At 42.1% G+C, this 144,179-nt stretch overlaps 1 protein-coding gene and 1 long non-coding RNA gene across 4 annotated transcripts; one reads left to right on the top strand and one right to left on the bottom strand.

Moving 5' to 3' along the window:
• The first annotated feature begins 27,817 nt into the window (after positions 1–27,817).
• On the top strand, positions 27,818–85,969 carry EVA1A (eva-1 homolog A, regulator of programmed cell death). 3 transcript variants are annotated; one of them, XM_077134691.1, is made up of 3 exons: positions 27,818–27,894; positions 66,498–66,661; positions 84,608–85,969. In XM_077134691.1, exons 2-3 carry the CDS (start codon positions 66,616–66,618, stop codon positions 84,982–84,984), a joined length of 423 nt encoding a protein of 140 aa, XP_076990806.1. In that variant the 5' UTR covers positions 27,818–27,894; positions 66,498–66,615; the 3' UTR covers positions 84,985–85,969. The 3 variants fall into 3 exon arrangements, with proteins under 3 accessions (XP_076990806.1, XP_076990803.1, XP_076990805.1); XM_077134688.1 differs by lacking the exon at positions 27,818–27,894 and adding an exon at positions 28,177–28,481; XM_077134690.1 differs by lacking the exon at positions 27,818–27,894 and adding an exon at positions 65,944–66,183.
• A 28,558-nt stretch (positions 85,970–114,527) lies between these two features.
• Positions 114,528–116,529, bottom strand: LOC143661611 (uncharacterized). The gene is made up of 3 exons (XR_013164726.1): positions 116,123–116,529; positions 115,589–115,688; positions 114,528–115,163 (listed from the first exon to the last, which is right to left on the bottom strand). It is a non-coding gene; the product is annotated as an uncharacterized LOC143661611 (long non-coding RNA).
• Between the last annotated feature and the right edge of the window lie 27,650 nt (positions 116,530–144,179).

The following is a 144,179-nucleotide window of genomic DNA, read 5'->3' as shown; positions in this document are numbered from 1 at the left end:
CCAAAGAGTCTCCTTGTACATCTGTCCAGCCAGCCAGCCAGCCAGCCATGCATCCAATTATCCATCCAACCGTCCACCCAATAAACAAGCATTGAGAATTTACTTTGAGACTGATGCTGGGCTGGGCAGTGCAGGAGGGATGACTGGGCCAATTCCTGATGACTGCCCACAGGCCATCTATGCATATTTCAGAACAGTGAGGACTCCCAGGCCATTGGGAGGAGACAGACTTGGGGGCAGGTAACAGAAGATGCCATGGAAGCCTCAGCTGTGCCATGCTTGGATAGTGTGCAGAGTGGCTCTTGACCACTTGTCGCCTGCTGAACCCCTGAAGCTTGGCCACAGCACCCCACTTCATGAACCCCTTTACTTCCCACTCTGGAGGTAGCCTGAGGTGCTTTGCTGAACCTCCCCTCCCAGGTGGGAGTCAAGGCTCTTGAGCCCAGTGTCATTTGACTCAAGAGCAAACAACCAAAAATGCATTTTGTAGCTGGTTGTGATTTGACTGCCACAGTACACACACACACACACACACACACCAGGGGAACAGAGCAAAGGGGTCTGGTGGGGAAAGGCAGCCTGCTCTCCTCTGAGTTGAGCAGCCATCTTTCTGACATTCTCCTTCTCCTGCCATCAGCTGTGCCAATGGGGAAGAGGCCAGGGCTGATCCCGTCTCAAGGAGGGTCAGAAGTAGTGACCCAGGGAGAAAGCAAAGTGAATGGTGGTGTAGGAGCAGGGATACAGGTACCGGAAGAAATAGTCTGGGCTGGAGAGTGGCCTGGCACGTGGGAGTCTCATAAGCAGCTGCAGAAATGCAGAGGAGCAGATATACGGTGCCGAGATGTGGTCCTCTACCACTGTGCACACAGCCTGCAGGGGACAGAAGCCCCAGGCTCACAGCCACTGGCTTGGGATAGAGTTGCCAGGGGAAAGCAAGGACACAAGGTCCCAGGATCTGACCGACAGGAGAGAATGGCCCGGCATTCCAGGGGACTTCTGGGTAGGAATCAGAATGCATGTAGAAGGTCCCCAAGGGTGAACGTGGCTGCTGGAATGACGGAGCCCTCATTCATGTCACTGTATAGAATTTGCTAGGCTCCTTCTGTGAGCTCCTTGGGGCCCCCTGTCCATCAGTGTCTAAACCCCTCTCTCCCATCTCAAGCCTCCCTTGCCTATCGAGTCATCTTTCTCCTCTCTCTTTAGGAACCAGTTTTCTTGCAAGTGGTGTCTACACTAGTTTTGTCTACTTCCTTACCACCCACGGGCTTCTCAGCAAGGAGGCATCTGGACCTTGCTCCTCCATCCCCAGTTAAATTAAGCTGCTCTTACTAAAGTTACCTTCTTGATGCTTTTTAGTCCTAATCTGAACTTTCAGCAACATTAGACTCTTAACCATCACCTCTTTGAATTGCAAGATTTGCAAGGTTAATTTAATTAAAGTGTATAGTTATCATGGGTTTATTTTTTTACATATAGTACTTGTAAATTTTGATAATTTTGTAAAAAAAAAATAGGGGATGTTTGCCTTACCAAATATTAAAATTTAAGATAAAGTGGTTATCATCAAAAGAATGTGTTTTGGGCACATAATAAATAGTTTGCTGGAAAAGGCTAGAGTGCAGGAATGGAGGTGGGTATATTCCATGCTTAATATTTAATAAAGGCATATTTCACTTGAGTGGAAAATTTACAATTTAAGAAATGATTTTGATCTATTTGGTTCTTCATCTGAGAAGAAAGAAAGGTAGACCCCCATCTCCTACATATACAAAAGTAAATTCCAGGTGAGTTTGTGTTAAAGATGTAAATGTAAATAAACACGCTTATAATAAGGTATTTGAAGACAACAGTATGGGAAATTTTGTATAACTTCATATAAATTTTGGAATCCCCAAAATTATAAGGGAGAAAAATCCCACGTCTTTCTACATGTATTTTTCAAATTATAAGAAAAAACATCCTAGACAAAGTCAAAAGGCAAATTATGGACTCAAATAAAAGACTTTGCAGCGCATATGAAAAGATATCCTCCTTAATTAACCCAAAGCTTACGTAAAATGGTAATGAAATGGCAAAAGGTAATAGTAATATAAGAAAAAATATGAACAGGCAATTCACAAAGGGGAATTGCAGGCTTAATGATAAATAGTACTGCAATGATTAGTCAAAGAAATGCAAATTAAAATGACTTATCAGATTGACAAAATTAAAAAGAGTGGCAATATCCTAAGCTAGCTAGGGTGCAGGGAATGGGTACTTTTATTCCTTATTGGTGGAAGTATGATTTGCTAAAATAATCTGGCTATTCCCATAAAAGTTCAAAATACACAACCATTGGCAAGCATTCCAATAGTGCCAGTACCTAAGAATATATGGACAAGGGTGTTTACAGAAATGCCATTTGCTATGGCAAAATATCAGAAAATGCATCTTTATCCATCAGTAATATAATGGCCAAAAAAACATGGCACCTCCATATTATGGGCTGTTTCATAGCTATTACAAAGAAAATGAACAAGCTAGATCCAATTATCAATATGTTCACATGAAGAGAAGGCAATCTATTAAGTGCAAAGAGCACATTGTGGAAAACTGGGTATACTGTGATTCCACTTTTGTAAAAAGGCGAACTAGGCCAAATAAAACCCATCAACTGTTCCTGCTGTGTGTTTGGTGTGCTGGCACCAGTTGGGAGAAGTGTGGCTGTTAGCACAGGTTGTATCAGGGCGGGACGGATAAGGAGGGAATGGCTCCTAGCTTCTTGTTTCTATATCTTTGACTGCTTTACTTATCGCTTAAATTATGGTTTTGCTTTTTTGTATTTTGTTATTTTAATATATGCATCTATTTTATTAGAGATGTTGAGGGTAAGTCTATAGAAATATTATACAGAGCTCCCCCATATCCACCCCACCCCCATATTAACACCTTGCATTGGTGTAGTGACTTTGTTACAAGTGATGAAAGAATATTATAATAATGGCACTATTAACTATAGGTAATAGTAATTCTAGGTAAGGTAACTACATTACCTTAGGGTTCACTGTGTTGTACAGCCCCATGGTTTTAAAAAAAGATTTTATTCTTGTAATATATATATATATACAACCAAAAACTTCCCTTTTTTAAAAAAAAAGCAATTGATAAGGGCAATGTTTATGGGGAAAACAAGACAAAGTGCTTAAAACACGTCCATGACTCACTGGGCCCTCAGGGTAAAGCCCGTTCTCTTTAACGTGATTTACAAGGCCCCTGGGATCTGGTCTGCGCAAACAGATCTAGCCTGATTCCCCTTCCTTCCACGCCTTCCCCTCTGTCCTCATTCTCAGAACCGGTTGCCCTCCCACCCGCGCCTTGTCTTCCCTCCCGTGGGAATCTCCGAGGCTGGGCAAGCAGCCACTTGTGCCGATCGCGCGCATGGCAAGGCTGCCTCCACTGGAATTGTCTGTTCACTCAGCCTTCTCCCTCCCCAGATATTAAGCTCCAGTGGGCAGAAGTAGTCCATGTCCCCAGCACCTTCCCTGGCTCATTGTAGACGCTAAATGCAATCTACGATTGTTGAGTGAATAAATGAAAGAAGAAAGAAATGAATAGATGAATGGAAGCATTAGAGATACAAAAAAAGAAGATACGCTCTGTGTCCTCAGAATTATGCAGTGGAGAGAGACATGTAAACAGCCCAGTTAGAAGACAAAAGATAATGATCATCATGGGCCAAGACCGGAAGTTTTCACAAGTGAGGAAGCATTTAATCAGAGATTTGCAGGATGAATAGACCTTCACCAGGAAAATAAGAGTGACATTTTTGACCTAAGGGTCAGCCCAGATATGGACACAGAGGCATGAAAAGGCAGGATATATTCTGGAAAGCTCAAGAGCTCTAGCACTGCTTAAGCATAAAGTTCAAGGTTGGGAAAGGAAGGGCATACAGGAAAGAAAATAAAGAGGCAGTTACCCTGAAGCCATTCATGAAGGGCTCTGTGGGTCTTGTCCGTGAGTTGAGAGTTTATATACAACGGTGTACATGGGGGATGATTGGGGAAGGCTTAAATAAAACAGGAGGTGTGACAGGAGGGGCTTTTGACCAAACTGGTAGAATGTGAAGGATGGGTCAGGGTAGAGCTGGAGATGCTATCAGGTAAGGGGAGATTGGCAAGGAGGCAACTAAAAGGGGCCATGCTGGAGAAGTGGTCAGGACTGAACCCAGGCAGACAGTGGGCTCAGGAGTGGAGGGTCCGTGGAGTACAAAGGAGGTAATGTCAATGGGACTTGGAACTGGACGGGCTGTGGTGGGGATGGCAAAGGGGAAGGTTGGCAGTAAGGACCCTCAAGTTTCTGATTGGGAACTTGCTTCCTTTATTACAATGAGAACTACTAGGAGATAAGCAGGGCAGAGGTAGGTTGAATACTTTGAGTACCACTTGGGTCTTTCGGGCCATGGAACCTTGGGTGGAGATGTTCAGAAGGCTGCAGGATAGATGGAGTGGAGGCTCGTGGGAGCTGTCTGGGCTGGATCTCTCGAATTAGAACCTACCAGCAGAGAGTCACCGGAGGGGGAGAAGACAGCATGTGGCAGGGTGGCTTGAGAAGAGAAGCTGTGGGGAAGTTTCTGGTTAAGGGGCTGGCAGGGGCAGAGGATTCCATGTAGGAGGCAACGAGAAGGGGGACCCCGAGGGTGTGAGTGAATGAGGGGCTGTGCCTGGGGCTGTGAGCAGAGCCGGCTGCCTGGGTCCTTTCCTGACTGCCGATCGCTGCTCCGACTGGCCCAAGACGGTACCAGAGGCTGTGCTTCCTGTGGCCTGGTTCTCTCACCCCTGAATCTCTCCCCCAGATTCCACACTGCTCTTCTGCCTGACTCAGGTAGTGTTGCAGCCCTACAGCTGTCTCCTGAAGGAGTCCACAGGGATCTGACGAGGTGCTGGGGTAGCTACCTCCCTAAACTCAGCACTACAGTGGGGCATTGATAAAGCAAACAGAGCCAGTCTGTTTATATTTTGTATCTCTTCACAAATGAGCTGGCAAGTTTTATAATAACACGGAGGAATTATGCTTTGGGGCATCACTGAAATATTTCCTGGTGGCCATAAACGTGTTGCCTGCCTTTGCCCTCTAAGTGCACAGTCAGGGGCCCAAGAGCGACTACAAAGCCAGTTTCTAGGAATCAAAGAAGGCAGCAGATTCTAGAATGTGAGACTGAAGTTCAGGGCAGACCAGAATGAGTCAACCAAGGGCCTCTAAACCTGAGCCTCTCAAAAATATGCCTTTCGAATAAGGGAGAAGGGTGTCCTTGGCTGGTTGTTTCTGGCTGTTGCACTGGCACCCAGGCGGCTCAGAGTAGACTCTCAAGAAATATCTCCAGGCTCTGGGGTATTTCCAGGATGAGGGGCCCATCCTGACACTGGGTGAGCAGGGAAGAGGTACTTGCAGTGTCATCTTTTCTCTTCCTTGTGGAGAGGCCCATGGACAGCGTCCATGACAGTCTCCAGGCCTATTGCAATGCGTCGGCCCTGGGGTGCCCACCGCTTGCTCTAGCAAGGTCTGTGCTCCTAGCTCTGGGAAATGCAGGGCAAACAAAGGCCAGAGTGATGACTCCATTATGACTTCATAAAAACACTGGCTAGTATTTATCAGATGCCTGCTATAGATAGGGCCTTGTGCTAAATGCATACGTGCATTATCTCATGTAATCCTTGCAGCTGCTCTGGGAAGTAGGTGCTATCTATATTGCCATTTCAAAAATGGAAAAATTAAATTTTAAAAGATGAAGTTGCTTTACTCAAGGTCCCACAGCTAGCAGGTGGTGTCAGTGTTTAAACTCAGACTGTGCGAGTCTAGAACCCATGCATTGAACCCATTTGCTGTACTCCTGAGTTTTGCTGATCTCTTGTTGAAATTTCTTACCCACAAGGTTGTTTTTAGCTTATGAAATATTGTCCAAGAGACAAGGCAAAAATGATGTGGATGGTTCCAGCTGCTGTCAGGCTCCAGACACTTGGCTACAACCTCAGCTTGGGAAGAAAACTAGTAGGGAGTGGAAAGGGAAATGCAGAGGGGCCCAGGCGGCCAGGTCCAGGGACATTTTTGGCCCCAGGAGCTCTGAGTACTTGTCCAGCTGACATGCACAGGTCTGTGGACTCACAGAATGGGCTTCTTTGTCAGCCAGTAAATTATAAATCACAACCACTGATTCATAGCTTTTGGGGCTTAGCAGGGCCCTCGAAGACAATCCCATTTAACTTCTTGCTTTCACAGGTGAGAAGTTTTAGGTCCAAAGTTCACGGGGCAGAATAGAGGCTGTGACAGATTAAAGATCGCTTCAAATTCCCTGACCTTGTCCCATTGAGACATGGGCAGGCTCAGAGACTGCTTAGCCAATGGGAAACGGCCCAAGTGACACTGTACCAGTTTAAGGCTCCAGCCTTAAAGAACTGGCAACTTCTACTTCCTGCAGTGGACACATGGCCTCTCAGGAGTGAGCTGCCTTGCTGCAAGGAAGACTAAGTAGCCTCACGGAGAGGCCTACATGAAGAGAAGCTGATGGTCCTCCTAGCCAACAGGCCCCCCGACAGCAGTTTGGCACCATCTTGAACGTGGGTTGTCCAACCCCAGTCAGGCCTCCCTGCTGACAATGCCTGGAGCAAGAACAGCCGTTTCCAAAGAGCCTGCCCGAACAGCAGAGCTATGAGCAAATTAAGTGACTTCTTATATTTTAAACCACCAAGTTTTGGGGTGGTTTGCTACATAATCATAGGTAACCAGAACCAGGACCAAAATGTAGGGGTCATGCCCCTTAACCAGTATTTCTTTCTCTCCATTGAGTCAGTGCTCGGCAGCTGTCTTTGGGTCACTGAAGTCACGTGCAGCTCTCCGTGGTCTAGGAAATTGGAAAGGCTGCCGTGTTACCCTGCTTGAGATCTTCTGGATGATGGAATGTCTTTGGCAAAAGCCATAAAACCTAAAGGATTCTGAGAATCCCTGGGGGAGGGGGAGTTAAGTGTATAGATCCATGAGGCTCATCCCAGTTCTATATTGAATTAGAATTCTTGAGAGGGGGGACCCAAGCCATTTGCATTTTGCAAACCTTCCCAGGTGATTCTGATGATCAGCCAGCTATGGGAACCACTGATTATGAATCATTTGTGAGCAATTGAGAGAAATGTCCTGGGATCCCCCACATCAACAGATCATCCTAAGCTGGACTCTACTGGGGTGTTTGCATTTATGTTTAGATTACTGGGCCTACGCTGTCTGCTGCCCAAGTAAGCCAACCTGGGGTCTCCACGTTTTCACCAAACTTGCCCTTCAATTAATCTGGAGCTGGTCCTGGGATCTTAAGTGTAGAGGTCTCCAGATCTTTGAATTAGGCTAATGTAATAGTCATTAGTGCTCTTTGTCAAATATTTATGATTCCCCTCTTCTAGACACAAGGGAATGCATTTCCTGGGCCCCTGGGATTGAGCGGGACTGCTGGCCTACAGTAGACATGTGATTTAGTAAGACATGTGATTCAGCTATTCTCTGAAACTACTGAGGATTTGGGGATGTTTGTCACCATAGTATATTCCAGCCTGGTCTGACTGATACAGGCATATATTGCAGACCTTCCCTGATCCTAATTTTCGCCACTCTCTTGGCTCATCGCTCTGAAGCCTCCTCCTTCCTCAGTGTCTTCTGTGTAGGGAAAATGGCAGGGCCATGCCCATAACAAATGTAGATATCTTTTGTTTTTACTTAACAGGTTTATTAGTCACAAAGTTCTATCCCTATTCTTGCATGAATGAACACCTTCTCCCACAATAAACCTGTCAGGGGCCTGTCAGTATTCTCAGAACTGCCAGCAAGTGCTGCGAACATGGTATTATCAGTTGAAAGGCTTTTGTTTGCCTATCACATGGGACGCTGATAATTATGAATGTTGAGGCATAAACTAGTTTAAAGGAAATTGTACTTAATGTTCAAAATGCTCTGTGGAACCTTGTCTTTTTTAAGAGCAGTGTTGCAAGGCATGTTTCCCGATTTTTCTGAAAAGTCAGTGATGTGAGATAATCTCTCTTGTCAGTGAAATGAGGATGGGATTCGTAAACTCAGCCAAGGTTTAATCTATATTAAAACTTTATTTCCAGAGCTCATTTTTCCTCTCCTATTTTCATAGAGTAGTTGAGCTCTGGTATTCAAAAAGAGGAAGCACTACATTATCTCCTGAGCAGAGAGCCAGCATGGGTTGCTGCAGCTGCGTAGTTGCAGCTTGCTACTGATTATTATTCTTTTCCTTAGGGAGAGAACATAAACCGGGTGACTGATTTCTATTATCTTTTGTGTGGGGGGGTGTGAAAATAGTCACCCGTCCTTCTTGTACTTGTATCTTAGGAGGTGGGTTTTCTTTATTCATTAAACAGGTAACTATCTCCTTACTAGATCTATATTTTAATTTGGCTTCTGAGTTTTAAAAATTGTACTTTTTATACAAACAATGTGTATATATGTTCTCATGCAAAACCATTCAAATACTGCACATAATGCTGAAATTCTTCCTGACCACCTCTCCATTACCATTTTCCTCCCCTGTGTGAATTACCGTTACCAGTTATGTACGTGTCCCTCCTGATCCTTGTCTCTGTATTTACATATGCATATGTATCAGTAAACCTATATATTTTTGTGTGTTTTCCTTTTTTTTTTTTTTAAATACACGGTATTGATTGCATGTACTGGTCTGAAAATTGCCTTGTTTATTTAATAATGAAGATATTTTCCATATCAGTATAAACATAGAAAACACATTGTTTTTTATTTCATCATATTCTGTAGTATGACTGTGCCATAGCATATTTATACTATAGTATATAGTATATTTATAATTTCCCTATTTATGAACATTAAGGTTATTTCCAAGCTTTTGCTATTACACTGTGGTCATAAACATTTTTCTACATGCGACTCTGTGCTCATTGGTGAAGGTGTCTGAAGGTTGAGACAGAAAAATGGAATGTCTAAATCAAATGATCCATAACTTTAATTTTAACAAATACCCCCCAGTCCCTCTCCAAAGTGGCTAGATCATTGAATAAAAGGAGCCATTTCCTCTTATTTTGCCATCATTTCATTTTAAGAAGTATTTATTTACAGGTAAAAATATCTCATTTCAATTTCATTTTCCCAATTAGTAGTGAGGTTAAACAATTTTATATTTTTATTTATGTAAATTATCTCTTTACTGGATTGTTTGTCATTTTCCAATTTATTTATAGGAGTTCTTTATATATTCTTCATACTATTCCTCTGTCTATTAATTGCAAATATTTTTTCTCTAAGTGTGTCTCTTTAAGCTTCTCTGAGTGTGTCTCTTTAAGTTGTTTTTTCTCCTTGCCTCATTATCTCTGCCATCTGTAATCAAATTTTTCCATTCCTTGAGTTTGGTGCTTCTTTTTAAAGCAGCTAGTGTCCTTCAAGTGTTCAGTGATTCACGATTGTGAGCTATTCTTTGGATTTGATTGTCCCTGTGAACTGTTATGAGTGCATTATTTGCAAGCCTGTCTAACACAGGGTGAGAGATGGGAGAGAGTCATTCCTTGGTACTGTGCTTGTACTCCTATGTATATGCAATAAGTATAGGAAGGGACAAATTGCTGCTGGGTGTGCTGCTTTGGTAGTTAGGCCTGAAAGCTCCTCAGACTTGCAACGGGTTACCCAAGGCAATGGGTGCTGCTCTGTCTGGCTAAACACACTTACTATTTGTGCTCTGTGGCTTGCTGTCTGATCCAAGTGGTGAGTGTAAGAGGATGGGTGGGAAGGTGGGAAGAGGGAAGGAGAGGAAGGATTCCACACATCTTATGGGTCTTACTGCAGAACCCTAAAAAATGACCCTGTCAGTGATGTTGGGGCCCCTTCCTCATTTACCTGTTACCTCCTGTTAGCGGGGAACCCATCATCGCTCTTTAACTTTTATAGCTGCCCTTTCCTGCGAACATTTTGGTTGTGGTTTTTTCCTTCAATTCAAGACTATTTGAAATCTTTTTTTTTTTTTTTTTTTGTAGTTCTTCTTGATGTTTGGTCCACCGAGATCACATCTTCTTGTTTCCCAGAGTTAAGTTATATTTTCTAAGATTTCGGGGCAGAAGGGAAGGCTACCATGTTTGGTCCGTCAGTCATCTTGAATCTGATCCATGTAATTTATAGTGCACTATTTGGTCTGATGCTTCTGAAATATTAAAAGACTCTCTCGAACAAGAGATAACAGAAGATGATAGGAGGGTTTGCCATATTAAGTAAATATTCTCACATAAGGACAGTTGTTCTTCACTGATTATTTATGTAAGCTAAAGAGAGAAAATAAAAGGAAGGAACCCAGACGAAGTCCAAGATCTATCTCCTGATCTACCTTTCAAATCTATCTTCAAATCTATTCTCTGCTGGAATTTCCCCCAAGGGCCTCATCCTGATTTGTGAGCTGCATGTGCCAATTATGTTTCCTCTGAGAACAAAGCTGTCCTCCAACAAGCCTGGCCCAGTTGAGTGGAAACAAGCAGCCATAAATCATACAGACAGCTTTGGCTCCTGGTCTCTGGCTCAGAAGGGATCGTTTTTTAAGTTGCTCATGCCCATGGCAAATATGCGTCCTTGCAACTTCTCCTTGACCAGGCCTTGCTGCAGGCCCTTGAACCATGGGCCTTGGCAAGCAGAACCTCATTTCTCCTTCCTCTTTTTCCTCACTTTAAGGGGTTCAGGCTCTATCACCTGTCAGATGGGGAAAGGATCAAAAGGATCAACTCTGTATCTCATTGAGTGAGTGTTGGTCAATGTGTTATTTGATTCTGGATTTTTCCCATCCTTGTCAACATACACCAGTCCTTGGGAAAACTTACTTCATATGCCACAGATGAGGCACTACAATTAGAAGTAGAACTGGTTTCTACTTTAACATTAACAAAAAGGATGGGCCACCCCAGCTTCCATTAATCTTCTATCAGGAAATTTTCTCTTGTGAATGTTTCAACAGTTTCTTTACATGATGAGGCAAAGAAAATGAGCAAGGCCAAAATTTCTCCAGGCCTCTACCTTAATTATCTCCAATTTAAAGGCTACTTGAATAAGCTGAAGCAAGGAATGGAAGTTTATTTAATGTAGTCAGAGGAAGTTTACTGAACTATGTCCTCAGATCAAGGATTTGGGAAATAAATATACCCTGAGAGCCTACATTTATCAAGCTCCCAATAGCTCAGAAAATTTTACATCCTTAGTGATGTGACAAAGCAATTTGAATGCATTGATCTTGAAACTGCAGGAGGAAAAAGTCAAGAGTACCTCCAATTTATTGAAGGAAGAGAAAATATTCACACTTGGGCATATTTTCCCTTTTCAAATTGCCCTGAGTTCAATGGGAGTAAATAGATTTGTGTAAATTATAGATATATATCAGAAATGAAGACACAGTATTCGAAGAGTCTCAGATTTTTTAATGTATATGAATCATTTTTTTGAGTTTCTGGTTTCTGTGTTTCTGAGTTTCCTTGGAACGGAAACCTCAGGATATGCAGAACTGACAGACATTCGCTGTAACAGTGAGGGTTTTTCAGGAGGAACTGTTTGGGTTAAAAGTGTCTTCTATTCAAAATGTCAGCTGTGATCCTGACATTTTGCAGACAAAGATATGTATACTAGACTAAACTCTGGATATATTCCACAGTTTTGATAGCAAGTAAGCCTGCTGATGCTAGTTCTATAAAAGTGGAACCGAGATTAGTACCAGCCCTATAAATGTTTGTAGAAGCAATATTTATTAAAATGTGTTTTTGTCAGTGTGCTGGTTTGAAGCTACTATGTACTCGAGAAAAGCCATGTCCTTTAATCCTCATTCAGTATTGCTGGATGGGACCTTTCTGATTGTTTCCATGGAGATGTGACCCACCCAACTGTGGGTGGTAACTTTCTGATTGTTTCCATGGAGATGGGTCTCCACCCACTCTAGGTGGGGTTGCTTACTGAAGCCCTTTAAGAGGGAACCATTTTGGTAAAAGCTTTAGAGTGACCAGAACCAACTAAGCCAATAGAACAGACAGAGCCCCCAGGAAGCCATTGAAGATTTCTGGAGAGAAAGCTAGCAGATGTCACCATGTGCCTTTCTAGCTGAGAGAGAAATTCTGAACATCATAGGCCTTCTTGAACCAAGTTATCTTTTCCTGGATGCCTTAGATTGGACATTTCATCACCTTGCCTTGATTTGGACATTTTTCACAGCCTTAGAACTCTGAACTTGCAGCTTAATAAATTCCCCTTTTTAAAAGCCATTCTGTTTCTGGTGTATCACATTCCAGCAGCTTTCAAACTAGAACAGTCAGTTTTGGTCTTGGTGCTAAAAGATTACTTAGTTTTGAGTGTCAAACAGACTATCCATAAAAAACAAATATTGTCCACACACATACCTGTCCCATCACTGGAAAATGGACTGTCCATCTGCATAGGCTTCCAGTGAAGGGGATCTGACTCATGGCTGAACTCTCAACAGAGACAGAATTCCTAAGTATCCAAGAACTTTTGGGAAAGTTTGCCCCAGCTGCTGGCACTCTTTGGCTAGACCACGTTTCCCCTGTCCAAATGGGATGATGTTCTCTTTCATCTCTGAGTGTAGGGTTCTGTTTTCATTGGCATCTGTGGTAGAGTCAGTTGTCAACTTGGCCAGGTGAAGGTGCCTAGATTTATTGGTGTGGACATAAGCCAATGGTGTGTGAACCTCATCTGTTGCTGATTACATCTGCAGTCGGCTAGGAGGCATGCCTGCTGCAAGGAATGATGTTGATTTAATTGGCTGGTGCTTAAATGAGAGAGCTCAACGTAGCACAGCCCAAGTAGCTCAGCATACCTCATCTTAGCACTCTCAGCTCAGCCCAGGCCTTTGGTGATGCAGAAAGAAATCACCCCAGGGAAAGTTGTTGGAACCCAGAGGCCTGGAGAGAAAGCCAGCAGAGATCACCCTGTGCCTTCCCATGTAAGAAAGAACCTCAGTTGAAAGTTAGCTGCCTTTCCTCTGAAGAACTAACAAAATAAATTCCCTTTTATTAAAAGCCAATCCATCTCTGGTGTGTTGCATTCCGGTAGCTAGCAAACTAGAACAGCATCCTATAAGGAACTGTCAGAAGGAGGCAATGACTGGTTTCTCTGGGCAAAGTGTCTCTGTGATTGTCTCTGTGATACACTGTGATCCCGCAGGCATTGTGTTCTGTGTTTTGCTTGTAGCATCTCCACTCCCTGAGTTGGATTTTTCTGCTCTGCATTTGATTGTTGCCCAAAAGGGTTTTGGTAATGAGACTTAAATCTTTGCTCTGGGTGAATGCCATCCTTAAATATATGCTTTTAAGCTTGGATTATTGCCACATTTATTTTATGAACATTTGTCTGCACTGAACTGTAATTTTAGTTTATTGTCCAGGGTCTGTAACAGATTTTAATCCCTCTCCCTCTGGCTTTGTTTTCAGACTTTATGTACAGTACACACATCTCTAGTTGAGATATCTTTGGCACACTCCACTGTCTTGCTGGCCCTTTTGCCTCTAAGCCATTTGTGATTGCTTAGAAGCACACAGACATTTTCTTTTTAGTGCTAAAGGATTCAGCCATAGTGCACATATTTTTAAAAAGTCCTCATGAGTTATTTCATGCTGTCCAATCTTAGACTTTCATCCTCAGTCTTTTAACATCCTATAATCATTATGTAAACATTTTTTTTTTCAAAATGAAACTAGCTTGAATCCTTTTATGGATTTTTTTTCTGGTTATAAAGTATTATATACTTATTACAGAACACTAGGAAATAAGGGACAATAAAAGGAAGGAAAAATCCACCAATATTCACAGAAAATATATTTTCATTTTTGAGTGTCTTTTCTCCTAATCTTCTTTTCCTATTCATTTAAGGACTAAAACTCAGGATTAAATCCAGCTTTTAACTTTCATATAACATCATAAGCATTTTCTCATGTTATTACAAACCTCACAAACATTTTTAATGGTTTCAAGATATTTAATCACAGAAATGTGCCATAATTTAACAACTTCAATATTGTTGAATATTTTAATTTGTTTCCACATTTTACAATTGTACGTAATACCATGGTACATTTATCAAAACTAAGAAACCACAACCAGTACCATATATTGACTAAAGTATATATATTTTTTGGATTTCCCTAGTTTTTCACTAATATCCTTTTTCCATTCCAGAATGCAAACCAGGATACCACATTGAATTTAGGATTCAATTGTTTGAATATGCTGACAAGCAGTTTATTCTGGAAAACTGGTTTGCATGTTTTCTGGGTCCTAATAATATCTTCCTCTTACTGACTTAGCCTTGTTTGGGTAAGATTCTTGAATCACATTTCCCCTCTGTTTTCCTCCTTTAAAAATTTGAATATAATTATCAGTTCATTGTATATATATATATTTCAAACTAATCATCTGAATCCCTTGAGTTTCTCCTCCACGATTTGGCTTCTCATGTGATTTCACTTGGCCAGCCTTCACAACTCTGATTGCTTGCAGCTTGTCGGAGCCTCACTGGTGGTCTGCTGCCGAGAATTGGACTCAAAACTCCAGAAATCTCACCAACACAAAGTACATTACAGTCCCCACTACTTCCATTTTCATCACTGTGGCTGATGGGCCCATGACTGTGGCACCTCTGTTAGCATCTGCATCTCTCTGCTGACTCACACTGAATGTCTATTCAAATAAAATTCTCAGATTTTTATTACCCTAACCCAGCCTATTTTATCCTAGCACGTGCGTTCTCAATGGGATGACCTCACTCCAAGGGGGAGAAAAGCCAAGAAAATAAAAATCAAAAAACTTTACAATAGTTTGGAATTCTCAAAGCTCAACCCGACTTGACAAAATCGTATTCCTTGAATTTAATTTCTCTCTTTACGGAGAAATGAAGTTTTTCTCCTTGTGTGTGTGTGGGGTGATACTGAAAATTATGTGGTTATCATCTTCAGCAATCTGACAAGATGATTTCTATTTTGTGGAGGCCTAATGTATAAGTTCATTTCCTATGAGTTAATCCAAACCATCCACATATTAATCAAGGCAGCGCCTTGACCATAAACGCACCGGCCATCCTCAAGATTGACACAGAGTTAGTGGCTTACTGCAATTATTTAAAGACCTAAAGATTCCCCCTCACAGACAGCATGATGATATTTTGTGTACCAAAACACGATACAATGAAAAACTCTGTGAAATGGTTTAATAAAATGAAGACAGATTAGGGCTAATGAGATTCCCTTCATTTAGCAATTTAATACCCAAATGAAACTAGTTTAGAAGAACTATTAATAAACCTTTGCCAGTCCCTAACAATCACCGCACTCTCCTTCAATGCTTATAATTCACCACCACCATCCTCATTGCTGTCATCATCATAATCATCACCACTTTTTATTGAGTAACTGGGATGTGCAGGCTCAACGCTCAATGCTTTACCTTTATTACCACTTTTAACCTTCACAAAAAAATCCTGTGAAGTAGATATTAAAATCCTCATTTTAGAGAAAAGGAAACTGCAGAGAGTAGACATCAAGATACCCAAGGAATGTCAACATTTTATTACATTTGGCTTTTGTTTATTTTTAAAGTTGAATTTTCCTGTGCTCATCTCCCCAATTCTATTCACCACCAACCCCCCCGCCCCCCGCAACCAGCAAGGACTACATGAATCTGGTGATGCCTATGGTAAACACATATACATCCATAAACAATAAATAATTCATTTGCTTATAAAAATGAGCACTCAACATTTTGCTGTTGAAATTAATTTTTGTTGATATATTAAACAGGGTCTGGCTCATCCCTGGGAGTCACATCCCACGTTTTCAGGGCCACTTTTACACCTGGATTATACTCACCTTTTACCAATTAAATATGTTTAAAAATGTTTCACCCCATTTTAAAAATCAACCTTTATTTTTATAGTGGCCTTTATTGTCAGGCCACTGACACTGAAGTGTCAGATTTAATATAGTCTAATTAATTAAGACTTTATGATGTCTGCTTTGTGTGTCTTGTTTAGGAATTCCTTCCCTCTCCAAGGTAACATAGAAATCATTATTTTTCTTCCAGTGATTTTAATTCTTTGTAGTTTACATTTACGTCTTTAATCAATTTAGAATTTGTTTTTTGAAAGTATAAGGTGGAGATTCAGTGATATTTTTCAGATATGGATATTTCCATGGGGAAATCATGTTGTTCCAGGTCTATATATTAAATATTCTGTTTTTTTTCCCCAATGATTTATGATGCTTCAGCTATTTTATACCAAGAATTCATTGAACTTGGGTCAACTTCTGGGCTCTTTATTCTAGCCTTTTGAACTAATATACCTGGCAAAGAGTAAACCCTATATAACAGGCTGTTAAATCAATAAAATAACCAAAGAGTTAAAGGACAGGATGATACCCATAAAAAGAGCATGGAATTGTGAAACAAAAACAACAATATGAGTCCTGAACATGGCAAAATCCTGACATAGGAAAAAAGTAGAATCTGAACTCCTGGAAATGTCAATATAGCCTCTGAAATTTAAGATAAAAGTAAAAACATACTATAAACTTTAGTGAACTCTCTAGAGATCATTAGTGCATTGGTATTTAGTATGGTAGAAATTATCCAGAAATCTATAAAGAGATAAAAAGTATGAATGAAATGACAGGGGCAGAGGACAGAAAGGTTCCAAAATAAATTAAATAGGAAATAAAGAAGCAGGAAATAAAAGAATAGCATTATCACAGATAATCAATATTAGAAGCAATATTAACAGAATTTTTAGAACTGAAGAAAAGCATGAGTTTTAGATTTTAAGAACAAACAGGGTGTTGAGCAGGATGAAAAACAAATTCCAACTACACATAGTACTGGGAGCTGTAGAGCATCAAAGATAAAGAGATATTCTTAATAGTTAATAGAGAGAAAAGAAAGAACAATTAGAATGACAAAAGAAATTTCGTTAGTAAGAATAGATACCAGAAGACATATGATAATATCTTCAAAGTTATGAAGGAATATAACCATCAACCCAGAATTCTATATTACACTAAACAATTATAAAAGATGGGGGGAAATGAAGAGGACACTCCCCATGGAGAAACCCACCTGGTGAGAAACTGAAGTCTCCCATCAATATCCAGCCTCAACCAACTGGCCAGCCATGTGAGTGAGCTGCATTGGAATGGGTCTTCCAGTTCCATGGAAATCTCCAGATGACTTAAACCAACAGCTGACCATAATTTCCTGGGACACTCCAAGCTACAACTTCCCAATCAAGCAACTCCTAAATTTCTGACCCATAGGAACAATGACAAATGACACATGATTATCATTGTTATAAGCCACTAAGTTTTGGGGTGATTGCATAGAAATAGATAAATAATACAAGTGACTTCTGTTTTCCAAACCAAATCTATTAAAAAACATCATTCTTTTCTCCCAACTTGCCTTATGCACCTATACAGTCACTAAACAATGGGAGTTAGACCTATTGCCACTCTCTTGTCTGAAATTGTTTGACAAGGTCAGGCAGCATATGCTTTTCAAGCTGCTTGCCAATTTCTAGCTGGAGGAGTCGTTTGTATCTCCCAATATTATCATCCTGCCCATTGCTTATTCTTTTTGCAGAAAGATGATGACAGGTTTGAGAGCAGTCACGATGTAACTGGTTCGCAGCTCATCTCTACTATTTTCTGGTTGTATAATCTTGAGCAAATTTAAACTTCTAAACCTTTTTAAATGTTAGTTCTCTTGACTTAACTATGAGTAATAGTCATATTTAATAGTTAAATCTACCCCACAGGGTTGTAAGCAGATTAAGCTTTAAAAAATAAGACAGTGTCTGACAAATACTGCTAATTTATTAATGATTTTGATGATGATGATGATGATGGTGATGACAGTGGGGATGATAAAGTGTATATTTTTGGTGTTTGGTATTCAAGGTCTCCCATAATTGCTTCCTGCTTCAGTTATCTATTGTTGCCTAACATGCCATCCCCGCATTTGTAGCTTAAGGTAAGACCCGTTTTATTATCTCTTGCAATTCTATGAGTTGACTGGGACCAGTGGAGTGGTTCTTCTGCTCCATGTGGTACTGGCCGGTGCTGCAGTCACCTGGGGGCTTGATCTCGTTGGAATATGAAAAGTGGCTACTCACCTGGCTGCTTGTAATACCCTCTACTGGCCGGGAGCTCAACTGGGGCTTCTGACTGAATAGCCTATACAAAGGGCTTCTCTGTGTGATTCAGCCTCTTCACACCACATGGTGGCTGGGTTCCAAGAGGTGACGCTTCAAGAGCAAAAGTTACAAGAAGAAGGAAGTGAAAGCTGCTCGTTTCCTTTAGGGCAAGACACTAAACTGGCATCATTTCTGCTCCATTCTATTTGTTAAGCAGTCACTGAACCAACCCAGAATCAAGGAGAAGAGAAACAAATTCTATCTCTCAATGGGGAGAGTGACCAAGGATTTGCCCTCATCTTTAATCCACTACATTTCCAAAGGTCCTTTCCAGATATTGCCAACAATTTCCCTCACTGGATACCAGTTAAGTCGGGTAAATACGGACTTTTCCAAATTTTCCTAGTTGCTCCTTGCCTCCCTGTCCAGAGCAAGCCCACCTCTTCCATACAGCTTTCTCTCAGTTACCTCCTCCTCCTGGGACCTCCAGGGAATGACCGGCAGGACTGGCCATTTATTAAGTGCTTCATGTGCAGTTTTAGAACTGCCACCTGTTCCTGTTTTTGGACATTTTCCAGGTTCAAATACTCATTTTTTTCTGGGGGAGAGGGGAATGCATGAGCCAGGAATCGAACCCAGGTCTCCCGCATGGCAGGTGAGCATTCTACCACTGAACCACCTCGAATATTCATTTTGAATGTAGTTTCCCTCTCAATAGGTATTGTATCTCTGGAGTTCCTGGATACAGCCTGGTACAGGTCTTTCCATTTATTGGTGCTTAGTAAGTATTTTCTGATTTGATGATATGCTGTGGGGGAGGCAGTGGTATGACAGTGATATGCTGTTGCGGGGGGAGACTGATATTTATTGAACACAGAGTCAAACATGATGCTAAGTCTTTACATGTATCACCTTATTTATCCTTCATGACTATCTTATAATTATTATTATTCCCAATTGACAGATGAGGGAACTGAGTCCTTAACTTGCCTTCCTTAGCACAATGACTAAATGGGAGACTCAGAACTGAATGTAGGTCTGCTTGATGCCACAGAAATTATTTTCATTCCATTGCTCTGTCTAAAACTCCCTTGGAATGAAGATATCTAGGAAAAGAAGGGAAAGTTATGCAAGTAACTAAGGACGGTGCTTTCTAGAGCATCTGAACCATAAAGTCCCCACAGTGAGAGCATGCTCCAGTCAGCCTCGCTCTGCCCAGCAGTTGCTGTCGCCTGGGACCAAAGCTAATCATTAACCCACTTAAGCTTCCCTTTTCTTTCCCATTTTTGAACTCTCAAGGCTCCAAGCGACTTTGGTCAAATAGACGCCATCCATTGTTACTCTCTTTTATACAACTCCTAGGCATCACGGCAGCACATTTGGAAGCACATGGCATATGTGCGGTGAATAAATGTCACTGAGATGTCTGGAACCTCGGCTTCCACAGGCCTCATGGCTCCAGCACCTCCTGGGATCCCCGGCTTGTGCCTTCATTTGAGGACTCTCAAGCGAATGCTTGTGGCTCCTTCTCCCCAGCCTCAGAGGGCAGAAGAATTGCTGGTCAGGCATTTTCAGAGTGTTTCAAGGGGATCAAAGAGAGAAAAGCAAACACAGAGGGAAAATGTGCTATTTATTCTTGGAACAAAGTTACATTGGCAGCTTTCTCCTCTCCAGTAATACTTGTTTTCCTGAAAGGATTACACACGCGTTTGCTTCCTCTCACAGGATTTAGCCACCACTCAGCTCATGACCTGCAACTTCTGTCCCCCACCCCCACCCCCACCTCCAGCCCACCATCCTGTCATTTTTCTCACAGGCTGGACAAAAATTAAAGAGATTAAAACCATCCATGAGAGAAAGTGGGTTAGTGCAGCTGCTGCAAATCCCCCACATCAGCAACCCAGGTCAGCAGCTCAAATAAACCCGGCCATGTGAGCGGCGTGCCTGGGGCCCAGATGGGAGACTCCCAGACGTTTCAGACCTCCCTCCTTGGAGAAGGAATGAGAAAGTCCAGCAGGCTGAGTGAGAGGGCTGCCAGTGTGTGTGTGTGGGGGGGTGTTTTTCCTGGGGAAAGTAATTGCACTCATGTTTTTTCTGGGACATTGCAGCTTTTCATTAAGTAATGAAACAAATTCCTTGATAGACATGTGGCAGAATAATTTATTGAGCTCTTCTTTCATGTCTTGTTCTCTTGACTGTAGGTACTTTTCTGTGTTCCAAGATGGCATCAAGACTCTTGGGTGCTTTAGTCTTTGGGGGGGGAGGGGCTTTTTTTGTTGCAGGGTTGAAAGCAGACTTTCTAGCAGGGCGAAGACATGCTTACTCCTGGCTTTGTGCTCGCTGCCTGTGCCCGTGAGCAGGTTTGTGCTGCTCAGCACTGGGACAGAGAGTGGGCTGTGCATTTCAGAGGGTGCAGAGTTCAGCTAGAGAAGCCCCTGAAAGGAAAGAAAGACCAGGATAGTTAGGGTGTCCATGAAATGTGAACGCCTGGACTCTGCTTTCCCACAGCACCCATGACAGGGGCTGCTGAGGGGCAGGAAGGGTGGAGCAGGCTGGAAATGATTGGTCCCTGTTAAAAAAAAATCCCCAGGCTCAACCTCAGAAAAAACTGCCACCCTCCTGGTTCTGTGCAGGACTGGACATTCAGCATGGCTCTGCAACCAGTGTAGATGAACCCAGGGGGTCCTCTTTGCATGTTCTGTTATTGTTTAAGTCACCAGGGACTTACACCTGACCTTGAAGCAGGAGCATGCCCTGATGACAGCTGAAATTCTCATTTCCCTATAGAGTGAGTAGACAACTCTGGGCCAATTATACTCAATTTAGAGAAACAAAAGAAGTGTGATGTTTCTTGCACCTTAATCATGTAGTATCACCTGCTAGCTGCCAGGCACTGTGCCAAACCCTGGAGACAGAAAGATGAGCCAGCATCTTATGGCCCTCACAGGACTCAGAATCCAGGTAGAGAGATGAGACAACAAGGTACAGTGATCCACAATGAAGACAGGCCACAGAGGCTGGGGACCAGGGTGAGAGAGCTGCTGCTATTTGGGGTCTGGGAGCCTTCCTAGATTTGCTTACCTTTGTTCTGAATCTTAAAAGATGAGCCAGAATTCCTCAGGGAAGGATGGGGTGGAATCAAGAAGATTCTGCACAAAGGTACAGAAAAGCAAAAATGCATGATGTTTGGGAAACTGAAAAGAGGTGGATGTGGCTGAAGAGTAAGACTTGCTACTGGGTGGGTGGGAGGCATAGGCAAGGTCCACCCTCAAGGGCTTGGGTCCCATGCTAAGGCATCTGGACTCATCCTCCAAGAGGTAGGGGACCTCTGAAGGGTTTTAAGCAAGGCGGTGCCATGAACAGAAGCAAAGCCAGTTAAGGAAGTTCACAAAGAAAGCATGATCATGAAGCTGGGAGGGGAACCAGAGAAATGCAGAAGTGTAGACGGGAAGAGAGGAGAGCACGTGAAGACAGAAGTGGCCAAAGGGATCATCCACGCAGAGAGGCCATGGACACTAACTGAACACTGCAATAGGGTTCAGTGTTCAAATTATGTTGTTAGATCTGAGCTACCCTCACTCAAATTTTATGCCTTATTTTGAACACAGAGTTTTGAAATTTGGAGGCTCTTGGTGACTTTCAGTGGGATGTTGGGGACAGACTACAGGTAGCGAAGATGGAATGGGGTCAAAAAAGTGAAAGTAGAGAATACACCCACTCGTTTGAGAAATTTGGTCAGGAAAAGCAACAAAGACGTAGTAAGATATCTAGAAAGGGGTTCGAAAGTGTGGAAGGTGTTTCATAATAATTATAACATTTTTAAATGATGGGGAGGTCTGGGCAGTTTCAAGACAGAGAGGACGGAGGCAGTGAAAGATTAAAGATAAGGAAAGAGGCTTCAGAGCCAAGGAAGAAAATCCGGCAAGGGGTTTTGCCAGAGAAACCCCCCTGCGCAAACTTCTCATGTGCCCAGGGGCTTTGAAGTCACACATCTGCATGGAAACTTTGTTGCCCTGCATTCCGTGTAAATCTTATGTGTCTGAGAAGGAAAGCAAACCATTAAAAATAAATCAGATGGGTTGTATTACAAACATATTAATCAAACTCCTAGTGTGGAGTCTTTGGTGAATCAAATGAATCACCCTCCTCTCATTTATCATCTACTCTTCTGTGAGGGCCATGATCTTAGACTCCATCTTTACATGCCAAGTGGGTACCAAATTCCATCAGACGTGTCCAGACACAGGAGACTGGCTGGTTGCTGGTTGTAGATGCCAGTTGCTGTGATTTGGGGACTCGGGAAAGGAACAGATGGCCATCTGTTTGCTTTGATTAGATTTAGTTCACCTGTGCACAAGGACTGCCTGTTCCACAACTTGCTACCTTGAATTTTATGAATCAGAGAACCGATTAAATACAGGCACTCTGGGGTTTTCAGAAGTTCAGGGTCTCCTCAATCATATGTTCAGGTTAGCATATCCTCTGCCTGGGAATTATAGTTTGGTATGATTTGCTGTCTATGCTGTGTTTGTTTCCATCTATCTTCCAGACCAAATCATCCTATTAGTTTATGAAAACTCACAGCTTTCAAAGTTACAGGAACAAGTCTGAGGAATTTGGGAGAGTTGCAGGCAGACTCTTAACAGAATACTGAAGTAGGGTTCAGTGTTCAGTTCAGTTACGCTTTTAGATCTGAGCTACTTTAATTCAAATTTTGCATTTTATTTTGAACCCTGTTCATAATATGGTGGGGTGGCTTAAACATTAGGAATTTATTGGCTCATGGTATTGAGGCTAGGAGAGATCCAAAGTGAAGGAATCAACAAGGTGATGCTTTCTCCCAGAACACTTGTGAAATTCTGGACTTGGCTGCAGGGCAACCTTGGTCCTTGGTTTTTCTGCATTGCACAGGGTGGAACTTTCCTTCTCTTTTGGGTTCCCTGGACTTCTGTCACCTGGCTGCTCCCTGTGGCTTCTCGCCGTCTGACTTTCATTCTGCTTATGAAGGACTCTAGGAACCTGGATGAAAGCCCAACCTGGGTGAGTTGGGCCACACCTTAACTGATGTAACATCTTGAAGAGATCTTATTTGCAATGGTCCACACCCACCAGAATGCGGACTGGGACCGAGCACGTGTCCAAACTGGGGTACCCTATACAACCCACAATAGGTCACGGGACTAAATTTACTCCTAAAGGGGTATCTCAATTTTATAATGACAATCAAGGGTATTTTCATTATAAAAATACACAAAGATATATTTATCTTGTGACAACTTTTGGGGACCGTATATATGATGGCAAGGCATCTAATTCACATTTTCATGAAGAACAACTATCAGCAATTTCACTAGACATTTCATAGTTCCATTGTCTTGCTTTATACAGTTGGAACCTCCCATTTTTACAATGGCTTTCTGTTAATTAGAAAGTGTTTGCATGGAAGATTCATTGAAGTTCTGTTGGTGCTTATCTAACCTTGAGGGCCAATATGAAAAAGTAAAGGGGGTCTCAGCCTAGTATGAGAATTTCCCTACAGAAACAGTGCTGGGGGAGGGGGAATTTATACTAAATTCTGTTTGTGATTTACCTGGTGAATATGTTTTGATTTACAACCTATCACTAATTAGAGGTACTGTGTATTGGGAAGCAGCAACAGGGTAGAGAAATATTCTGTTTTTTGTTCTATCACCGCCAAGAAGATAAAGTGGTTGAGTCAAATATTTAGACCTCTACTCTTCTGACTGCGGCCTGAGAGGAAATAATTTAATGAGAGATTAAGTCTCCCCTTTACGATAGAACAGGCAGAGATGATAACTAATTGATGGTTTTTCCTCATAATTGCATCCTTTTAGGGTGCATTAAATTTTAAGAAAGGTGGTGGAAGTGATTGGAACACTGGGTGGCTCTGTGGTGACTTACATTCCCTGGGACTTTTAGTTCTAATAAAGTGTCTTTTAAATAACCAAATGGTGTCCCCCAAGCATCCCCTGTTATTCCCCTGTACAGGTAAGACATCTCCTTCTGAAAAGGAAGAGAAGGCCTGGAGAACATGGATTTTGTAATTTGGTTGTCTACATCTGAAAACTAGAATCAGAGGGGACATAGCTGTCAACGGTGCTTTACTTGTAGATTAAAAGCATCTATTATACCTTGTAAAAATTGGTAAAAGGTTGGTCTGTAAACACATGGTTCTCAATTCTTAGCCCTTTGGTGTCTAGGAGGTAGGAGTAGCTTATACCATCAAATAAATAATTTTATTTCAGCAGTTCTCATGGAATGAATGAATTTAACTGCTATCTGGTTAATGGCTATGCTTGGGCCTTAACAAAAGTCCCTTATGTTGCTAAAGAACATGCAAAAGTGAGTCAGTGGCTTAAAAAAAACAAAAACCAAAAATGGTCTTGCTTTCCCCAAAGCTAACGTTTTAAACAAGTACACATTTTCTTTTCAAGTTCATTTTTGCTAAGATGAGCAGATATGAAATGACCATAGGGCAAAGCACTAAAAAAAAATAATTCTTAGCTTCCTGATTTTCCTACAGTGACATCAGGAATGGTGACACATTGGTGTCTCTGCCTGCACATCCATTAGCCTCTCAGCTAGCCATGAGGCAATTCCTTTGTCTTTCATTATTCACTTTGCTTGACTGTCTTGCTCCAACTCTCCTGGAGATCATTTATTACTTCTGGAATGAATAACAGCTGGATGTTTGGAGGCTTCTTGTAAATAGCAGTGCCATAGTAGAAGGGGGTAAGGATTCTGGTTCCAATCATTTGTACTCTCTTGGGTTGGAACCAGATTTTCAACCCCTTGACCACGTGGGGTTGATTTCACTTGCTCAAGTCAGTGGGAAAAAGGGATTGTTGTCGGTTTGGGGTTGCCTTACCATGCATCATCTGCTCCTTATTGTTTTGTAAACTCCTTATCAATGAAGACCAAGGTTTGTATCCGCCTCTCCTACTAAAGTGGCTCTCAATCCTGGCTGCACATTTTAACTATTTGTGGAGACTAAAATAAATGAAGCCCATCCCCATCCCCAAAGATTCCGATGCAAATGGTTGGGTTGGAGCCCAGCTTGTTATTTCAAAAACCTCCCCAGTGAGTGTGGTCTGCAGCATGACTGCCTATGGTGTCCAGGGCCATTTCCTGTGAAGTGCAGCCTCCAGAAAGTGACGGTTCAATTGAGCAGTACTGATAGGTCAACAGGCTGCACGGTGCCAGACAGTTTTGGCTGAGAGCACATCTGGACCTATCTCATTGGAGACATCGTGTGGTGCTCTCAGCAGCTCATCATTTAAGCATAAAACTTTTGCAGCTCAAAGTTCTCATTTTAGTTCAGCTTGCAACTCAGCTTAGTTTTGTTTTCTGCCTTTGGATGTTGTGCCTCAGTTTTCTGACTGAAAAATCTTTCCATGCCATAAACTATTGTTCCTGCAGTATAGATGGGGTGGGGACAGAAAGCTGGAGCCCAGTCTTTCCATCTGGCATTTCCTGCTGCTCCTTGGAAGTTTTATATAGGAATCTAAATGTGTTATTAATCTAATTGGTTTGGGATAATCATATGGATAGTTTCCTTTTCTGATGGCCAAATGGAGAACTGCTGTCATTCTGAGACTTCAGACCAAATGTTTGCTCAACATCAAACACTGCACATCTAAAACTTAACGTGACCTTTACTTAATGTTGCCAACTTTATTTTGTGCATTTGTGTCAGAATGCTTAGTTTACAAGTTTGGGGGATCCCTCTAGCTGTGTAATTTGCTTTGAGAAATAAACTTATAAATTTTTGTTCAAAACTGCATGCAACATTAAAATTACCTTGAGTGATCTTTGATAACTAACATCTACGGACAAGGCCAACAGTGATTTTTTAAAGAGCACCTTGCCTGAATGTGACTTTGAAGGAATTAATATCTCAAGAAAAATATATTTGAACCTTTAGTGAATTATTTCATTTGTACCATGAAAACATTTGACTTAAATTATTTGACCATTCCAGTCTGGGTACTGTTCTGATTTCTTAATTGTGTAGACTGATTTGCTTGTCAAGAGTCCATACATCTTGTTCACTAATGGTTGTGCAATAACTAAAAGCAAAGGACTAGATGCACTACTGTGTACATTACACATGATTGTACTCTGTTGCACTTACTCAAATACTATGTGGGAATTTACAATCACGCGTACTGTTTCACAAAACAAACATCTCGTGTCAAATACCAGGTTAAAAAAAAAAAAAAAAAGGGAGGGGGCTAACCAAAGTTCGAAGTCGTATTTTTTGTTTGAAGCAAAAGCCAGGGAAAAAATTGCCACAATAAACTTGGTGTAAAATCATCAAATCCAATTTTACCAAGTTTAGATGGCAATTCAGTGTTTCTTTGAGACTAAACCTGCTTCCTTGATTAGTTTAGGAAACAAAGGTACTTTCCACAAGGTCAACTGCCTCTGTATCAGGATGGGATAACTTGTCTATGCTTTCACCTTTCACCCCTCCCCACTCCCACACCCACCCCTACTCTCCACACTGGTCTTTGGTTCCTTTCTGAACAGCTGCATGTTTAGGTTAAGGGAAGTAGCTCTTGGATAAGTCTAGAACACTGGTATTCAACCGTGGCTGTATTAGATCATCTGGAAAGCATTTCAAAAATACCGATGCCAGAGCCGCACCCCAAACCAACAAAATAAGTATTTGTGGGGGTGAAGCTGTAGCCTCCTTGGGTTGCCAAAGCTCCCCAGGTGTTTCTAATATAGCCTCAGATAGTGAACCAGGGGTCTAAAGAGCAGCGCTTTTGAATCTCTAATGTACATTTGAATGACCTGCGAATCTTGTTAAAATGCAGATTCTGATTCAGTAGGTCAGTGGGTCCCTAGCTTCTGCATTTCTAACGAGCTCCCCAATGATGCCTCCAGTCGTTGGATCACACTTGGAATAGCAGTTGTAGAGGGTGCTATGGGATTCTGGTCACCAAATTGGTCACTGGTTCCTCCAGCTGGAGGCCTGGGAGTTCTCTTTCCACTTCCTCCTCTCCACCCCATCCTCCAGGGGTCACGGGGTCTTGTGACTCCTTCCTCACGGGCATCGGTCAGTTGCATCCCACTGCTTCCCGCTGCTCCTAGCACCCATTGACTGGCCAGGCGCAACCTTCTCTTCTCTGTTTCCCCCGCCATCACTCACCACCCTCCAGCCCTCCTCTTCCTCTTTGCCAGACTACCTCCTGATGGAGCTTTCTCATTTCCTCGCCTCGGCCCATGCTATTTTTACTATACAGCTCTCCCACTCCTGACCCACTTCTCACTACTCGAGCCGCTGCCTCTCTGAGCCTCCTCATTCTGAAGTCATCACCTCAAGACGATGGTTCTTTTCTCCATCCCCAGCGCCCAGTCCTGTGCCTATCAGGCCTCTGGTGACACTTGTTGAATTTAAAGTGAACGTGCAAGACCGAAAAAGAGTCCTCAGCTGCTCTGCATCCGAGCAAAATGACCTTCCCTCCAAGATTATGCATGGGGCTACTGACTCCCCACGCAAAAAAAAAAAAAAAAAAAAAAAAAAAAAAAAAAGAAGTTCATCCGATTTAACAAAGTGCTTACTTCCTGTCTGGGGAGGATGGTTTAATTTGGGCTCAAAGCAGGCGACCCGGCAGGAATGAGAGGATGGGTGCGGGCAGGGGTTGGAGGTCTGCTTTCAAATCTGGATTCTTCCCAGCAACGGGGAAAGACTGGGGCTCCGAAGCAGGGTGGGGACCGCGGGTGGGGAACCTCCCCCGGCCCTGGGGACGTTCGGAAGCTCTGGGAGGCCGGCAGGAGTTCGGGAGCGTGAACTAACTTGGCGCGGAGGGAGGCGCCGCGCGCCGCAGCCGTTCAGGTTTCCAGCCATCAGAGCGCCCACAGGGGCCGCTGGCTAGGGGAAGGGGGCGGGGGGAGAGGGAGGGCAGGTCCAGAGCGGGGGGGGGGGGGGGGGGAGGAGGGGGAGACCGAAGGAAATGAGACAACCTTTTCCTCCCACTGAGTCGGGTTCCTCCAGCGACTGTGCGGCTCGGCGCGGCCGCCGGTCAGCACCGAGGCCGGGACCCCGTGCCCCCAGCCCAGCCCCAGCCCCCGCGGCCACTTCACTGAGATTTTTCTGCGAAGCGCGGGCCCCGGCCCCAGCCGCGAGCAGAGATTTGTCGCGTCTTGCCCCCGCCTTCGGCTCCGGGTCCCCCGGCTCGGCCCCGCGCGCCCAGAGCGCAGCCCCCGGAAGTGCGCGCAGGCGGCCCCGGCGAAGGTAAGCGGCGCCCAAAAGCGCGCCCAGGGCGCAGAGGCGCCCTGTATCCCTGGAGGGTCCCGGCCTCCTCATAGCGCCCCGTTTTCGGACACACGCCGAGCACTTCTGAAGCTGCTGCTTGGTACTTGACTTCCCTGCCCAGGTGTGGGAGGCTGCGTTGCACAGGGAGCTCTGCTTCCTAGTGCTTTCTTTTTTTGCCTCCTCTTCTTCCTACTTTCCTAATGCTTACCCCCGTCCCGCGTCCCCTCGCTCCTTTTTCTGAATCAAACAAGCCCTCAGCTCCATCCATGCGTCTGTAGTCTGGCTTCGGGGAGCGGGTCCTTTCCAAATCTCGGCGCCTCTCTCCTCCTCTGCCTCCGGGAGCAGGGGCTGCGCGGGGCTCACCCGCGACCCCGTGCCTGCCCGGTGCCGACCTGCCCCAAATAATGTCGATGCACTCTAGATTCATTTACCTGGCTCGTTTCGGAGACAGTCAGCTCGCCGCGCGTATTTGGCAACCCCAGAGTGGATTGGGAATGAAGTGTAAAGGTTGTGTCAGACGCCCCCTAAATCTCAGTGGGACCTCTGCTGGTAGAGGGGTGGGGTGGGGGTGGGGCAGTTCGGGTCTCGCGGCTCTGTCTGCGGTTCCTACCAGGTTGGTAGGGGGCGGGGGAGGTGGGGTGAGGGAGGAAGGGGCAGGAAAAAGAAGAAGTACTAGGTAATGAGCAAAGCCCTGGAGAAGAGGGCAAACCACTCCTCGCCACTTGGCATTTTGCCTTTATTGAGTGCTTGAGTTCTCACTTCCAGCCTAGAAGCCTATTTTACAAATGCGCGAAATGAAGTGCAGAGAGGTTAACTGCGGTGCCAGAGTCCACACAGCTGGGAAGAGGCCCAGCAGGATTTGGGTTCCAGCTAGTTTGCCCCACACATCCTACTCCAGCTCTACAGAGGGTTCCTTGAGCAGGAACCCACTACCTCCTGCTTGCACATATTAAGGTGGGACCAGCATTTTTCCTTTTTGAACAACTACATCTTGATTCTTTAAATTCGAACTATTTAACACCTACTCAGCTTCCAGGTCAGTGCTAAGTGCTGGGGTTTCACCATTGAACCTCACTCTTTCAGCCACAGTCAAATCAGTAATTCCACCTCAGAATGCTGTCTTGGGTTTCTCTCTTCCCTGAGAGGCAGATGAGCTCAGCTGCAGGTGAAATCTTTCTGTGGCCGAATATACTCATCTGTAAATAGGGATGTTTAATGTGAGGGTTTAACTCTGATTCTTCATGAGAGGGTAGAGTGTGATAGAGTGGTTTTGACCCCCAGGGGACATTTAGTAGTGTCTGAAGACGTTTTTGGATGTCACCAAGGAAAGGGGTGGAGGGGTGGGAAGAGGGCTATTGTAGATGGTCGGTAGAGGCCAGGATGGTGTTAAACACCCTCTGATGCACAGAATAGACCCCACAACAAAATATTATCTAGCCCAAAATGTTAACAATGTCAAGACTGAGAAACCTGGTTTCTCAGTATCAGTTATATCAGTTTGTAAAGGGTTGCCATTATTTCCTCTTCTCATCACCTCCAGTTTGGCTGATGAGACCAGCCTCTGTCCCCATCTCTGCCCTCATCTTTCCCAGTGCCAGCATCTGCTGCCCAGAGCACAGCAGGGCATTTTACCTTACTGCCTTCTCAACCTCATGGCCTGCCCCCACCAACCCCCATTGCTAACAGCAGGATGGTACCCTGTGCATGTTTTACAAGCACCAGGGGTAATTCCTCTGCATACTCAAGTTTTGGAATCATCATCTTACAGAATACAATCAAACCTCTGACCTTGGCACACAAGACTCTTCACGACTGGTCTCAGTTTACCTTCCTAGCCTCACCTTAGGCCACCCCCCTGTGTTCTTCCAGTAACTCATAATTTACTATTATTTTGGCATTCAGGCCCTGTGCTTTGGAAATGCCCTTCCTCTGCCTTGGCTGACAAATTCCTCATCATTCGTTGAGACTAGAGCTCAAGTCCCCTTCTGGGTGAAGCATTCTTCAATTCCTGCAGACAGCACCCTGCTACCTGAACAGCTTTCTTTTTAAAAAAAATGTCTTTTGTAGTATTTTCTGCACTGACTAGGGATCCCACATTGTCTCTCCACGGGCCTCTGTGTCCCTAGAACCTAAGTGCAGTGTTGTGCTAATAGTGGTGGTTAAGCTTAAGGGCTTTAGAATCAGGCTGCCTACAGTTAAATCCCAGCTCTGCCACTTATTAACTCTGTGACCTTGAGTAAGTTGACTCAGTCTCTCAAAGCTTTATTGGTAAAGTGGGAAGAACAGGGCACCTTCCCTGCAGACTCACATGGCTAATTAATGGGATAAGTGTTCATTGTAACAATGAATGCCTACTCTATGCCAGGTCATGGTTCAGATTCATCGCTTTGTGTTTTTACTCATTTAATCCTCATAACCATCCTTTAAAATTGGTGCTGCTATTGCCTTGTTTTCCAGACAAAGAAAAAGAGGCACAGAAAGGCTAAGCAATTTGCCCAAAGTCACACAACTAGTGAGTGGTGGGGCTGGGGTTCATGGAGACAGACTGCAGAGCTCACATTCTTCAGCCCTCGCAGGTAAAGGGCTCATTCCCAAGCTGACCAGGTAGTAGGCACTCAGGAAACGGGAGCTCAGGTTTGTCGAGTGCATTAATGAGAGCTGAAGCCTGTTGGGTTTTCCGTCTGTAAACTTATGTCATTTTATAGCTTCTCTTCCTCTCCTTGCCTCCTTGCCCTGTCCCCAGAAACAGGGGCAGAACGTTGGGGTCAGTCCCCAGCCACAGTGCTGGCTCAGCACCACTTGCCTTATGCTAAATGAGCATTTTTGACATAGGCCCTAAATGTGCCTGGCCAGTGACAGATCAGTGCTAACTTATTTGGGAAAGTGGCATGCTGAGGATGGAGTCACCACACCTGCCCTAAGGATAGACATGCAGACTTGGGTTCAGGAGCTGCCTGACTCCAACTTGGCCCTTACCAAGTGTGGATTCTTTGTGATGTGCACCCAGAAAATAAATATTGGTGAAATTCCTCAATGAAGGGTAGATGGATGAATACATGTGTCACCACTGGCTTTCTACATTATGCTTGATCGGATGTAGGGTACTCCTTCTCCCTGAGTGTTACAAGGAAGATTTAGCTATTAGAGGTAAAACTTGTTAAGGAAATTTAATGGCCTGTATGAGGTGTTGCGGAACCAGGTTTGGAACTGGCTGCTGATGTCCAGTGTGAATTGTGTGTGACTGCTGATCACTTCACCAACCTGGAATTTTTTATTTCCTCACATGCAATCCTGGCTTTGAAAGCTGAGCCCCACTCCTTGCTGGTCCCTTGGCCACTTGCTTTGTAGGCCAGACTGCCTTGCACAAATACCTGCATATTGTGTACTCTGGCTTCCTCTCCAGCTTCTCTGCACAGCTGGAATCCCCCTGAGCCTGCTTGTTTTGGCAGGTTGTCCCGCAAACTTTGGTAGAATGAGGTCACCTGGTGTGTACAAGGCTCTCCAGTTTTGTTAGGGGCTGTGGAGTATTCTAGAAAGGGCTTTTTCAAGGAAGGAGCAGGGCGAGAACTTTCCAGCCCATGGACACGTAGGAGACTTTTCACATTAGCTGTAGAACTCTCTCCCCATTCAGGCACCAGGTTCTTTCTGCCTTCTGTCATCATTCCATCTCTTGGGTCCCCAACTGGCTGATCTGAGAAACAGATTCCCCCAGGGTGCTGGTGGCTAGAGTAACAGTTGGATCCCAGATCTTTGGGCACCACTTGCATTTTCACCAATGCTTTTGAAGCTGACCCCAGAAAATGAATTAGCCAAGGGGGAAAATGTCAGGCTTGGTATCAGGTCATCAGGCCTCTGATGTCACATTTTGTTGGCTGCAACTTGGGTGGCACCTCTTAACAGAGCAGCAGACAGTTTCCTAAGGAGGCTGCTTTCTACTTTGTGTGTCTGGTTCTGGGGAGAAGTACCTCACTCTGTAGAGGTATTGGCCTGTGTTCGCCATGAAATGTACCTCTGCTGTTTGACTACACAAAGTCTTGTTAGGGGCTCTAAGGGTTATTTTGGTCTCAGACTAAAGTGATACGGGATCTTGAGGTATTAGGGCGGGCTTAAGATTCAGGTTTAATGAGAAGCTTTGTGCTGGGTGCTAGAGACACAAAGATGTGTCATCAAAGAGGACACAGTCCATTTGTTGTCATTCACAGTGGAATAAGAGAGATCTGAGCAGACAGCTAGTCACTATCTCTGCTTAGGAGAGTCTGGGAAGCTTCAGAGAGAAGGGTGTATTTGTTTTAGGTCTGAACAAATAAGTAGGAGCTTGCAAGATTTGGGGGAACTGGTGATCAAAGAGCATTATAGATAGGAAACAGCATATGCGTGGTGTACATAGTCAGAAAAGGGTTTGCTAGTTGTGAATATGTATGCATGGGGGATCGGAGGGCTGGAGATAGGTCTGGGAGGGTAACTTTGACTTTCCAACAGTCCAGGAGTCTGTCCCTTTACTGTTAGGAGACAATGGAGTGGGGATTTAAAGCTCAGCTATGCTGAGCTCTTTGAATGGTGCCTCTGCCTGCTGACCCTGCTGGCCTTGTTTCCTCCTGGGGCGATGGGACCAGACCTTGGGGACAGGGGAGGGGGAACACTGTCTCCAGTAAGCAAAGAAACCACAGATACAAACAAAGCTGAGCTCGGTGTTTGTGGGTGGTAGTTTTGTTTTCTTTTCAAAGCCCTGGCTGACAAACTATGCAGATGGTCCCTCCTGAGTCTGGGCTTTTGAACAAGTCTCTTCTTTTTTCTGGCACCTTACTTTTAGAGCCTCCAAAAGTCTTTAGGAATTGCTAAGTTTCCCACGATTTAGAAAGAGAGGGAGAGGGAGGGGCAGGGGAGATGTAGAGATGGATATGCTCGGTTTGTTTTATGTACAACCCAACATGTGACCCACCAGATCAAACTGTTGGAACTGACCCATTTCTTGGGAATCGTGTCCACAATTGGGGTCCTTTTCTTCAAGCCCAAAGCCTTTCAAGCGTACTGATTGCTTAGGGCCCCTTACAGGTGATGGCTACATATACTTGTTGATTAGATGATCGATATGACCCAAACTTCAGTCATTCATCCCCCAGTTATTGACTCCTTGGCACACAGGAGATAATAAGTGACAAATGAGTGAATGAGTGTCCTCCCATCAGAGTCCCATTCCCAGTCCTCAAGGATGTTCATGGCCTGACTGGGGAGATGGACAAGAAAACTGACAAGCTGAGCACAGAGGGCTGGTGCCCTGGCAGAGGAGATGGGGAGCATGGAGAACCCAGCCAGGGCTCAAGGTGTGGACGAGGAGAGGTGGGTGCTCTCTTCCAATGGCCGTCCTCCCCCTGGGCAAAGTGTTCCCATGATGGCTCCTAGAAGTCCATAATGAGAGTAGGTAGCCCCAAGCACCCGGGGTGTGTGCCAGGCCCTGGGTGAAGGGTTTTACCTCTGTTTATCACCTGGGTCATCACAACCACCCTGTGTGGTCAGTGTTAGAGGAGGACATGATGTCCCATCTCCTTGAAGGATCAGCTCCAGGACACCAGATTCCAAGCCCTTACCCATACCCCACTGCCCTCCAGAGCTGCATTTAGAAAATCGTATTTTTGGAAGAAGAAAGTACATGGCTATGGGCTGTTCCATTTTCTCCCCATTTTGCCCCTTTCCTTCTCTCCTGCCTGTTCCCTGAGATAGTGCTTCCAGGTTTCAGAGCTTGTCTTCCTCTCATCCCCTCTGATCACTGAGGCAGCTTGCACTTTGCCCTCCTCAGTGAGAGGAGGTGGAAATGCTTAGCAGAAAAGTCACCATAAACTTGAGAGGAAAAGAAGGCTTTTCACAAGACACCTGCTGTCATTTGTGCCTCTCCTCTTTTGTCCTGAGCTCTCCTGCCCAAGGCACTCAGATGGGCAGTAGTTACAGGGAACAGACTTCAGGGGTCCTTGTTTCTAGATGAGGACATGGAGCCACAGGACTACCTAAAGCTGTCTTCTGGGCATCTACACAGACACAACTGTCTTGTCTTTTTACTCACTCATCTTTTCAGGACAAGAGGCCACAGCAACACATGGGAACGGGCCAGGTGGGGCTTGTCCTAGAAGACATGTGCATTCCTCTCCTGAAGAGTCCTATCCCAGGCACCACTCAGCTGAGCAACCTCTCAGAGCCACTCCCATATTTGCTGCAGTGAAAGGTGGCAGTGAGTCCTCAGGTGGGCTGAACGAGCACTGGAAATGGAGTCAGCACCGCCACCCACCTGCAGTGAGGACTTCATCCTTTAATCTCTTAGCTGATCAGTTCGCTGGGGTGGGATTGGTTGGCCTAGAACTTTTCCAGCCTTAGACCCCACAGGGTGTGCTGTGGGCACTGTCATGAAAAGATAGAAAACAATGACATGGATATGCAGCACCTGGAAAAGATGCATATGGAGGTAAACAGTGTTTCTGCGAGGTGAGTGTGTGTCGAAGGCGGGGGCTTGGTGGTTTGGTGTCTGCTCAGCTCCACATACCCCCATGTACAGGGAGCAGTTCTGGGCTCTGGGGGACACAGATGAATGAGATACTCTTCTCCCCCAATCCAGTGTGGAGACAGACGAGGGAAGCAGAGGTAGTAGTACAGCCTTTAGCTGTCCCTCTCTCTCATTAAAGTAAGTTCTCTGAAAGCAGGAACTAGGCCTTGTTAGCTCCCAAATCACCAGAGCTTGACACAGACCCTGGTATATAGTAGGAGCTCAGTCAATGTGTGTCCCATCACCCTAAAGTGCTGGTGTAGAGACAATCAGAGTGCATTGGGCATCCAGGGGAGGGACATGCCTATGCTCAGCATGGTGGGACATAGATGGGTTCAAGTGGGGGCTGAGCCAGGGCAGGAAGTAGAACTTGGCCGGGAGAACGGGCATGGTGCGTTCCCAGAAAGCAAGGTAGTTGGTGTGGTTAGAGAGAAAGAAGGCAAGTCTGCACAAGGGTGAAGAAACCATATCAGGGAGGGTTTTGCTGGAGAATTTGGATTTTATTTGCAAGGCACTGGGGAGCTACTGAAGGATTTCACACAAAAGAGAGACCAGGTCAGAGTTTCATTGTAAAAACTGACTTCTCTGGCAATAGAGAGGAATAAAACCAGCGGTGGGGATACCAGTTAAGAAACTGTTGCATTTTGGTAGATAACAAAAGCCTGGACTTTGGAGTCAGATAGACCTTAGTTTACACCCCAGCCCCACTCCATCACCTTGTAACCTGGCTATTTTTAGGAAATGTTTTTGAACCTCTGTCTTCTAAATATAGTAACTGTAACTCCTTCATAGGATAGTGGTAAGGATCGGTTATGATAAAGTGCAGCTGACCCATAATTGACATTTGATAAGAGTGGCCAATATTGTTGTTACAATAATGTTGTTATTATTGTTGTTACTTATTATCAACCAGGTGAGAGATAAAGAGGTTCTAATTTCAACACTGGTAATAGGGATGGAGAAATTGTGCACAGACTCAAGAAGTACTTTGGCAATAAAGTTAACAATATTTGGTGACTGATTGGATGGGGGAGGAAGAGAGGGGCTAGAGTGTAGAAAAACTCTGAAATTTGGGCCTGGCAACCACAGGGAGGATAGTTGGGCTACTCAACAGGAGACGAAAAGAAGAGTAGCTTGCAGGAAAGGATGGTGTTTTAGTTTGTTAAAGCTGCTAGAATGCAATATACCAGAAACAGAATGCCTTTTAAAAAGGGGAATTTATTCAGTTGCAGGTATACAGTTCTAAGGCCATAGGAATGTCCGAACTAAAGCATCCAGAGAAAGATAGCTTTAAATGTCCACGGAAAGAAACAATGACATTAAGGGTTTCCCTCTCAGCTGTGTAGGCACGTGGCGATGTCTTCTAGCTTCCTCTACTGGCTTCATCAAATGGCTTTACTGGGGGCATTTTTTTTCTGCATCTCTGAAGGTCTCTGAATGTGTAGGCTCTGTCGGCACTGAAGCTTTTTCCAAAACGGTTCCTTTTTAAAGGGCTCCAGTAAGCTACCCTGCCTTGAGTGGGTAGAGACACGTCTCCATGGAAACAACCTAAGCAAAAGTTACCATCCACAGTTGGGTGGGTCACATCTTCATGGAAACAATAAAAAAGATCCCACCCAGCAATACTGAATTTGGCTGAAGAACATGGCTTTTCTGGGTTACACAACAGTTTCAAGCCAGCACAGATGGTGAGCTCAGTTCCAGATATGCTGAGTTTGAAGCATCTCATAGATGGTCAGGAAGAAATGTCCAGTGGGCAGATGATTTGACATTCAGGAGAGAGGTCTGAATGAAGAGTCAAGAGCAAACTTGTAGCAAGGGTCATGACGTTCATGGTGTGGGTTGGTTGCTCAAGGGAATGTGGAGTGTGGGAAAAGTAACTACAATGACTAGTGCTTACTGAATGTGTTATTATGTGTTCTCAGAATTTTGTGTATATTAGTCCTCTCAACCACCACTGCCAGAGAGGACTATTATACCTGTTTTAAGATAAGTAGACTCAGGCACAGAGATGGTAAGTAACCTTCCCAAGGTCACATAGCTGTAACGGATGGACCTAGGATTTTAGTCCAGGTAGTCAGGATCCAGAGCCTGAGCTGAAAAGGTCTGGACCAGACCTGCCTCTGAGAATAGAGTGCCTGGGGTGCCACACTGACTTCTAGGTAGGGAAAGGAGGTCAAAGGAAGGCATCAGGATGTGCAGAGAGGCAGAAGGAAAGGGAGACTGGGGTGTAATGAAAACAAGTTTCCAGGAGGGAGAGATCAACAGCATCAGAAGGTGTAGAAAGTCAGTAAGGGAAGAACTGGCCATCCATAGATTTGGAAATTAGGCAGCTACCGGTGACTTGGAGAGGGGAGTTTGAGAGATGAGGACAGTTGTGAAACAAAGAGGTAAACAGAGAGGGTAAGTGAAGGCAACTCATGGAGGAAGCTTGACTGTAGAAAGTAACGAGAGAGAGAATAGTACTTAGAGGTCTTGAATAGAGGGGATGTGGAGAGATGGAAAAGGCCTCCATGTATCTCTAGGAACCAGAGGAGGGACCAGGGAGTGGCCACAAATGCACTATGCATCTGGCAGAAGGAGCTCCAGGGTCACTTTCCTTTTCCATAGAGATGTTTAATATGTCTGCCCATGTTCTAGACATCTTCCATGTCAATAGTGGAAAATCATTTAATGATGTCCCTTATAGGTGTTTCAGATTTTCAGCTTTTATTAGGTGGAGTAGAGAAATTTTCTTCCACACTGCTTGACAAGGACTCGTCACATGTTGAATCCAGAAATACCAGATTCATGTGCAATACATCATCCACTGGATTTGTCTTTGAAATATTCTCTAAGAGCTGGGGCTCCCTGTCATGCACAGTGAACTGCTGTCTCCTCTATAGACATCAGGGAGGTTAGAATTATGGATGGACGAAAGCCTTGTAGGGGAAGGAGTGGGACCCAGGACCCAGTGAGAGTAGGGGTCAGGCAGGGCTCTGACTTTGGATTGGAAACAGATCACCTGTTCCTCTGAGCAGAAGCCAAGATGGTTGAGGATGAGGACACATCCCCTCTCTGTCTCTTCTCACAAATGGTTGTGGGAAGAGACAGAGTTGTTTGGATCTTGTCAGAAGTGGTGGGCTTGTTATAAGGAGGTTTACCAAGGCAACAGACAGCACTCTGCTTGGAAGGAACTGGATGGTTTAGCTACTGCTGTCTAAAGTTCTTAATAATGGAAAGGATTGGCATTTTCCTGTGAGTGCTTTGTGACCAGGCTCAGAGGACACAGGTCCAACAGGCTCTGAGAGAATGTATTTATCTAGGGCCAAAGACAATCTGTGTATTAATACGTAGTGTTCTTTTGTTGTGCACACTAGAGGCAGATACCTGAGAGGGTTGAAAGCTTGACTTAACAAGAAATTCAGCTTTGCCTTGGTTCTTGGCGCTGACATCCTGAGGCTCAGGGCTAGAATTAGGGTTTAGCTGCCAACTTCATGAGCTTGCTTTGGTTGAAATGGCATCTGTCTCTTCTTGGAAACGTCTCAGTGAGATGCATGCACCTTCACAGAGAGCCTTTATGGGTGAGCCTGTATCCTAAGTCCTCCCAAGGACACACTCCGGAATCAGAAAGGTCATGCAGGAAACGGCCTCAGGATATCCACCTCCCCCACCCTACCCTGCCCAAACAACAACTCAGTTGAGTTATTTGCTTGCTTATGGGTCTTCAGGTAGCAGGAAGAGTGAACAGTGCATTTTCCAAGAGTCACATTTCAGGTTCACATTTCAAACAGAAGTTGTCTTTGGTGCTGAAGGACACGGTGCAAGAGAAGGGAGGGGCATCCCTGTCCACGCCTTCCCACCTCTGTCCATCCCAGGGCTGTCACCTGGATGTGGGTGTGGGTGTGACGGACAGACAGAACCCCCCTTGGCAGCTAGGGAAGATGTTTCAGGAGTGGGGTTCCACCTTTCTTCCATAGACAAAGAGTGGAGGGCGTGGCCGGGATGCTGTGCAGCTCAGTGCAGGCAAAGACTCCGTGAAGATAAGCAGTCCTGCTCGGGCTTTATTGTGATTTGGAGGTCTGAAATTGCTCTCGTGGAAAAGGCCTATGCATATGTCCTACATGGATTCCAGGAGTGACTACATAGGGCCTTGCATGTGTCCCCCAGAATCTCTAAGTCAGACCTATCAATGGAGCTTATACTGCCCCAGTTTTGGACCACGAGGGTGCCAGAAGGGGCTGGGCAGGAATATCCTGAACCTGGGTGCTTAGAAAGTTACAGCTTTGACATCTTAACTGGTTTTCTTTGTTTTAACTTTTACTTTAGTAATTAGTAAAATATATATATATTTCTCCATGTATTTGTTCATTCAACAAGTTGAATGATTACTGGGAGGCCAACTCCAGGCTGAGTGAATCAAAGAGCATTGGTTCCTGCTTTCCTGGAGCTTACAGTCTTTAGGGAAGAGGCATTAAAGAAATAAATACACAAATAAATGCATGCTTACAAACTGTGGCAGGTGCTCTGCTAACAAAGAGCAGGTGCCATTGGAAAGAGAGAGCGGACAGTTTAGGTTGGGGGTGTCTAGACACGTAGACTAGAACCCATAGGCTGGTTACTGGGGGACATTATATGGCACAAAGGCAGCTCCAAGGAAGAGGGCCCGAACCTTGGCTGTATAGGACCAAGCAGGCAGTTGTGGAAGGCTTTATGAAGGCAGGAACATTTAAGAAGAATCTTAAAGAATGGGCAGAAATTTTCTACTGGGAAGGAAAGAATGGTATGTAGGCAGAGAGAACGTTGTGTGTTTCGGGGACTGTCACTCAGCAAGGGTGGCGTTTAAGCTACATATAGGGCAGTAGAGAGAGATGAAGCAGGAAAATGGGCAAGGCCAACTAGCACAGTTTAGTCTTTCTATGGGAAGCAAGTCGCTGGAGGGAGAGACAAGCTGCCGAGGGGAGTGTTCTAAAACAAGAATTGGCGAGCTTTTCCTGTAAAGAGCCAGATAATAAATATTTTAGGGTTTGAGGGCCATATGGTGTTTGCCACGACTTCTCAACTCTGCCACTAAAGTGTGACAGCAGCTGTAGACAGTATGTGAATGAATGAGTGTGGCCCTGTTCCAGTAAAACTTTATATACAAAAACGGGCAGTGGGCCCACTTCACCTGTGAGCTGTAGTTTGTCAGGTCCTGCTGCGGTGTGGCTCTGTGCAGATTGGATTGGAGGTGGGGAGAGAATAGGGGTAGAGAGGCTGGTTAGGGACCGTTGCTTTAATTCAGGGGAATAAAGTGAGGGGCAAAGGGGATGGAGAGGAGAGGATGTTTTTTGACATGCTGGAAGGTAAAGACCACAGGACTCTGACCCATTTGATGAGAGCGTGTCTAGTTACTTCTTTAATCCTTAGGGGGCTGATTCTTCCAGTAAGGAAGAAAAAGGAAGTCACAGATCTCCTGGATGGATGACTCAGACCTCATGCTTATCCTGGGAGGTCATCAGCTGGTCACCAGACTTTGTGCTTGGTGCACTACATAGAACAACTCATTCTTAAGAATTATCGAGAATTCTTTGGCTTATGAAGTTGCATTTCCCATTTTACAGACTGAAGATTAGAAATGGTAAAGAGTTTGCCCAAAGTCACACTTCTGGTAAATGGTGGAGCCGACTTTGAATCTGGGCCTGGTGTCAAAGTCTGTGGCATTCTTGGAATGCAGAGGCTCCACTCCATCAGCCTGGGCAAGCTGTTCCCTCTCCCTTTTCTTGGGCTCTTATGACCCATCCAGTTCTTTAGGGTTCTCAAATAGCCTCTGGTATGGCAAGAACACGGTCTGTATCTTATCTGCAAAAGTTGTTGAACCTGGGCTTTTAAGTCAATTGAGGCATGAGGTTATTCTTCTGTGTTTGACAAAGAACCTGCAGCAAAACTCGGACCCAGATCTAGATTTCCAGTCTGATGATTTGTGCATGTTACAATATGGAGAAGACAGCGTGGTGTTAGGTTATGAACTAGGGAAACCTGAAGTTAGGTGCTTCGATTACAACACTGACCTAGATAGATGCCCAGGAGATGTTTGTCAAATTGAGGTAATAGGATCAGATAAGGAAAACTTGTACGTTTAAACCCTGGAAGTCAAGGTTAGGGACTGAAAGGACAAATCTAACAAGTGTGGTCAAGGAAATCAGTTCAGCTACCATTCTCCAGTAATTAGTCTAGTAGCCCCACTAACCACTAATTTAGTAAATCTCCGAGTAGAATAGTCTCTGTACTGAATATTTTAGTTCTAGTTTGCAAGCTGCCATAATGTGATATACCAGAAACAGAACGGCTTTTAAAAAGGGGAATTTATTAAGTTGGAAGTTTACAGTCCTAAGGCTGTGAAAAAATCCTCATTAAGGCAAGGCTGTGAAAATGTCCAAATTAAGGCACGAACAAGAGGTTGCCTTCATTCAAGAAAGGCTGATGAAGTTCAGGGTTTCTCTCTCAGCTGGAAGGGCCATGGCAAAGTTTCTCCTGGCTCCTTGTTTCATGACACTCCCCCAGGGTGTTTTCTTTCTTCATCACCAAAGGTCTCTAAAGCTTTTTCTAAAATGATTCCCTCTTAGAGGGCTCCAGTAAGCTACCCCACCTCGAGTAGGTGGAGATACATCTCCATGGAAACCATCTAATCAAAAGTTACCACCCACACTTATATGGGTCACATTTCCATGCACACAACCAAAAAGCTCCCTCCGCCCCAATAATATTGAATGAGGATTAAAGAATTTGGCTTTTCTGGGGTACACAACAGATTCAAACAAGCACAATTTTTTTTTTCAATCTACTCAATTTGTTTTAACCTTTGTACCCCGTATTATTTGTTTATTTTTCACCCATATTTTTTACTCATCTGTCCATACCCTAGACAGAAGGAGCATCAGACACAAGGTTTTCACAATTACACAATCACACTGTAAAAGCTAGATCATTATACAATCACCTTCAGGAAACATGGCTACTGGAACACAGCTCTACAGTTTCAGGTACTTCTCTCTAGCCACTTCAAAACAGTATAAACTAAAAAGGGGATATCCATCTAATGCACAAGGATAACCTCCAGGACAACCTCTTGGCTCTGTTTGAAATCTCTCAGCCACTAACATTTTATTTTGTGTCATTTCTCTCTTCCCTGTCTTGGTTGAGGAAAACAGGACAATTTTAAACAGGACTTTAGAGACAATGGAAATATTCATGAACAACTGAGTTATATCACGAACAAAGAGGTCCTATTAGTGGGTCCTGTTGTCCAGGATTGGGGCATGTGGTGAATAGAATGGCCGAGAGGCCTCCAGGATTGACTTGAACCTCTGATGTGCCCCCCATCTTGGGCAGGGGAGGATGCCGGATGGGGAGATAAACACCAAAGTCTTTCGCAAGGGTTGATCTGGTTTAACTACCAGCTCTGCCCCAAGTAGGATTCAGGGTGGTGTCCACAGACCTGTGTCTGTGTGGGTCTCACAGTTCAGCTCCTGCCCCAAGGTATCTTCATCTGTGGTCATTTTTCTGTCCACTTTCTCGATATGCTTTTGGGAACATCGAGATTCTATCCCTGTATCCTCTCAGTTCGATGGTTCTCTTCCCGATGGTTTCCTGTCCTAACTTCCCAGCGTTTGTGCTCATTGGTGCTGTTTGGACCTCATTCCCTGCATTCATCGTCCCAGCCCTCCTCTCCCTCCTTTCCACTTTGCTCATTCATTTATTAGTTCAAATAACAATAAGTGTTGAGTTCCCATCCCATCCCAGTCCAGGCACTGCACTGGGCTCCGAAGTTATAAGGATGAAAAAAGGTGAAAAAGTTCCTGCTGTCAGTGAGGTCTCGTGGGAGGACACCCAGGCACACAGCATGAAGTGACTGGGGAGAGAAAGGGGCATGCACTATCTTCCTCTGGCTTCACACCCTCCCGGGCTCCCTGGGATGACAGGAGAAAGGCCAAGCTCCTTGGCACGAGCTCCTCACCCCCCCCCCCCACCACCACCATGGCCTAACCCCAGCTCTCAACAGCTTTCTCCCGTTGAGCTCCTTTCCTTCTCAGATCTTCACTTTCTGCATGATTGCTGCCTCTCTGTTGGAGTGGAGCCCCTCCCCCATGCTTGGCTGTTACCTACTTGATTGACTCCAGTTTCTTATTTGAGCCTCACTTTGGGGCCTACGGACTGGGACCCCGTGTTCCCTGCTGCCTCCTTTTGGCTCCTGGTACACCTCCCTCTTTGGTGACAGTTCTGTCTTTGTGGTAACACTGCTTACTTGTTCACCTACCCCAAAGAGATGCTGGCTGAGGCTTATTTGTCTCTGTCATTCCAGTATCTAGTATACTGCCTGTTGTTAATAAATGCCTAATCATTACATGAGTGAGTGCCCTGTCTGGGCTTTGCTTCTGCTCTCCAGGCTGGCCCTTTCCTTGGACCTCCCTCTCCCCTAAATCACTTGTCTGGTCACTAGGTTTTCTTTACCAGGAGTCCAGACACCTCACTGCCCACAGCATTCTTTCCCTGCATGCCAGTGCCCTGAGCTGTCCCAACCCTAGTAGTCTGTGGCCACATCTGGCTCCCCAGTGACCACCATTTCTTCATCCTTCACACAAGTTCTGCTTGCATGCCCACGGGAAGATGACTCTCACTGGAAAAGCAAAACCCCCTCCATGGTCTTCTCTGCTTCCCCATTTATAAAGTTTCCCCCTCTCCCCAATCCAAGAGCAAATGGTACACTATTGCTGTTTCACTGAGTAATTTAAATAGCATTTTTTTGAGTACCAAATTTATATCTGTGATTATGCCTGAGACATGCTAACTCTTAGTTTGTTTCTTCCTTTCCAACAAAAATTCTACTTAATATATTGTTTTTTCTCCCAGGTTTTACATACTGATGATTTTCAAAAGGTTTTTAGCATTAAAACTCTTCAAATGTGTAAAAACAGAAGAAAGTATTTTGTTATATATTATTATTTTATTTGATAATTTTAGTTTATAATTTACAGTTAAGTATGAAAACAATGATACTGTTATGATTAATATGAACATTTGAAATGAAAGGTCTTGGGCTCTAGGTGCAGCCTGAATGCATCCTCGTGATCAAGTGCATCTGTGGGTTTTATATTGGCTACCGAGCCTTGAGAAAATTCTGACATCTAGACATTGGAAATGATAGCATGTTGAAGGAGGATTCCTCATAGATTCAGGTTATTCTGAATAAAGTAATCCAGAAACTTGAAAGAGGAATATAGGAAAATTTTGTTTTAATGTAGACTCATTAGCGTCATGTAGCAGTTGCTTGCATTCCTTATTTATAAAGGCTTTAATAGATAGGAAGAGATGAACAGGTTCTTCCACAGATTCATATCTGTTTGGCAGAAAATACTGCCCAAAGTTATTGTGTGCAAATATAAGATGTTAATTAGGTTGCTGAAAAAGACCTCTCAGAAACGTTAGTGCCTTTTTCTGGTAACCACTTTAAGCCTTTAAAACATCAAGAAAGACTTAATTTGACATGTTGAGACCAAATTTCAGTTGTCTGTTTCATCACTGACATATTACCTGCCATAGGAGGAAAGTGACAGCTTGGCTGTGCCTTGCTGAGTTGATCCTGTTTTGATTATTACAAGTCTGCCAAGCACCCCCCAGCCAAAAGCAAGCTCTAGGACTGCCGGTGATCTTTACCATGATGCAACACACTGGGAGGTCAATGATACCTGTATGGTCTCCTCTTGGATCCTGACGTGAGCATGTGCGGAATGGCTCTCCCTGAGAGCCTGGCTCATCAAGACCCCAGGGATCTGCAACTGTGCCCATTTGACATCTCAGACAATTGAGCACTGAAAAAATTACATATGTTTTAACATGTAATTTGAATCAAACATTTGTGGAATCTTTCAAATAAATAGGTTGGACTCCATTATAATGGAGTAAGGCGAACGACAACTGTGGTTTCAGAGGGCCTGCAGGTTGAGCAGTTGAGCAGAGCTGGTTTGGCAGAGACTCTCCATTGCCATGCGATGCATGTCTATCAGCTCAGGGCTTCTCACCTCCCTCATTCTCAGCAGCTTGTCTGCATGGAATTAAACTGGCACAGAGCGGGTCCTGTGTGGTCCTGGGACTAGTTCCCCAGGTTAAGAATGATCAGGGAGGGCTTAGGAAGCTGCCTGCCTCCCTAAGAACCCCCACCAGCCCTGAGGGCTCCTCGCTGCCAGCCAAGGCCTAGCCCACCTGCCTGGATTTTCCTTTAATCCACCTCCTAGAGGGGCTTTGGGGACTTCCAGACTCCCTTTAATCAAAGTTTTTGACCACAACTTCTGACATCCTCAGAGTCCCTGGGCCTCTGGGCTGGCTTTAATAACTGTGGTGAAGTTACAAGTGAGCTAAAACAGAAGAGAATCTGATGCTCAGGAAGGCTTCTTGTTCTCGTTTGTGTGGTCCTCGTTAGGACGTTATTTCTGTGTTCTCCACATTTGCAGACACCTCAGATATACTGGGCTCAGGAGACCCCAGTGGAGGGAGACTAAAGCCATTGCTTTAGGAGCACTGATGAGGACTAAAATGGCAGCAAGCAGATTGCCTTCTTTAATGGCCTGAACCCAGGGTCCATGCATCTGCCAACTTGTCCTGAATTCCGTCAGAATTCTTCAAGCACATGGTGCTGTGCCTGGGCTGAAATTCTTTTGGTCTGTTGTTAGGATTATTTTCCTCCTGGTCTCCATGATGGTCTTTTCTTTCCTCAGTTGACTCTTGCACATTTCCCCAGGATTGCAGCTGTGGATCATTTTTCCCTTCACGGTTGATGTTCTCTCCCAGGTGTATCTCATCATCTTTTCTCAGACCTTCATCTGATGACTCTCAAATGCCTTGAACTGTCACTCTGGGGCTATAATGTGGTCCTGATCTACCTTTCAAAGTTATTCCCTCAAACCACTCCTTACATTTTTTATAAGCTGGCCAAACACGATGTTCTAGGTTCTCCCTACAAGCACCTCCATGATGAATAGGCTGATGCATGGGCCCCTATTTTCAAAGATCTTACAAACTAACAAAAAACATGAAAAAGCGCATACTTTTAATATAAGCAAAAGTGTGGCACATGAAGATACAGGAACCCAAAACAGGGAGAAGTTATGCACGCAGGGGAGGATGAGAGAACATTCTTAGAGGAGGTTTTGTGGCACGGTTCTTGAAGGCTGGGTAGGATTTAGAAATGCAGTGAATTGCATTACAAGCAGAGCATAATCCAGAGGGAGAACTAACTGTGCTGAGATTGTGGCTCTGTTTGGTTGGACACTGGGCTGTGCTGGAAAGGTAGGTTGGGAAGAGTTCATGAAGAGTTTTCAGTGATAGGCTTACATTAGAATTTTACTCTGCAGGTGATGTAGATCCACTCCATTAGAATAGAGGAGTGGCATTATTAGAAGACTATGTGAGAATGTTGAGCCTGGCACCACTGTATGAGGTTGGATAGCAAAGAAAAGGGAGGAATTCCTGAGTGAGGGGAGGGGTAGTGGGGATGAAAAATTAGAAGAGATATGAAGTAGAAGGAGGGCAGAGAAAGAGTCTATAATAACCCCCACGATTGAGCTTGAGTGATTGGGAGGCTTAAGCTACAATGAACACTGTAGAGAAAAGAGGAAGTGGGTGGGTTGGGGGAATGAGTTTAGGGCATGTTGAACTGGAAGGACCTCTGAGAAATCCAGGTGGAGACTCTCTCTGCCCCCCACAGAGCAGGCAGCACAGTCTGGCTCCCTTCCTGACTGGTCCTGGCTAGTACCAGCCCTGCCTTTGTGCCCAGGCTCATGTGACTTGATAAATACTTAATCTGACCCCATCGTGGTGGATGTGGGTATTAGGGCATCATTTCTGAAGGGCTGACCTAGGAATGATCATGAGAACCCTGTTTCCCATCTCCAAATTTCATGTCCCCTTTTTGAGATTCTCACACGTATAAGCCCTCTAGGGACAAACAAACTCTTGCCCCTAGTCTGGTTCCAGGGCTCTGGTATCCATGGACAAAATTCAGAGACTGAGAGCTGATCTTTAAAGATAACTTTCTTGATTTTATGCCTGTTCCTCCAGGCTAAGGGACTCTTGTAACTTCTGGTCATTGACCATTTTTAAGCTCTATAGGGCTGCCCTACCTCATGTGTCAGCAAGGTCCAGTTCCCATACCTGTATCATCCTCAGGGAAGGACCCTGGCCCTCTCCCCATCTCAGATGCTACTTCACATCCAACACTTAACCTTACCAGTGCCTCGCTAGTGGGACACACACTTGACCTTGCACTCACTTTGGGCCTTTGGCGAAAGCATCTTGCATCCTGCCTGCCAGGTTTTGAACCTTCCTTTGGATTCTCACCCCTTGGATCCTACCCTGCTTATCCCTACAAAGCCAGATACCTGAGCTTCACACCACATGGAGTCCTGTTGGACTGCTGATGCTGGTGTCTCCTGTCTTAGCTATTTCTGCTGCTCTGTGCAGTCTGGTTCTGACTGTGCCGTTGTCCAATCTGTGGAACTTGCCTTTGTGTTTATCGTTTGGGGGCTGCAGAATTAAACTGAAAGTGGGGAGAGATCTGGGAGCATCCACAGCCTCCGTGACTGATTTTGTCAAACGTCTTCAATCACTTTCTTCTCATTGTTCTGAAGACTTCACATAATTAAATCCATACCCAGCCAAACCCTAAATAAATTTTGCACATGCTGCTTGAATTACTGTGCAATCTTCCCCTGCTGTGGCTTTCTCGGAGATTAATATTTCACTAAAACTATTCCTCTGGGTAGGCTGAAGCCAGCAGCTGTGGAAACGCAACATTTCTTTCATACAAATGCAATGAAACTTCAGGACAGGGCTGCTTTTCACATTTCTCGGATATGCTGCTTGTTTGGAAAAAGAAATAGGCAATCTTGGCTAAGTCCATGGGGCATAAGCCAAAGAGCCCCAGCTTGTATTTCTAGCTATTTGGATATATAATGTTGAGAACATGAGGTTCTCGGTGCCATCAGGTAACACTGGTGTATAAAAAGTTATAATGATCCTTTACTAAGCACCTACTGTGTGCTGGGCATCTTACATGCTCTACATCCTCATAAAAGTCCCGAGTGTGCCAGACCTGGGCCAGTTTGCCTTCTAATCACTGAGCTGCCCTGGATATTAGGGGCTGACCCTGATGCTGCCTTTCCCAGACTGAAGGGCTGCTGGCTTCCTGTTGGGTTTGGCCAGTGAAGCCCCCACTGAGAGCTTGGGGAATTGAAGAAAGGAGGAGGCCAGGAGTCTTTCTTTCTCAGGAGTCTCCTCTAGCAGTAGCTGCAGCTCCTCCACAACTCCAGCTGTGTAGGTCTTCCATGGTTCCCGAGTCTTCCTGCTCACCCTGGCTCCTGTGCCCTGGTAACACTGCCTCTTCCCTTATTCCTTCAATGGCTTGCTTTCTGTTGCTAATCTCTGTGTTATCTCATGTTCCCTTCCCATAGGACCTTACTCCAAATCATTTCATCTTTCTCAAGTCATACCAACTTGAGAAGATAGTTAAACTCTTGACTTTGTCATCTATTGCAGAAGTTTTCAAATCTGAGCTTGCCTATTATCTGCAACCTGTATTTCTATCTCTATCACCTGTAACCGATTCTCTGCATTAAACTCTCTCTTTTGTAAATAATTAAAGCAGTTTATATTTTTCTGCTTGGAGGCTGATTGATGGAATAAGGTAGGAACATTTTAAAGATAATTTTAAAGATGAGGAATCAATGTTTCCCCAGATGAAACATTGTTATCCCATTAACTGTTCTTCATGAGAAAGAGTTTTTAATTTCCCCTGATAGCTTGGTAGGGGTTTCTAGATGGGTACTTCTCAAACTGCAACATGCCAGTGATTCAGAGCACGCAGGAGATCATGCATTAAAATTTTTGTTTAAGCATGTTTGAGATAACTATAGATTTACATTCAGTTGTAAGAAATAATACAGAGAGAGCCCGAGTACCCTTTACTCAGTTTCCACCAGTGATACATCTTGCAAAACTATGAGACAGCATCACATCAGGAAATTGACACTGATAGAGAATATTTCCATCACAATAAGAGTCTTTCATGTTGTACTCTGATAGCTACACCCACTTTCTTCCCATCACCATTTCTTCCTTCACCCTGGTAACCATTGATTTGTTCCCAATTTCTATAAATTTGTCATTTCAAGAGTGTTATGTTGATGAAAACATACAGTATGTAACCTTTCAGGATTGGCTTTCTTCATTCAGTAGTTTATGGAGATCCATCTAAGTGGTTGGATGTATCAATAGTTCATTCTTTCTAATTGCCTAGTAGTATTCCATGGTATGGATGTATCAGAGTTTGTTGAAACAGTCACGCAATGAAGGACATCTGGGTGGTTTCCAGTTTTGGCTATTGCAAATAAAGTTGCTGTAAATATTCAAGTACAAGTTTTGGGGTGTATATAAGTTTTCATTTCTCTGATAAATGTCCAGGAGTGCAGTTGCTGGATCCTATCATTGTTGCATGTTTAATTTTTTTATAACACTGCTAAATTGTTTTCCAGGGCTGTTGTACCAATTGCATTCCAATTTCTGAGTGATCCAGTTTCTCTAAATCCTTGCCAGCATTTGGTGTTGTCACTGTTTTTTATTTTAGCCTTTCTGATAGATGTGTAATGGCATTTCATTGTGGTTTTAATTGTAATTTCCCTAATGGCTACTGATGTTGAATATCTTTTCATGTGGTATAATTGCTATCTGTGTATTTTCTTCAGTGAAATATCTCTTCCTGTCTTTTGCCAATAAGACAAAAGATTGTTTACTATTTACTGTTGAGTCTTTTCACCCTTTATGAGAGAAGTCATGGGCTTACAGAACAAATGTGCATAAAACACAAGAATCCCATTTACCACCCTACCACCAAGCCTTGCACTGGCATGAATCATTTGCTACAATTGATGATAGCACATTTTTATTAATTAAAGTCCAAGGTTTAACTTGGGGTTTACTTTTTATGTGGTGTAGTTCCATGGATTTTTAAAGAATTTATTCTGTAACCATTTATACAATCTAACGTTTTCTCTTTTAGTCATATTCAGATATATTTCAGTGCTGTTGAGTCCACACTGTTGGCTAACCTTTACCACCATCCATTACCAAAACATTTCCATCACTCCAAATGGGAACCCTGTACATTTTAAGCCTTAACTTCCCATTCCCTAACCCTACCCCACCCCATCCCCTAGTAACCTATATTGTAGATTCTGACTCTATGAGTTGCTTATTTTAATTGTTTCAAATCTGTGATATTGTTCATTGGTTGTGTATAGAAACACCACGGATTTTTGCAAGTTGATCTTGTATGACCACCACTTTGCTGAACTCATTTATTATCTCTAGTATCTTTGTTGTAGTTTTTTCAGGCTTTTGTAAATATAGATTCATCTGCAAATAGTGCAAGTTTTACTTCTTCCTTTTCAATTTGGATGCCTTTTCTTTCTTTTCCTTGCCTAATTGCTCTAGCTAGAACATCAGGTACAATGTTGAACAACAGTGGTGACAGTGGGCATCTTTGTCTTGTTTCTGGTCTTAAAGGGAAAGCTTTCAGTCTTTCATGATGTTAGCTGTGGGTTTTTTTCATGTATGTCCTTTATCATGTTGAGGAAGTTCCTTCAATTCCTACTTTTTAAAGTGTTTTTATCAAGAAAGGATGCTGGATTTTGTCAAATGCCTTTCCTGCATCAATCAAGATGATAATGAGGTTTTTCCCTTTTGATTTATTAAGTTGGTATATTATATTAAATTGGTTTTCTTGTATTGAATTACCCTTGCATACCTGGAAGAAAATCCACTCGGTCATGGTGTATAATTCTTTTAATGTGCTGTTGGATTCAATTTGCAAGTATTTTTTTGAGGATTTTTGCATCTATATTCATTAAAGAGATTGGTCGTAGTTTTATTTCTTGTGGTTTCTTTATCAGGCCTCATAGAATGAGTTAAGTAGTGTTCCCTCCTTTTTAATGATTTGTCAAAGTCTGAGTAGGATTGATTTTGATTCTTCTTGGAATGATTAATAAAATTCACCTGTGAAGGCATCTGATCTTGGGCTTTTCATTTTGGGGAGGTTTTTGATGACTGACTCAATCTCTTGTGAATGGTTTGTTAAGGTCTTCTATTTCTATTTATGTCCATGTAAGTTGTACTTGTGTTTCTAGAAAATTGTCCATTTCATTTAAGTTGTCTAGTTTGTTTGTGTCCAGTAGTTCATAGTAACCTCTCATTGTCTTTTTAATTAATTTCTACAGTGTCCATTGTAATGATTCCCCACTCATTTCTTATTTTATTCATTTGCATCCTCTCTCTTTTGTTTTTGTCAGTCTAGCTAAGGGCTATCAGTTTTATTGATCTTCTCAGAGAACCAAATTTTAGCTTTTTTGATTCCTTTTTTTGGTCCTCTATTTTATTTACTTCCCCTCTGATCTTTGTTATGTCTTTCTTTCTGCTTGCTTTGGGATTAATTTGCTGTTCTTTCTCTACTTTCTCCAGATATTTAGTTAGGTCTTCAATTTTAAGTCTTTCTTCCTTTTATTGTAGGTGTTTAGGGCTATAGATTTCCTTCTCAGCACTGCCTTCGCTGCCTCGCACCTGTTTCAATATGTTGTGTCCTCATTTTCATTCATTTTGGGATATTTACTGATTTCTCTTGTAATTTCCTCTTTGACCCCTTGATTGTTTAAGCGTGTGTTGTTTAACCTCCATATATTTGTGAAATTTTTAGTTCTTCAGCTTTTATTGATTTCCAGATCCATTCCATTATGATCAGAGAAAGTATTTTGTATAATGTCAAGCTTTTTAAATTTATTAAGACCTGTTTTGTACCCCAGCATGAGGTCTATCTTGGAAAATGTTCCATGGGTACTTGAGAAGAATGTATATCCTACTGTTTGGAGGTACAATGTTCTATATGTGTCTGTTAGGTCTAGTTTATTTACCATATTATTTAGGTTATCTGTTTTCTTATTGATCCTCTGTTTAAATGCTCCATCCATTGAAGAGAGTAGTGTGCTGAAGTCTCCCATTATTATTGTGGAAATGTCTGTGATTCCCTTCAGTTTTGCCAACGTTTGCCTCATGTATTTTGGGACTTCTTGATTAGGTGTGTAGATATTTATGGTTGCTATTCCTTCTTGGTGGATTGTCTCTTATATTAACATATACTGTCCTTCATGGTCTCTTTAAACATTTTTGCATTTAAAGTCTATTTTGTCTGATATTAGTGTGGCTATCCCAGCTTTCTTTTGGTTGCTGCTTGTGTGGAATTCTTTCTCCATTCTTTCCCTTTCAACCTATTTGTATCTTTGGGCCTAAAATGAGTCTCTTATAAACAGCTTTAGATGCTCTTATAACCAGGATTTTTAAAAATTCATTCTGCCAATATGTATCTTTTGATTGGGGAGTTTAATCCAATAACATTCAGAATTATTACTATAAAGGCAGTACTTATTTCAGCCATTTTACCCTTTGGCTTTTATTTGTTAGATAATCTCTCTTTTTATCCTTTTAGTTACCCTTACTGATAATTTTCATTTCCATACTCAATGCCAAGCCTCTCTCTCCTGTATTTTCTTTTCAGCCACCAGAATTCCCTTTAGTGTTTCTTGTAGGGCAGGTCTCTTGTTAATGAAGTCTCTTAGCTACTGTTTATCTATGAACATTTTAAATTCCCTCATTTTTGAAGGGCAGTTTTGTTCTTGGCTGACAGTTTTTTTCTTTCAGTATCTTAAATATAGTTTACCACTGCCTTCTCACCTTCATAATATGTGATGGGAAATCTGTATGTAATCTTATGTGACTTCCCTTGTATGTGGTGAGTTGCTTTTCTCTTGCTGCTTTCAGGATTCTCTCTTTCTCTTTGGCATTTGATCATCTGATTAGTATGTCTTGGAGTGGTTCTATTTGGGTTTATTCTATTTTTGGAATAAACAAAATCATCAAGAGTACATTGGACTTCTTGGATTTCCATCTTTATGTGTTTTATGAGGGTTGGGAATTTTTCAGCCATTATTTCCTCAAATGTTCTTCCTGGCCCTGTTCCCTTCTCTTCTTCTACTGAGACACCCATGATGTGTATGTTTGTGTGCTTTGTGTTGTCATTCATTTCCCTGAGAGTCTGTTCACATTTTTTCCATTCTTTTCTCAATGTCTTCTTTTGTCTGTTCAAAGTCAGATGATTTATCATCTAACTCACTGATCTTTTCTTCTGCCTCTGCAAATCTGCTCTTGTATGACTCTAATGTATTTTTTTCTAATGTATTTTTAACTTTATCTATAGCATCTTTCATTTCTATAAGATGTTTTTGTTTTCCTTTGTATGCTTTTAAATTCTTCTTTATGCTTAACCCCAGTGTCTTCTTAATATCCTTTATGTTTTTAGCCATCTCCTTGAATTAAGAAGATGTTTTTGAACATCATTGATTAGTTCTTCCAAATTCTGTCTCCTCCACTTTTTAAATTTGTTCCTTTGATTGGGCCATATCTTCCTGCATTTTAGTATGAGCTTTTGCTGATTTCTGGTCATCTGAATATCACTATAGGTTTATTCTGAAGGTCAGTTTCTCCTAATGTAGGATTTTGTTGTTGGTTAGGTTTATGTTAAGGCTGTCCCTTGACAGGGATCATCAGTATTTCCCAGCCAAAACAGGGCCAGGTACCCATGCAGGGGGCATACACCAGATCCAATGGGCCCTGGGAGAGAGTCTGGAAAGACTCCAAGAAGCATTTCTCTTTTCCTTTCTCATCACTAGGCTACGCTTTCTGGCCTGCCCAGCAGATGATCATCTTCAGTGACCTATTCCCCTCAGCCCTAGGAAGGTAGTCTGTTACAGCTTTTTACCAGGTCCACTTCTGAACCAGTTGAAGCAGTGGTGCCTGAAAGCATCTGACTGGGAGGAACTGAAGCTGTGGAGATACCATATTCTCACTTTGCCAGCCAAAATCCGGCAAATTGTCGGACTGTGTCCCCCTCTACTTAGGGTGGAGGACTCCTGCAGACATCCCAGTCCTCAGTAGCCCATCTGGCAAGGATTAGACGCCCACTGCTGCTTCCCTCAAAGGTGGAGGATGGGCTCCAGGAGCTGTGGATAGAATTACAGTCTCTGATCACAGTTTCTCAGTCTCTTTGTCCCCCTCTTTCCTGGGTTTATATTGCCTTCCCCTGGACTCCGGATTCCCACACAGTTGATTCACACAGTTTTTGCCTGGCTATTAGCTGCTTTTGGGAGAGAAGGTTCTGCTGCTGCCTCCCTAATCTTCCATTGTGGAAGCTTCTCCTGAAGGCCCTTTTGTATGCAGCACTACTCAGCAGCTTGAGTTCTGACCTGGGTCTCTGTAAACTTGGGTCCCTGTGTATGTGTGGGGTTCTATCTCACCACTGTGAGTGGCTTTATAGTCTGTATCTTGGTGGGTGGTGGGAGGATCTGCGCTTCTTCATCTGAGCACTTCACAAGCTGCATGGGACCTAGTGGGGAGTGGGGGAGGGAAAAGGACTGGCAGGCCTGGTATGGAAGTTTCCTACCTGATATTTTTCAGCATTTGTGCAGTCTTTCTCCAGTCTCTACCTTCCTCCAGAGTTATAAGCAAGTAAGATTTGTCCTTTCTTTCACTGAATCTCTGTTTTTTACAGGGAATGTCGTACATGGTGATGTTGATGGCATCACTAGCCCCCTTCCCCAAAAGTTCTACATTTTTATATTTGACATTTAAGTCTCTGGTACATTTTTTTTTTATTAATTAACAGAAAAAAAGAAATTAACCCAACATTTAGAAATCATACCATTCTACATATGCAATCAGTAATTCTTGACATCATCACATAGATGCATGATCATCATTTCTTAGTACATTTGCATCGGTTTAGAAGAACTAGCAACACAACAGAAAAAGATATAGAATGTTAATATAGAGAAAAAAATAAAAGTAATAATAATAGTAAAAAAAGAAAAAAAAAACCTATAGCTCAGATGCAGCTTCATTCAGGGTTTTAACATGATTACTTTACAATTAGGTATTATTGTGCTGTCCATTTTTGAGTTTTTGTATCTAGTCCTGTTGCACAGTCTGTATCCCTTCAGCTCCAATTACCCATTATCTTACCCTGTTTCTAACTCCTGCTGGACTCTGTTACCAATGACATATTCCAAGTTTATTCTCGAATGTCGGTTCACATCAGTGGGACCATACAGTATTTGTCCTCTAGTTTTTGGCTAGACTCACTCAGCATAATGTTCTCTAGGTCCATCCATGTTATTATATGCTTCATAAGTTTATCCTGTCTTAAAGCTGCATAATATTCCATTGTATGTATATACCACAGTTTGTTTAGCCACTCTTCTGTTGATGGACATTTTGACTGTTTCCATCTCTTTGCAATTGTAAATAACGCTGCTATAAACATTGGTGTGCAAATGTCCGTTTGTGTCTTTGCCCTTAAGTCCTTTGAGTGGATACCCAGCAATGGTATTGCTGGGTCGTATGGCAATTCTATATTCAGCTTTTTGAGGAACTGCCAAACTGCCTTCCACAGTGGTTGCACTATTTGACATTCCCACCAACAGTGGATAAGTGTGCCTCTTTCACCGCATCCTCTCCAGCACTTGTCATTTTCTGTTTTGTTGATAATGGCCATTCTGGTGGGTGTGAGATGATATCTCATTGTGGTTTTGATTTGCATTTACTAATGGCCAGGGACATTGAGCGTCTCTTCATGTGCCTTTTGGCCATTTGTATTTCCTCTTCTGAGAGGTGTCTGTTCAAGTCTTTTTCCCATTTTGTAATTGGGTTGGCTGTCTTTTTGTTGTTGAGTTGAACAATCTCTTTATAAATTCTGGATACTAGACCTTTATCTGATATGTCATTTCCAAATATTGTCTCCCATTGTGTAGGCTGTCTTTCTACTTTCTTGATGAAGTTCTGTGATGCACAAAAGTGTTTAATTTTGAGGAGCTCCCATTTATTTATTTCCTTCTTCAGTGCTCTTGCTTTAGGTTTAAGGTCCATAAAACCACCTCCAATTGTAAGTTTCGTAAGATAGCTCCCTACATTTTCCTCTAACTGTTTTATGGTCTTAGACCTAATGTTTAGATCTTTGATCCATTTTGAGTTAACTTTTGTATAGGGTGTGAGATATGGGTCTTCTTTCATTCTTTTGCATATGGATATCCAGTTCTCTAGGCACCATTTATTGAAGAGACTGTTCTGTCCCAGGTGAGTTGGCTTGACTGCCTTATCAAAGATCAAATGCCCATAGATGAGAGGGTCTATATCTGAGCACTCTATTCGATTCCATTGGTCGATATATCTATCTTTATGCCAATACCATGCTGTTTTGACCACTGTGGCTTCATAATATGCCTTAAAGTCAGGCAGCACGAGACCTCCAGCTTCGTTTTTTTTCCTCAAGATGTTTTTAGCAATTTGGGGCACCCTGCCCTTCCAGGTAAATTTGCTTATTGGTTTTTCTATTTCTGAAAAATAAGTTGTTGGGATTTTGATTGGTATTGCATTGAATCGGTAAATCAATTTAGGTAGGATTGACATCTTAACTATATTTAGTCTTCCAGTCCATGAACACGGTATGCCCTTCCATCTATTTAGGTCTTCTGTGATTTCTTTTAACAGTTTTTTGTAGTTTTCTTTATATAGGTTTTTTGTCTCTTTAGTTAAATTTATTCCTAGGTATTTTATTCTTTTAGTTGCAATTGTAAATGGGATTCGTTTCTTGATTTCCCCCTCAGCTTGTTCATTACTAGTGTATAGAAATGCTACAGATTTTTGAATGTTGATCTTGTAACCTGCTACTTTGCTGTACTCATTTATTAGCTCTAGTAGTTTTGTTGTGGATTTTTCCGGGTTTTCGATGTATAGTATCATATCATCTGCAAACAGTGATAGTTTTACTTCTTCCTTTCCAATTTTGATGCCTTGTATTTCTTTTTCTTGTCTAATTGCTCTGGCTAGAACCTCCAACACAATGTTGAATAATAGTGGTGATAGTGGACATCCTTGTCTTGTTCCTGATCTTAGGGGGAAAGTTTTCAGTTTTTCCCCATTGAGGATGATATTAGCTGTGGGTTTTTCATATATTCCCTCTATCATTTTAAGGAAGTTCCCTTGTATTCCTATCTTTTGAAGTGTTTTCAACAGGAAAGGATGTTGAATCTTGTCAAATGCCTTCTCTGCATCAATTGAGATGATCATGTGATTTTTCTGCTTTGATTTGTTGATATGGTGTATTACATTAATTGATTTTCTTATGTTGAACCATCCTTGCATACCTGGGATGAATCCTACTTGGTCATGATGTATAATTCTTTTAATGTGTTGTTGGATACGATTTGCTAGAATTTTATTGAGGATTTTTGCATCTATATTCATTAGAGAGATTGGTCTGTAATTTTCTTTTTTTGTAATATCTTTGCCTGGTTTTGGTATGAGGGTGATGTTGGCTTCATAGAATGAATTAGGTAGTTTTCCCTCCACTTCGATTTTTTGAAGAGTTTGAGGAGAGTTGGTACTAATTCTTTCTGGAATGTTTGATAGAATTCACATGTGAAGCCGTCTGGTCCTGGACTTTTCTTTTTAGGAAGCTTTTGAATGACTAATTCAATTTCTTTACTTGTGATTGGTTTGTTGGGGTCATCTATTTCTTCTTGAGTCAAAGTTGGTTGTTCATGTCTTTCTAGGAACCTGTCCATTTCATCTAAATTGTTGTATTTATTAGCGTAAAGTTGTTCATAGTATCCTGTTATTACCTCCTTTATTTCTGTGAGGTCAGTAGTTATGTCTCCTCTTCCATTTCTGAACTTATTTATTTGCATCCTCTCTCTTCTTCTTTTTGTCAATCTTGCTAAGGGCCCATCAATCTTATTGATTTTCTCATAGAACCAACTTCTGGTCTTATTGATTTTCTCTATTGTTTTCATGTTTTCAATTTCATTTTTTTCTGCTCTAATCTTTGTTATTTCTTTCCTTTTGCTTGCTTTGGGATTAGTTTGCTGTTCTTTCTCCAGTTCTTCCAAGTGGACAGTTAATTCCTGCATTTTTGCCTTTTCTTCTTTTCTGATATAGGCATTTAGGGCAATAAATTTCCCTCTTAGCACTGCCTTTGCTGCGTCCCATAAGTTTTGATATGTTGTGTTTTCATTTTCATTCACCTCGAGGTATTTTCTGGTACATTTTAAATTAAGTTTTCTATAAGGTGTAAACTATAGGTCAAGGTTTACTTTTTTTTTTTTTAACTTATGGCTATCCAGTTGCTACAGCGCTATTTGTTGAAAAGGTTATTTTTTCCTCCATTAATTGCTTTTGTACCTTTTCAAAGATCAGTTGAGTATGTTTGCGTGGGTCCATTTCTGGTTTCTCTGTTCTGTTTCATTGATTTTTGTTACTCTATCCTTCACAATAACCCGTAATCTTGGGTTATATACTATATAGTAAGTCTTTAAATTTGATAAATGGATTCCTCTCACTTTATTCTTGTTTTTCAAACTTGTTTTAGCCATTCTAATTCCTTTGCTTTACCATATAAATGTTAGCATAATATTGTTTATGTACACCGAAAATCTTGCTGGAATTGTATTAAGCCTTTATATCAATTTGGAAAGAATTAATGTTTTTGCTATGTCAAGTCTTCCAATCCATGACCATGGTATATTCCTCCATTTATTTAGATCTTCTTTGATTCCTTTCATGGGTGTTATATAGTTTTCAGCATTTTTATCTAAGTATTTTTTGAAAATTGTAAACAAATGGTATTTTATTTTTAATTTCAATGTCTACATGTTCATTACTATTACATAGAAAAACAATTGATTTTCATATGTTTCTCTTGGTTCTTGTCACCTTACTGAACTCACAGTAGTTTTAGTTTAGGTTTGTTTTTTTTTTTTTCTCTACAGACAATCATGTCATCTGCAAACAGGGACAAGTTTAATTTCCTTCTTTCTGATCTCTCTGCCTGTTATTTCCTTTTCTTGCTTTATATATTGGCAATAGTCAACAGCACTATGTTGAGTAAGACTGGGGAAAATGGACAACCTTGCCTCGCTGTCAATCTTAAAGAGTTAAAGAGAAAGCATTCAATCTTTTACCGTTTAGTATAATATTATCTGTAGGCTTTTTGTAGATGTTTTTTATCAAGGAAATCCCCTCTATTCTTGTTTTTATACATTTTTATCATGATTGGGTGTTGAATTTTTTCAAATACTTTTTCTTCCTTGATTGATAGGATTTTTTCTTTAAAGTATTAATATGTCAGATTACATTGATTGTTTTTTTTTTTTTGAATTCTGAACAAGCCTTGCATCCCTGGAATAAACCCCATGCCCTTATGATATATAATTATTTTTATATATTGCTAAATTCTATTTTTTAATATTCTGTTAGAGATTTTACATCTATATTCATGAGGACTATTAGTCTTGTTTTCTTATTTTGAATTGTCATTGTCTGCTTTTGGTATTAGGGTAATGCTAACTTCATAAAATGAATTGGGAAATATTCCCTCCTCTTGTATTTCCTGCAAGAGATTGTGGAGAATTGGTGTTAATTTTTCTTTAAATATTTGGGAGAATTCTCCAGTGAAACTGTCTGGATCTGGGGATTTGTTTTGAGGGAGTATTTAAATTATAAATTCAATTTCTTTAAACATTATAGGATTATTCAACTGTTTCATATTGTATGAGTTGTGGTAGTTTGTGTTCTTTGAGAAATGCACAATTTTGTCTTAATTGCCAAATTTATGTGTGTAGAATTGTTCCTAGTATCTCCATATTATCCTTGTATGTCTGTAGGGTCTATAGGTGATATGCCCTAATACTGGTAATTTATGTCTTGTCTTTTTTTCATTTTTGTCAATCTTGCTAGAAGTTTGATAATTTAATGAAAGTTTTCAAAGAACTACTGATAATTTTCTTTGCTCTGAAGTCCGCTTTGTCTGTATTCATAAAGCTTCTTCTGTTTTTTAGATTAATGTTTATACAATATACTCTTTCTATCCTTTTTCTTTCTACCTGCCTGTATCTTTATGCCTGAAATTAAGTTTTCATAGACAGCTTATATTTGGGTCATATTTTTTTAATCCTTTCTGCCAATATCTGTCTTTTAACTGGTATATTTAAGTCATTTGTAGTTAATGTAATTATTGCTGTGTTCTGACTTAAGTCTGTCATTTATTTTTTCTTTTGTTTATTCTTTTTGGTTTTCACTTCCATTTCCTTTTGCTTGACTTCTTTGGTTCAATTTGGTTTAATTGAACAATGATTTTGAATTCCACCTTGATTTATCTATAGAGTTTTTGAGTGTATCTCTTGTATAATTTTTTAGTGGTTGCTCTAGGTATTACTATATATATAGCTATATACATATATGTATGTAACTTATTGCCTGTCCCTTTACCCATTTAAATATGATTGCCGTGGTAGAATGCTCACTTTCCATGAGGGAGACCTGGGTTCAATTTCCAGACCATGCACCTAATATATGGATATATATATAATTGTCTTAAATATTTCCCATATGTACATTTAGGACTATATCAGAAAGTGTTAGCTCTTAAACATATTTAGAAAACGGAAAAGGAGAAAGAAAGCCTATTGTATTTACCCATATTTTTACTTACTGTGTTCTTTTTTCCTTCATAACATTCCACTTCCTTGCTTTTTTGCTTACTTTCTATTTACAGAACTTCTTTTAGTCTTTCCTTTGGGCTAAGTTTGCTGGTGACACATCTGTCCAGTTTTCTTTCATGTGAGAATGTCTGGATTTCTTCTCAAACTCCTTATAAAGCACTGCTTTACTCCGCAGTCCAAGTCTAATTTTGCCTTGCTAGCTTCAGTTTCCATTAAGTGCCTCTGCCTACCTCTTTGCTCCAGATTTGTGTCATACACTTCTGCTCATGTTCTTCCTCCTATCTCCAGTGCCTTTCTTCATTCTGGGGAAGTGTAGTTTAGAATTAAACGGCATTGGAGTTGAGGTTTCTAAGTGTGAATTCTAGTGCTACCATATTCTAGATGTGTCATCTCAGGGAAGCTTCCAACTACATACCTCAGTTTTCCCATCTGAAAATGGGAATAATAATAGTACCCACCTCATAGAGTTGTTATGAGGCTTAAATTAAAATTTTCTACATAAAACACTTTGGCAGTTGTTTGGGTGTAGAGGAAGTTCTCAATAAATGTGGCCTGTTAGTATAACTAGTTATTAAATCAACACTCTGAGGTTCTAGGTTCAAGTTAAATGTTACCTTTTCATTAAGTCTTTATGGTTCCTCTCCACTCCTACCTCATAATTGGAATTAATAATCTTTCCCATCCACCCCCACACCATTTGGTTCATTCTGTTTGCACTGTAGGTAGCTAGATTGCAAATCTCTCGTGCTTGTTACATCTTGTTCATTTTTGGATTCATTTACTCAAAATAAGCACATACAATGAGTCAAGCACTGGGACAAAGTGGTGACTGGGTGACTAGGATGTTGACTTGCCATCAGAGAGTTCTCAGTCCTTGGGTGGGAGCAGACTGCCTTGTTCAATAAATGGTTCCAGATGTACTTAATAAATATTTGTTGAATTAAGACCAGCAGGTAGTGTTCTAGGATAGGAATGCAGGCTGCCTTTAGGCTGAAAGGTATCGCAATGTATGATACCATTGAGGATACCAATGAGTCGATAAGGCCACTGAAGATAGAAACTTTCAGTGAGCCATCCATCGGACTGTCCGCTGCCTAGTAGAAGCCCAGACATTGTGTTAGATCCCTGCTGTGACAGCACTACAGGGGCTCCCATAGTCTGTGGCCATTATGTCAGCCCTTTCTGTGGTCACAACAGGTCCGAACCTTGGCTCTGTAGCTCAGCCCTTATATGGAGCTCAAGACTAAGCTTCAAGTTGCGGTCAGAAACTGTTCATTCTTTTCTTAAGCCTGTTTCTGGTCCTTTTATCCCTCCATACTTTAGTCCTTGACTCCTATCACTGTGACAGAATTAGTTTTAAAGTACTGAGGTATCAGGCACCGTGCTAGGCAGCAAGAATGATGAAGGATGGGGCATGAGACCCCCAGTGGCCAAGAGCCCATAGTCCCCACCCTGGAGTTTGTTTCGTCAGAAGCATAGGCCTGACTGTTTCAGAGCAGCTACCTTCTTGATGGATGCTTTTGGTAAACAGGCTGGATGTGAAGCCAAAATTTTATGGGCCAAGGATTCATGAAAATGAAGAAATAGGGAGAAGAAGTGTGAGTTTCTAGGAAGATGTTTGATCATGAAGTGAAGGAGAGTGAGTGTCAAAGAACTAGAGGGGAGATCATTTAAGGGTGGGAGACAATTAAGCAACTTTTTAAAATGAGTAGATAAGGCCAGGAAATTGAAAGAGAGTGAGATTAGAGAGAAAGATCTATCTAACTAGCTAGCTATCCATGTACAGAAATATGTATTTGTTTGAGTGTTATACATACACATACACAGAAAGCGAGTCACAGAGAGAATGAGAGAATGAGAGTAAAAGCTCAAAAGAGATTGAGAGAGAAATCTGCAATATAAATAATCTATCAGTCTTTCTATCCTCCTACTTACCTACCTATCCATAGAGGTAGTTTGAGGTCAGTCAAAAAACAGAAGGTGAAAGAAGGATGAATCATTGACAGTCCTGTAGGCAGAAGGAGAAAATGGTCTGATCAAAAGCATAGGTAGAAACTCCCTTAAAGACAGGAGAGAAGAGGTCAGAATGAGTGGAAGGTAAAGAAGTTGGAGTTCACATAGAATGGCTTCTGTTTCCTCTGGGAAGCTGAGAAGCATGAGAAAGGTGAAGGTTGAGAAGCAGGCTTGAAGAAAGAGATAGAGGTTTGATATGTTTTCTTTAGGGATTGAGGAAGTGGGAACATGAGGTGCAAGGGACCTATAGGATTTCCTCTCAGTTGGACGGCCTGACAGTAGTTGTAAATCAAACATTTGTAATGACGCTAATATGAATGAAACATTTAGCCTTTGGGCAGAAGAATAGGCAGGTGAGGGTTGGGGTTAGGCCTGTGGGTGGGGGGAGAGCAGCAGAAGTGTCCTGGTGCAAAGTGAATTGGAGTGGTTGACCTGTGTAGAAAAAAAATAAACAAACTATAGGTTGAGACTGATAACCTGGATGAGCATGGAGAGAATGAGAAGGCAGAGGTCTGAGAAAGGTTGGGGGCATGTTTACTTTGATTACAGGGGTGAGAGGTAGAAGCATAGAAGGTTCTGATCGGAGAGTGGAATCTCTGAGTGAGTCATTCATCCACAAAACAGTTACTGAGCATTGACTCTTTGTCACTTACTGTGGGAGTCTCCAAGAATAAAGAAGAAATAAGACATGGTCCCTGCCTTTGGAATTCGCTGTCTGTATTTCAGAGCTGGAGTCATTTCAGGCGACAACAAAGGCCAGGATATGTCTCTGGAAATGGTTTACGAAGTGGGTTGAAGGTGAAGATCATTGGAGCAATGGAAGGCAAACAGCTCATGGGTTAATGTGTTGGATGTGTCATCCACAGGTGCTTTTCAGTCCCACAGGGAAAACAGGGGTTTCTCTCTGCTCGTTAATTTGTCTGGGGCCATGTGTTTCCCTTCCACAGCCCATGAATCTAGGAGATACTTTTCCATTTGAGCTGTTGCACCTCAAACTCTATGGCCCAGCTGGGAGCAGTCCCTTCATGGTTTTGCTTAGCATAGAGTGGGAGGTGTGTGGCTTTCAAAGACTGACTTCTGGACTTTGAGTTTCTAATTAATTACTGATCCAGTTCTTCAAGCTTCCTTTTCTTTCTTGTCCTTAATTTCTTCACCAACAAAATGGAGATAGGAAGATGCCACAAACCTTGTGTTAGGCAGAGACAGGGTATGTATCTATAAGGATGTGAATAACCAAGGAGGACTGGGGAGGATGCAGGAGGCAACAGGATGCAGTGATGATGAATGAATGAGTGTGTATGCAGCTCATTGATGGGGGAAGACTGCTCCATGCTGTGGGAGCTCCATGACTGGTTTCATTCTTCCCACACTCCTAAATTAAATTGGCAACATAAAAGAACTGTGTGGGGTCCAGGCCTCTAAGAGGCCTCCACTGGCTTCCCTCGCTGGGCTGAGCAGAAGCCAGGAGAGTTCTGGATGGAAGGTATAAGCTGTGGGAATCCACATATCATCATTTCCGTGCTTTTAATGTCCACATGTAGCTGCATGAGACTTCACTTCATGGCCCATCTGGGCATCACTATCTGGGAACAGAATTCCCTCCTTTCCTGTTCCAGAGAGTCTGCTGGCCTGCAAACTTCACTGATGAGGGACCAAGCTGACACATCCCACATTAGCTATTTTGTGGGGTTTGGCTGGTAGGAGGGAAGAGGAAGCATGTGTCTTTGATCTCATCCCTCTCGCTTCCTTTTTCTGCCATGCCTTGGGAGGTTGATTTTTCACATCATCTGGTATAGATTCCAGATTAAACCCTGGCAGTAGGCTCACCATCAGTGTTGTTGTCTCAGGGGTTGCTACTCCATCTCCCTGTGAATCCAGGCAAACATTAACAAGGGCTTTTCTGCTGGGTCCATGATGTCATCAGCTCTAAGGCATGGTGTAATCTCCCAGGCATATGAGATCACATCATGTCTTTGCTTGCAGAGCCTGAGAAGCCAACTGGGGCCAACCAAGTTTGAGAGCCTCTGCCCATCTGGTACCCCTACCAAGGCCATCAGGGATGAACTGTTCTTACCACATGCTTCTCTGCTCCTGACAGCACACGTCTCCCCAGGTGGCTAAAGCTATAATGACAGTACCACCCAATGAGCAATATTTAATGAGGCAGTCACCTGCAGAGGGCCTGCATATCAGGGGATGCCTACTACTGCTCCAAGAATATAAGAGGAAATGTACTATTACTGGGTACATTTCATTTTTCACTTTGGCTCAATATAAACAAGTAGATTCAAGGCTCCAGAAAATATGAATGTACAGCATTGAGAGCAAGGTGAAGATAACATGATGTGTGCAATTAGACATTCAATCTAAGAGACAGTGCTCACAAGACAGGGTCTCTTATCTTCTTCACCAAGAGAGTAGAGTGTGTGCAGGAAGACAAGGCTCTGGGATGTAAATGATAGACAGAAGCTGGTTCCCCTCAGATGTGCTGTAGTTTGTTTGAACTTAGGTGAAAGGGCTTTGGATCACCAGTGCAAGAAAGCTGTTGGAGAGTAAGACTTTTAAAAATTGGTTGGTGATATCCAAAGACAGTGTGCTTTGTTACTGGCCAGAGAGTGTTCTGAAGAAATGATTTTTCTTAAAATAGTATCGGGTTAATCCAATGGATTATCACTGGGAGAAAGCACTGAGATGACAGGATTTCATTGTAATTGTCCCAGATGAACTTGTCTAGAGGATTCTTTAATCTAGATCTGTGCCATGTGGCTCTCCAGTTATGAATGAGTAAACTGGTGTTGGTTGATGTGATTTCTCTGAGGGTTTGATTAATGTGTATCATTTTCTAAGAGCCTGGTCACTGCTGGTCACTGAGAACATTGAGCCACCGTTTCTGGGCTTAGACCTGGGGTCCCCTGATCCAAGCTACTGGGAACTGCCAGGCTTGACACCTTCTAACTGCACTGGTGACACATATAAGATAGATAAGCACTGAGAATAGCTTATGCTGGTTAATGGAGTGGAGAAGTTGGGCCAGATAATTATTTATTGTGCGTTGGAGGGGGTGGACTGCCCTGTGCATTGTAAGTAAAGAAAATTAGGATGTAGATGTGGAAGAGGTAGTTCCCCGTCCTGATCCAGATGGGATAGTTCTCTTGGTGGGCAGTGTGTGGGTGGGTGGTATGTGTGTGATGGGTCCAACTGGTCACAAGTAGAGGCCTGGAATTGGGGTCAGAGAACAGGCTTGAGCTCCCCAGTTCTTGTACGTACTTTGGAATTGCAGCTGCCTTGACAATTCTGGAATAACCAGCTCTGACCCATAGCCAAGGATTTGCATTTGGAGTGAGATGAGGCAAACTGGTCAAGGTACAGTAGTGCTGTCGGTGCAGGCTCCCGGCGAGCAGGGCCAGGATAAAAGTGGTTCAGAAGCCATGATTAAGGGGGTTATGATTTGAACTCAAAGGGCTGTGCTTCAAAGGTGAGCCAGGGAAAGTGAAATAAAGAGAACGGGGAAAGGAGGGAAAGGTAAGGGGGAAGTGTTAAAATGAGTCATTAGGAGGAGAAAGGAGAAAGGCCAGGAAAAACAGAGACATAAGGAGTTGCTGCTAACTTTAAAGTCAAGAAGCTTGCTTGAGCAGAGGCTAAGACCTCAAATCTTTGCAGCCCCCTGCCTGGGAAAGCTGGTTGGTTTTCCGAGCCTGGTTCTTTGTGCTTGAGCCCAGGCTACCTGGAACACAGACAGCCTTGGGGAAGCAGATGTGTTCTCACCACTCACTTTGTGTTCCCTAACAGAAGAGAAGGAGGGTGGCCACCTCCATCCAGCTGAAGCACCTCCTGGAGGCCTCCTCTAGATGCTGCCTGAGGCTGCCCTTCAGCCACAGCAAGGAGCTGGTAACTGGGGCACCTGGAGATGGCTTTACTCAGCAACATCCTAGCAGCCTATTTCTTTGTCTCAGGTAGGTGTGCTGTCTTGGCCGGGTCTAGGTCCAGGGCTAACTCCTGGGTGGTCACCTCTGGCCTGATCCTCAGGGGAGAAATGCCATATAATCATAGCAGAGGGCCTCTGTTGTACTGAGTTTTGAGATGAAAGATCTTCTGTTAGTTTAGCCTGGTGGTCTCTAATTTAGCATATGAGGCATTCTAAGAGCTTTATGCTGCTGAAAATGTCTGGTTGCCTTTCTGTTCAAGGGAGTATCCTGGGGCTACTGTTGGCTTCTGTCATTGTGCATTTTCACTGATGTGGGAAGGGGACAAACAGTTGTCCTCAGCATGGTTATTTCTATGTGGCATTTCTCAGCCCCATCCATGGTGCAAGTGTATGTGTGTGTGTGTATGTGTGCCAGTGTGCATGTACATCATATCTGATAACCTTTTGGGAGAGATGGAGACAGAAGATATGTGTAACTCAGGAAAGCCCCCTGGGTGATTCTGGTATTTGCCCCTTCTTTGGTGAAAAGTTTTACTCTTTTAGGAAGATGGCTATCTCTTTAAGGTCATGTCTTGAGAACCAATGCTGTTCATATAAAAGGAGCCATTTAAAAAATACATATGCTCTGTGGTTTGAATGATCAAACTGCTCTTCTCCTGCTAAGTGGATTTGAGTGTTTTGGTTTTTTGTTGTTGTTTTTGATTGGTGTGATTTTGTTTTGTTTTCTTTTGCCTTATGTCTCCAAATGATGAATAAAAAGGAAAGGACAAGACTGGGATTCTGAGTAGACTTCCTTTGGGAAAGGACTGGTTTTCCTTTCTAATTCTCCAGCCAGGGGTGACAGGGGATGACTAAGCGCCCAAATGCAAAACCTGACATTTCCACCTACAACAGCATATAAAAGCCGAGACTGAGGGTAAAGAAACACGGCTTTTCTTTGTGAGAGGCTCTTAGCTAAAGCGCCTGGTGATTTCAGAAGGAACTTTGCGGGGGTTCTACCTGGCAGGTTGCTTTGTGGATTGGTGAGATGCAGCATGTTGTCCACATGTGCTCCAAGGCCAAAGTTCTATCCTCTCAGATCAGCAAGGCCCTGGCCAGGGGTCAGCTCCTCGCCGCCCCACCCCTTGAGGAATTCTGGTGCTGGGGCCACCTTATCTGGGAACCCACACGTTAGAGGAATCTTACCTTTGCTGTTTCTTTGAGATTGTGCTGGGGAGAAAGGGCACTGGGGCTGATGAGGTGTTTGAAACCCTTGCATCTTGTTCTCACAAGAGATAGCATGATTACAGAGCCACAGCTCCATAATTCTGGATATGAAGTTGGGTGCAGAGATAGGCTGTAGTTCCCAAGGCTTCCACACGTGCAAATCAGCTGTTGTAAGAAAACATCTTGGGTAAAAACAAACAGGGCCCTGGACTTTGGTGCTCTCCTGGGTACAGGAGGTACCTGGCAGTTTTCCATTTTGGCCAGCACACCCCTGAGTTGTGATCACTGAATGTGGCAACTCATTGAAAGGGCTGGTGTTTACCGTGTGTCTTGTGATCTTGTCAGGGCTGAAAGGGCACAGAAACTGTCTATCTCTCTCCTCCACCGTCCCTCCCTCCTACCCAATACTCTGGAATTAAAGTACTTCTAGGGGTACAGGAAGACAGTGCTCCTTTTAGATAAGTGTAGGCAGAGATAGAAAGAGAATACGAAGAAATGAACAGCAGAGAAGCTAAAATAAACTGTTAGATCTAGTAAATGGGCTTGACAGTTGGAAATTGATTCCAAAATGTGGAACACTCCTGGATTGCAAAGGAAATGAAAAAAATTTAAATATGTGAAGGTGAATATAACAGATACAAATAGCCAATGTGTTTAAAGAAGAAAATAGAATAAATGTGTCAGAAGCAATAAGAAAAAGTGCAATAGAAGGACACCGTGGGAAATTTCTTAATTTTGTAATACTTTTCTTATTATATTGTATCTGGTCTTCAACTATAGAGACCCCGACTATGCGTATTTTATCAGTTTTCTCTTGTCCTATCCATGTGATCCATCATTTCAGTAACACACTTGCTAATCCACACATTTCTTTTATTCCTTTGTCCTCTTTCTGATGAACCTACCAGATGAAATCCTAACTCTGAGTGAATCCTATGCTCTCTTTTCTCCCTCCTCACTCAAGCTGCCAAGCACTGCTACAAGTTTGCAGGTTGAATCCACTGGAAACTATTGGCCTCCAGCCTCAGTTGAGCCTTTCACATAGTGCTCCAGTTTTTTCATTTGTTTCTAGATACATCTTGATCCCTATTCTTCACAACAGCCATTTCACACATTGATTATACATACTTTTAAATATCTGTTTATTAAAATGTAGCCTAAAAGTGAAGGACAAGTGAAAAAATTATATGACATTTATGAGGAAGGATTAAAGGTTAAAACAATGAAAGCACTGTTCCAAATCAATAAAAGTGTCCCCAAAGAAAGGTGGACAGAGGACAAGAATCTGCCACTTACAAAAGAAGAATGCAAATAGCCAAAATTATAGCAATTAAACAAATGCAAAATGAAGATAATGAAATTATTTTTATTATATAAAATTCTGAAAGGTTTGAGTGATCAGATCTCATGCACAGTGCTGATGGAATTATAAATTGCAACAACCTCTCTAGAGAATGATTTGGCAACGTCTATCAGAAGCCTTAAAAACATATATAAACCATATATCCAGCAATTCTACTATAGGTATGTGGGCAAAATATTTACTGTGTGGGCAGTTCATCTCAGAACTATTTGTAATACCAGAAATTTAGTAAAAATGGCTGAATATTAATTGAAATAGATATTCTTGATGTGCTGTTAAGTGAATAAAGCCGGTTACCCCATAGCTAGAGCATTATGATCCTATTTATGTGTCTGTATTCATGTGTATATGTTAGCATGTTTTACTGCAGAGTATATCTGGTGCTTGGATTTTATGTGCATGTGTCTGTGTATTTTTAGTCTTCTTTCACTTAGCTGTGTTTTTTATGCATTCTATAATTCATTTGTATTACTTTTGTAATAAGTAATGTTATTTTATTAAAGTTTCACAATTTGAATTATGTCATGCATTCATTTAAAAATGACCACTTGTCTGCTGTTTTCTGACTCCCAGAGCTGTGTATCTAAATGTCCCGAACATTGCCACTTGGCTGTTCCTTAAGCATTTCAAAATCAACCTGCTCTAAAATGGAATATTGTCCTTCTCTTTAAAGATGCTCCTTCTTTGTGGACTCATCTGGGTCATCACCCACAGAAATATGGTTTTTAACCATTGACACATCTTTTGCCTCCCTGCGCATGTCAGCTTGGTTCAGGTCAGCCCGTTCTCCCTCTCATATGTCTCCCAAATGTATTTCTTCCCCTTGATTCCCACCAACATTGACTTGATTCAAACTCTCGTCACGTCTTTACTTGCATTGCCATGATAGTACTTTCCATGATCTTCCCAACACCAGTCTTCTTGCTTCTCAGTCTGTCTTTTCTAGTAAAATGATCTTTTCAAAATGCAGTTGTGATGATATAATTCTTTTTATCTTTTAGAATCTTTCAGTGGCTCTTCATGATCTTTGGGGATGAAATCGAAACACTTTTATATGGTCTAACAGGATTGTATTCAGTTGCAAATAAAAAGAAACATCAACTTAGAGGCCTAAATAAGTAAATCATTTTCCTCAAATAACATGAATTCTTGGGTAGGTGGTTGCTAGGATTGGCCCATTGGCTCAAAAATATAGGGGCCAAAATCTGTGTAATTCTTCAGGCCTTCCTCTTATACTCGTCATCTCATGGCTGCAAAATGACTGCTGCTGCTCATATCCTCATTCAAGATAAAAGGAAGGCAAAAGAGGGAAGGAGGCTCCAGCAGACCTTCTCTCATATTTCATTGGCCATCGCTGTGTCACATGATCATCTCTAGCTGCAAGGGAGTCTGGAAAAGTGAGAATTTTACTTTTTCGCCTCTAGACCAAATGGTTCTCAACAGACGGTCATTTTGTCCTTCAGGGGACTTCCAGCAATGATTGGAGATGCTTTCGTTTTTCACAACTGGGAGATTGCTACTATCCTCTAGTGGATAGAGGCCAGGGATTCCACCAAACCTCCTACGCGCACAGAACAGCCCCTCACCACCAAGAATTATCTGGTCCAAGATATTAGTAGTGCTGAGGTTAAGAAAATCTGCTTTAGAATAGAGGCAAGCAAGAGAGAAGAGACTAGAGAATGGTTTGGGGTAGGTCAACTTGCAGTTTCTTATTGGCTTACCAGAACTTTTAGTGTCTGATCTCATCTTGGTCAGCCTTCCCTAACCAAGACCTCTGCTCCAAAAATTCTACACCACTTGCCAGGTTTTCTCTCACTTCTTTGCTTTTGCACAAGTAACTTCCCTTGAGGAATTCTTCCCTCTGCCCTGGGCTGGCTAAGTGCCTCTCAGTCTTCAGAGCTCTGTCAGCATCATCTTGACCCCCTCACTCCCCCACCCTGGCTTAGGCGCCCAGCTATGTTCTCCCTACACATTTTGTTTCCCTCTTTCTCAGCCTTAGATGGGAGGAGATAACATTTCCTGTTTTAATTATTTGCAGGCAACCCATAGGGAACATGATGAAATAATTTATGAGGAATATACCTCCTTTATAAAAATAACCTCATTAATAACCTCCGACAGAATTGTTAGAAAGATTGCATGGAATGACTTTTTAAAAGTTTTGAATAAGTATAGTACATTAACCAGCTCACTCTTCCTTTAGCTTTTCCTCAAAAGACACCCCCTGGGTGAGGCCCACTCTGTATCCCCCATACACCCACCACATCCCATACCTCAGATCCTCCTTCCTGTTTTCCTGTTTTCTCCTCCTTATCATGTCACCATCTAATACTACATATTTTATATATTTATTTTGTTTATTACCTCCCTCCACTAAAATGTAAACACCAAGGAATACAGAGTTTTGTTTTTTGTTTTTTCAAATGCATTGTCCTCAGCATCTAGTACATGCTTAATAGATCGATGAATGAGCATGGTTCATTAACCAAACCATTTAAAAAGACATATAATTAGAAGTCTTGCCCCAGCCCTGCTCCCTCCATCCCTTTCCCAAACCTGTCCATCACCAAGATTCAAGGCATCCTTATGGAGTTGTTAAGCAGAGGTAAGAAAATCTGAACAGATATTCTCACCTTCCCCACCTTTATACATAAGCTGCATGTTATACATACGGTTTAGTAGTATATAATGGAGACATTTTATATTGGTATATAGAGAGCTTCCTCATCCTTTACACAACAGCATACTGTCTCATTGTGGGGGTGTATTGTATTTGAACCAGTCCTCAGTTGATCACCACTTGGAGTGGTTTGAATCTTTACTCACACGAAGCAGCGAACAGAGCTGCAGTAAAAGACCTTGACCTGCATCATTCCCCAAAGGTCAGGTGTGTTTGTAGAAGAAATCCCCCCAAAGTGGGATTGTTGGATCAAAGTATATGTAACTTATTAACTAAGATAAATATTATCACATTTCCACTTAAGGGACTTTCACCACTTTAAACTGTATGAGATGTATGAGAAGCCCTGCAAACGTGTTTTTAAATGTCTGAATTTTATACTATCTGATAGATAAAAAAATGGTATCTCAGTGTCATTTAATTTCTGTTTCTCTAGGCCATTGGGTTGGCAGACTTTTTCTGTACAAGGCCAGATAGTAAATCCTTTTGGTTTTGTGGGGCATGCACACTCTGTCACAACTACTTAACCCTGCTGTTGTAGCATGAAATCAGTCAAAGATAATCCGTAAAGAAATTTGTGGGCCTGTGTTCAAATGAAATTTCATTTACAAAATACTAGATGGTAGGCCAGAATTGTTAACACCTGCCTTAGGTGAACGTCACTTCATATGTTTAAGATCCATTTGTATTCCTTTCTCTTGAACTGTTCATATCTTTTGTCCATTTCCATTATTTGGTTGCTGGTCTTTTCCTTAATGACATCTAGATATTTTTTTGTTTATTAGCCCTTTAACTCTGTTACCAGTCACAATTCTTTGTCCTGATTTTGTCATTTGTCTTTTGACTTTGTTTACAGTAATTTGTTTGCAGTGCAGAAGTTTTGGGGACCATCCGTTTTTTTCATTTAACAATATCCTTTGAATGCATAACTGCATGCCAAGTAAAGCTCTGCTGACTATATAGTATTTAGCTGGAGCTACAGATGTACTGAATCTCATTTTCCTATGACCTTGGCATGAGGGAGGAGCCTGGCCCATTACCACCCAATTGGTGATAATCACAAACCTGGGAATTTGAGAAAGCATTGTAGTTTTCTTTCTTCTTTATTTTTTTATTTTTATTTTTTGTAATTCCCTTTATATTGCAAATTCCTCGAAAGTTGGGGACTTTTAATGTCGCTAGCACTTAAGCAATGTCCATGGCATTTCCTCTCAGTAAATGTTTATGGGGTAAAGTCACTATTTATTCACCAGTAAAATTTGTAAAATGTTAGCAGTTGGAATATTCCCTGTTGGAGAAGGTTTGGTGAAAGCTGTACTTTCATACACTGCTGATGGCAGATAAATTAATGTGACACTCGCAGAAAGCCTCTAGGCAATGCTTATCAACAGGTATAAAATTGTGCCTAGAGATTCCTTTTATGAGAAAGCTTTGTAAGCCAGTATACAAAACAAACAAAGGAAGTAATGCTAAGTACAAAGATATTCCTTCCAGCATAATTTTAAATAAAATGTTCATGACAACCCAAAGTTTCAAAAGTAGGAAACCATTTTTGTAACTTGTGGGCCATTCAGTAAATAGAAAATTATGTAGCATTGTGTGATGGCTGGAGAAATTGTGTAGCAATACGGAAAAATGTTATATACATTGTCTGAAACATATATTCAAAGAGAAAGATATAAATGAGTAAATATGAAGAAATAAAAATGTATATAATTATATAAAAGAAAGAGAAAGAACAGAAGAAAATTGACTTGGCCATATTAGCAGTGTGTTATAATATTCAGGTTGTGAGATTATGGTGATTTTACAATTTTTTTCTATTCTCTACTCTTTAAGAATGTACTGTGATATGCATGCATATATTCATGTATAATACACTTATGGAGTGGATTTTTAGGAATTGAGTATTCATGATTTAATTCAACAAATCCTTGTGAGACCCTGACCTTAGTGAGTCACGGATGCTGTGGGAATCCAAAATGAACTGCATGGATGCTACCCTCAGCTGCAGAAAGACCACGCTTACAGAACCCATTATTGTGCAGCTTCATAAGGTGTTGCCTAAACTGGAAGGGCTAATTAACTCAAACTTGTTCCCTTCCAGACTTGAGCCAGAAAATCAGGATTCCAATTCAGTACCAGCAATGCCAAAGCCAGATTACAGAAAGTTCCAGGGCCTTCTACCCAGTTCTCTGAGAGTCCCAGGGCAGCTGTAGAACTTGCTGCTCTTTCTTACTGCAGGGGAAGCCAGTAGAGTGGGGTGGGTTAAGATGAGGAGGGGGTACTTATTGCCTGGGATGGGGGAAGGGAAGAGGGGGAAGGATGAAGGAGTATTCTCCAATGCTCCTTCTTCCTGAGGGGGAACCAGTAGGGATGGAAGGGAGAAGGAAGGAAGCATATCCCAGATTTTCAGATAGGGCAGGCCCATTAGTGGGAGTCTTCCCTTTCCTCAGGAATGGAGCAGGATCCCGTAAAGAGACATACTTTGGGAGTTCAGAGAAAAGAGTTTATGCTGGGCACTTCCCAATTCTGCACAAGCCCCATTCTCTTCAAAGCCTACTTTTAAAACTTTGCTTCCCACTCAAGGGAGTGACGTGCTTTTGGGTCCTGGCGGGGAAAGTTTACACCTTTCTTAAGTGTAATCAGTTTTGAAAACCAAGTCCCATACAGCCACCTATAGCTTCCATGCTCTTATTTGAGTGAAAAACAGCATCTTGGTAATACACTCACCTAAGACACTTAGAAACTAGCCAGAATATCGGTTTTGAAAACCAAGTCCCATACAGCCACCAATAGCTTCCCTGCTCTTAAGCTGGCCCTTCCTGCTGCAAGTGCTGGGCATGATTTGACCTCACAGGGTGCATGTGACCTCTATAGAGGGCCCCTCCTGCCCAAGAAGGCGATGACCCTTCAGGAAACAAGATGTAGCAACACATTTATTTTTGTTTATTAAGGGAAAACAACCCATAATAGTCCCCATTCCCCACCCCTACTCTGTTTCCTGGCAATTAGCAGCTGTCTGGATCTGGTTAAGACCAGGGTGGGCCATTGGCCAAGAGGAGGTGACTCAGAGGAGAAGGTATTAGAGGGAAAAAAAGAAAAAGCCACCACAGAGCTCTAATTTTGACTTTTGAGGAAGAATGAAGAAAAATGACATGAATTCTATCATCATGAAATTAGTCCTGAGTCACCTGCTTGGGACCCAGTGATGCCCAATTACCTCCCCTGCCCTCCCTGGTGGCTTTCACTAGGCTTCTCTGGAAATTCATGACTTGGGGCTGCTGTAGGCAAAAGAGTATGCTTTCAGAACTGGGAAGCTGGAGAGGGTGGGCTAAAGTATAGGAAAGCACAGTTTTCCAAGACTGAGTTCAAAACTGCCTTCAAATTTAGGCCAATGTAATTGTGAGGTGAGGATGGGAGTGTGAAAACCAAAACAATTTGTTTTTCTACCTTGAGTATCAAGTGTGGTTTTCCATCCTGCTGAAATGGATGGAGTACCTGCATTTGCGGTCTCATCTTTAAAACAAGACTTTGCCTCCTGGCAAAGGAAGGCATTCAGTAAACAAAAGCTCATTCAATGTGTCCTCTGTCTTCATATCTGCTTACCTATCTGTCTGTCTGTCTTCCCTCCCGCTCTCCTTCTTTTCTTCCTTCCTTCTCTCCCTCTCTTCTCTCATTCCTCCCTCTCTTCCCGAAGTGTGTGTCTTGGTATCTTCACTGTGCAGATGTAATATGTATATTTAAACACTCTTAGACAGAAATATTGGGAGAGGGATGTGTAAGGAGAGTCTGCCTGCGAAGGGGTTGGAAAGCAAAGGATGCAGTCCAATCTCTTCTCTGTCCATTCAGTCTTTGTTTCTCTAGACTTTTATTTAATTGGAGTTTGTATGCGGCCAATAGGAGTATGCTGGATTCTCATGATCTGAAAACCACGGTAACTTAGGCACATTTTCATGAAATGGGAACAGGGTTATGGAGCTCCTGACTCAGGCTCCAGAGAAGACCAGGCTGTGTTTGCTGCCTTAATGAATACCTGAGCTTTCTAGAGATCTTAAATGGCAGCCAATTTCAAAGAGAATTAAGCTCTTATAATGCTATGCACTTAAAATATAGGAAAATAAATTGGTTTATTGGATTAATTATGCAAGAAATTAAGTAGAAATGAATATGTGTCCTTTTCTCCTACTCCTGGACCCAGGAGTTAGTTGGGGAGTTATCTTCCTGAGGTTGGAAGTGGCTGGAGACAGATGCAGTATTGGGTCTGCTTCTGATCTGTTAGTTGGCTGGACATGTGCTCACCTTGCCTGCAGGAGAGCTGGAGGACAAGAATTTGGCCTCAGGGCCCATCCAAAGAGGATGTACAAAGACTGCCTATTACAGTTGTCCCTCTCTCACTCTTCTTGCAGAATCTCTCCTCTTGACCTTCAGGGCAGGTAGCTTCCCACTGGTGTGTCTCCTTCAAGGGGGCTGTATTAGCAGTGGGGTCTACCCCCTCTTGGGTTTGTTTCATTTTCATTTAGAAAAATTGTGACTTAATTATAATTGGCTTGATTTATTTAGCTTGCTTAAGGAGGTAAAGCCTGACCAAAGCAAGAAATCAAAATATTTTTGGTGCCAATGCCTGCTGGGCATTACAAATGGATCTCTAATTTGTTTGCTAGAAGCCATACCTACTAAACCAAAGCACATGCAGGATGTTTTAAATTGTCATTTTCCTAAGGGTAGATTTTCATCATAATATTCTATAGGAAAGTCCTCCTATGTGGAAGCTTTTTTACACTCATAAAGAAGTGACCCTTAGCAGAACTCTAATAAAGCTCCTATATAATACTTCATACTGACTAAAGGGAGGATTAAATATGTGTGAAGTTCAAGACCTGTCAGTTTGAGCACCATGTCAGTGCAAGAGAGATCGGCTCAGTTTTACTGAAGGTTAATTATCTATAGGGAAGACCCAGCCAAGGAGCCCTCATTCTGGCATTCCAGACCAGGAGTCAGGAATGGGCATGCCTGGAGGTGTTGGTGGGTTGGGGTGAACAATGAAGTGTTTGGCTTGTCTGGAGGGAAGGATTCCTCTGGAGGAGACTGGGAAGCTATGTTTGGGAAAGGAGATTGGAAGCAGACCTTTGAAGGCCTTGAGAGTCCTTTTTTTTTTTTTTTTTTCCCAAATAATGAGTCACATAACAGAATCAGATTTTTAAATATTGCCTTGGCATCTGTGTGAAGTGAATTGGGTGTGGGAGGGACTGGAATCAGATTGTCTAGCTGAGAGGCTACAAGAATCATCGGGTGTGGAAGTGGCAGGGAAAATGGAAGGGATGAAAGAGATATGAGAATGATTAAGAATGATTACTTCATGGATGAAAGTAAAAGAGTGAACCAAAGATGACCTTGGGCTTGGGGCATAGGCACTGGGAAAATGGGGGAGCCTCAGGTAGAGAGGGGACACTTGGAGGGAGAAAGGAAGGCAGGAAGAGAGACAGTGGAAGGGAGAGAGAGACTAAGAAAACTTGCTGCTTTGAAGTCAAAGAAGTTGAGTTCAGGGTGAGATATGTTTTGGGTGAGGTAAGAAGATACTAGGGACAGTTTTTAAACATAAAATTTAAAACTTATAGGAAATATATTCTTGAAGGCATGGAATTGATCTTTGCCTCCTGTGATGGTTCAGAGACTTTATGGACCCCAGAAAATTAGATTCTTAAAATTAATCCATTCCTGTGGACCCATTGTAAGTAGGATCTTTTGGTGACCAGGATCTTAAGTTAACATGTGACCCACCTCATGCAGAAAGGGTCTTAATCCTCTTACTGGTCTCCTTTATAAGAGAATGAAACACAGAGAGAAAGACCCAGAAGCTGAGAAAGCCACAGGTAGAGCTGCAAGAAACTGAAAGCAAGAACCCTGTAGAGAAGCACCAGCCTGACCATGTGATAGAGGAGCTGAAGATGGCCAGTGGCTGATCTTTAGGGAGAAAGCATTGTCTGTTGATGCCTTAATTTGGATGTTTTTATGGCCTCTGAACTGTAAACTTGTATGTTAATAAATCCCATTGTCAAAGCCAACCCATTTTATGGTATCTCCATTTCAGCAACTTTAGCAAATGAACCCCCCACCCCCAATTAGTGTATACGTTCATGGATAAATGTCACTTATTGCAAGAATGAGGCATGGTTTAGTGGAAATTCTATCCCTTTTTTCATTTTTATACATATAGATGTTGAGGGGCCTTGTTCACACAAATAAGTAGATGGGAACAAGAGGAGTTTTGTTATAGTAAATTCACTTAAGTGTTTGAATTAAATTTGACTTATATGCCAAAAAACAGAGTGATCTGTCATTAGAAATTATTTTTATTACCTATCAGCTGACAACTTCATTTAGGTCTTCCTTCAGTTTTGTTGAAAACTAAGAATTGGAAACTGACTTGGAAAAGCATGTTACCCTCTGCTTAGTTTCCTAGGCTTCTCAAGCAAATACCATGAAATGCATTGGTTCAAACAATGGGAATCTATTAGTATACAGTTTTGAAGCTGAAAGAGAATCCAAATCAAGGCATCATCCAGGCAATGCTTTCTCACCAAAGAATGCATTCTGGGTCTGGCTGCTGAGGATCCTTGGTCCTTAGCTTGTCACATGGCAAGGCACAGGATGGCCTCTCCTGATCTCCCCCTTCTCTTCCAGGTTTCACTGACTCCAGCTTCTTTTGGTGGCTTTCTCTCTCTCTGTCTGAATTTCATCCTCCTATAAAGGACTCCAGTAATAAGATTAAGACCCACCCTGAGTGAGGAGGGTCACACCTTAACTGAAGTAGCCTCCTCAAAAGGTCCTACTTATAATGGGTTCACACCTACTGGAATGGAATAGATTTAAGAACATGTTTTTTGGGGAGACATACAGCTTCACACCACCACACCTACATCAGAGGCATTCAGTGCTCCTCAGCACTGACATCGAAAGTTTGAATTATTATTTTGTTTGGTGACCATTTTCCCATCCTGGGGCAGTGCAGCATAAGGGATTTGGGAGAAGTTCCATCTTTTGTAAAATGGGGAGAGGGCAACTGGAAGGGGAAGTAGGAAAGAACACATCCCTCCATCACAGGCGCCCTCCAAGGCCAATCCAGTATGGGAAAGAATGAAGAAAATGACTGTATTAGTCAGGGTTCTTTAGAGAAACAGAACCAACAGGAGATATCTGTAAATATGAGATTTGTGTCTCACGCAACTGTGGGGACGCAAGAGTCCAAAATCTATAGGGCAGGCATAGGATGGCATCTCCGATGAAGAGTCTCGATGGCCCTCCACAGGAGATGCTCGCTGGCTGAAGAAGCAGTGAAAATTCTCTCTCCTCTCAAAAGTCTCCATCTGATTGAATCAAGTCCAATTGATTAGACCTCTCATTTGTGGAAGACACAGCCTTAGTTGATGGTAGACTTAATCAGTCACAGATGCAATCAACTGACTGATGACAATAAACCAGCCTTCTGGCCTAGCAACCAGCCACAAAATATCGTTGCAGTAACAGTTTGGCCCCTGCTTGCCTGCCCAGACAACTGGCCACCATTACCTGGCCAAGCTGACATCTGAACCCAACCATCACAATGACCACTGAAGTTTCCCTTAAAATCATCTGTGCTTGCTCACTTCTTGAAAAAGCTTTACATATCCCCTGGGGACATGTGTACCTGCTGTGAAGACTATTTATCTAGAGTAAAGCACAGAACAGTGACCCTTTCAGACTCATGAGGACTGAGGCAGGGTCAGTGGCCTGATGGGGCCATTGGTGTGTGGACAGAGGCAGGACTTGAGCTCCTTGATGAATCACTGAACAGAGTAGAATGACTTTATCCTCACCTAATGCAGCTGGTGGCAGAAAATCAATTCTGCTAACAAAAGAGTATAGTCCAGTCTGGGGCTAAGGGTTTGGTTTTCCTGAGTGGGGAGTCAGGGCAGATTTCTGAGGTAAAGTCAAGCCTGTTTTATAGCAAAAGGGCTCCCAGGGAACCCTGGCAAAGGAAACAGGCCCAAGGCATGGTCCTTGGGAGAGATTTTATTTCCATAAACAGCAGAACTCATTTTTCCAGCAAATGGATTTTCATTTTGTTCTCTCCTAGTGATTTTTACTTTTGATTTATTACTGGAGCTAGGTTTTGTAGAGACCACTCTGGATTGAACCATTCCTGCCTTTTTGGCGTCCCGCTCCCTGGGCCACTGGCTTTTCACAAATTCTGCTGCTCTCTGAGTCCACCCCCCTGATGGCTCCAGTACACTCCCACTCTTCACTCAGTCATGCTTAATTCTTGTTACCTTGTATTCTGCCCACAAAACTCAGGGAGGTCCTGATTGTCTCAAGGTCATTTAAGTAGTAAATGAGGGAGCCCTTTTCCCTTTTACGAAAGAAAAGCAAATCACTAGATTTAGCCAGTTAATGGTATTCCCTCTCCAGGGCTCTTATCTGCCCCAAGCATGGACAGTATTTCTGATGGCTTTAGAATTTTGTTCCCTCTAGAAATCTAGATAAAAATTGGGCTCATTTCATTCTATGATCGGATAGCATGTTTTTATGCCCTGATTTGTGCCCTGATAACTTTGTGCAAGTTGATTTTGAGCAGGTGGGCACACGCTAATCATAGAAAAGGCAGATTGGTATGGTTTTCAAGGGCTGTCCTATTATTATTTCCTCAGGGAAACCAAACCTAATGGCAGAGGGAGTGCCTTCTCTTGGGGCCCAGAATTTACCAGTAGATAAGCCAGTGTATTCTGAGAATAAACCTTTTTTGTTTTGCTCAGAGTTTAAGGCTTACCAGGCTTTCACTAGCTGTATTGATTCTCTTCCCAGCCTGGTATAGTCGGCAGCCTCCCAGCATTTGTTATCCGTACCCAAGAAGCACCAGGGATAGTGAGGAAAGGATGGGCTTTGAGGCACGTGGACTGGGGTGTGTTTGCATTGGCCTCTTCTACTGGTCATGGGCCCAGAGAAATCGCACCACCTCTGTCTGCCTCTGCCTTTTATTTCATCAAGAACACATCAAAAGGGAGGAGGAGAGGAAGGAGGAGGAGATGATAAAGAAGGAGAAAAAGGGTCTAAAATCAGGAGCTTGGGGCTGATGATATAATGGATTTTTAAAAAATTGTAGGAACATCTGGACACCTGTAGTGGAAATCTTTTGTCGGTTCTGGGAATTCAGAGTCTTAATAAAATTTAGTTCCTGCCTTCAGAAGGTGCACATTTTAGTGGGGAGACAGATGTAAACAATCGCCAGCGAGCAAAGAAATGTGCTAGCTATGATGGGGGTGCAAAGAGGTGGGGTCACAGCCCAAGGAGACTAGGGGAAGAAGTCACACATTGTGCGAGCTCTCCTGTCTGCCTGAAGACTGGGTGGAGACATCTGGGCTGAACGCCGAGAGGCTTAGGTAAATTCATGCACCCTGGAGAACACTGCGCACCCCTTTATCTGGAGGCTTGTTATAGGTCACTGCCCACTTCAATATTGTCTTGGATGGAGTTATATATGTGGTTTTTGTGGCTGACATCATGCTGTGAGAGGTTATTTTAGATGACAAAATCAAGGTTGTAAAAGATCTTAACAATCTGGAACAAAGGTCCTACCTTAAGCAGGTGAAGTTTTTGTATTTACATTCAGAAGGACCCTGATGGATAATTTTTTTAAGGGGGGTGGGGGGATAATGCTTACAGAATTTACGACTTACAGAATGTACTTGGCAGTAAGTTCAGTGCATGAGAATATTAGAAGTTGGCTATATAACTATTAGTTAGGGTTGTATGGCTAGAAATATAGCATCTGTAAGGCTGGAAGTTATGATCCCATTGTTTTCCATGCTGGAATATTACATTCAGAAATGTGGCTGTGATGGTTGAAAATCAATCAGTATTCTTCTAAATTTAGCTATATGATAGCTTTCAACTGATATTTAAAGGGCTGCCATAAAAAAAAAAAAGGAACTGAACACTTTCCTGTAGATTTGTTCCAAACCACTTGTACTTTCTTGCGCAGACATGCTCATTCATACATCTGGGTTTTTATTTGTGCTTTTCTACTGTCTGGAACATTTTCCCCAATCTTCTTTACTTAGTTAACCCATCTTAGCTTTCAAATCTCAGCTCAGGAATTATCTGTTCTAGGAAGGTCTCTTAGTCCCCCCCACACCCCCCCGCATATCTGAACTTTAATTTCCCCACTTGCCTCTGTGTTTACACAGATCCTTCTTCATGCTTCTCTCGTCACCCTTCACTTTGGTACTGGGGAGCAGCGGCTCTAGTTCCCCACTGGACTGTCATGTCATCAAGGCAGGGGCCATCTCTGTCCTCTCAGTATCTATTGAGTATAAACTGGACAGGAAAGAAGCTGAGTCTCCTTCCCTTCCCTTCCATCCTTTTGTTGACTATTGAATCAATTATTCTTGTTTTCTACTTTCTTTTCCACTCTTCCCCTTGTCCTTGCTGCTTATTTTATTCACATTGCTATCATTTCAGTGGGTGTTTCAGAAGGAAGCAGCGATTGGAGGCTCCTGGATTCAACATGCTGCCTGTTTTCATTTGCTAAAGCTGCCAGAATGCAGCACACCAGAGATGGATCCGTTTTTACTAAGGGGATTTATTTAGCTACAAAATTATAGTTCTTCAGAGGAATGGCAGCTAGCTTTCATCTGAGTTTCTGTGTCACATTGGAAGGCACTCTGCGATGTCTGCTGGCCTTCTCTCCTGGTGTCTGGTTTCCAGTGGCTTTCCCTGGGGCCATTCCTTTCAGTATATCCAAATATCTGGGCTGAGCTGAGAGTGCTGAGATGAGGTATGCTAAGCTGCTGAGCTCTCTTCTGATCGCTCTCTTTTAAGCCTCCAGCTAATTAAATTAAACCTCACTCAGTGTGGAAGGCACTCTCCTTAGCTGACCGCAAATGTAACCAGCCATAGATGAATTTGATAAACTGATGATTTAAGGCCACACCACCAGAACAGTGGAGCAGCATCCCCTGGCCAAGTTGACACCTGAACCTAATTATCACACTGCCTTTAGGTGGTTTTATCAATCCAATTCGGTAGTCTGTATACAATTTTAACACGCTAACCCTTTGATCCGCCTGTTCTATTTCTAAGTGGTTAATTTGCAGAAATAAATCTGCATGTGCATAAAGGGATGTGACTCTAGCATTGATTGCAAGAGTGAAAAATTGGAAAGGAAATGGCTAAATAAACTTTAATAGGTCTATATTCAAAGCACTAAGCCGCAGTCAGAGAAAGAATGCTGTGGAGCTGAATTCTCAGATCTGGAAAGCTCTCTGAAGAACATTGTTAAATTTCAAAAGCGAATACGTCTCATATATGAGCCCACTCAATTCTTAAACAACTCACTAAGTAATATCATATATCTTGATTCCGACAAGTGAATACTTGATTATAGAAAGCTAATTTGCTGATGTCAATCTCGTGTCAGTTTTGTGCTCAGCAGGGCCCAAGCGTGTCCCTCTGTTCTCACGCACACCAAGAGAAGGATGGCTGTTCACCCAAAGGCTTTCACTGGGTTGAGTACATCTTACAGCTGTCATCACCCGGCCCAGCAAGCATATTGTTCATAGCTGACTTGCTTATTTTCTCCTTTCACCAAGGAAGAGCTCAAATTCTTCCCCCACCTTTCCCAATTAACCTGATGAAATCATTCCTAAATGCCCACACTGGCTTTCAGTGTGCAATTATGTGAGTCATATCTTTCAGTATAACAAATTACTCTAAAATTTAGTGGCTTAAAGCCACGCACATTTATTACCTCTCAGTCGCTGTGGGTCAGGAATCTGGGTTTGGCTTAGCTGGGTCTTCTGGCTTGAGGTCACTCATGAGGCTGCACTCCAGGTGTCAGCCAGGGCTGTGGCCACTTCCAGCTCAAGTGGGGAGTGGTTCACGTCCAGACCCGCTAATGTGGGTGCTGGCACAATCCTGTTCCCTGCTGGTGCTGGAGGTTGGCCAGAGGCTGCCCTCAGCTCCTTGCCGTGTGCGCCTCTCTGTGGGGCAGCTCGGAACATGGCAGCTGCCTTCCTCAGAGCCAGGGAATGAGAATAGCCAGAGAGGGAGTGAGCACAGTGAGACCCTGAGTCACAGTCTTCTGTGACTTCTGTAACCAAATCTGAAAAAATTGACATCAGTGACTGTGCCGTATTCTATTCATTAGAAGGAAATCACAAGCTCCGACCCACACTCAAAAAGGGAAGGGATTACACAAGGGTGTGAAACCAGGAGGTGGGGGTTATGGGGAGAACCACACGGTGGGAGGCATTTCCTAAACTGACGCCCAAAGAGTTGCCTGGTAAATTCCAGAGCAAACATTTTTCTGGTTCAGAAGAAAAGAGGTTTTAGACAGATCCATCTCTTAACCAAATGCCACCTGAGCACAGTTGCTTGCTCTCAATAGGTGCTAAATAATTACATTTCCTCTTTCAGCTTTTCAACTTGAAGTCATTTCCAACGTAAAGTTGCAAGATTAATAAAAGAGCCTCATGTGCCCTTTCTGCCCATTCCCATTTGCCAATAATTGTATTTTGAATGCAAGTCATAATTGGATTATGAAACTTGCAGCACGGAAGGGCAATATTTGCACCCATCAAAGCCGGGGGTGGGGCCTGGTGAGGGGTGGGGGACATCGGCGGGCGCCAGCTGGCCCCTGCAAACGGAGTGGTCCTCTCTCAAACGCTCTCTCCTTCCTCCCCCTCCAGAAAACCCCGAGCGAGCAGCGCTGTACTTCGTCTCCGGCGTGTGCGTGGGGCTGGTCCTAACCCTGGCTGCGGTGGTGACGAGGGTCTCCTGCCACACAGACTGCCGGCAGCGGCCCGGAAGGAAGTTCCTGCAGGCCGGGGAGGACAGCAGCGACGGCGGCAGCGACAGTGAGGACGGCAGCTCCGACGCCGCGTCCGACCTGTCAGCCCGGAGGCACCGGCGCTTCGAGAGGACTTTGAACAAGAACGTCTTCACCTCGGCGGAGGAGCTGGAGCGCGCGCAGCGGCTGGAGGAGCGGGAGCGCATCCTCAGGGAGATCTGGATGAACCACCAGCCCGAGGTGCCGGGGACCAGGAGCCTGAACCGCTACTACTAGGTGGGGGGGAGGAAGGCAGCACCCACCCACCCCCCACAGTGGACCCACCTCCCCCCCAGAGCTGTCAGGAGCCACCTGGAAACCGCCGGAAGAGACGGGTCTGCAGGGGGTGTCCCAAGGACCTGACCAGTTCTGCTTCTTGAGAGGAACAGAACTGGAAGCCTGAGGTTCTCCACTTCTGTTAGGGCGGCAGAGAAAATCAGGAAAGTCCGTTTTCTAGCCAGGAAGGCGGATTTTTGCTCTTTCTTGACTCAGCTTTTGGAGTAGTAGAAAAACAACATTGATTCGCTGACATTTCCCAGTTTTGAAATGGGGCTGGAGAACTGTGGAGACTAGAGGAGCCGGACCTGTTTTCTCTTGCTTGCCGATCATCTCAACGGTTCTGCAGACGCCATTGCCATGTGCTTTTCCTTTACAAAAGAAAGATGACTATAGCAGGAAGGTTATGGAAAGCAGGCTGAGTGGGACCCAGGAGATGCAAAATTCTAAGAGGCTCCTGTGCTACGGAGGTGATTTTTTATCCAGATAGCATGATCCATGCTTATTATTTAAGGCTGATTTTTAAATCTTGTGTGGCAATTGGCAATCTCGTCCATTTTAACTGACACCTCAGGGATTAAAACCCTATTTTTTTAGTCCATTTCCCACCTCACTCATGAAAATGAGTAGAATTATTATACTATGGGAGATGTGTCAGTGAACTATGAAATGTCAATAATCCCAAAGGATGAAGGGTTTTATTTTAGATAAAGTATATATTGATATGTATATTTAAAAATGCTGTCTAAGAATAAATCTTGGAGGTTCTTTTTTTCCCTTTTAGAGAGAAGACGGTTTTGCTGTAACTCCAGAGAAACATGATATTTAGCCTTTGTTTGAAAACAAGCAAGTTTGGATGGCTAAGAAAAGATTGGGAATAGGATGAGGTGAGAAATAAAGTCAAAATTAGGATGGGACTAAAAAAAATAAATGTTACACAAACACCCTTTCGTTGTATGCCTATCTGTTGGTTTTATACTTACCTGAAATAACAACTGATTAAAAAAAAAAAAGCTGGCTATAGTCTTTTCCCAGGCCCTTCATGGATGCAAATGGAAAAATAACCCCTGTGTACCTTTGGCCTTTTCATTTTCTGAATGTTATATGTAATAGTTACAGTACAGTTGTATTTTTAAGTAGATAGCGGACAAGAAGACTTGCCTAACGCTTGGAAGTAGGGTGGTGGCCCTATATGCAGATATGAAGATGGTAGGGAAGGAATAGAGACAGGGCTGCAACACATTTAAAAATGGTTTACAGAGGAGGAAGCAGTATCTTCCCAAATGATAAACAGGAGTACGAAACAGGAGCTGTGAGCCCTATCTGTTTGTTGGCTGTGGTGTGAGTCCTCATTCAGCCTATCTGTACGCTAGAGCCCTCATACTGGGAGGGCTTCCCATGTCCCTTGACTTTATGACTATGCCTATGGAGATATTCTGGAGATTTCCTCTGGTGGATTCTCTGTTGCCTTAGCAACCTACTCTGCATTATAGCATCTTGGAGGGTTGGCTTAAGAACAGAATGACCACAAATCTCTGTTTGCCAAGTGGATTGGCCTGATTATTTCATTTTGGGTGGCCTTAATGGCTAGTAACAAGTGCTAAAGATCTTGTTAAGTCAGGGTCTCTGAATCTGGGTGCCACCCTTGTGGTTTCGGTCCCTGACCAACAAGAATAGGCAGTGTTCCATTCTCTTAGGCTTTGATTAACATCACCTTGATCTCTGCCTCTTAGAAAAACAATCAGGGACTGCCTTCATCCCCAGATACACCGAAGGCTGATTATGGGAAGAGATGACCCTTGCTAGGCAGGATCTACAGTGGGGGATGGGGGAAGTGTGCTGGCTGGGGCATCTGGTTTTATCATTTCTAATTCCAATGTTGTGCCACCTCTCTACCAAGTTCTTTGAAGTTCCAATCTTTAGGGTGGTGGGTGCATAGTTGGAGGCACAAAGTACTCAAGGTAACTGTTTAACCAGATGTTTCACTTCCATGTAACAGGGATTCCCAGCTTCTCCCCCAAAGATAGGGGAACCTCCACTATTATCTTCACTGACTCAATTTGTTCCACGTTTGAGGTCTGCCACTCCATTCCTAGTTCCAGATTCTGTGTGAGGGCACCTTTGTTTGCAAGAGAAAGATATCCAACTTAAGAGCTCTTATTGATTCACAAAACTGGAAAGGGCAAGCTTGGAGCTGGCCTCAGTGTTGACTGGATCAAGGGGCTGAAATGCTATCCACAGAGGGTCCTTCGCTCTGAGTTTTCACCTTTGCTTCTCTCTCTGCTGGTCTCATTTTCTTCTATCACACTGTACTTGTATAGTGTGTTGAATTGCTTGCTACTGATTTAAGCTTTCGCACAGCTCACAGGTTGTGTATGTGTGTATGTTTGGTACCATTTCACAGTTTACCTGGCTCACAATCCAGCAGCTAGACAGATGGAAGTAATGCTTTTCGAACAGTTTTCCTTGTCTTTATTTCTACAGAGGAGCACTATTTGACAGTTAAAAGTCTCAAAGACCTCTAGAAAATAAATAGTTTCTTAGGAGACCAAGAGATCCCCCTCAGGTATGAGGAAGTTCCCATCAAGTTCCTTTAAGAGTGTCTCTCAGCTCAGAGGCACAGATGATCACTATCAACTTATGGCACATCTCAACCCATTCAGCTGAGTCTTTGCCATGTGACAGGGGACGTGCCATAAGCACATCTGGATTTACATTATTCCAACACAAGGACTTTGGAATATAAACAGGGAAGGACTACTTGGCCTAGTTTTTTTTAATGCATCCACCATACACCATTGCTATGGCCAAGTGGGTGAGGCTGGCTAAGAAGAGATGTGCAGTTACTAGGAATAGGTACTTATCACTTTTTCCTGTCTTTCTTGGTTTTCTTTCTATTACTCTCTCCTCTCTAATGCTCTCTTTTTTAATACTTACCTCTTTCCTATTGGTCCATCCTAGAGTTCTAACCATGATCCACTGATCTCACTCCACACATCCTGAAACATCTCATATATTGTAATGGTTACAACAAATGCTGATGACTTTAATCTCTCTAAACTTCTATGTTTCAGGCCCATATAGTCTTCTAGTCCTCAAGTGGGGGTGATTTTGTCCCACAGGAGACATTTGGCAATGTCAGGAAGATACTTTTTGTTGTCATAACTGGAGGGGGAGGTGTTGCTCCTGGTATCTAGTGGGTAGAGGCCAGGGATGCTGCCAACATCCTATAATGCTGAGCTCAGTTCTCCAATCACCCCCATCAAAGTCCCAGGCAAGTGAGTGAAGAAATCCTCATGCCATTCCAGTTGACCCATTTGACTCTTCCCAGTCAAAGGCCCAGATTCTGTGAACCAGAGATAAGCCATTCCTGGCCAAATTCCTGACCCTACAGAATCCATGAGCATAATATAATGGTACTTGTTTTATGCCACTAAGTTTTGAGGTGGTTTGCTATACAACAGATCAGTGGAAAATTCCCCAAATTGCACTTAATTTCTCCCAGACCTACTACTTAACCTATTTGTCTATGTCAATTAATGACAAGGCAAGTGGCAGGTTTAACGGAGTAACCCTGGGATCAATTCCAAGTTCTTCTTTTCTTTTGACCCCCTCATATAGCCAATTAGCAAGTTTTCCCAGTTTTAAATCTTGTCTATTTCTTGCATCTATCCTTCCTCTACAACCTAGTTCAAACCCTTATCATCTCCTGCCTAAAGGATTGCAAAGCCTCCACACTGTTCGCTTTAAGTCTTACCTCCCTCAAAGCTACCCTGAATACAGCTACCAGTGATGTCTCTTAAAAGCATTGCTGCCCATGTATCAAACGCTCTTAAATGCCCCCAATCTCTACCTAGTTCTTATTAAAAATGTCCACCTGCCTCTCTACAGCATGCGAGGCTCTCTATGGCAAGCCCCTGCAGCTTCACCTCCTGATCCTCCTTGACCCTTCCTTTATTTCTCTCTCTCTCTCTCTCTCTCTTTTTTTTTTTTTCACATGGGCTGGCACCATGAATCGAACCCGGATTTCCGGCATGGCAGGCAAGAACTCTGCCACTGTGCCACCATTGCCTGCTCTTGACCCATCCTTTACAGTCTTATAATATCAAATTGCTTATAGTTCCCTTCCACGTTCTTTATTGTGATTGTGGCTTCTGTCTAAAATACCCCCGCTCTTAAACTCATCCTTAAGACTCAGTACAAATGTTTCCACCATTAGGAAGCGTCTCAAGACATCTCTGGGCTGGGCTAAATATCATCTCCAAGTTTCAATGTATCCTATGCTTTCTACAAATATTGATCATACCAAGTTGTTTTGAAATCATCTACCTGTGCCTCAAAGGCAGAGTCCATTTTGTTCTCCTTGGGACCCAACAGGGTGTGTGGAACTTGTCACATTGTATGCATTCAACAACCATTTGCTGAACTGTTAGTAACAGTTATGTGTTCACCAAACCCTATTTCCTTTTCCTCCTGGGCACATAGATTGACTGCATTTCCCATTCTTCCTTGTAGATAGATGTGGCCACAGAGCTAAATTCTCCCCAGTGAAATTCAACAGGTCTAATTGACATTTGCCCTTTCAAAACCTGGCTCCCCAAAGCTTCCCATGTGACCCTCTATGCTCTTTCTCCCTGTCTGCTGGCTGGATACAGAAGATTCTGATAAATTCTGAGGTTATAAGGGGTGGTGGAGCTCTAAAACAGAAGAAGCCTGGGTTTCTGACCCACCCCACAGAAAGCCACACACTGGTCAAGAGCATGTTCAGCATACTTTGTTTTAGTAGGCTGGCATCCATGAAATTGTAAGGGATGGTGGACTCCTTCCACTCAAAGAAGTAACTTAAGTCTCAACCTTCTAACCTGCCCCCTTCCCTCCAGAAACAACATATGATAACGGAGGACTCATCTATGATTGGTCAAGTATGAGTCTCACTTGACTGGTCCTCTCTAACTCAACATACCTTCATCTGTGGTTGGTCAAAGACAAATGAATAATTATGATAATAAGGTGGAGAAAATTCACTTTTTAATTGACTAGTTTCCTAAACTAGATTGTAGTTCTTTAGTAGCCAGTCAGTGGCGAACGGGGGAGGGGGGAGGGTAAGGATCCTTTCTGTCAGAGACTGAGACTAAAGGAGCCTGGGCGCTCCCATGCTTGGGACTGGCTCGCTGCTCGTTCCTGTGAGTGCCCTTTCTCATGAGAAAGATTAAAAGCGCTTCTGCCATACTGCATGAGCATCCAAAAAACTAACTTAAGCTTGTAAGGCTGAGCTGGTAATGCTGCTCCATACAATTCGGGGGCTTGTCCAGCATCCGAGGAAGGTCTGGAGGCCGCCCAAACCTTCGTCTGACCGGCAGGACGTCCCCCTGAACACTTTTTTAGTGGTCGCTCAGTCGTGGGGACGGGAAGCTCCGACTCCCAAGGAGATCAGAGGGAACCACTCCCTGTAGCGCAGATGCCCGGAAAGAAGCCGGTCCGGACTGGGGAAAAGGGGCTGTGTGAAGCACGCTGGGTCACATGAGTCTGTCTACAGACCCAGGTAAGAGGAATTTTTCTTCCTGGGTGATCCTTTTTAGGATCGGGCTCTAAGGGGTTATTTAAGGATTTATTTGAGAGGAACTAAGACCCAGAGGAAAGGGCTGGAGAAAGCCAACCCTGTTGAAGGTCATTAAGCTGGTGAGGGAGAAGGGAAATCATAATTCTAAGAATAGCCCCTGGACAGCAAGAGGTGGAATTTTGCCCGAAGTTCCAGAAAATAGCCCTCTGGAAATAAAACTAACTAACTGGGAAGATAACCCAATGTCTAAAAACAAGAGTAAGAAGAAACTGATGAAATATTGCTGTTTAGTTTGGGCCCGGACTCCAATAAAAGGCCCCACAGTATTATGGCCCAAATTTGGGTCATTGGAAGACTGGGTTTGCCAGGCTCTCTCTCTGTATATGTAAGCAGGAAGGAGCCTATGAATGAGGGAGTGCCATTATGCATGACTGTGGTTACCAGCAACTAGCTCATTTCCGCTTAAGGTGGAGGAGGAAACGAAGGAGGTGGCAGAGAAACACCCAGACCCTCCCTGGGATCCTCTGTCTGCTCTCCCATCCCCATACGCTCCCCAACATCAGAATATTCAACAGTCCCAGGCCCCAATTCCTGCATCTGCCGGGAGTTCACCCTCTCCTGAGTCCTTCCCCTGATGAAAAGGGAAACCAGGGCAGAGTGTAGGAGAAGAGGCAAGGCCTGAAGGGGAAACTCCTCTTGGCCTCCTAGGAAGAGAATTAAAACCATTTCTCAGGGACCAGGAAAGCTTTCCCCTGGATGGTACTGCAGTAGTGAGAACAACAGAGGCCTAGCAAACAGTTTCCCCTAAGGGCGGTCCCTCTAGGTTAGGGGCTCTAGAACATGTAAATGCCCCATTAACAGCTTCAGAGGTGAGGGATTTAAAGAAAGAAATGAAGTCTTTGATGGAAGATCCTTTAGGACTCACTGAGCAGTTAAATCAATTCTTAGGCCCCAACTTAGGCCTCTGGATGGAACTAATGTCCATCCTAGATGGACTCTTTTCTGGGGAAGAGAAAGAACAGATAAGAAAAGCTGCCATGGCAAGATGGGACTGAAGCCACCCTATAGGGGACGGTGGTTCTCAAGGGGGACAAAAATTCCCTCTCAAGACCTGACTTGGGATCACCTGAGGGCCATGGAAATAATATGACAGATTTAAGACATTTGATAATTCAGGGCATCAAAGAAGCAATACCCTGTTCCCAGAACTTGAAAAAAGTGTCAGAAATTTCCCAAAGAAGAGAGGAAACTCCAACTAAATTTTTGAATAGGCTTAAGGAACAAATGAGAAAATACTCAGGCTTGGACGTAGATCGTGACTTGTCTAAGGGGCTGCTAAAAATGTATTTTGTGATGAATTCTTGGCCCAACATTAATAAAAAGCTTCAAAAGATAGAGGGCTGCATCAACAAGCCATTGGAGGAACTGTTGGGGGAGGCTCAAAAGGTTTTTGTAAGGAGAAGAGAAGGTGATCAGAGAGATCAGACTAAAATGGTGCAACAGGTTCTGAAACAGCAATACCAGGACCAGGTACAAACTATTGAAGCCATTAAACCACAGAACCCAATTCAGAGAAGGAGATGGGAGAGTCAAGTTAAAACCAGGAAGGAGGGAGGCAGACAGGAATGGGCAAGACCAAGGGGTTATGACTTCGACATACCAAAGCCCCACTGACCCTGGACTGTTATAGCTGTCATACCTTCATCTGTGGTTGGTCAAAGACAAATGAATAATTATGATAATAAGGAGGAGAAAACTCACTCTTTAATTGACTGGTTTCCAAGACTAGATTTTAACTCCTAAGTAGCCAGCCAATGGTGAACCAGGGGAGGGGCTCCTTTGCATTAGACACTGTTCTAGTTTGCTAGCTGCTGGAAAGCAACACACCAGAGACGGATCGGCTTTTAATAAAAGGGGATTTATTTTGTTGGTTCTTCAGAGGAAAGGCAGCTAACTTTCCACTGAGGCTCTTTCTTACGTGGAAGGCACAAGATGGTCTCTGCTGGTCTTCTCTCCAGGCCCCTGGGTTCCAACAACTTTCCCCGGGGTGACTTCTTTCTGCATCTCCAAAGGCCTGGGCTGAGCTGCTAGTGCTGAGACGAGGAATGCCAAGCTGCTAGGCTGTGCTACGTTGCATTCTCTCATTTAAGCACCAGCCAATTAAGTCAAACCAGTCACTCATTGCAGCAGACATGCCTCCTAGCCGACTGCAGATGTAATTAGCAACAGATGAGGTTCACGTACCATTGGCTTATGTCTGCAGCAACAGAACTAGGTATGCTCACCTGGCCAAGTTGACAACTGAATCTAACTAACACAGACACTAAGACAGAAGGAGCCTGGGTGCTCTCATGCTTGGCACTCACTTGCTCCTTGTTCCTGTCAGTGCCCTTTCTCATGAGAAAGAAATAAAAGAGCCTCTGCCATACTGCATGAGCATCCAAAAAACTAACTTGCACTGGTAACGCTGAGCTGGTAACACTACTGGTAATGCTGCTCCATACAAAATTAATTCCTGAATCTAGGGCTTGAAGGGCTCTTGAATTCTCTGGTCCCAACTCTCCTGACTCTTAACTCATGCTTTATGAGTAAAATTGATCCTAAAACTTTGGCGGGAATTCTATAGATTAGAGTAATCCTCTTCCTTTAGAAACCATTTCCCTTTACTAATGTCATGTTCTTATGCTTCTTCAATTGTAGTTATTTCATGCTCATCAAAGATGTATATCCATCCCCTTTGTATAATCATTCACCTTAGATTAAAAGTTAGCTTGTTCTTTGCCTTTCCTCTCTTCGTGTTAAGTATTTTCAAATGTAGTCAGATGATCCTCGTGGTGCTTCTCCTTTTTTATTCTAATATTTTGTTTCCATGTCTATATTTCTTGTATTCTACCTCTGTGAAGCAAAGTAGGTCAGTAAATACTCCATGCCTATTATCACAGCCATCACAAAAACTTCAGCTTCAAGCTTATCAGAGTGACAGTTCTGACAAAGGCAATTAAACTTGTTCTTCTAATCAGCTTTGGGCAGAGCAAAATTAGCCTTATTTCTTATGCCTTTTTTCTTTTCTTTTCTCAGACTATGCTGAGATTGCACAAATTGAAAATGGACTTCTCTTAAAAATTGTGGTCAGATAAGATGTGCCAATTGTATGCTGGTCCAAATCAGGCTTTATGGACCAAGATACATTACTTCCTTGCCCTGAATAATTATTTTTATCGTCAAAAATATAGCACCAGCAGATTCAGCTTCCAAGATCTTCCTGAATGTTACCTTTTTGAAAATCTGCATCATGACCCTTAATTTACTGATAAATATAGATTTGAAAATTCAAAAAGAATTTTTTTTTAAGTTCTAGAGATACAAATTGCTCTCACAGCCTGGGGTAAGAATATCTTCTTTGTTTTCTCCAGAGAGAGTCAAATTTTTCCTATGTCTCCTTGTAGTTCCTTGTACACTCACACTGTCATGATTTCTTTGCACCAGTCACTATTCTCTGAGCCCCTGATAGCTGGACTGTATCTTCCTTATCTCTGAATTCTCAATTTGCACAGGGACCTGCCTCACAGTAGCTCCTCCTTAAGTAGTTTTGAATGAACAAAGTAAGGAGTTTGAGAGATTGTGAAATAGAGCTATTGTAGCATGCTATTCCGCGAAGTCACAAACTTTGTGTGTGACAAAGATGATTTTCTTAAGTATCTGAAGGTCTGTTTTATCTACGTTAATTTATTCTTTTCTCTACCACTTTTCAACCCTCTCGCATGCTCCCATATCTTAACTCAGATATTACAATGTGGTCAGATCTTCCCTGTACTTTCCATGTTCAATCCAGCATTGAGGGTCTTACAGAATTCTTAGAGGTCAATAAGGCATGGGTGTTTCTTCTTGAATCTTCAGCCAAGCTTATCGATGATCAATTCTCCAGGCCCACCAGGGTTGAATAAATAAAGGGAAACTTCTGAAGTTTAACCACTGGGAGTGTGTCTCTTGTGCCACTAAAATTTAGTCACATTAGATATTCCTTATTATTCAGGTTTTCGAGATCTTGATCTTACCTTGTTGGAGACACTTGACCCTCAGATACATTTTTAAATCTTTTTCCTAAATCATCATTTAGTCACTGAGAAAGGGAACTGACGTATGAAAAACTCTTTTCCTAGCCATCTGCTCCCTTTCTGTTTTCTTTTAACCTGGGCTGACTGATGACCACAGTGAGATTAAAAATAACTGTGTTTCTAGCTTCCATTTGAAGAGCGCACAGAACCTCTGAGGTTGTAAGAAGTACTCCTCTGGGCCCAAGGCCAGTTCCCAAATTAGGGAGTCCATTCAGATTCAGAATCATTCAACCAGCTCTACAGAGTTAAAAAAGACCAGGGAATTACCTAAAACTTTCCCTTTGTAATCCTGAAAATGTTTGGTTTCAGCACAGTTTTTCTGCCCTTCCTGGAGAGCATCTGGTGTCCAAACCCTGTAACAACACCAAGTCAGGCATATGCCCTTGGAATGGAAAAACTGTTGCTCCTCATTACAAGATCTTGATGTACCTGAGTTAATTTCTCAAATGGGGAGAAGGTAATTCTGGATAAGGAACTTTTTTTTTTTTTTAATTTTTTTATTAATCAAAAAAAAGAAAAGAAATTAACACAACATTTAGAAATCATTCCATTCTACACATGCACTCAGTAATTCTTAGTATCATCACATAGATGTATGATCATCATTTCTTAGTACATTTGCATCGATTTAGGAAAAGAACTAGCAAAACAGCAGAAAAAGATATAGAATGTTAATATAGAGAAGAGAATTAAAATAAAAAAACAAAAGATACAAACACACAAACAAACAAACAAAAAACCATATTTCAGGTGCAGCTTCATTCAGTGTTCCAACCTAGTTACATTACACTTAGGTATTATTGTGCTGTCCATTTTTGAGTTTTTGTATCTAGTCCTGTTGCACAGTCTGTATCCCTTCAGCTCCAATTACCCATTATCTTACCCTGTTTCTAACTCCTGCTGGTCTCTGTTACCAATGATATAGTCCAAGCTGATTCTCGAATGTCGGTTCACATCAGTGGGACCATACAGTATTTGTCCTTTAGTTTTTGGCTAGACTCACTCAGCATAATGTTCTCTAGGTCCATCTATGTTATTACATGCTTCATAAGTTTAGTCTGTCTTAAAGCTGCATAATATTCCATCGTGGGTATACGCCACAGTTTGTTTAGCCACTCGTCTGTTGATGGGCATTTTGGCTGTTTCCATCTCTTTGAAGTTGTAGATAATGCTGCTATAAACACTGGTGTGCAAATGTCCGTCTGTGTCTTTGCCCTTAAGTCCTTTGAGTAGATACCTAGCAGTGGTATTGCTGGGTCATAATCCATTCTGCCATTCTATGTCTTTTGATTGGGAAATTCAGTCCATTAACTTTTAGTGTTATTACTGTTTGGATAATATTTTCCTCTACCATTTTGGCTTTTGTATTATATATATCATATCTGATTTTCCTTCTTTCTACACTTTACTCCATACCTCTCTCTTCTGTCTTTTTGTATCTGACTCTAGTGCTCCCTTTAGTATTTCTTGCAGAGCTGGTCTCTTGGTCACAAATTCTCTCAGTGACTTTTTGTCTATAAATGTTTTAATTTCTCCTTCATTTTTGAAGGACAATTTTGCTGGATATAGGAGTCTTGGTTGGCAGTTTTTCTCTTTTAGTGATTTAAATATATCATCCCACTGTCTTCTAGCTTCCATGGTTTCTGCTGAGAAATCTACACATAGTCTTATTGGGTTTCCCTTGTATGTGACAGATTGTTTTTCTCTTGCTGCTTTCAAGATCCTCTCTTTCTCTTTGACCTCTGACATTCTAACTAGTAAATGTCTTGGAGAATGCCTATTTGGGTCTATTCTCTTTGGGGTGCGCTGCACTTCTTGGATCTGTATATTTAGGTCTTTCATAAGAGTTGGGAAATTTTCAGTGATAATTTCTTCCATTAGTTTTTCTCCTCCTTTTCCCTTCTCTTCTCCTTCTGGGACACCCACAACACGTATATTTGTGCGCTTCATATTGTCATTCAGTTCCCTGATTCCCTGCTCAAGTTTTTCCATTCTTTTCCCTATAGTTTCTGTTTCTTTTTGGAATTCAGTTGTTCCATCCTCCAGTTCACTAATTGTAGCTTCTGTCTCTTTAGATCTACCATTGTAGGTATCCATTGTTTTTTCCATTTTTTCTTCTTTGTCCTTCACTCCCACAAGTTCTGTGATTTGTTTTTTCAGATTTTCTATTTCTTCTTTTTGTTCAGCCCATATCTTCTTCATGTCCTCCCTCAATTTATTGATTTGGTTTTTGAAGAGTTTTTCCATTTCTGTTCGTATATTCAGCATTAGTTGTCTCAGCTCCTGTATCTCATTTGAACTATTGGTTTGTTCCTTTGATTGGGCCATATCTTCAATTTTCCGAGCGTCATCCATTATTTTCTGCTGGTGTCTGGGCATTTGATCAGATCTCCCTGGGTGTGGGACCCAGCTGGTTGAAAGGTTTTTCTGTGGAATCTCTGGGCTCTGTTTTTCTTTTCCTGCCCAGTAGGTGGCGCTCGTGGTGGTCGTTTGTCTGCGGGGCAGTCGGACCGGGAAACCGCGCGTGGAGGCGGGGGTCGCTGGCCGTGGCTTGGGGGAGTGCCGGTCCAAATTGCCCAGCTGGCCCGAGACGCCAAGCGTGACGGGAGGGCCCCGCTATCCAATGTTCCCAGTCAGACCGGGGAGCCACGTGCGTGGAGGGGACCCCAGACGCCAGCCACCCCAGCCGGGAAAACGTGCACCCCTCGGGTATCTCACAGTAGTGGATTCTCCCTACCCGTTCAGCCGTTCCAGAATGGGGTACGTTGTCTTTTTGGTCTCTGTCGTGGCTCCGGGAGCTGTTTCGTATTGTTTCTGTTTCTTTAGTTGCTTTTCTGGAGGAGGAACTAAGACCCGCGCGTCTTACTAAGCCGCCATCTTCTCCGGAAGTGGATAAGGAACTTTTAATAAGAAAAGAGAGATGCATGAACACAACTAAATTTTCTCTTTATAATGTTATGATAACTTTGTAGGGTTAGGCTTGCATATCCAGAACTCATGTGGCTATGCATAGCTTCTGGATAATTCCCCCAAGCAATTGATTCACCTTCGATATGTATGGAAGAGTAGACAGGCTATCAGCAAGTTACATAGCAAGATAAAGAAGCGCTTATGGACTAGAAGTTGGCTAACTACTTCCTATGGACTAAACAAGGTCTGCTACCTCTTTATGCAGTGGTTGCAAACTAAGAATGTTGTTTGCATTTGTAAATGGTTGGATTTTAAGTGGTTACAGAAATACCTACATAATATTCTTGATTTTGCCTCTTGGCCCACAAAACCTAAAATACTTACAATGTGGCCCTTTACAGAAATAGTTTGCCAAACCCTGGAGGTATCAATGGGGAACTGTCTCCCTTCCCCAACTGTGATGAGCTGAATAATGGCCCTCAAGGTTGTTCATTTCCTGATCCCCAGAACCTATGAATTTATTACCTTACATGGCGAAAGGAACTTCCAAATGTGATTCAGTTAAGTATCTCGAGATGGGGAGATTATCCTGCATTATCTGGGTGGGCCAATGTAATGACAAACCTCCTTATAAGGGAGACAAGAGGATCAGAATCAGAGAAGGAGATATGACAACAGAAGCAGAGATCAATGTGAGGTGAACATGAGCCAAGGAATGTGGGCAGCCTCTAGGAGCTAGAAAAGGCAAGGAACAGATTCTCTATAGAGCCTCTTAGAAGAATGCAATCTGCCAACACTTCGATTTTAGCCCATAAAATCCATCAGACTTCTGGCCGCCAGAGCTATAAGATGATAAGTTTGTGTTGCTTTAAGCCACTAAGTTTGCAGCATTTTTTTTTTTTACAGCAGCAACAGGAAAGGAATACCTTTAGCATACTGTGCTCCTAGAACTGTGGGAAAAGCATAGGATTCACCCGAGAGTCTCACAAAATATAATGAGTTCTTGTAGGCAAGTTGGGTATGTGTGTACATGATGTAGAGAAGTTGTGAGAGGAAGATCACCATGTAGGAGATTACAGAACAATGGTTTTAGAAAATACTTGGAAAGGGCACCAAAGGAAGAGCTCAGTTGTGAGATCATCAGGGGAGAGAAGAACTGCAGAGGAGAATATAGCTGCAAGGGAAGGGGAGGTAGAGGACAGAAGGATATGATCGTGGTTGTGTCAGCTGGTCTCAGGTTCCAAATGGCCTCCACCAGTATCAAACTGGGAGAGGCCATTATAGAGAAGAAAGAAATGGTTCTCTGGGCTAAGTAGAAATCAGATAGAATAGAATATCACCTATTGAGTGAGCAACTGGAGGTCGTTGGTGATCTCTAACGTCGTGATTTGCCTTAAAAACGATTACAAAAAAGTAAGCTAAGACTCTGCCCTCGTATAGTTCCTTTATCTCACACTGGCATTTGTCAAACTGTGTATCCTGTTCAACTTTAGCACCCTATGTCCGGTGTCTAGTATGTGTTCAATAAAAAAAAAAGAATAAAAAGAAAATTGGGGTAAATATGTATAGAGAGTTGTTTTTCAATATGAAAATGGATTTTGTCAGGGGAAAACGTGTGGCTTACTGTGTGCTCCAGGTTGAAATCCAATTATATGTCCCACTGCTTAACAACGGCCACATTTTAAGGCTGATGGTTAGGACCCATCAGTCTCAGCAGTTGCAGAGCTCTCTAACCATGAAAGGGTCAGAAAGCACTTGAGAACGGAGCTATAAACTCGAACATATAAAGTAAACATCACACAGGATGGAAATACTTGTGTTTATGGCTAGAGAATGAAAGAAGACAGTCTGTCCTACATCATTAGGCCCTTAAATAATTGTGGGTAAAAGTCTCTAGACTAACCTTCTAGTCTACATTTTATTCCTTGATTTGTAAAAGGAAGGTGTTGTTGGCACAGGGTGGAAAATAGGTATAAACTTACATGCTGCAACACATCAAATGGCAGTGGTGGCTTGGAGGGCTGAATTTAGGATTTTCAGACTCCTGGGAAAAGAATGGGCTAATGGATTACTGAATTCTGCCATAGACAAGGGAAAGGGGAAGGTTTTCTCATTTCGTTCAGGTTTCTGTTCGAATGACACTTCCTCAGAGAAAGTTTTATCTAAAATTTTCTTTTCTTCCTACTACTTAGCGCAATCCAATATTACCTCATGCATGTTTCAGTATCTCCTTTACTAGAAATAAGCCCCACAAGGAACTCAGTGCTGTGTCCCCACAGAGCCTCCTCAACAAGCATTGGTAGAATGAATGGATGCTTTTCATGTTCTCCATTAGCCAGAAAAGGCCTGAGCTGAAGGGTTTCTTTGAGGCTGGAGATCCAACAGTGTGCAGATGGTTGTGCCCATTCAAAGTAGTTTCATTTTCTTTCAGTGAAAGAAAGGAGGGTGGAATCCCTGTGACCCATGTATACAAGCACTGACACTCATTGAAAAATAAGATTTAGGAGAGGACAACCAAGAATGACTCCTTTTCTCCCTTTCTCAGAGGCTGTATTTGGAACACAGGGCTGGGACCACCCAGAGAAGCAGAGATTTGGACCGACATGTGTGTGTTCTGCCGGCTCTTCCACCTTAATGGAAGAGCTGTTTAAAAGAAACAACCACCCTCTCAAGAGAGAGCTCAATGAATCATAACATTGTAGTGACATTAATTCAAAATTCAAAGCATTTGGGAGGCACAACTGTCAAACAGCAGGATGAGCAATGACGGTCTTGAAAGTCTTAGTTATGAACAGGCGAGCACGTGTATTCCAAGCCTTAGAATGGAAATATACAAAGGAAGACCTTGATTAAGTTTATATCATGGCTCAGGGGTAGGGCGTACCTAAAGTCCCACTTAAGACTCCATGAGGAAATGTGTGATTGTCTCCCAGAGTTTTGGGAAGAAGGCTGATGCTAATTCCACTCAGATGGGTCGGGAGTCACCCGTGGCCAAAGGTCTCTGGGAAATGGGCTGAGGCTTCAGAGACAGGGTAGTATAATGGACAGCAAATCTCAGGGGTTGGGGCAGGGGTGGGAACCAGAAGCCAGGCCAGCAAATGGAAACCCTGGAGAAAAGGAAGGGAGTGGAGACATGGAAGGAATGTGTTGTTGCCTCCAGTGAATGGTCTCAAAAGATCATGATGAAGATTGGGAAGAGGACCTAGAAAGTGGCAATTACAATGCATCATAACTGTAGTCAAGGGGTGGGGGGTGGGGGAAGTATTAAGGCATGGGTGGGTGGCAGAAAATGGACACGTGTGTTTTATTTGCTCATAATTTATATCTACATAAAACTTCCAACAAATTTAAAGTAACTTCCAAGAATGGAAATAATTGCAGTGCAGCTGTAAAAATAGAAATAAAAATATTTGAAACAAGGAGAAGGAATGGGAAGCAAATTTACTAAAGGCCTCAGACAATCTGGCTAATGTAACTGGGGATTGACTTGAGCTCTGGATTTCTTAGAAGCCAAAGAAAAAGAGGATATTTTTAAGAGCTGGCAGTCAAAGAGGAGAAAGCAGCAAGGTTAAAGTTCTATTTTTTTATTCAAAATTGAGGGAACTGAATCTGCCTGTAGGAAGAGATGGGGTACCAGATTGGAAGGGAAAGTCTGGATATGTCTAAGACAAAGGGAAAATTGAAGGCTGATATGTCCAGGTTTGTCCCCCCCTGCCTTTTGCTGGCTCAACATGCCCCCTTATTCTGGCCATAAAACTTTGCCCATTTGCCTGTTTTCTTTCTTGGCACCTACGTGGCTGCTGGCTACATGGGGGTCAGGTAGGGGAATGAAATGTTCCTTCTCTCTGTCCTCTAAACAAGCTGTGCCAGTTTGAAATTGTCGTGTGCCCCAGAAAAGCCATGTCCTTTAAGCCTCTTTCAATATTGTTGGGTGGGATCTTTTGATTGTTTCCATGGAGATGTGACCAACCCAATTGTGGGTGGTAAATTTTGCTTAGGTGGTTTCCATGGAGATGTGTCTCCACCCATTCAAGATGGGATTGCTTACTGGAGGGAACCATTTTGGAAAAAGCTTCAGAGCCCACAAAGCCAGAGACTTTGGAGATGCATAAAGAAAATGCCCCCCAGGGAAGCCATTGAAGAAGCCTGGAGAGAAAGCTAACAGATGTTGCCATGTGTCTTTCTGTGTGAATTTGAGATACAGCAGTGAAGAAAAAAGACAAATACCCTTGTCCTTGTAGAACTTACATTCTCGTGGGTTTCATTAAATGAATGACTAAAGGCAGTGGAGGGAATAAGGAGCAGCAAGATGGGACACAACCTTTCAAGAGTGGTGCTCTAACTGGAGTGTGACTGAGAACTTATTGGAGGGACTTGATCAACTTGAAGTTTCCTTGGCCCAGGACCAGAGAATCGGAGGTATCTGGGCAGGTTCCTCTGTGGGTGGTCTCAGACCACACTTGGAGAAAGTCTTCCCTGGAAACTTGCCTGGGCCTCCTGTTTGGGGAGGCTTGAAAGGAGAATATTGATGAATGGGGTCAGGCTTTATATTTAGGTAGAAAAATAGACATTCTCAAGACAGCAGTTGTGAACCAGTTGAAAAAAATAATAAAAATAAAAGCAGGTAAGGCTGTCTTTTATCACAAATGAAAGAACCTGGCTTACTCTGACCCTAATTCCTCATAGAAAACTCGACACTGAGGCATTAATCAAAGTATTGACTCCATTGAGCCCCACTCCGCCCCTGCTGGCATAAAGAACCAGCAGTATTGGACAAGACACTGGAAATTAAAGGGGAAAGGTCTGTATCATACTTTATTTTCTGCTTTCTACACTCACGCATACAGCAGTGGGCAGAGGGCACATCTGTTTTCATGCTAACCTTCTTTGGAACGTGGGGCATTTTGAATGAATGGCCCAAAGCACCATTTTCCCAGAGGCTGCCTCTACCCCACAACTTCCCTATCTCACCCTCAATTCTTCATCCAATTCTTGGAAAGAACATATATTGGAAATCAGGAAAAGAGACACTTTGGGATGAGCCAGCTCTTATTTCAGCATCTGGGGACTGGATGCCAATGGCCCATGGACCTTCAACCTCAACTAGCTCAGAAGTACTCATGCTCCAGGGTTCCACAGGGATCTATAGGGAAGCCACCTTCCCAACATCTCTAATGCCTGAAATGCAAGCCCACTGCTGAAATCTCCCCTCCTGACCGTGATCCCGCATACTTGGTGCTCTTTCTCCTGACCCACTCCTCTCACTTCCCAGCCTTTCCACCTATGCCCTATAGAAGCCCAATAATAAAGTTAAAAAAGTATATTACCTACCTCTCTCCTGAATGTATCCTCCACATCTTATTGTAATGGGAACCTGACCTTGTCACTAGGTAGCCACTTCTCCCTGCAGCCCTCTGGGTTGAAGGCTGCCCATTCCCCCAAATTCTACAAAACACAGGACCTGGTATGCCTGCATCTCCCAGCCCGCCTGTCACTGCTTACTTAAAACCAATTTCCACCTCATCAAAGGCCCCATCTTCATTGAGGCGAGCACCGTCTGGTAATGGACTGTCTGGAAAATCCCTGAGCCTGAGAAACCCAACTGTTTAACTTTGCTCCATTAAATAGGCTAATGATTAAAAAAAAATCACACAAGTAGACTGGTGCTTCCACAAACTCATACTCTCCAAGGCCATCCCACAAGCTTTTTTACTAGCACTACTTAGCTCTCTAGATTTCTTTTGCTGATCCCCTTAATCTAGTTATTCAAATATTTTTCTGGTTTGTCAACCTGTACCACTTTATTCTAAGCAGATAAGCAAATGCTCTAGAGCTGGGACATAGCCCTGGAGCCCAGCAAGAGACAGTGGCACTCAGGAATCAGCACTGTCTACGTCTGAACCTCAGCCCTTCTCCTTCTTGGCTGTGTAACTGGGAATTGTTTTTGCTTTGTTTTGCTTCCCTGTGCTTCAGTTTCCTTCTGTAAAGTGGGGTAATAATATTTACTTTGTAGGATTAGGGTAAGGGTCAAATGAGTTAATACACAGGAAAATAAAAACACTGGAATATGGGACAAGGTGGCAGCAAAGGACTCTCTATGGTTATGTCTTGCCAACAGAATTGTTGAACAATTAGCAAAAACTGACCGAGTTATCTTCCTCAGAGCTCTGGAAATCAGAGCGCTGTGGTAATAGGACAAGGACTTGGTCAAGAAAGTACAGTTTAAAAAAGGTCTGAAAAACTCATGGTTCCCTCCCCCAAACTGTCCTCAGTGCAGTATGGTGCTGGTTTTCTGTTGGTCCTGTTCAAGGGGGTTCTGTTCTAGGGGAGTAGAAGCCCCTGTGTTCAAACTGGGGAGACTATACATCAGTGCTGATCTATTGGGTGGCAGCATAAAGGAACAAGGGCATTCGTCTCTGGCTTGCCTTCCTAGAAATTAACCTGCAGTCAGGAGCAACTTGCTAACAGCTAAAGCTGTGTAAGAAACAGTCAATTTGAAGGGGCCTGGGAAAAAAGGATTAATGACTTCAAGACATACAACAAAACACCCTGTAGGGGGTAAAAGTCCATTTCAAATGCAGTAAAGGGAACGTTAGGTTCCTGTAAATGGAGAAATCCCTAAAGTCATGGAGGCAAAATGGTTCACTCCAAAAATCAAATAAATATGGAAGTAGGCATTAATGAAAGAATTGTGGGGTAAAAGTTATAAAACTTACAAAGACTATGTAGCAAAATGGCAGAAGAAAGTCCTGCACTAGCAGTAGTTATCTTAAATGTAAAAGGATTGCGTTCTTCAGTCAAAAGGCAGAGATCGGCAGAATGGATAAAAAACCACCATGACCCAACTGTACACTGTTTACAAGAGACTTACATTAAATTCAAAGGCACAAGTAGGTTAAAAGTAAAAGGATGGAAATAGTAACCAAAGGAGAGTTGGGCTAGCTATACCAATAACAGATAAAATGGACTTTTAAGTTAGAAACTGTTACGTGGGACAAGGAGGACACCACATACTGATAAAGGGGTTAATTCTACAAGAAGATGTAACAATTATAAATATATATGCACTTAACAGCAAAGCCCCAAAACATATGATATGAATACTGACAGATTTAAAAGGAGAAATAGATATTTCTGCATTAATGTAGATGACTTCAATGTGCAGCTTTCAATAATGGATAGAACAACTAGACAGAAGGTCATTAAGAAAGTAGGAGACTCTAAGAACCATAAACCAGCTAGTACCTAACAAACATATAGACTTTCACCAATAGCAGCAGAAGACACATTCTTCTCTAGGGCGCCCTCCTTTGCTGACTGCTGCACACACCCTTGTTTCAAGTATCCCTTTGTCCATGTAAAAGTAAATCCCAGCAACCTTTGTCAAAATCCAAGGATGTGTTTCAAGGGGAAAAAGCAAACTAACAAAAACAACAGCAAAAACAAATGAATGAATAAAATCAAACCAAAAACCAAGAGCAGAAAATATTACTTTGATACTTTTCAATAATTCTCTAATTGTTAAGCTACCCATCTTAGAAACCAAACAGGAACAATTTGAACTTCAGGAAAGGAAGGTTTGCCTTGCCCAGATAACAGGAGTCATCTGGCATCTGGTTGGCATGACCAGGGCTCGAGTTTCACCTGAAGGTTTGTGTTCTGATCACTAATCCAGTGTTCCTTGACTTGAAATTGTGCTCTGAGCACATATGGGCATCTCAGTAGCAAGTGTGCTAGGAAGGACCATGGCAAACATATTGACGATCCTCAACCCCACGTCTTCTCTTAATCTCAATAGCAGAGACTACCTTGCTGTGGCCAAGAAACTGTATGCAATGAAACTGGAAAATCATTTGAGTAAGGCAAGAAATGAGGATGGGTTATGTCAAATACTTAAATTTAATATATAAAACTTTATCAGTAATAAGTTGCTCTTTAAAATAGCACAGGTCTTAGAGCTCCATTATTCATTACAAAATTCTGCGGATCCATGTACCAGAGTTAGCTGCAGAGTGGAAAAAATACGGATCCTGTGGCCACAACTCTCCAGATTGAGAAACAGTAATCTGGGATTGGGTCCCATATATCTAGTTTTCAAAGCTGCGCAGTTGATTCTTGTACACAGCCAGGTCTGTGAGCTTATTCTGCAGACCTTTTAATTCCATCAGACGTGTCTTTGAGAAGATTAGAAGACCACTGACCTATGTTCTAATCTGACCAAATTCTAAAAAGGTGGGAATACTGGGGGTCCTCAGTTTTCAGGTCTATTGAATTTTGGCTACAATTACTGTTCTTCTGAATTTCTCCTGTGTCCGGAGAAATGAAATTCACTCAACTAATAAGTCCCCCTTACCTCACCGGGCAACTCTTGTTTCTGGTACCCGCAGTCTGCCTCACCAGGCACAGGAGCCACTGGTACTGTATTAGTAGGTGGCCATATCACTGGTCCTCAAAACTGGGGCACCTTTCGAAGTGAAGGGGGACTTTAATAATCTCACCAGAGTAACAAGCAGAAATCAGGACTTTCTTGGACAAACTGGGACAAGTATTGATTCTATTATTTTTTACTCTGAGCACTTTCACCACGTGGCAGCCCCTGTCCCTTGAATCTGTTGATTCGTTACAAATTCTCTCCGAAACTTTCTGTTCTCTTGTCCACCACAAATGCCTAGAATATTCTGGAATAAGCTGACAGTTTGTGACCCTACGTCTAACACTGTCCTTCTTTTAGAATCTTCTTTATGATGACATATTTCACTCATAAAGAAAAGTACAGAGAATTGCAACACTCAACCCTAGCAGATCCTAATATTTTTCAATAGTTCACATCGTGTTTTTTTTTTTTTTTTGAATTAGAGAAATTGTGGGTTTACAGAACAATCTTGCATAACATGCAGGGTTCCCATATGCCACCCTATTATAAACACCTTGCATTGGTGTAAAACATTTGTTATGACTAATGAAAGCTCATTTTTATAGTTGTACTATTAACTATAGTCCCTGGTTTAATTTAGTGTTCACTGTTTGTATTCTGCAGGCCAACGGATTTTTTTTTTTTAGAGCGTCATGGTCTGGGAATCGAACCTGGGTCTCCTACATGGAAGCGAGCATTCTCCCACTGAACCACCCATACACCGTTTTAAATTTTATTCTAGCAACACATATACAGCCTAAATTCCCCATTTAACCATATTCAAATACATAATTCTGTGCTGTTAATTACATTTACAATGCTGGGGTACCGTCACAACCAATACTGTTTTAGAGCAGGAAACTTAGAGATACAATTGGAATTCCTTACATTTCCTCCTTCCTTCCCATTCCCCTATCCTCCCCAGAGAATTACCATCTTGAATTATCATTCCGTTGCGTGTTTTTGTACTTTACTGCATATGTGTGAATTCATACAAAATCCCTGGCGTTGTTCTGGCTCTTTTGAAACTATATTATACTGCGATTAACCTTTTTTTCACCGCTAACATTTTATTTTTAGAGATTTATATAGATGCTGGTTCATGTAGCTAATTTATTCACTTTAAACACTGCATAAAAGCCCTTTTTAATAGGCCACTGTTGAATTGTCTCTTCTATTTGTACATATTTACGCTATACTTTTTTATTTTCTCTCTCTTTTTTTTTGCTATTATAAGCAATGCCGTTTTGGAAATTCTTCTACGTATCTCCTTTTAGAACATGTGTGAGAGTTTCTGGGGGTATAGTTCCTAGAAGTTGAATTTTGGGTCATAGGTTTGCGCCTCTTCAACTTTACTGGATATTGCTAAATTATTCTCTAAAATAATTGTGTCAGCTTATGTTCCCAGCATCTGCATGGAAGAATTCCCTTTTCTTCCCATCCTTGTCAACACATGATATTATCTGATATTTTGATTTTGCCACCCCAGGATATGAAATTGTACATCGTGACTTTAAATGACCTTTATCCAATTACTAGTGATTTTGAGCTTCTTCTTATATATTTATTAGCCATACAGAGTTCCTCTTCTGTCAATTATTCATTTGTATTTGTCCCTTTTGTTTTGTTCTTACTGATTTGCGGTTGTTTTCAAAATTCTGGATACAACCGTTTGTTGGATTATGTGCTTTAGAAATCTCCCAGTCTTAGCTTGAATTTTAATTTTGTTCCTGGTGTCTCTTGCTGAACATCTGTTTTTATTTTAGTGGAGTCAGATTTCTCATTCTTTCCCCTTATGGTTTGTGCTTTCTTGTTTCTTGTTTAAGAAATCCTACCCTACCCTGAAACAAAAAGATATTCTGCTATATTTCCTTCTAAAAATTAAACAAATTTTACCCTAAAAGTCTTTACCCTTCCTGGAATGTATTTTTTATTGATGTAGTGAGTTAGGGATTGTGCTGGTTTGGAAGGATTATGTACCCTAGAAAAACCATGTTTTAATCCATCTTGTGAGAACAGCCATTTCTTTAATTCCTATTCAACACTGTAGGTTGGAAACTTGATCAGATTCTCTCCACAGAGATGTGGCTTGCCCAATTGTGGGCACTGACCTTTGATTAGATGGACATGTGACTTCACCTGTTCCAGGTTAGTCTTGATTAGTTTACTGGAATCCTTTAAAAGAGGAAGCATTTTGGAGAGAGCGGGAGAGCCAGGAGAACCAAGAGAGACCATACATCAGAGACATTTGAAGATGAAGAAAGCAAATGCCCCTGTGGGAGCTTCATGAAACGAGAAGCCTGGAGAGAAAGCTAGAAGATGTCGCTATGTTCACCATGTGCCTTTGTAGTTGACAGAGAAACCCTGAAATTCATCGGCCTTTCTTGAGTGAAGGTAACCTCTTATTGGTGCCTTAATTTGGACGTTTTTAAAGACTTGCTTTAATTGGGACATTTTCACGGCCTTAGAACTGGAAATTTGCAGCTTAATAAATTCCCCCTTTTGAAAGCCATTCTGTTTCTCGTATATTGAATTTCAGCAGCTAGTAAACTAGAACAGGGACCTAATTTCATTTTTTTCCATGGGGATAACCAGTTGTTCTAGTATCATTTATTAAATAGTCCTTCCTTTTCTCCATGGCTTTGCAGAGCCATCTCTGCTGCTTTTCAAGTATGTCTTGTACTCTATTTCATTCCAGTCATCTATTCCTGGACCATGACAGCAATCTTAGTTAACGTAGCTTTGTAATGAGTTTTGAGATCTGGTAGATAAATCTCTCTACTAGTGTCTTCAAAAACTGTCTCAGCAGTTCTTGGTTCTGGGCTCTACTTTATGCAACACACTGAGAGTAAACAACGGCCTGGAAGGACCTCTGTCAGTTCCTCCATGTTGTAGAATTGCTCCTTCCCCCCCTGGGAAGGAACAATTAGTTAGTTCCCTAACTTCATGTACAGTCAGGAAACATGACTATCTATGTACACAGAGAGTGAGGGGGCTAATATCAATTCATACACAGATATTTATAAAACTTAATTTTCTTCTTTACTTCTTTTAGGTGAAAATGATATGGAAACAGTTTTACTATTTTCTTCTCATACCTTAGTTGATGCTTTTATACTTCCTGGGAGTGTGAACCCCATTTTGAAGACCTCTTGTCTACATCAGTGGGCTGCATTTAAAATAACAGATTCCTGACCCTGCCATATCACTAAATCAGAGTGTCTAAAAACATATCCTGAAGATTTGTATTTTTAATAAAAACTTTTGATAATTACCCTGTTACACTTCCAAGTTCAGGAACCATTGTGCTAGTTGGTTTAGCATACCAAAATGGCTCATCATCCTAGGAGTGTCATGAGAGTTGCTGGCCTCTGGGTGGCGCTCAGGTTTCTCTGTCCCCACCCACCACCCACCCTTCCTGATTTCCTGCCAGGACAATCAGGGGCCAAATCCTGCCCACCTCTCTTTGTGCAGCTGGTAAGCTGAGTGGGTGTGTGTTTGGTTTTTTTTCATTTTCAAATGGTTGAAACAAATCAAAAGAAAAATACTATTTTGTAATGTGAAAATTATATGAAATTCAAATTTTGGTGTCCTTAAATAAAGTTTTACTGTACTACAACCATACCCATTCATTTCCATATTATCTATGGTTTCTTTCATACTACAATGACAATTGAGTACTAAGTGACAGCCGCACTAATTGTGATAACCATCTTCATGTCACATTGGGTAAACTGAGGCACAGAGTGGTTAGTCACTCTATTAGTATGTGGTAGAACCAGTGCTGGAACCCTAGCAGTCTGGAGATACTTGGGCCTGCCAGGTTTTTTTGTTTCGTATGCTGTGTGGTGGGGTCACATTTCATTATTTTTCCATATGAGTATCCCCTTATTGCAGCACCATTTGTTGAATTTTTGTTTGTTTGTTTGTTCGTTTGGCTTTTTGCTTGTTTTTTGGGGGGACGTGCATGGACCGGGAATCGAACCTGTATTTCCCGCAAAGCAGGCAAGAATTTTACCACTGAATACCTTTGCATCCCCCTGCCAGGGCTTTAACATGGCTTTAACCCCAGGGACTTGGGCCCAAGAGCCTTGTGGAAGAGCTTGAGAGGAAAGGGGTAGAGCCACTCATGAGCGTTCACTGCTCAGAACTGAGGCTGCCATGAAAGCTTCATCCTTGGGTCCATGTTCCAGCACTGGCCCTGCCCGTCACCCTAGACCAGGGGTTGGCAAACTATTTCTCCAAAATGGCCAAGTAGTAAATATTTTAGGCTTTGCAGGTCTTCACCAAGGCATTCCAGAGGGATGCCTAGGAGCAAACGAGTTATTAAGAGAAAAACTCCAGGAACAGAGCCTGGGGCATTGCAAGAACTACATGGGCCATTGCTACTATTCTTACTGGGTAGTTTTCTTTCCACAGTTTAGAACTCATGCAGGGTTATTGCTTGGCTCTCCAGTGCTTTTTTATAAGCCTGTAGAAACCCAGTAGGTGTCAAGCACTGCCTTTAGGACCTAATGGCATAGGCCAGCTCTTTAGAACCTAATGGCATAGGCCAGCTGCCCCAGCTTTGGAGAGCAGTGACCTCCCTGCTGGTCAGACACACTTCTTCCTTGAGCTCATCTGATTTACCATCAGAGAACCAAGACCTAGAGGACTAAAGTTAGCATTGGACCCTTTTGGGGGAGAGGGCTAGGAAAGTCACTGCGCCTGTTTGTCATTCTAAATCTTTGTTTGAAGTCCATGAAGTCACGGGGAGACATGTCAAGGTCATCATCTGATTGGGCTGGTAAAGGGCCTGATTTTCCCATGTCCTTATACTAGGCTGGTGTCTGGTACATTCTATAGGCCAAGCATCCTGCGTTCCAGGCAAAGCATGATCTCTCAAAATGTTTTCTCACTGGATATATCCTGTAACAAAATTATATGTCTGGCCCTACCACCCTGAATGTAGAAATCCTCCATATCTCACTAGCATTTGCTCCTCACGATGGAGATCCTGGGTCCTTCCCTTGAAGCTCTTCTATGCATTAAGATCTTTCTGCAGCCCAGGCAGACTGGACTGAAAGAGAATTTCTTCAGGATCTCAGTAACTTACTACCTGTTTCTGGTCTGCTCTCCACTTTTCCATCTGGTACTCTTAGATAGACCTCAAGCCACTAATAACACCTAGTAGGTGTCATTTTATATCAAGCCATTTTCAAATTCTTATTCTCATTTTTTTTCCCCCTATAAATCTAAACGTACTATGGAATGGACATTATATTTGTAAACAGGTGAGAGAGCTCCCTCTCCTGGTCATACACACAATTGCTGCTGACTCTTGGCATGAAGACAACTAGTTTTTACATTATTTATTGAAACGGAAAATAATACCTTTTTGGTTAAAACTGTCTTTACAATACTGTTGATCTTTCTTTAGGATGAACTGTCACCAAGCATCTGCCTCTTCTTTGCTTTCCTTTCTCTTTTGCCCAAAGCAACAGAACGAACACTGACTCATCCTGCTAATGACCAAAACAGCACCAGGCTGTTGTCAGCTTTTTCACCGCAGGGATGTGGACAACTGTGCAGAGCCAGCAGGCAGGGCCACAGTGCCCTTAACTTGGTCCCTTGATGGGGAAGTTCATTCTAAACCAATTTGATGGTAGACCCAGGCTCAACACGTGCTTGACACAGATGGGCATAATTTCTGTGGCTTCCTGACACGGGTCATCTTTCTAATGCTTCTCTGGAGAGAAATTCTTTAGAGGTCCTACAACTTGTTCCAATCGTGGGTTGGGTGATAGGAACAAGCAGGGGTTACTGTGACTATAAATACTGGGATGCAGAGGGAATAACGCTGGAGAGATGAGCTGGGACAGGTTGAATGGGTCTGCATGTAGACTTTATCCAGAGACAAAGGGTTATAATCTTAGATGTCTGCAGGGAGCAGGCAGATCTGAGAGTGAATGAGGCAGCTGGGTGGAATGAGAACCAAAAGATATTTGCAAAAATGTCTGAATATGTAGTCACTCTGGATGCCTGGTTTTCCTTTATTGTCATTTACGGTTGTCTCGTCCAACCTAATTCCGCAGCATTTGTGTGTGTGCATTTAGCAATTTGTCTTTATTGAGTCTTTCTAAGGCATTCAATACTGTCTTTTTTGCAATCACATTTTGTCAGGTTATGGAATATTTAATTACAGTGTATAGAAAATGACAAGTAGAGTTGGATGAGGAGCAAGTACAGCTCCGTCTTGGTAAGTACACAACTCAAGTGATGGGAGCAAAGGGTCGGGTGTTCTAAAGACTGATCTACCGGGCCGGAGCATGAGTCAGTGGGTTTTACAGAGAGAGAATGGGGAATACTGGGGTTAATCTCCTGGTTCATTGAGACTGTTTAAAGAGAGCTCCTTCTATAATGTAGATTTTATGAATATAAATGTAATGACATTCATTTTCAAATAATAAATTCTATTTTGTAAAATCAACCTGTAAAATGAAACGTAATTACTTCTCGAAGAAACAGAACCGCTGTTCCTACCTTTTTGCTTATTACAAGAACAGAAAGCCAGGCACAGGCACATCTTTCTCATTTTTCAAATAAAAAATAGAATGCCATATTAAAACGGGACGCTCCGTCTTCTATCGAGTCTTGGTGATGAACAGCTTTCACGGTCAAAAGAACTCTTGCTTTTCTCATGGTTTCTAAAATGTGTTGAATTTCAAATGTTTAAAAAATTTAAAATCTTTTCCCAAACCTTTTCTTATGCACAGACGATGATTTGCTGGCTGAATTTTTAAATCACTCCACTGAGTTTGGCATCCATTGGCCTCTTTCAGCATCTTGCATTCAACCTCGTGGGCTGCTCATCATCAAAGTGACTTGAATTCTTTGTCTCGCACTGGCCCGCATGAGTGTTTCAGAGGAGAAGGGCTTAGTTCCCTCTTGGCCCAAGTTTTCCCAACTTCCTCATCCTGCCTCTCCTAGCTCCTCTTTCTTTGTTTCTTCTACAAAATAAAATTCTTGTTCCAAATGGCAGGCCTCCCTGTTTGTTTCATCTTCTTGGTAGAGGAAAGAGTTACCCTCTTGAATTAAATATTTCGCATCCCTCCCTGGCCCCACTCTACCCTTCCTCCTTCCATCTGCTCCCTTGTTTCTTTTTTTTTTTTCTTTTTTCTTTTTTATTAATTAGAAAAAATTAGCTAACACAGCATTTAGAAATCATTCCATTCTACATATGCAATCAGTAATTCTTAATATCATCACATAGTTGCATATTCATCATTTCTTAATACATTTGCATTGATTTAGAAAAAGAAATAAAAAGACAACAGAAAAAGAAATAAAACGATAATAGAGAGAGAAAAAAAAGACTATAGCCCACATGCAGCTTCATTCAATGTTTTAACATAATTACATTACAATTAGGTCCCTTGCTCCCTTGTTTCTTGATATCTTCTTTCCGCTGTCCACCTGTGATCCCAAATCTTAAATGTGAGCAGTACCCTGGCCGGCCCTATTTCTTCTTTCAACCACCCCCAACTGGTCACCAAACGTCTACTAGTTCTCCTTTCTAAACTATCCTCTTAACTTTGCCCCCAGTGTTACTTAATTCTCTCCCCTGAGTGGCAGCCTGGAGCTCCTCCCTTATCTCTCTGCCATTAGATTCAACCCAACGGCAATTACCAAAGTGAGCTTTCTACAATGCAAACCTGTTTCCGTGATTCTCCAAAGTGAGCTTCCTACAGTGCAAACCCGTTTATGTGATTCATCTGTTTAAAACTCCTCCCTGGCTCTTCACCCTTTTCGGGACAGAGTTCAAGATTTTGACCTTGCCCCTGCTTGCCTCATCAGGCCCTTCTGCCCTGGACCAGACTCCTTTGGGGTCCCCAATCCACTGCACGGTTTAATGCTCTTTGTTCTGTGTGTGTCCCCTTGGCCTAGAGGACCCTTCCCCACTGGGAAGCATGGCTAACACCTTCTTATCTTTTTACCCCCCCTGCCCTGTGCCACCTCTGTCCTTCACTCCCTCCTGGGTGCCGTCTCTGAATATTAATCTGCCTCCAGTGGGTAGATATTTAAGGGAAAGTCTGTTTAGCTCTATAAGCTGGGATGTCCTTGACCTCAAACCTTGTTTTGCTCTTCTTGGTGTCCTAGCCAAGTGCCTGCTACTTAATGGTTGGTGTGTAAATTAATAATCATATGAATAGGTGCTCCTTGCACCATTCCCTCCTTTTACCTTTGTGCTCCTGGGGAAAACTGTCATCCTGAATACATGAGACATTCACAGAATCTGGCCCTGTTGAAATTCAAGGGGAGATAGGGGAGATCTCCAGCAGGCCTAAAATAATCCTCTTGGATACCCCAGATAATTGCCACTTCTGAGAGTCAGAAAAGAGGAATGGCTGGTCTCTAGGGATACCTCCATCACTCTCACCCCCCCCCCCCCCCGGAAGAAAACTTGACTTGCAGGTTGGTAACATGGCACTCTTCCAGGCTTGCTTTGTGGAAACTACCCCATGAGATCTGCTAAACTTTGCATGACAGTAAAAGTCACAAACGTTCCATTTATTTACTGAGCCCTCACAGTGTGATGTGGCAACCTTAGGAAGAGAGTTTTCTCAGCAAGGGTTGTAATTTAGTGGGCCAGGAATTTGGAGTGTGGGTTTTATCATCCATGTCGTAAAACATGACATTATCTGCAAAGTAGCTGTCTGCTCACTAGGAGACTTGTAAAGAGGAAAGCTGGCCTCCAGCTCAAGGAAAACAAATGCAAGATTGAGCCAGCCATTCTGGATTCTGGATGACTAATGAAGCAGTCTGAGTGAACAAGTGTAAACACCAAGCGGAACTTATCATGTGCATAAGATTCTCATGGAGCCCAAGAATGAGGCTGCAGTCGACCAGGCGATAAGCAGATCTGGTGGACTGTGTGTGGCTCATCTCTCCTGTCTTCTCCCCTTAGGCAGTCTGAGTCTTCTTGGTTCTCTCTCTTTTGAAGATGAGCGATCTCTGCTTCTCCATCCCATGTTGATGGGAAAGTTTTTAAAAAACAGTACTAAAATTTGATTTAAAAGAGTATCGTATAGGCAGGCCACAGTGGCTCAGCAGGTAGAGTTCTTTCCTGCCATGCTGGAGACCCGGATTCGATTCCCAGTGCCTGCCCATGCAAAAAAAAATATCGAATAGTAAAGTTGACTTTTTTCCTTTTGAAATTGTTTTTAATAATTTAAATACATGTATAGATTTGTGTAACTCCCATCACAATCAGGCTACACACAGTTTCAGAGCTTCCCACATTCCCTCGTGCTAGCCTGCTATAGTCACACTCTAGCCCCCCCATAACCACGGTGTCGTCCCTCAGTATAATTTTGTCTCTTTAGAATGTCACACAAGCAGAATCATGTGGTGTGTATCTTCGGAGACTGGCTGATCTGAATCAGCATGCTGTCTTGAGATAAACTCAAGTTGATGTGTGTATGATAATTTTTTCCTTTTAATTGCAGTGTAGTCTTCCATTGTACGGATGGACCAGTTTGTATAGCCATCTACCCGAGAAGGATGTGATAAAGTGTTAACGCTTACCTCTTCAGTTGCCAGCAAAAGATGAACCGATGTTCTTGGTTTCAAATCCAATAAACTTGGAAGGCTGCTCATAGGCCCAATGTGGATTACACTGCCACCCCTGGAAAAACCAGCAAAGATTGTGGGGATGAGGTGTGAGAATTGGACCAGCTTGGATCCGTGCACAGCCCTGTGGTCTCAGAACTAGAGTCCTGTGAGGAGAGGGCAGTGACCACAGGCAGCAGGGGATGGGGAGGGAGGGGTGCACGGTGGGGAAAACAGATGCTCTCTTAACCTCTTTCCCTGTGAACTGTCCCTCCTCCAATCTCTTCCCAGGTATAGCCCTCTGAAAGGTAGGGGGCCCCACCTTAATCCATGGACCCTTGGAGCTACGCTGCAGACCTCAGTGTGAGAGGAAGGGTAGTGAGGACTGCAGGATGTGTGGCTCAACCCACCCATCTGAGCCAAACCAGCCCTGCTGCCTTAGCATTGCGACATGCTTGGACATCCTTAACAACTGCCCAGATTTAAACGGGTCATCAGAGAAATGCATACTGGAAGCCCCCACTTGGTCTCCTTTCTCCTTTGCCTTCTCTTTCCTTGAAAGATAAAGAGCTTTGTTTTCTTGTTTCCTAAGCCACGTGGCCTCTTATCAGTGCTGCACTGCCGTCAAAATACATTTGTTCTGGCCAGTGCACAGTCTTGGCCATGATTGATTCAGGACTGAAGCCAGGCTTCCAGTCTGTCACCCCATATCACGTGCATCAAACAGAGCTGCCTCTGCTTCAATCTCCAAAGCCGAGAGAAAAGAAAAGAAAAAGCAAGGCCTTTGTGGATCTCACTCCCGGATGTGCTTTGGCCCTTGGTCCCCGAGAAACGAGGAGGTCAGGGTGTCCTCAGGTGTAGTGGAGCAGGTGGGCCTCAGGTTCTCCTAGCCCGCCGTGCAGAGCAGTGCCCTGTGACCTCATATGTATGGGGTCTCTGGGTGGAATTTGCTTGAAGAAAGAATTCCAATGCTGACAACAACAACAAAAAAAAATCAGGCAACCCTGCCCTAGCCAAACATGAAGACACAGAGATGACTCCCGCTTATACGTACCTGCAGTTGGGTTTGCTCCTGTTTCATTTTTCTTCCGAGAGCATCTCATATTTGGAAGTTGGTTCCCTAGGATCTGCCTTGTACATAATGCAGTTATCCCTTTTTGGTGTATTGAGGACAATTCTAAAAACTATTTTTTACATTTTTAAATGCGTATTGAGGTACTTAACGTTCATTGTGGAAAAATAAGACCGGAAAAAAGAGGTGACTAAAAGTCATCTCCCATTTCCACCACCCACAGACAGCAACTCCTAATATCCATTTCAACACTAGCTCCTATCATTGCACCTTCAAGGTATATGGCAAACCTAGCCACTTAATTCCATTTCCACTGCCACTATGCTAGTCCAGCCTCTTAACTGATCTCTTTTCTCCACTCTTGCCCCCTTCCACTCTGTTCTTCTTGGAGCAAAGTAGATTGATCTGTTGAAAACTGAAATCTGAAGCATGACCCCTTGTTTAAGACCTTTCAATGGCCTCACAGACCATTGAACATCCTTCCTATGAGCCACTAGAGGCCATCTGCTCTGGCTCTCGGAGCTTGTTTAGCCTTGTTCCCACCCGTTCCCTATTGTTCACTCTGAGGGTCTCATGTCCAGTTCTCAGTGTTTTTTCCACTTTGGTCCCTTCTGTGCAATATGTCTAAGGAATTCCCTCAGGTGTCACATGTGTCGGCACTCATCCCTGGTTTCCAGCACTGATATAGATTATTTCCTTTTGGATTATTTCAGTGAGAATTTGGAAAAGAAGAGATTAGGTACCTGGAATCATGTTGCTATCTTGCTTCCTTAAGAAAAATCTCCTTCCTGCTCAACAGTCAGCTGTGCCTGTCTGTGCAGTGACAACTGCATCCTTAACACATGATGGTGAAGGTCAGAGGAAGCGAATTTGGCTCTTTTGGGTGCTAGATCACCAGGGCCACTTCTGATACTAACAAAGTGATACTGTCATCATCATTGGTCCCTTCATTGATCTCAACCACAGGTCTACAGTTTTGTGGGATTCCTCCTTGGCAAGTTCTGTGGCACTGACAGAGCTGAGAATGGGAAGCTTGTAATCAATGGCAACTATATGCCCATCTCAAGCATCCCAGTGGGTTAAAGCTAGTGCCGAATATGCTGTGGAGTCCTTTGGTTTCTTCACCATCCAACAGAAGGCTTGGGCTCCCTTCAGGGGTAGACACAAGACACTCATCTTTTCCGCCACTTCCACTGATGCTGCCATGTTTGTCGCATGCTGTGACCCATGAGACCTGTGGTTACTTCTTCGAGATTGTCAACGATATCTCCTGCACCAGTAAACCCTTAGCCTCCCTGACCAAGCCCAACTTGACAGCGTTGGCATTGTGGAGAGATTTGTGACTGCAGTCCATGCTGTCACTATCATATAGAAGGCATTAGATATCTACTCTGGAAATCTGTGGCATGATGGTTAGGTGCTGCCCAGAACGCCACTGTCAAGGCTGGAGGCAAGGCCACACCTGAGCTGAAAGGGAAGCTCACTGGTATGGCTTTTCAAGTCCTCCATTCCTACCCTCCACTCACAACATGGCTGCCGTTGCTCTGACCTGATTTCTGGATAAAGCTGCTGAATATGATGGCATCAAAAACATGGAGAAGAAGACACCAAAAGGACCCCTTAGGGACATCCTAGCTACACTGAGGTTGAATAATGACACGCACTCTTCCACCTTTGCTTCCAGGGCTCTCTTTGCATATTTTCTGCTATAACAATGCATTAGGCTACAGCATCTGTGTAGTAGACTCCATAGCCCACATGGCCTCCGAAGAGTGAGCACGCTGGACCATGGGCCCCAGGAACAGCATGTGTGATTGTTTAAAGGCTTTCTGGACCCCAGAAGGTCATGTTCTTAAAATGAAACCATTTCTACGGGTGTAAACCTACGGTGGGTGGGATCTTTTGATTAGGTTATTCCAGTTGAGGTGTCCTCCAGATGGATCTTAATCCTCTTTCTGGAGTCTTTTATATGAAGATGAAATTCAGAGAAAAAAGCCACAGAGGCTGAGAGAGAAAGTCATGGAAATAAGAAGCTGGAAGCAATGATGCTGGGAAAAGAAGGGAGAGACCAGCAGACACCGCCACGTGCCATGCCATCTGACAGAGGAGTCCAGGTATGGTCTTGTTGATGCCTTGATTTGAACAATTTCACAGCCTCAGAACTGTAAGCTTGTAAACAATAAATCTCCATGGTATAACCAACTCATTTTATAGTACCTGCATTTCAGCACCTTTAGCAAACTAAAACAGCATGAAAATAAGAGAAAAAGTCTTGGTCTCTAGGGAGTCATTGCCTCAACTCTGTTTTTCAAGACAGTGAGAATCTTTCATTCTTGACACAATTTCTGTCTCAGGTTTTCTGAAGAAGCAAAGGGGCCTGGGGAGATGTGCTTTGACATAGAATGTAAGTAACATCAGTAAAGTCTATACTGTACGCCCCCAGCCAAAAAAGTTAAATGAATCAAACTAAAACAGAACAAAGCAAAACAACACCAACAAAAGCCAAAAGCAGAGTACCAAAAAAAAAAAAAAAAACAGTACAAACCAGAAATAGAGCATAACATCAAAAAGAGAAAGAAAAAGAAAGAAAGGTAGAATGACCAGCAACTTAAATTCTCTGGCTTCAGGTTTTCTGAGCAGTTTCAGTGTCTGTGGCCTAGGGCCTCAATGGAAGACTTCAGGATAGAAAATTAAGGAACCAAAAAATATTAGGTTTTCTTTTGTTTTACCATGTGCTGCCAACTCCTGCTTCCACAAGTTGATGGCCCTAAATTTCCTAATAGGAATAAATGAACCCTTTAGTAGATGACCCTGTCGACCCTCACACTTCACACATCACTCTGTTTTTTCATAAATGTGTAGCAGTCAGAACATTCACATCACGATATGCAGTCACAAATAATTTTTCAAATACATTATCATTTAATTTCAGTTCATTTGCTCAAATGGGAATTTGCAACATCTCAAGAATCTCCAATCTTAGATATCTAACCCCAATATTTCTGATAATTTTCATTTGCCATGCTAAAATGAGTCATCTTTGAGCATTCTTACTTTCCCTCCCTCTGCTCCAAGGTCTCATTCCCCTCTATCCTGTTCTATGGTCTCTAACTATCTAACTATCTAAACTGCTCATTCATTGTGAGCATGGTGAGTATTCAATATATATTTGTTGAACGAATAAACAATGAATACATCTACATTTAAATTAAGAGCTTAATGTGTTTTTCTTGTTGGTCTGAAAAGTTTCCTGCGGACTCTAAGTGAACTATTCCCATATTTTCATCCTTATTTGTTCACATCTCCTCCATATTCATTTCGTCTATGTTTAAATCACAGCAGGCAATGAATTGCCCACTGAACTTGCCAAGTCCTTTCCCTCTTTAGCATCTGCACTTAAGTTCTTCTCCCTGCCTGGAATGCTCTCCTCTCCTATACCCTTGAGTATCAAATTAGCTCTACTCATCCCTCACTTCCTGGTCTAAATATTGTATCTAGCCTGTGGTTTTCCAGCTCTGTCCCCTCAGTCAGTATTAATTGCCTGCCTGCATTGCACTTTATAGATACTTCCATTATAGAATTCATGATACTGAATTATGAGTATTTATTTTATTTATGTCTCAGGCTTTTTCCTAGACTAGTGAATCTTAACCCAGACTACATAGCAGAATTACCCAGAGAACTTTAGATGCATTGAATCAAAATCTGTGAGATGGAGCATGGAGGGCTTTGCTTAACAGGAACTCCAATTCCAATCCTTTGCAATCCTTTAGACTGGCTTTGGGAAATTGTTGCCTGAACTATGTGATCCTGGAATCAAGGTATGCATTTTACTCAACTTTCTTTCCAAGCCTAGCAAAGTGCTGGTAAATGGAAGGTACTTCCTATATGTTTATTAACCAAAATTGAATTGATTATAGCTCTCTGGTGGCTATCCCTCAAATTCTTGAATTCAGCAGAGGAAAGGGCAGAGTATAAAGGAAAAAATGCTAATAATGGAATTTCCATCAGGAGCTCAGGAGATATTTGAAGGCAGAGCAGTCTTCCTAATATTTGTCTATAAGACATAAGGCCCTTGCATAAGGGAGAATGTCTCTCTTTCCCAAATGTCCTGGAAGCTCACAATTTGGATGACAGGCCATGTGAGTTGGCCAGGAGAACTCTCTTAATCATGTATGTGCACGTCAGCTTCCTCTCATCTTATTCTATTTTGTCACCAGGATATAGCATCTCACCAAGTGTTATATTGGTCACCAGAGGGAGAGATGGCGATTGCTGCTGATCAGATTTTAAAAAACATTATGACGTCAGTAAGAATTCTCTCTTGCCACACTTCAGAGCATTTAAACTAAGAGCTTCCAATAGCTCTTCATTGTTTGTTTCTCTGTTCAAAAGCAGCTAAGTTTCATGACCGATAACAGAATTTACTGCTCTAATAAAATGAAACAATAAAAGAGAAAGCTTTAGGAAAAAACTCCTAAATCCCTTTATCAGAATAGTTCAAAAGCACTTTGAGAATATTACAATTTAAAATTAGGACCATAAATATCTGTCACATTTTCATATCTAGTTACATTTTTCCATTGCTTATCTGGGGCAATTTTGACTTTCTGTACCAACACACATTGACAAAATTATAAAGCTCCTTCAAAGCAGGTCTATGTCTCATTTGCACTGCTTTGCCAATGTAAGAGTCAATCAGGCATTCAACTTGTAAATATTATATCCTTTGCTTTTTATCTTCATTTCATATTTTTGAATTATAAAGGTAATAAAAGCCTTTTGAAAACCTCAAACATACATGAATATATCAAATTTTTTAAAGTTAAATTCCTCGAGGAAAGAGGGAAGTCTAGAATGTCCCTGTGGTGTTTGATTGGACTGGAGGTAATTTAAATCAGTAAAGGTAGATGCAAAGAGGGAAATAAAAAAAAATCACCATTTGAATACCACAGCAAAAATTGCTGGAGGCATGATTCACAAACAGATGCTATAATGAATGTGTAAAAGTTTGAGGAGAGACAAAATAATTGCAGAGTCTTAAAGTGTCCCCCTCAAGATATTAATTAATTACAAAAGGAAAAATAATAACTGCAGGAGAAAAACCCAGCAGATATCATCTTAACCAAGTGATCAAGGTTAGCATCACCAGTAAGAAGGAATACTGACACTATATATCCTTGATATGATATATTGAGCACATCACTTCCATGATATTCTTGCCAAAAATGCATAACTTCAATGCATGAAAATAAAAATACAACTGGTGTGTAACTACCACAAAGGAAGAGACAAAACTGTCATTGCTTTCAGGTGAAAGGTCTCTTAAGTAGAGTATCAAAGAAAATCAATTGAAAAACTATCAGAACTAATAATATCATTCAATAGGGGATTTAAAAGTAGCATACAAACATTCCATAGCAGCACTGTCCAACAGAAATATAAAGCAAGCTGTATGTGGAATTTTAAATAAGCAACAAACTTCATAGGAAATTGTCAAAATCTGTATGAAGGAAACTTGAAAGTTTTATTAAGTTACATACAAGAAAATCCAATACGTTGAGAGGCACACAAGATTCCTGCATGAGAGGACTCAATATTATAAAGATTTAAATTCTCACCAAATTAATCATTAAATTCAAGGTAGTCCCAGTTAAAACCTCAAAATTGTTGTTAGGTTCTGGAAAAGAAAATGTTTAATAATAGCCAAATCGCAGAGCACTGTTATAGCATAGTCAATTTATATTAAAACCACTACATATGTATGTTTAAAGATCTGGGTATTTAAATGCATAAAGAGGACAGTGCACTGGTGGCTCAGGGGCAGAATTCTCATCTGCTATGCCAGAGACCCAGGTTCGGTTCCTGGAGCCTGCCCATGCAACAAAAATAAAATAAAATAAATGCATAAAGAACGGTCTGAAAAGTCTATACTACATTATGAGAAGGTTTACCTCTTGGTGAGGTGAGGATAATTTTTGGGAGAATTACTATCCATTCTGTTTCATTTCTCCTCTCCTCCCAGGATTCCAATTACATGTGTGTTGGACCTTTTCATCATGTCCCATACCCTTCTTGGGCTATTTTCTATTTGTTTGTTTTACTTTTAATTAAAAAAATTTTTTTAACTTACAGGAAAATGGCAAAAAACCATTGTTCATCCCACTTCTGTCTGATGTTCACATCTTATGCAACCATAGCACAATTACAAAGACCAAGAAATTAATATTGGTACAATACTACTAACTAAACTACAGATGTTATTTGGAATTCACCAGTTTTTCCAATTATGTCCTTTTTCTGTTCCAAAATCCAATCCATGGTCCCATACTGTATTTAGATGTCAATTAGTAATAGTCCCTCATTCTTGCCTTCTCTTTCATTATCTTGACACTTTTGAAGAGTACTTGTCAGTTATTTTGCAGAATGTCTCTCAATTTGTGTTCATTTGTCATTTTGTATGATTAGATTGAAGTTATGCATTTTTGGAAAGAATACCATGGAAGTGATGTGCTCAGTATATCATATCAAAGGATACATGATGTCAGTATTTCTTCTTACTGGTGATGCTAACCTTGGTCACTTGGTTAAGGTGATGCCTGCTGGGTTTTTCTCCTGCAGCTACTTTTTTTCCTTTTATGATTAATCAATATCTTGAGAGGGACACTTTAAGACTCTGCAATTACTATGCCTTTCCTCAAACACTTACACATTCATTAGAGCATCTGTCTGTGAATCTTGCCTCCAGCAATTATTATTGTGGTATTCCAATGGTGATTTTTTATTTCCTTCATTGCAGAACAATGTTCCATGGTAGTGGTCATACATTCTTTCACTGATTTTTCAATGGTTAACATAGAGATTACAACATGAATTCTTGATTTCATACTATCTAACATAAATTAGTACTTTTACCACTTCGTAAAGAATGCTAAGAAATGGAAATATTTAACTCTATTTGCCTCTCTCCTGCCTTTAGTGTTATTGTTGTCACCTATTCTAATCCTATATATAGTTAAAGCCCCAACAGCCATTGTTATTATTGTTTTGTAGTATCAATATTGCTTCATATTCACCTTTTTACTTTCAGTGTTAATTTTCTGGCACTTTTTGTTTTTATTTATTAGGAAATGCCTTCATTTACTCATCTAACTTTCATTTTGGAAGAATCTTTTCACTGAGTATAGAATTCTAGATTGGCAATTATTTTCTTCAGCATTTTAAAGATACCATTCTATTCTCTTCTGCTATTAAGAAGTTTCTGTTGAGAAGTCAGATATTGCCCTTATTGTGACTCTTGGAGATAATGTCTCTTTTCTCCTCTAGCTCCTTTCAAAAGTTTCTTGCTCTCTCTCTCTTTAATATTCAGCAGTATAAATATGTTATGTTTAAGTGCTTTGCACTGTTTTTCTTGTATTTATCTTGCTTGGGCTCTTAGTAATTCTGGCCTCTGTGGTTTACGACTTGTTAATTTTGGAAAACTGTTGTCCATTATCCCTTCAAATATTGCTTCTTTGCCATTCTTTCTCCCTTCCATTTCTGGGATTTCAATTATTCCTTTGTTATAGCTTTTCACCATATTTTCCATGGATCTTATTCTTTTACCAGAATCCACTTTCCTCCATGTCTCCAGCTGTGGGGGGGGGACTGCAAGGGAAATGCTTGTGGGGGATTGGGAGGATGGAAGTGAAGCAGAAGCCATTTCGCACCTCACACAGGTTGTTGCTTACCTGCAACTTACTTCATCGGCACGAGGCAGTGCTGGGCTTGCACCTGCCTCTTCCCCAGGGGCCTCCTTCAGTGTTTCCTGGGCCACCAATGTGTGTTTAGCCTCGTGACAAAAGGTTTTGGCTTTTACAGTGTCGGAGACCACAATAAGTGACACGGGTAACGGTCTACCCTTGTAGACTCTCGGTCATACTTATGGGTTTCAGACGTTCTTCCTTTCCCCCACTTATATCCATATTCCCTTCCCATTTGCCTGCCCTGCAGACTTCATGCCCTAGCATTAGACACAAAGACAAGACTGCTTAACCACTACTACAATTGTCTTAGTTTCAAAGCTCTTTAATTAGTCCATTTATGGATTTATGTGTGTGTGTATAAACTACTGGATCTGCTTTTCTGACTGAACTTTGACTGCTACAGAATTTGTACCATGAGCAGTTTCAAAGGAACAGAGTCTAAAGGATGAGTTCTTTTCATTGGTTTTGGAAATTCTGTGATTGATTCTCTGATCTAATTAAATTTAAAGATATGAATAACCCTGCTTCCAGTGTTAAAGGGGGCACTTGTAGCCAATGGCATATGGTGGCAAAACAGTAATTCAAATTGTATTTTAGATACTGTAATCAAGTGCCTGTAGGTGTCAAGACTCTGTATGAATACAGAACATTTTAGTGTGAATAACTAAATAAAGAGAATAAGTGGTTGGTCATTTTTTTTCTAACTGCACTGGAGAAACTTTAAGAATGAAAAGATGAAGAGCAACCAGAACCAAGAGTCCACACAGCCATAGATCTTTGGAGATAAAGAAGGAAAACATCCCCAGGGGAACCTCATGAAATAAGAAGCTAGGAGAGAAAGCTAGCAGACATCACCATGTGCTCTCCCAGCTGAGAGAGAAACTGGAACTTCATCGGTCTTTCTTGAGTGAAGTTTTGCTTACAGAAATAAGAGAACAGAATAGCATCAAGAACACCCTGTGGCCTAGTGAATCTGACTTCCTCCTCAAAAGACAAAACTTCAAAAGAGTCGTGAAGACCCTGCACATGGAAGTTTGCACATCAATATCTAAATTTAATCACTAAAAGTGGAACAACAAGGCATGCTTGAGATACCACCAGGTTGAGAAATTTCTCACATCCTCCACACAAAGATCCAAAGTCAATGCTGACCTGACAAGGACGAATCATATGGGCATGACTTAGTTTTTGACTCCTACCACCTTTCCTTTAACTATAAAAACCCTAACTCACATCCCCATTTCAAAATGATTTGGGGAAGATTCCTCATGTTCCTTGCAAAGTGCACTTTCAATAAATCACCTTCCCACTGAAAAAAAGAAAAGAAAGAAAAGATGAACCTGGGCTTCAAGTTCTGAATTCAAGATCAACGTAGGGCACCAGAAAGTTTCTGTGACTTCCCTGAAATCTTTACTTCCTGTAGTGCAGGGCCAAGATTTCTGCAAACCAAACCCCAAGTCTGATCTGATGTGTGGCTGAATTTCATGTAGATTGAATTCCCAACCTCATAAGCTAATGTTTTGGAATTGATTAGGAGGGAAAGAATGAGAAAGCCTGAAACTTGGGATGAGAACACATAGGCAGATTCTAACAAAGCAGGGGACATTAGAGCTTTAAATTCTACCCAGTCTTCTTTTGCTAGTAGAAGCAGCCTTCCACTTCTACCCAAGGTTAGCTTCTCTGGCTTGAAGAACTTCTAATGGCCTTCCAGAGACAGCTGCCTTGCAAACAAATGACTGCTGAGCCTTCTCAGAACATACTTCCACCTCCACCCCCACCTCCATTCTTGCTCTTTTCATTTTCCTGTTATGATGATTCATTTCATGGTAGCTTGGCTAGTCATGGCATCCAGTTGTTTGTCCTGCTTGTTAATGAAAGGGTATTTCTAGAAGGGATTTGCATCTATAGTAAGCTGATTGTATTTGCAATGAACAGAGAAGATTGCCCTCAGTAAAACGGGGAGTCTTCTCATCCAATTACTTGGAGGTCTTAAAAGGCAGAACTGAGAATTTCCAAGGGCAGAAGAAGAATCTGGTCTCAACTTTAGCATCGGCTCTTGCTGGAATTTCCAGCCAGCCAGCTTCCCCTAGGGAATTGGGACTAAGGACTTCAGTATCACCTTTATCAGTTTCCAGCTTGTGGTTCAATCATGTGAGCTAATTCCTTATAACAAATCTCTTAATGCATATGTTTATATCTTGATGGTTCTGACTGATACACCTACCCCACCCTTCAATGTACATCCCACTGCCCTCATTTTCTCCTGGATTGCCATCCCTATGTACTCTGCCTTCCCCTACTAATCTGTCCAGTTCAATACCTTCTCCTTTCTAACCCTTCTCATTGTGTCCTCTGTATGATTAATATAATATGACCCTTACTGAGTACATAACCTGTGCCAGGCACAATGTGAAGTGCTTTCCATGCATTATCATCATCATTTTCTTCCCAACACTATGATTTAAGTGCCATTATCATCTCCAATTTACAGATCAGGAAACAGAATCAGGGGATAGATAACTTGTTTAAGACCACACAGCTTATAATTGATAGAACTGGGATCAAGCCCAGCCTATCTTCTGATCATTCCTTCCTCCACATGGCAAAGAAGCTTCCCTTCTTCATTCTCTTCACATGGAGCTCCCTGTGCTCATGCCTCTCTGGAGCTGACACTTGCCTAGCTCCATCCATCTAGAGTCCATGTGCTGCCTGCTAATACCTGGCTGAGTCTGGTCCCTGGAGCCAGATTGGTTTAGTTTAGGGCCCCAGGTCTTCTACGTGTTTATTCTTTCAAATATTCAACACTTATTCCAGCTATGTATTGCAATTTATAGGATGGTAATACTCAGTTCTTACTTTTTTTGTTCTGTCCTGTTCTCTTCCATTCAAAGTTTTCTTTTTTAAAACAGAACAGTGGTTCTGGAGCCAGACAGACCATGATGTAGACCTTGACTCTCTACTTTCTAATTTTGTGATTGGGGTATGTGCCTTGGCAACCTCACCTATTAATAACAACAATAATAACCACTTCCTAAGTTAGTCATTATGGTTAAAGGAGATAAGATGTTGTAAAGTGCAGTACCTAGCATGTAGTAAGCCCTCGAAAAATCATGGCAACCTCTACGTGTGGTCCCAGCACTTCCTGCTATGACTGGCACTGCCCTCTCTGAGTTGGGCAAGACAAAGGTCATCACAGGACTGGACATGTCATGAGGTGCAGCGCACGCAAGCTGACAGCTCAAATCGTTGGCCAAGTTGAGACATGGCCCTGGCCCCAGCAGCTTCCTTCTTGGATTCTGTTTGCAGCAGTGTCTTTCCATTGACTCCAGCTCCTCTTTGAACATTAGACACAGCACTTCTCAAGCTTTTTGGCATGTGTTCTCCACATTAAACTGGTTTCTTCGGAACATAAGGTAACTGGAGCAGTGCTGTCATTTAATATAAAGTTGTTGATTATGCTGCAGCCAATTTCTCACGGGTGGAATTGCATTCCAATCAGAAGCTATTGTCCACAGCAAATCTCTATTGAAATTGCACCTGTGCACTTGTCATGGGCTGTGTTTTGAGGATGATAGACTTCAAAGCTGTGAGCGAGGGCACTGATGCCAGTCGGCTTGGAGGTGTTTCCAGCATACATGAAGCATCTCCATATGTGAATGGAAGGTGTCACTCACAAAACTATTCCCTGTTCTTCTCTGGAGTCCCATGAATAGCCAAGTGATTGCATTCTTGGAGGTTCCAGTGAAATGGGTTCAGAGAGTCAACTGGGAGGGTGAGAAATATATGTGGAGAAGAAGGCAGAAGGGTTCAGTTCAGATGGGATGACAGTAACTTAGAGCTTAGTTTGCTCAAGGGAGGGGACTTAGGTCAGTTATTCCTATCTCACCCAGAAAGATTCAGTGACTTTGTCTTGGCAAGGTCTTCTGGAGATTCAACTGGACCATAGGTCTGTTGTGCTTTAAACAACAGCTTTCTTTGAACTGAAAGCACACCTGGCAGAACTTGGCTTCATCACCTGAGTTGCATCACTTGGAACAATATGGAGATAAATGGGCAGCAAGTGGCTGAGTGGTAAGAAAGGGTGCCTAAAAGTCCAGGCAGAGGCTCTCAGACTGGGTATATGCAAGAGCAACCTGGGAGCAAATTACAAAGATAGATTCCTCCACTCCTGCCCAGACTTGCTTAATCGAATATTTTGAGGGTTGGGGGAATGGTGCCTGAAAATCGAAAATTTTAACTATAAATTTAATTCTGGTGGTAATATAAGCAGCTAATTCATACACAGTCATTAAAATGTGGCAAGCACACTCTGAAGTGTGCATTAACTCATCCAGTCTTCTGAAGTAGGGCCTAATATTTTCATTCCCATTTACATATGAGGAAATAGAGATGAACTAACTTACCCCTAGTCACACCACTAGTAAATGACCCAGATGGGCAAGGCTGGGACTAGGGTGAGGTAAGTAAGACCTCTGGGCCATAAGAAGACATTCACTCTCAGGGTTGTGAAAGTGCCTTCAAACGTCCTTAAATTTTGTGCTCTATGGGTCTTGCTTGCCTCACTTGAGTCCCGGTCTTGGAGCTGGAATTGCAACCCAAGTAATTTGTCTTCAGAACATATACTCTACCTGTAGTATATTTGGATGTAACATATGGAGATAACTTCCCCTCTTTAGCTCTGCCTTGGGGTCAAAGGTTTCCCTTCAGGAGAACCTGCTGCAGGAAGTGTAGGTGATGGCCAGTATTTCAGCATCTGCTATAAGCTTTTATGCCAAAGCCAAGCTCCACCTGGGCCATTGGGGTCATTTTTGCTGGACCATTCTTATCTAATGCAGGAATCCCCTAATGGGCAAAATGGGCTGGTGTACCCATCAGCCTGGCCAAGACAGTCTCCTGTGGGCTGTAATCTATGCTCAGCCTACTTTCCTTCCCTCTCTCCTTTCACTAGTGTCAGACCTTCATTGCAATATGAAGTTCTTCCTGCCCTCCCTGCTCCATTCCTCTTTATCCTTCACAGATATTTCCACCAATTCATCTCCTGCATGTCTAATTCTATTTTGGTGTCTGCTTCTTAGAGAACCTGTACTGATATTCTCCATTTTTCTTCTTCTTGCACATCAGTGGCTTTGAAATATTTTTGTCTGAGACTCACAATATCTGAGTTAATTGTTTGATTCATTCTGTCCCAGTACATATATGTGTGTGTGTGTGTGTGTGTGTGTGTGTATGTGTGTGTATGCATATAGATATATTTGAAACACTTCAAAATCAATTCCTACTTTTACTATATGTGATGCATGATTTGATTGTATTTAATTTTTAAAAAGTAATTCTGGTTTTAATCCACAAAATTGCATTAAGCCGAAACACATTACAAAAACGCTATTTATTTTTCCCCATGGGTTGCATTTCCTGAGGATCACACTACTGTGGCATTTATATTTGGCTAGTCCAGAAGGCTCCTTAAACTGAATAGACCTTCCCAGTGGCCTGTCTCTCACACTGGCATCTTTCCCATCTGCTGTAGCCGTGCTTGGGTGAGTACATACCATGACCTCAGTGACATGGATGCCAAACCTAAAGATTTATAGGGGTAGTTTCCACATTTGTTCCTATGTCAGAAACACCTGGAATTCAGGATCCTCTCTCCAGAAAACCTTAGGTTTGATAAATTTAAGGTTACAATCCACAAAATAAATGTTTGTCTATGTGTGTGCATACACATAAATGGTGAAATCACATTTCCTATGTCTTTCATGAATATTGGTATCTAGTTGTTCATTTGACATTTGCTAGGGCTCATTATTATCAAGCAGAGGCAGGTTCCAAAGATATAAAAATATTTAATGTATAAAAAATTAAAATCGAGAAATTTCTATGCATATTATTTATTATTAATTGGGCCATGACTGATATTTTTAAATTGTGGTTCAGTGAATATCGCATGTCTCCGGGGGTATGTGTTGAGAGACAGTGGTTCATATGCTGGCCCCGGTGTTCCTTGTCTGTGAGGGACACTACACATTCCCCTCACGCAGTTTAAAGATATCTCATTGCTGTTTGGTTCATTAACTCAATTTTGAGATATCTATCCCAGGGAAATTATCAAAGTTATAGAAAATGATTTGAGCACAAGGATGGTCATTACAACATTATTTTTAATGGTGTAAAATTGGAAAGATTTTTAATTTTCAACAATGAGGGATTGATAAATAAACATTGATATATCTGCAAAAATAAGAAATGTTCTTGATGTGCTGTTAAGGAATAAAGGCAGGGTGCTGAACTGAGCATAGAATTTAAAATAATCATTGTACAAGCACAAAAACCAGAAGCAAATAACCAGAGTGGTTATTGTGGTACCTTCTCTACAACAGTGATTCTCAATGGGGGCAATTTTGCTCTCCAGGGGATATTTGACGACAGCTGGATACAGGCTTTGACAGTTACATCTGGGGAAGGGATGCTATTGGCATCTGAGGGGTAGAAGCCAGGGATGCTGCTGAACATATGCCAGTGCATGGGCCAGTATCCAACAGCAATGAATGATCTGGCCTCAAATGTCAATATTGCTGAGATAGAGCAATGCTGCTCTGGGGATGTGGGCCGCTTTCATTTTCTTCCTAATTATTTTTTCAGCCATTTCCAATAGTTTATTTGGTAATGATAATTACATAGTACTCTAATAATTAGAAAAACGTATGAGTCATATGTGACTCAAAAATCTATATATAAATAAGTTAAGACTAAAAAATTCTAAATGCTAAAGCATTGTGTTCTGATTTAATTGGAAGGGTTTCATTTTGTTCCTATCTTGGAGGAATATAAAAATGCCTTCAACTGATGGCATGGATCTTTTTTTTAATGTATTTTTATTGAGATATCTTCACACACCATATAATCTATCTAAAATACATAATCAATGGTTCACTATATCCTCACAGAGTTGTGTAGTCATCACCATGACCATTTTTAGAACATTTGCATCACTCCAAAAAAATAAATAAAAAGAAAAATGAAAACCGCATGCATCCCATACTCCTTACCCCTCCCTCATTTGACCACTCATATTAAACTGTATGCAGTTTTAAGACTTACAATAGAGGTAGGTTAACTAAGACAGTGTATACATAAACAGTCATTTGTTAAATCCTAATTTCTCAGTTACACCTCCTTCCTCTGATGGTAAGGATCTTAACTTCTCCAAAAGAATCAGATATTTGGCAATATTGACTTGCATTTATTATGGTAAACACTTAGAGTTGAATAACTGCTACTCCTTTTAGAGAGGGCATGAAGTCTTCAATTTGCCACTTTTTCATTGTTCCGCTGACTGCTTCATATACCTACTTTGCTTGCCTGGCTTTGGAGCCACTGAGGTTTTGATCCCTGGCTGACATAAAACAGTGCAGCTTCTCTTCCATGGTAGAATAATTCCCCAATAAAGATGTTTCTGTCATAATCCCTGGAACTTGTGAATATGTTACCTCCTATAAGTTACTTTGAGGATGTGTTTAAATTAAACATCTTGAGATGAAGGGTTATCCTGTAGTATCTGGGTGGCCCCAATCTAATCTCGAGGGTCCTTAGAAAAGAGGCAGAGGGCTTATAGAGAGGTGTGGTTGGAAGCAGAGGTTAGAGTGATGCACTTTGTAGATGGAGGAAGGGACCATGAGCCAAGCAATGCAGCTGGCCTCTTGAAGTTGGAAAAAGCAAGGAAACTGATCCACATCACCTCCAGGACTTCCAGAAGGAACACAGACTTGCCAAAACCCTGATGTTAGCCTGACTTCTGACCTCTAGAACTGTGAGATAGTAAGTCTGTGTTGTTTAATCCACTATGTTGGTGGTAATTCGTTACAACAGCAAGAGGAAGCTAATACACATGGCATTCAGGCTTTTTACTACCTCACTTCGGTCCTCCCCTAAACACTCATTTCCTTTCACTCGGCTCCATTCTCTAGACACCCTATAGTCTCACCACACCAAATTTCTCATCATTCTCCAGAACACTATGTCTTTTTTTCACACTCCATGTCTTCGTGTCTTTCTTTTGCCTAAAATACCTTTATTTTGTCTAAACTGACTTTCTCTCCTCTTGTTTTAGTTTGCAAGCTGCTGGAATGTATTATATAAAAAGGGGAATTCAGAAAGTTATAAGATTACAGTTCTAAGCATATAAAAATGTCATATTTTATAAGCATATAAAAAACTAAGGCATCCAGGAAAAGATACCTTAATTCAAGGAAGGTCAATGGATCTGGAACAACTCTGCCAGCTGGGAGTCATGTGGCTGGCATCTGCTGATCCCTTGCTTCTGAACTCCATTGTTTTCAGCCTCTGTTCCCATGGGGGTTCCTCACTTTGCTTCTCCAGGCCTGGCTTTCACCTCTTGGCTTCCCTTGGCTGTCTCCAGGTTCTGGCTTAACATCTCATGGCAACATCTCCTGAGCCCCATGCATCTCCGGACATCTGTGTCTGTTCTTTAAGTGTTGGCATCGGTGTCAGCTCTGCTCTGCAGTTTCTGTTGGCTCTATCATTTCCGTCATTTCTGATTCTCACTCTCTCTGAAATTTTTCCTCTTTTAAGGGATTCCAGTAGACTAATCAAGACCCACCTGGAGTGGGTGGAGCCACAAATCCATCTAATCAAATGCCACACCCACAACTGGGCATGCCACATCTCTGTGGAGATAATCTAATCAAAAGTTCTCAGCCTATGTTATCGAATCAGGATTAAAAGAAATGGCTACTCCCGCAAGATTGTATCAGTATTAAACAAGGCTTTTTCGGGTACATAATTCTTTCAAACAGGCACATTCTACCCTCTAGACCCCCCAAAAGACATGCTTCCACTATATACAAAATAAATTCACTCCATTACAGCATCACAAAAGCTTTAAACTATTTCAGTTAACAATACAAATATAACACAAGGCTAAAACCAGTACAAAATCTCATCAAAGTCTGTTACAGGCATGGTTTGCTCTAATGCAAAAATTTTCTTCTGGCTCTGGACCTGTAAAACTCGGAACAAGTTATCTGCTGCCAACATACAAAGGAGGAACAGTCATAGGATACATGTTCCCATTTCCATATGGAGTAATAAGAAGGAACACAGGGGTCACAGTACTCAAACAGTTCTGAAAATCTTCAGGGCAAACTCCATTAGATTCCAAAATCTGAGAGTCATTTATCTTTGGCAGTTGCCTCCTTTCCAAGGGCCTACACAGCAGCCTTGCGATCTCCAAATGCTGGGGTATGCTGCAACACTGGAGCTCATTTGGGGTCCACATTTTTTTGGTTTCACCCTTTCCATACATCAGTGCAGCACCTGGGATCTCTGCCATCTCCAGGGCACATTGTCAACTCATCCAGAACAATGGGGTGGCAGCCAGGCTTCTCCCAATCTCCAGGCTATGTGCTCCACACTCTCTGAGGCCTGAGGTGGCACAACCCTTCCTGAGGAATGAAGTGGATAGCCCCCCTCTGCTTCCAGGGCAAACTCAGCCTCTCCACATATATGGGTGGGTCCACTCTCCTGGCCTGAGATTTCCTGAATCCAGACCTGAGATTCCATGGTTCTGCCTTTGAAGTTATTTTTCCTTCAATTTGTCCTTTTTAGTCCAGACTGGCACTAGTTCCATATACAGATTCTACAACACTTTTGTTGGTTTTCTATGCAGTATGCTGGGATCATGCCCATCACACAAAAAGACTTTCTACAAATCCTTTTTGGATAACGCCATCTCCTATCCTCATTTGTTCTGAAATGGCTGACTGCTTCCATGTTGGCTTAAATCCTCATGTGGGGCCCTATTCACTGAGATCTCTTTTTCTGGAAGCCCAGAATTTTCCAGACCATCAATTCCTGTTTGATTTGTACCCAAGTTCTGTTCTCAACTTATCTCTTTTCTCTCACATTTTACTATAAGCTGCAAGGAGCAGCCAGACTGTATTTGCCATATATAGTTTGGAAATTTCTTCTGCTAAATAGCCAAGTTCATCACTTTCAAATTCTGCTCTGCATCCACAAAGAGCTCCTTCCTTCCAGTTTGGAATAACACATTGATCATTTCTGTTTAAAACCTCATCAGAGGTATCTTTCTTTAGTGTCCACATTTCTAAAAATAGTCTTTTCAAAGCATTTAGGCCTTCTCTACCAACCTCTTCACAGCTCTTCCAGAATCTTCCTCTTATCCATTTAAAAAGCTGTTAGAACATTTTTGGTATTTGCAAACTGCAGCAGCACCCCACTTCTCTGGTGCCAAAACTGTTTTGGTTTGCAAACTGCCTGAATGTAATAGACCAGAATTGGAACAGCTTTAAAAAAAGGAAATTAATAAGTTACAAGTTTACAGTTCTAAGCCTATAAAAATGTCCAAACTAAGGCATCCAGGTAAATATACCTTAATTCAAGGAAAGCTGATGGGTCTGGAACAGCTCTGCCAGCTGAGAAGTTATGTGGCTGGCATCTGCTGGTCCCATGTTGCTTTCAGCCTCTGTTCCTATGGGGTTTCCTCACTTTGCTTCTCCAGCGCTGGCTACCATCTCTTGGCTTCCCTTTGCTCTCTCTAGGTCTGCTTGCTTAACATCTCATGGCAGCATCTGTTGGGCCCCATGCATCTCCAAATATCTGTGTCTCTGTTCTCCAAGTGTTGGCCTCTGTGCCAGCTCTGCTCTGAAGTTTCTATTGACTTTGTTGTTTCTGTCATTTCTGACTATCTCCAAAGTATTTCCTCTTTTAAAAGGATTCCAGTAAACTAATCAAGACCCACTTGGAATGGGATTTAATGTGACAACTGGGCATGTCACATCTCTGTGGGGATAATCTAATCAAAGGTTTTCAGCCTGCAGTATTGAGTCACAATTAAAAGAAATGGTTGTTCCCCCAAGATTGGATTAGAATTAAAACATGCTTTTCTGGGGTCCATAATGCTTTCAAACTGGCACACCTTTCCACCTAGATTCAAGAAGGGAAAGGGAGGAGGAGGAGCCAAGATGGCAGCTTAGTGAGGAGTGGGATTTAGTTCGCCCTCCAGAGCAGCTAGTAAATAGCCAGCAACATTACAGAACAACTGCTGGGGCCACATCAGTGACCAGACACACTGAGTATCTCAGTCTGGACAAGCTGGACCAGCTGCAAGCCCACCCAGGACCATGGGTTACCAAGCCATGGTGGCCGGCACCCCCCCCCCCCCCACCCCCCTGATAGGCTGCTTCCCACAGGGGATAGGAAAGAGACTTCACTAACAGCAAGGGGCTGAGTGCATCCAAGCTCCAATTGTGGAATTAATAAATTCTGATTACTTGAAATAGGCCAGCTCAGCTGAACCTCGAGTAAAAACTGAGGTTGTTGGGTTTTGTTCCAAAGCAGAGGGGGCAGGGCTGATGGAAAAAGAATAAAAAAAGAGGTTTTTTTGAATCGGACAGCACAAAATACTTGAAAGGGCCTGGGCCCTGAAGGAAAGGAGGGATACATAGGACCTGGATACACAGAGCAGCATACCAATTTAAGCTCTTGATTTGCAAACCCAGGGAATGGGGGTCCTGCTCTGAAAAGAATTTTTTTTCTTTTCTTTTTTGTGGCTATGTTTCTGTGGCTTAACTGCTCTTTTGATACAGCTGCAGAGCTTCTCAGGCTCCAACTGCCCCAGGCATGGGCAGAATTAAGCTTGTTTGAGAGTTCGTCTGGAGGCCGTGCCTACCCCTGGAGACCAGCTCAGGTGGAATCCCTCCCTCAAGGAATTCAGACCCCAGGGTCTGGAAAACTGAAGTGATTAAAGCCAGCCTACAACCTCTCCTCTGTCTCAACCACACCCCCAGCAGGGAGAGTCTTCTGAAGTTAAAGGTACCACATCACCTTATGCTGGTGGGGCCTGCAGGCAAACAAGCACCACATACTGGGCAGGATAGGAAAAATACAGAGTTCAGAGGCTTCATAGGAAAGTCTTTCAACCTGCTGGGCCTTACCCTCAGGGAAAACTGATGCAGGTGACTCTTTCCTTCTGAGAGGAGGCCAGTTTGGTCTGGGAAAATCTGACTGGGGTCTCTAATACCTAAGTAGACCCTCCTAAGGTGGCAGGGGGGGAGGCCCTATACAAGCAGAGCAAGAAACAAGAAAACAAGATCTGTTAACCAAAACCTAAGCTAGAGGTCTAGAATAAGCTGAAATGAATGTCAAAGAACAGAGACAACAAATTCACCTAGCAAGAAAATCCTAGGTAAAAAAAAAAGTGAAAACCACCTCCAGAATAAACTAATGCCTAGATACCAGCAAAAAATGATGAATCATATTAGGAAAATTGAAGATATGGCCCAGTCAAAGGAACAAACCAACAATTCAAATGAGATACAGGAGTTGAAACAATTAATTCAGAATGTTTAAACAGACATGGAAAAACCTCATCAAAAATCAAATTAATGAACTGAGGGAGGATATAAAGAAGGCAAGGAATGAACAAAAAGAAGAAATCAAAAGTCTGAAAATACAAATAACAGAACTTATGGCAATGAAAGCAGAGTAGAAGAGATGAAAAAACAATGGAGACCTACAATGTTAGATTTCAAGAGGTAGAAGATGGGATTAGTGAACTGGAACATGGGACATCTGAAATCCAACAAGCAAAAGAAAATATAGAGAAAAGAATGGAAAAATATGAGCCGGGACTCAGGGAATTGAATGACAGCATGAATATACATGTTGTGGGTGTCCCAGAAGGACAAGAGAAGGGAAAAGGAGGAAGAAAACTAATGGAGGAAATTATCACTGAAAATTTCCCAGCTCTTATGAAAGACTTAAAATCACAGATCCAAGTAGTGCAGCATACCCCAAGCAGAATAGATGCAAATAGACATACTCCAAGACACTTACTAATCAGAATGTCAGATATCAAAGATAAAGAGAATCTCGAAAGCAGCAAGAGAAAAACAATCCATCACATACAAGGGAAGCCCAATAAAACTATGTGTAGATTTCTCAGCAGAAACCATGGATGTGAGAAGACAGTGGGATGATATATTTAAGATACTAAAAGAGAAAAACTGCCAACCAAGAATTCTATATCCAGCAAAATCGCCCTTCAAAAATGAGGGGGAATTAAAACATTTTCAGACAAAAAATCTGTGAGAGAATTTGTGACCAAGAGACTGGCTCTGCAAGAAATACTAAAGGGAGCACTAGAGACAGATAGGAAAAGACAGGAGAGAGAGAGGTGGGGAGAAGAGTGTAGAAATGAAGACTATCAGTAAAGGTAAAAAGAAGAAAAATTAGATAAGACATATAAAATCCAAAAGGCAAAATCGTACAAGAAAGTAGTGCCCTTATAGTAATAACACTAAATGTCAATGGATTCAACTCCCCAGTCAAAAGACATAAACTGGAGGAATGGATTAAAAAGTAGGACCCATCTATATGCTATCTACAGGAGATGCATCTTAGACCCAAGGATAAACATAGGTTGAAAGTGAAAGGTTGGGAAAAGATATTTCATGCAAACAACAATCAGAAAACAGCAGGAGTAGCTACACTAATATGCAACAAATTAGACTTCAAATGTAAAACAATTAAAAGAGACAAAGAAGACACTATGTATTAATAAAATACAATTAATTAATAAAAAACAATTCAACAAGAAGACATAACAATCATAACTATTTATGCACCAAGCCAGAGTGCTCCGAAATACATGAAGCAAACACTGAAAAGAGAAATAGACACATCTACTGTGCTGGTTTGAAATAATATGCCCCCTAAGAAAAGCCATGTTTTAATATAAATCTCATTTCTTAAAGGTAGAACAATCTCTATTCAATACTGTATATTTGAAACTGTAATGAGATCATCTCCCTGGTTGATGTGATTTACTTAAGAATGGTTGTTAAACTGGATTAGGAGACGACATGTCTCCACCCATTTGAGTGGGTCTTGATTAGTTACTGAAGTCCTATTAAAGAGGAAACATTTTGGAGAAATAGATTCAGAGAGATCCAGAGAGACTTAGAGAGAGCAGAGAATGCTGCAGCACCATGAAGCAGAGAGTCCACCAGCCAGCGACCTTTGGAGATGAAGAAGGAAAACGCCCCCTGGGGAGCTTCATGAAACAGGAAGCCAGGAGACCAAGCTAGCAGATGACACCGTATTCGCCATGTGCCTGTCCAGCCGAGAGAGAAGCCCTGACTATGTTCGCCATGTGCCTTCTCACTTGAGAGAGAAACCCTGAACTTCATCGGCCTTCTTGAACCAAGGTATCTTTCTCTGGATGCCTTTGATTAGACATTTCTATAGACTTGTTTTAATTGGGACATTTTCTCAGCCTTAGAACTGTTAACAAGCAACTTATTAAATTCCCCTTTTGAAGAGTCATTCCATTTCTGGTATATTGCATTCTGGCAGCTAGCAAACTAGAACAGATTTTGGTACCGGAGAGTGGGGTGCTGCTGCTGCAGTTTGCAAATACCAAACATGTTGGAACGGCTTCTTAAATGGATAAAGGGAAGATTTTGGAAGAGTTGTGAGAAGCTTGATAGAGAAGGCCTAGAATGCTTTGGAGAGACTGTTGGTAGAAATGTGGACTCTAAAGATACCTCTGATGAGGCCTTAGAAAGAAATGAGGCACGTGTTATTGAAAACTGGAAGGAAGGTGATCCTTGTTTTAAAATGGCAGATAATCTGGCAAAGTTGACTAATGGTATTGGTTGGAAGGCAGATTTTAAAAGCCATGAACTTGGATATTTAGCAGAAGAGATCTCCAAATTAAATGTCGAAAGTGCAGTCTGATTTCTCCTTGCAGCTTACAGTGAAATGCGACAGGAAAGAGATAAGCTGAAAACTGAACTCTTGAGTAAAAAGAAACCAGAAATTGAGGTACCGGAAAATTCTGGGCCTACAGAAAGGGAGACTACAGAGTATAGTGTGGATTTAACCAAATGTGGAACCAGCCAGCCATTTCAGAGAAAGTCAGGATCGGACATCGAGTTATCCAGGAAAGATTTGTGGAAACTCTTTATGTCTGATGGGCATGATCCAAGGCTAATGCATAGAAAGCCAATGAGAGTGCTGTGGGACCTGTATAAACAGAGCCGCTGCCAGTCTGGACTGAGGGGTTCAGAGAAGGGACACATTGGAGGAAAAATAACTTCAGAGGCAAAACCGTGGAGGCTGAGGTCTGAAGTCAGGAAGCCTCGGGCCAGGAGAGTGGACCCACCCAAGCCCGTGGAGAGGGTGAGTTTGCCCCAAAGGCAGAGAATGGGCCTTTCACCTTGTTGCAGTGGAAGAGTCATGCCGCCTCAGGCCTTGGAGAAGGTGAAGCACATTCCTTGGGGTTTGGGGGGAGCCTGGCTGCCACCACATGGAGGGGTTGAGCGTGTGCCCCGGAGATGGCAGAGAGCCTGGGTGTGGCCCCAATGCTTGGAGAGGGTGGAGCCGAGAGAAAGGTGGTCTCCCCAGTATCCCCCAAGGTTGCATTCAGAAAGAGGCAGGCGTAGGCATTTAGAAAGGGTGGGACTGCCACTTTCTAAAGCCTTGAGGATAAATGAGTCTCAGACTTTGAAATCTAATGGACTTTGCCCTGTGGGTTTTCGAAACTGTTTGGGTCCAGTGACCCCTGTGTTCCTTCCTCCCTATGGAAATGTGTCTATGTATCCTGTGAAGGTTCCTCCTTTATATGTTGGCAGCAAATTACTTGCTATGAGTTTTCAAAGGTCCAGAGCAAATGGAGAGAATTTTGCCTTAGGATAGACCATGTCTGTAACTGATTTGATGAGATTTTATACTGTCTTTAATTTGATACTTTGTTTGTATTCCTACTGAAAGGTTTAAGGATATCTGATATTGTTATGAAATTAATGTATTTTGTATATGGGAAAAACATGTCTTTTTTAGGGGCCAGAGGGTAGAATGTGCTGGTTTGAAAGGAAGCATGCCCCCTAAGAAAAGCCATGTTTTAATATAAATCTCATTTCTTAAAGGTAGAATAATCTCTATTCAATACTGTATATTTGAAACTGTAATGAGATCATCTCCCTGGTTGATGTGATTTACTTAAGAATGGTTGTTAAACTGGATTAGGAGACGACATGTCTCCACCCATTTGAGTGGGTCTTGATTAGTTACTGAAGTCCTATTAAAGAGGAAACATTTTGGAGAAATAGATTCAAAGAGATCCTGAGAGACTCAGAGAGAGCAGAGAATGCTGCAGCACCATGAAGCAGAGAGTCCACCAACCAGCGACCTTTGGAGATGAAGAAGGAAAACGCCCCCCAGGGAGCTTCATGAAACAGGAAGCCAGGAGACCAAGCTAGCAGATGACACCATATTCGCCATGTGCCTGTCCAGCTGAGAGAGAAGCCCTGACTATGTTCGCCATCTGCCTTCTCACTTGAGAGAGAAACCCTGAACTTCATCGGCCTTCTTGAACCAAGGTATCTTTCCCTGGATGCCTTTGATTAGACATTTCTATAGACTTGTTTTAATTGGGACATTTTCTCAGCCTTAGAACTGTAAACGAGCAACTTATTAAATTCCCCTTTTGAAAAGTCATTCCATTTCTGGTAGAACATCTACCATAATAGTTGGAGACTCCAATTCCCCTCTCTCATCAATGGGACAGACATCTAGACAGAGGATCAGTAAAGAAATAGAGAATTTGGATAATACAATAAAGGAGCTAGACTTAACAGACATTTATAGAACATTACACCCCACAACGGTAGGATACACCTTTTTCTCAAGTGCTCATGGATCATTCTCAAGGATAGACCATATGCTGGGTCACAAAGCAAGTCTCTCTTTAAATAAATAAATTTAAAAAGATTTAAATCATACAAACAATTTCTTAGATCATAAAGGAATGAAGTTGGAAATCAATAATAGGCAGAGGGCCAGAAAATTCACAAATATATGGAGGCTCAACAACACTCTTAAACAACCAGTGGGTCAAGGAAGAAATTACAAGAGAAATCAGTAAATATCTCAAGGAAAATGAAAAGACAACATATCAAAATTTATGGGATGCAGCAAAGGTGTGCTAAGAGGGAAATTTACTGCCCTAAATGCCTATATCAAAAAGGAAAGAAGGGCAAAAATGGAGGAATTAACTGCCCACTTGGAAGAACTAGAGAAAGAACAGCAAAGTAACACCAAAGCAAGCAAAAGGAAAGAAATAATGAAGATTAGAGCAGAAATAAATGAAATTGAGAATATGAGAACAATCAAGACAATCAATAAAACCAGAAGTTGGTTCTATGAGAAAATCAATAAGATTGATGGACTCTTAGTGAGGTTGACAAAAAGGAGAGAGAGGATGCAAATAATTAAGAAATGGAAGAAGAGACATAACCACTGACCCTGCAGAAATAAAGAGGGTAATGAGAGGATACTATGAACAACTTTATGCTAACAAACTAGACAATGTAGATGAAATGGACAACTTCCTAGAAAGGCATGAACAACTAACATTGACTCGAGAAGAAATAGATGACTTCAACAAATCAATCACAAGTAAAGAAATTGAATCAGTCATTAAGAAGCTTCCCAAAAAGAAAAGTCCAGGACCAGATGACTTCACATGTGAATTCTACCAAACATTCAAGAAAGAATTAGTACCAATCCTGCTCAAACTCTTCAAAAAAATTGAAGAGGAGGGAAGGCTACCTAACTCATTCTATGAAGCCAACATCACTCTCATACCAAAGCCAGACAAAGATATTACAAGAAAAGAAAACTACAGACCAATCTCTCTAATGAATATAGATGCAAAAATCCTCAGCAAAATTCTTGCAAATCGAATCCAGCACCACATTAAAAGAACTATACACCATGACCAAGTAGGATTCATCCCAAGTATGCAAGGATTGTTCAACATGAGAAAATCAATTAATGTAATACACCATATCAAAAAATCAAAGAAGAAAAATCACATGATCATCTCAATTGATGCAGAGAAGGCATTTGACAAAATTCAGCATCCTTTATTGTTGAAAACACTTCAAAGGATAAGAATAGAAGGGAAGTTCCTCAACATGACAAAGGGAATATATGAAAAACCCACAGCTAACATCATCCTCAATGGGGAAAAACTGAAAACTTCCCCCTAAGATCAGGAACAAGACAAGGATGTACATTATCACCATTGTCATTCAACATTGTGTCATTAGATAAGAAAAAGAAATAGAAGGTATCAAAAATTGGAAAGGATGAAGTGAAACTCTCAGTTTGCAGATGTTATGATACTACATGTTGAAAACCCTGAAAAATCCACAGCAAAACTACTAGAGCTAATAAATGAGTACAGTAAAGTGGCAGGTTACAAGATCAACACTCAAAAATCTGTAGTGTTTCTATACACTAGCAATAAACAATCTAAGGGGGAAATCAAGAAAAAAATTCCATTTACAATTGCAACCAAAAGAATAAAATATTTAGGAATAAATTTAACTAAGGATACAAAAGACCTATCCAAAGGAAACTACACGAAATTGCCAGAAGAAATCACAGAAGACCTAAATAAATGGAAGGGATACTGTGTTCATGGATTGAAAGACTAAATATAGTTAAGATGTCAATTCTACCTAAATTGATTTACAGATTCAATGCAATACCAATTAAAATCCCAAAAACTTATTTTTCAGAAATAGAAAAACCAATAACCAAATTTATCTGGAAAGGGCAGTTTGCCCCGAATAGCTAAAAATATCCTGAAAAAGAAAAATTAAGTTGAAGGTCTCACACTACCTGACTTTAAGGAATATTATGAAGCTACAGTCGTCAGAACATCATGGTACTGGCATAAAGATAGATATACTGACCAATGGAATTGAATAGATTGTTCAGATGTAGACCCTCTCATCTATGGACAATTGATCTTTGATAAGGCAGTCAAGCCAACTCACCTTGGACAGAACAGTCTCTTCAATAAGTGGTGCCTAGAGAACTGGATATCCATATGCAAAAGAATGAAAGAGGACCCATATCCCACACCCTATACAAAAGTTAACTCAAAACGGATCAAAGACCTAAACATTATATCTAAGACCATAAAACTGTTAGAAGAAAATGTAGGGAAATATCTTATAAATCTTATACTTGGAGGTGGTTTTATAGATCTTACACCCAAAGCAAGAGCACTGAAGAAAGAAAGAAAGAAATGGGAACTCCTCAAAATTAAACACTTCTGTGCATCCAAGAACTATGTCAAGAATGTAGAATGGCAGCCTATGGGAGACAATATTTGGAAATGATTTATCAGATAAAGGTCTAGTATCCAGAATATATAAAGAGATTATTCAACTCAACAACCAAAAGACAAACAACCCAACAACAAAATGGGCAAAAGACATGAACAGACACTTCTCAGAAGAGGAAATACACATGGCCAAAAGGCACATGAAAAGATGCTCAACTTCTTTGGCTATTTGAAATGCAAATCAAAACCACAATAAGATATCGTCTTACACCCATCAGAATGGCCATTACCACAGAAAACGACAAGTGCTGGAGAGGATGTGGAGAAAGAGCACACTTATCCACTGTTGGTGGGAATGTAAAATGGTACAACTGTTGTGGAAGGCAGTTTGGTGGTTCCTCAGAAAGCTAAGTATAGAATTGCCACATGACCCAGCAATACCACTGCTAGCTATCTACTCAGAGACGTGAGGGCAAGGACACAGACATTTGCACACCAATGTTTATAGCAGCATTATTTATGATTGCCAAGAGATTGAAACAGCCCAAATGTCCGTCAATAGATGAG

Source organism: Tamandua tetradactyla, chromosome 17 (genome assembly GCF_023851605.1).
Source record: "Tamandua tetradactyla isolate mTamTet1 chromosome 17, mTamTet1.pri, whole genome shotgun sequence".
Lineage (NCBI taxonomy): Eukaryota > Metazoa > Chordata > Mammalia > Pilosa > Myrmecophagidae > Tamandua > Tamandua tetradactyla.
The sequence above is the reverse complement of the archived record's forward strand: the minus strand, read 5'-3'. Positions and strand labels throughout refer to the sequence as shown.

Bases quoted from the DNA above. Each gene is read 5' to 3' on its own strand.
- EVA1A (XM_077134691.1), top strand. From the start codon at position 66,616: ATGGCTTTACTCAGCAACATCCTAGCAGCCTATTTCTTTGTCTCAG. The intron at 66,662-84,607 runs GTAGGTGTGCTG...CTCCCCCTCCAG, and splicing joins AGCCTATTTCTTTGTCTCAG to AAAACCCCGAGCGAGCAGCG.